Raw genomic sequence first — 102,563 nt, 5'->3', positions numbered from 1 at the left:
AACAAACATTTGCTGTGGGTGGACTAATTCTCATGCATGTTAATTAAAAATGTATAACAAGCATAAAGAATAATTTTATTAATAAAAGGTTCATTTTCCAGTTAATGATCCTTTACATCATTATCTATTAATTTTATAACCAAAAGATAATATGCTAGTGCTTTTATTAATGAAAAATCATAGCAAAAATCTAAGGACAGAAACATGTGAAATGAGACATCTTAAAAATTTAGATACAAAAAGTATGAGAAATCATTCTTATATCCTTGCTAAGTGTTCCGAAAGGAGTAAGAGGGAAAAACGGAGAGAAAAAAAAAGAAGAAAAAACTATTCCCACTAATTTAGGAGCATCCGTCAAACATCCCCTCCCTCTAGATTTGACAGTCCAGACAAAAAGTAAAATTCCAATGTATCTCAGTGCCATCTTTTGGCGATATACGTCTCCACTAACTAAAAAGAAACTATTATTATTTATTTTAAATAACTGGTGCAGCCATCTATTAACAGAATAAAAAATGTATAATCCACACTAGCAAAGACTCTGTTTTATGATTTAATTCAACTAAATCTTTATATTGTAACATATTTTGTTATCAACTGAATGAAAGAGTATAAAAACAAAATATGAAATGAAATTGATAAATTTGAGTAAAAAACAAATGCATTATGAAGATTGAAACATTTTTAAGTACTTGAATTAAAATTTCAAATGTCTCTTAAGAAGTTATATTTTTAGATTAAGGTAAAATTAAAACGTATTTTTTTTCAATATTTATTTGGATTTTTTGTTTTCGGAATGCTTTTAATAATAAAGAATGGGAACGTCACCTTAATTGTAATAGCAATAAAAAAAATTGAAGTTTAAAGTAAAAATTTTAAAGATATCAATTTGCATATTTTAAAGTTTTATGAAGTAAAATTAATGGAAAAAAAACCCCTATATTTTTATATATAAATATTTAATTTCAAACGAATTTTTGGGAATAAGAAATAAACTCTGAAAATTTAATGTTTTTTATAAGAAAATAAAGTATTTTTTTATAACAGTGAGTAGAAGTTCATTATTGCTTTGATGAAATGTTTTTTTTATTTATTTTTCTTATGTCATTTATGGCAATCTTATGAATATTCTATTGAGTCAATGAGTGAACAAAAGGGAACACAGTATTATGAGTAGTAAATATATTTTATTCTATATATTTATTGCTGCCTTTTCTCTATATATTATTAAATGCTCGTTAAATACTATTACAAAGGATTGCATAAACATATTTAAATTTAAAAATCATTCTCTATTCGGGTTTCCTCTGGTAATCCACCAGTCATTGCACATTTTGACATCAAAGAAAGATTTTCGTTAGTCAAATATTTTAAAGAAATGATCATTCAACTTTTAAGGAGGTATAAATTTCTAGTGAAAAGGCAGATAATAAATATTTTGAATAAAGTATAGTCACATACCCTTTATGTAATCCTTGATTAGTTTTGGATAAATTTGAAGTAGTCACATTTTTGAAATGCCATTTCTCGCCATTTTCTATCGCGTAGTCATCTGACTAGGAAGGACAGGGAGGAGGCGTTACTCATTATGATTAGTATACTGCGCATGCTTGAAAACATGCCTTGAGGGATCATCCTGTTTCCTGAGGATTCACAGGCATCCTCACGCTATACACTACCGTTCAATATTCACGATTGTAATTCTCGAATACGCCTGGGGAGAAGATCGGTTCCATGTCCTGATTTAATTGCAACTATGACGTTTTCTTTAAGAGCTATGTTCATTGTAGTTTTCAGTTCCATATAGTTTTCCAACTTAAAAGTTTTTAAGCTGTTTAAAAGTAAAGACTGAAATTGAATAGAGAGCTCCATTTTACGCCATCTATAGCCTATTTCGATTGCCAATATTCAGATTCAAATTAGAAGTTTTGGCTGCGGCAGCAAGTTCAGGCAGTAACAAGCTTTGGCTGAACAGAAATAGGTAGATGAAAGCGTATCCCAACATTCAATCACGCAATAATTTGGTGTTGGTGTTGTCTCAAAGAAAAAAATAACAGAATTTTCCCCCGGCTCTCTACAGTTTAAATTATTGGAATTTTTTTCTTTTTATTTATTTATTTTTAAACTATATTCGAACTTCAATAGTTTCGACTCTTCGGAGTAGCAGCATCTGTATAATTTTTCTTTTCGGCCAACATCCTCCTATCAACTGAGGTATCTCAAAATCTCCTTGAGTGTCTAAAATAAAAATCGAAGTTTAAGAAGTATAATGTGGTTTGCAATCTAAACAGATATAAGGAAATTTGAAGAATGGATAAAACTAAGTAATTATATTTTCCCTGTTTATCATGGTTGACGATTGAGAGTTAATTTCGGATCTGCATAAACCTGATACAGTTCTGTTTAAACATGTAATATAGTATTATAGTAACACACCTTTTATACTTTTTTTTCTTCCTAGTGTCGTTTCAATTAAGTTTGATTTAACTGAATTATACTAACTGACTCATTCGTAGTTATGTCTTATTCGATTTAATCATCGCATCGTTGATTTCGTTTGGCTAAAGTATACTTAGTTTCCCTTGGGAAGATCTTAATTCTTATTCCCTTTGAATTTTTTTCAAAATTTCTGATTGGAGAATTTAAATACACTTTTTATGGCCTAAGGTCATTTAAAGGGCTTTTTGGTATTTGACATTTCGAAGCTTAGTAGAAGGATGTTCTAATTGATATATTAGGGCAGTGTTCCCCAAAGTCTGGTACGTGTACACCCAGGGGTACGGGAGCAGTTTAGCGGGAGTACGCCTTCTTATACGAAATATCTTGCAACAAACGAAAATTTAAAAAGATTTTATTTAAAAACAAAGCTAGCCATGAAAATTTATGATTACGTATTTTTCTATTGGCAATTTTTTGCAAAGTTAACGGTTAATAATTAGTGGTGTCAACAGCCAATTGTGATTTTTAACTTTTGTGCAATTTTTTTATAGTAAAAAATACATTAATTTTTTTTATTAGTGGTACACAGCATTACGAAAAATTTAAAAAGGGTACACAAAAGTAATAAGTTTGGAACGCACTGTATTAGGGAATTTAATCCTGTGGTAGAATTTTTTCGGACTTTCTGCAACATACCTCTTTAATACTAATATCTTTCAGCTAGATATTTAACAATAACAAATATAAAAACTTTAAAAAAAATTAATAAATAAATAAAAATTGAATCAAAAAAATTTTTTTTTTTAAAATTGAATATGTGATTTTTTAAATTCTAATATGGGCGGTATTCTCGCATTTTGTAAAAAGATAACATACTAATTATTTCCTTTTATAGCATTTTATAATTCATCATCATATTAAAAAAAATAAAATCTCCAGCAGTAACTGCCGATAAAAAAGATAGACTGCGAAATCACACGAATCATACTCTTCAAAAAAGGGTTACTAAATGCCTGATTTCATTTCGAGATTTAGTTGTTGTGATAAATAATGTCGAATTTTAAAAGCTATGTGGAGATCAGTAGTAATAACTGCATGAAAAATTGGAACTAAAATTTCCACAGAAAAGAAAACTAAAATTTTTGTACTTCATTATTCTTTAGTTTTCATTATTCTCCAATAAGAATAGACATGGTGCATAGTGTTTTTAAAAAGTGCTTAAAGGTGCTTATTTTCGATTTTCATTTTTTAAAAGCCCTTTAAAGGTGCTTTTTTCATTGGGTGTTTTTAATATGTGCTTCCTTTTCGAAAATGATATTTTCTTCTTTACCATGTATTATGCAAGAGCGTGCTTTTCACATTGCTCTATTCAACGTATATACAATTAATTCAAACCCTATCAATCTACTTCGGCGTATTGTCAGCCCGTAGCTTATGAAATGACATGGGGCTATATATTGCTACAAAAAAGAATTGTGTGTCTGAATAATTATTTTTTTTCAATTTTGAAACTATTATGGATGGTGTTTTCTACACTAGAGAGCGCTGCAAGCTGTTGACTGCCCATACTTCCGGGGTACTGTTTTTTGTGTGTTTTGAAGCCTTTCGGCTCAAAACATGTTCATTGTATTTTGAGATTCTCTTAAGTAGTATTTCTTACATACATGTATAAAAACATGCAAGAGAAGATAATATTACTCTAGGTAAAAACAACAAATAATTAATTTTGTGTGTGCGGCATTTTAAAGTATCTGGATAAATTTTGTTTACTGAAATTTACATGATGTGATATGGCAATCTAAAAATTGTAATTTTTGAAAAAAGTAGAAAAATAATTTCTTCAATTGAAAAAGAAATGTTTAAAAACAAATGGAAAGATTGATCCAGAATGTAATATGTAATAAACAGGGTGCAAAAAATACGATATGACATAATATTATCCCAAAAACAGGTAATAGGTTAATGAGAAGGGTAAGATTGTTATGCATGCAAATGAAAATAGAATTGCATTTGTCTGACGTTTGACTAATGTTGTCTGGTGTTGTCGTATGACGGGTTTGTGTTTTGTTGAGTACCAGGCAAGAAATTGGTACATTAAACGCTGATTTCCTTTTTATGCGTTTAATGTTTAATTTGAACTGTGATAAACAATCTACAGGGTATAATTTTTTTTTTTTTAAATTATGAAATTGAACTCCTTTAACAAAAGAATTACTGACCCCAAGGAACAAAAATTTCAACACTATATTTCCAAAGCAATAAAAATCCTTTTATGCATTGCTAAAAAAAAACAAACTTAAAATTGCTTGATAGATAGTGCTGTGTGTGTAATAAAGTTGGGAGACGAGCTTTACTCCGCATTTTAATTTTGTTACATTTGTGCGAAGGTGCTTGCAGTTCATTTTCCAAATAACTTCATTCTACATGTTTTTGATCTGTGTAATGTTTTCTTTTTCTTTAAGAATCCGTGGTTTTCCTTCTAGTGACAATATTCTTAGTTTCTGTTAACTATCAGTGCCATCTATCCTTGCAATGTTAAGTTTTATTTTAACAATGCCTTAAAAAATACTATTGCTTTGGGAAAGGCTTGGCATAATTTGAATCACTTGATTTAAATCATAATTAAAATCGTATTTTAAATCACCTGATTTTTTAAAAAAAAATTGATTTAAGTCAACTGGGATTTTTTTTAAAAATCCTATTAATTTAAAAAAATTTATTTTTTTTTTAAAATTATTAATTCAAGCGTAAAATATTTTTTGTTCATTAATAATTAATAAATACATTCTTTAGAGTGTAATTTAAAAAAAAAAAAATCTGATTTCAGTAATAATGAAGGTTTTTTGCTAATAAAAAATGAAAGGACTATGCATGTAAATTATCTCATCCCTTTCATTATTTCATTAAAAAAAAGCATTGAATTAAATAAACGTATTTTTTTAAATATTAATTTAAGTATAAAATATTAAGATACAATCTAATTAAAAAGTACATATTTAAGGGTGATTTTTTAAGTCTTATTTCGTTGATTAGATTTCATACTAAGAAATAATGAAAAGGATATGCAGTTAAATTACTTTATTTCAAAATTGACTAAAAATAAGAAAAAAGTAGAATAACCGTTGATTAATTATATCGATTCATGCAATTTTATCCTTATTATCCAGTTATTTAAATGCAGTGCTTTTAAAAATTATAAAATATGTTTTATGTGTCTATGAAGACTTGTTCGATCCAGAGTAAATTCACACGCTGGTCTAAATTAAACTTTCTTTTCATTAGACATCTAATATACAGTCTACCAATTCTACAATTATTAGTCAACAATCATTAGCAAGTTGAGCTTGATTAACATTCAATGATTAGTTTTTAATAATTAAATGATAAATTTTTAACCATTTTAGAAAGTTTTTTAATTATAGTATTGTTTTTAAAAAATATTAGAAGTATTGTTAATATATTTTATCATATAGGTAGTTTGGTTAATACATGTAAAAAAAAATATTTAAATAATAAAAAATTGATTTAAATCAAATAAACTTGATTTTTCTTTTTAAAAAAATCCTGTTTTTGCTAACTTAGCTTTGGAAGCATGGTGTTACAACTTTAAAAAAAAAAAAATAATAATAATAATTACATTTTATTATCATTTATTTTTCTCCTTTCTCATGAAAAGCACAAAAAAGTCATGATACATAAAATATATATATTTTTCATTAAAAGATATTTTAAATTTTTTTTTATTTCTCTCTCGTTTTTTTTTAAATTTTTATTATTGATTTAAACTTGCCCTACCTTTTCGCGGTGCACTGGGGAATTTTTTACGCTGCACAAAGTGCTCCGCGTTGTATATTTGAGAATTTCTGATGTAAGGCATCAGAAAACTCAGAGCATAAATTAACGCACATAATATAATTGACGAATACATACCAATGTTTTTCCTTAATGATTGTTCTGCTCCAGCATTTTTTAGCACTTATTATTTTTTTCTTCTTAATTTTCAGGATTCCGAGTAAGTTGAGGCTGTTTATGCACAATAATTCTGTATTCTTCATCCTCGGAGGCACTCTCTTCATCACTCACTGGGCCTGGTTTAGGCTACAGAACAACGAACTATTTGTTCCCAGAGAATTAAATAAAGGTCATCCTTTCATGCATGCTGATACTAGGCAGAAATTTATCAATAAAATAAAAGGCTGGCTTCCTGGCTTTGGTAGTAATAACGAGCCTTCCGAGTCAGATTCATAAATTTTGTTTGTAATGTGTTGAAAATAAAATGCTGTTTCATTAGTTTTAATCCTGAAATTTCGTATATTTTTAGAAAAGTTATTTTGATTCATAGTGTGAGATAGTTTGTCTACGGTAAGAACTCCCCCTGCCACAAAGTCTGAAGGCGTTTGCTGCTATGGAAAAAAAAGAAAAGCGCATTTCTGGAAGGTTAGCTTCTCTTCACTCTAGGGCTAACACAATAGAGCGAAGAAAAAGATTCCCTTTCTGCAGTGATGGGCATCATTCACGAAAATTTTATTCATGATTAAATTTATTCAGAATAAATTTATTCTGAATGATTATTCATATGAAATTTAGTCATTATTCATCATTCATTATGCAAATGTATAAAAATTTTTGAATAATGATTGATGAATAAACTCATTAGTCATGACTAATTTTTCTGAATAAAATTTGAATAACCAGCTAAAAATGCAATCGATATGTCTTTGTCTATAACGAGATGCAAAACATCGTTTGCTCTTAAACGTCTTATTTTAGAAATTAAACTAAAAAAATAAGACAAGTATGAATATTTATTTTTATGTTATTTTAACTTACTCCAACGTAACATACTTAGTTGTGCTAAAAAGTAGGTTTATAACAGTTTAGTTACTTAAGTTCATTTTGAAATTTTGTTCTAAAATCTATAAAAGGCAATTTTTTTGAGTTTTTGAAAGCAAACGATAATATTTTAAATTTTTAAATAAAATTTTAATTTAAAAAATTAAACTCTTTTTTAGCCATGTAACCATTTCTCAAAAGTATGCATTATGTTAGACAAAAGTAAATTTTCTCCAAACATTATATAAATATACTTGAAAAGGCTTAACGTTTTATTTGTAGTTGTCATAATCGTAGTCAATTAGAGTATTCCGTGCCCATTTTTGTTGACCAGTGAAATTATTCAGTTATTCTTGACTAATGAATAAAGGATACTGAATAATGAATGATTTATTCTTTATTCGAAATATTTCTGACTAATGAATAAACATCATTCATTATTCAGATTTTGAATAATTATTCATCATTTTTTATTCATTATTCTGAATGACAAATGCCCATCTCTGCCTTTCTCTCTCCGATCCAAGCCAAAACCTGTCCTAAACAATGATCCCACACCCCTACTTGAAATAGTTATACCTCTTTACCATAATCACCGCCACGGGTCCAGACGACGGGAGTTCTTACTATAGACAAACTATACTTAATCTTGCTACTGCCTATATTATACATACAATTGAAAAAAGAGATACAAGAGAAAAAACTCCTTTAATTTTTTAAAATTTTTATTTTTAGAATTAATGAATATAATTGTAAGTTTCAAAAATGTTATGAAGTTCAAAGTCTCGGTACCTCTTTAAATCTTCCACGGAACCATAAGGTTCCGCGGAACACCATTTGTGAGCCGCTACTTTAGCCCATAGAAGAAAATCGTGATCATTCCAAAAATTTTCCTCGATCTGCATACAGACATAAGTTACGGTCGTAACAAGTTGTAGCGAATTTTAAATTTGCATGGTGAGTAGCGTTTTTAAAAAGTGCTTAAAGGTGCTTATTTTCGTTTTTTAAAAGCCCTTAAAGGTGCTTTTTTCATTGGGTGTCTTTAAAATGTGCTTAATTTTCCCTTTTCGAAAATTATATATTTTTTTTCTTTACCATGTCGATTTTCGCCACGTATCATGCAAAAGCGTGCTTTTTACATTGTTCTATTCAACATTTTCCCAATTCATTCACCCACCATCTAGTTCTGCGTACCATCAGTCCATAACGGTATGAAATCGCCAATCATTTTACATGTTTGATGAAATACTTGCGGGTTCGCATGTGCGTCTACTGAGCTGGGTTCGGTGAGATTATTGCACTCTCGTGTGCATTTCCTGCTGCATTTTGCAAGATATTCTCCATTTCAGGGCTTCATTTTTCCACCCTCTGATATCGAACCGAAAAATCTCTCGATTTTTCTATAATGGCTAATATGATCAAGAAAAGAGTTCTTTGTCAGAAACTAGTTAGTTTATCATGATCATGTAAAGTCTTTAAAAATTATCTTGCCTTTTGTTAATGTATATAGTGCTTGAAAATATTCTTTTAGTGCTTAAAGGGTGCTTATTTTTTATTGAAAGATTTGGCGACGCACCCTGATAATCACTGCCAAGGGTCCGGCGAATGGTTCGGGGAGTTCTTTACTTTAGAAAAACTTTGTATCATTTGGTAGGGATGTAACGAATATTCGGCTCTTTTGCCGAATATTCGGTTGGTTAAAATAAATGTTTAACCACCAAATATTCCGCAGAATGTTCTGCCAAATATTGAGCAAAATATTTTTAAAAAAAGTATTTTTCGTTACTTAATATTTAGCAAAAGTATTTTTTTTTATTTGATTGCGAATAGATTTAATAAAGAGTAATCTAAAATAGTATATTTAACTATACATTATTAGAAATGGTTTTTGTTCTGGAAGACTAATGGGAGAGCGAAATTAGAAGAAATAAAAATAGATTACTTTATACTGAATTATGATGAATCATCAGCTGTGCTCTACTTTTTTTTTAAAATTATATTCAGGCAAGAAAATTTCATAGTTTTTTTTTCTCCACACTTTTTGTTTTAAGATCTGAGAACATTTTTTGATATTTTTGTTACGTTTTTACTGCTTTTTATAGCATTGCATTTTAATGAAGCGTTTTTGATAGACGTAATCCTTACAGATTCACTTATTTTTCAAAGTTAAAGTTATGTTTTAAGAACTAAGAATTTTTTTTCTTCTTGTTTCTTTTTTATTTTTTTTTATTAACTCTTTTATTATGACACAATATTTTTTAAAGAGCGTTTTTAATAAACTTTTATCAACACTTTTTTTTCTACAAATACGGCATTGTGAAAAAGTTAAATTTAGAATTTTAGCGTTAAATTTTTCTTTTAAAAATTGAAAATGATTTTGTTTCGTTTCCTATCTAGCTTTTTTTTTTTTTTTTTCTTTTTAAAAAAACTTCCATTTTTATTGATGTTTTTCACTATGACGTCGCAATAAAGTGGTTTCCTATTAGACTTCTTTATATAATTTTTACTTAAAAATTCGGTGTTTGGAAAACTGAGTTGTTTAGCTTTAAAAAATTTCTATCGATATTACAATCGATTTTTATTTTTTCTGTTTCGCTTTTAAATAGAATCTTGTTTTCATGGGCTTTTAAGATAGCGCAGCATTTTTAAAATCGTTTTTCGTGGACTATATATCTTTAGCGTTTTATGGATACTTTTTTTTCTGGAAAATATTTTTTGCATTTAAATTTAGTTTTAAGAATTAGCGAATTTTTTTTCCCTATTTCTCTTTTCTTTTACAATTTTAGTTTTTTTTTTAATCTGTTAGTCAGTTTTTTATTTATCTTAAATATTTCTTATGGACAACTACTATAGGTTTTTCCTTTTACCCCATACCAATAATATAGCTATATATAATAGTATTGATTAGTTTTCAATAAGGACTAAACTTATTTAGGTATAAAAAAATAAAATTTATTAATAATTCTTTTAAGGACTATCGGTATTAGTCCGATTTTTTTTGCCGATTTTATATTCCTGAAAAAAAAAAAAGTTTTTTTTTTTTCAATAAACTCTTGTTAATTTAACATACTCATTTACAATACTTTCCTGAAATAATTTCTTTTTTAAAAAATAAAACTCTTGTTAATTTAGCATACTCATTAACAATACTTTCCTGAAATAAGTTTTTTTTAAATTTTTATATAAATAAAACTCTTGTTAATTTAGCATAGGGGAGAGTGGGGTCAATTGTAACAGGGTACGATTATAACAGAGCAAAAATTTCGAGTGTCGGGTTCTAGATTTGGTTCCTAGGTGGCGCACAAGGTGTATTTAATAAATCTACATGTACACCCCTGCTGGCAACCATTTTTATGTACTTTTGAAAGAGTTACCTTACAAAAGATATTTTCACGCTACGTAAGTACTTTTTTTGGTATTAGAATATTATATTGTAACAAAGTAATTTTGTTTAAACAAATAGAAATTATCAACCGAATATGTAAGTGGACACCTAAATTAACATTTCAATAAAAAAAAATTAGTTTTGTTAATTAACTAGCATTGTTTTCAACAAATGAAGCTGAAATGGCTTTTTGGGGACGATTGTAACAATAAGTAAAGGGACGATTGTAACAGCTGAAAATAAATAATCTTATGTTTACAAACCATTACTTAACTCTTTAAGAAGCGCCTATAATTTCCTATATCATTTATATTATGTTGCATGTGCATTATTTTATTTGTCACCTTTCACAGCATAAATTAAAATTTTTAACCCCTTAAAGTTAAAAGTTTAACCCTTTAGGTCCCTGCTCATTATTATTTTTACTCTTAAAATATCACTACTTATTTGATCAATAAAAAAATGTATCACAACTATGATAATATGTATAGTTAACTATGTTTTAGTTGAATTTATGAAATGTTACAATTGACCCCGTAAGTGGGGACAATTGTAACAAGTGCAAGACTGTCAAAAATTGTTAATAACTAATATAATGACATTTATAATAAGGTATTTATTTTTTTTCTAGTAGAGGATAGTCTACCTTACTCGTGTGTCAATTAATATTAATAATATATTGGATTTTTGTTAGTTAAAAATAGTTAAGTAAAAAATGTTACAACTGACGCTACTCTCCCCTACTCATTAACAATACTTTCCTGAAATAAGAATTTTTTTTTAAATAAAACTCTTGCTTATTTAAGATACTCATTTACAATACTTTCCTGAAATAAAGGTTTAAGACAGCTGAGCTAAAAGCTGACAGCACGAAAATGAAACGGACTGCGATTTTTCTCAAACTTTTATTCAGTGTTCTATCATTTAATTTCTCAAATATAATATATACAATATGAATTAAAGAGACAAACAATTAATTAAAGAGAGTCCTTTTTCGTGTGTCATGAATTAGAATGACTCCATTACTTCGATGATTGGCTGCTGATTAAATTCTCTCTCCAAATGATTCTGAAACAAAAAAAAGGAATTTGTTGTCTTCTCTAAGACTGGAATATTTCATCGGGATGAATCAGCCCTTCATCTGTAAATAAAAAAAAAACACATTTTGTAATGTAAATATAGAAGTTGATAATATTTCTCCGTGTTGTATTGATTAAGTTCAGATTTGATTCAGAAGTACTTAGTAATACTTCATTTACGTCGCATTAGAGCTGCACAATGGGCTATAGGTGACGATTTGGGAAACATCCTTGAGGATGATCCGAAGACATGCCATCGCAATTTTGATCCTCTGCAGAGGGGATGGCACCCCCGCTTCGGTAGTCCGACGACTTGAACGTTAAGGCGAGTACTGTACGGTAGAATTGTTTAACGATGTCCCTAGGCAGACTGATGACACACCCACTCCCTGGCCGCTGCTAGTGATGTTTGGTGGTCTACTGGGAACCGTGTTTTATCATCAGTCTACCGATTCAGTGGTTGAATAAATAGTATCACATTTTCTGTTATTATATATTTTGTGTTGCAGGATTTTATTTTATAGCCGTCGTTAAACAGCTGACCCAATTTTTGGATTTACGACTACTAATGTTCAACTACGAAGCCTTGTAATTTTGAAATTAATACAGAAGACATGGGAAATTTCACGCCAGCACTGTGGTTGGTGCAAGCTGGATGCGGCATTTGTATCGACCAGCCATCTCTGGGATTCGAACCAGGGTCACTACATTGGAAGACGAATGCTGTATCTCCTGTGCCATCGCATATAAGAATCTCGAGGTTGTTGCGACAGTGGGAAATAGGATAATCAATTATACGTTTGGTCCGCTAGCGTTTTCTTTAATTCATGTTAAATGAGTGAATCTTCTTTCTTTATGATCACGCAAATTAATACAAACACGCTCTATAGCAGAAAATAATTAATCAAGCGATAAATTAAAGAGGCATCTCTGAGAAATATTGACAGCATATAATTACACTAGTATTTTCAGCCCTGCGCTACACTATCAAGATCTTTTTTATTAGAACCTTGAACCATTTCTAATTTAAGTGCGAGAGTACACACATGTATAGTTGAACCACCCTGATTAACTTTTTTGATCTAGTGATAGGATCTTTACGTTCTACAACTCAAACTTAGTGGTTCGAAGGGATAAGCGCAGACAAGATACAAAACCAATCACAAGAATGCACTTTCGCTGAATAAACATAATTTTTTTCCCCAAAGGTTTCGGATTTCTGACCCCTCAAAATAAGGGGTTCGTCCCTATCTGCGTAATATGGTCCCCATAGTTTGGTCAGGAGAACGACCCAAAGTTTGAACCTCTTAATGTTAATTTTACTTTTTGCGTATTTCGCCATATATCAAGAACTTTTTAAGCGAATTGAAAACTTTTTGCATATAATTATAAAATTTGTTTGTCCAAAGATAGCACAAAAAATAAATGTTAGTAATGATTAATGATTTTTTTTTAAATTATTTTATTTAATAATGTTCGAAAAAAATTTGAATTGTAACGGATACATTCTTCAATTCAATTTTTCATGGCAAAATACAAAATGTGAGTGAAATCGGTCGAATAGTTTCTGAGAAATCAAATTTAAAAAAATAGATAGTTAAAATTTGATTTCTCAGAAACTATTCGATCGATTTCACTCAAATTTTGCCTTTTGCCATGTAAAATTACATATTTTAAAATAATGTAAAAAATGTAGGCTTTACGATTCAAATTTTTTCGACCATTATTAAAAAAAATAATAAAAAATAATAATTATTTACTAAAACTTATTTCTTGCACAGAATTATTTGAGACAAAAAATTTTTAACTGTGGATAGCTCTCATGATTAAACAATGGGGACCATATTTCTCAGATTGCGGTTATCCCCTATATTTTGGGGGTAAAAAAATCCGTATCCGTTGAAAAAAAAAAGACATGTTTATTCAGAGAAAACACGTTTTTGTGCCTGATTTCGCAACTTAGAGTATCGTCTGCTCTAATTAATTAGCATGTTTCAGGTACCCCCTCGAACCATTAAGATTGAGTCCTAAAACGTCAAGATCCGATTATTAGATCAAAATTTATTTACACATTCTTTTTGGCGCACTGTGCGTTTAAAGAAGTTATCTGAATATATTTATACTAATTTTCTTTTTTTCTTATCTGATGTAATGATCCAGGATCGCAGAGAATTAGAATAATTTTTTATGTTCCTTCTAAAACTACCAATTTTTTAATATTGTACGTTATTGAAAGTTTTTTGAACTACTTCAGATTTTTTCAAAGCATTTAATATAGTTCTGTATTAAAAGTTTTTTGAACTACTTCAAATTTTTTCAAAGCATTTAATATTGTACTACATAAAAAGTTTTTTGAACTACTTCAAATTTTTTCAAAAATTTTAATATTGTACATTATTAAAAGCTTTTTGAAGTACTTCAAATTTTTTCAAAACTTATTCCGCATTAAATATTCCGCATTATTTCTAAACAATTTGTAATAAAAACATTTTTGTGAACTTTTGGTGAATCATAGAGCATGTCATAACGAACATTTAATAAAATGCATACACAGCGTTAAGATCTTAAGTCAAATTACTCAATGCGCTTCAGCAATTTAGCATTCAAAAGGGAAATTCTGAAATGTCAATTTAATTGACCAACATTGATTTTTGTTAACAGCCTAGTACACATTATTTAATCGATTCAAGAGAGAGAGAGGCTCTCATTAAAATGTCATGAGCAATCGATTAAAAATCAGTCAAACTCTTACTGTTTCTGTCTATGACTTTCTCCATTAAAAGTTGCGCAAAACCAGGATTCCTTGCAATCTGTTCAGCCAACAAACTAGATGACATAGATCTGGAAACAACACATTGTTTTAATGAAAAGGTTATGTTAAAACTAGAAAGCATTTAATGATTAAAATATGTGTTGAAATTACGAACTGAAATTAAAAAAAACTAATTTTTTCATTGAGTATAACTTAATGGAGCAATATTAGTGGTGTACAGTGAGCAAAAGAGGAGTTTCACCTTAAAAAACGCAATTTTGATGGCACAATTTATTTATTTTAAATCAGTGGTTTCCAACTGGCAGCCCGCAAAACCTTTTTTTTTTGTGGCCCGCGAACTAAAATATATTAGTTATCATTTTTTTGCGGACAATTTTCATAAAAGATTTGTATGGGTTTAAAATATTTTTCTCGTTAATAAAAACCTAATTTCTTCATTTCTGTGAAATTTATCATACCAACGGTGCTAAAAATTTTTTTTCTCAGGTTTTACACCCAAGAAAATATTTATTCAAATACAAAAATAATCGTGTATGTTGCTCTTTTTTATTTCATTTTTTTTTTTGTATTTTGTGAATATAATTTAGCATGTGTGTATCAGAGATTGTCTCGAAGAAATTCTCCAATTTAACTTTTTGAAACCACTCATTTTGGAATCAAATATTTACACACACATTTGTTAATTTTAAATTTAAAATGTAAATATCTATTCTCTGGTGGTTGCAGCAGACGAACCTCAATTTTGTCATTGAACATTTTGTGTGCTACTATGTAAGTTTTAATACCAATCTTTTTAAAGTTTTATACCTTAACAATTAGATATCTGTTGCACATTAATTGTTTAATACATGGGTGCACATTAAAGTTATTGTAGCCCGAATTTTTTAATTTGCAATTAAATATTTTTAAAAATCTACTTTTTGTTTTAATTTGTAATTCAATACTCTTGTTTTGTACAACTTGGTGAAAATCTGACTGTAATATTTAATGTTCCTTCAAACATAAAAGAGTCCTATATAAAATTTTGATGAAGTATACGACCCGCCATTTGATTTGTGTTTTTAATTGTGGCCCCCGGCCTCATGTAAGTTGGAAACCCATGCTTTAAATCGATTATGTGATTCAAGTGAATTAAGTTATGAAATCGGACGTAGCTTTTTGATAACTTAGGGGTGCGGAACAATTCTAAAATGGCGTTCAAAGGTGTACAATCATTCACAAATTATTAGAATTTTTCAAAATATGGAAAGAAACCCTGAAATCTAGGTGGGTAGGTGAACAATAGTAATTAATGATTTTAGCAGAGGAAAACTCAAACTTATGATTAGAATCGAACTATATAGTACAAACTGTTAACAAATTCTATTTCAGTATAGTATCACTCGAAAATATCTTTCGCGAAAAGTTTAGCTTTAGACCCTTGTCATTTTGTGACTTTATTTCTGAACGGTAAATTTATTAAAGATATCATGTGTCGTTGTGTACGCTGCCCGAGTGAAAATTCTTGATTGCCCAATCAAAAGTTTTTGATGGTTTATGTAGGTTTTAGTGCGATTCATGATGGTCCAACATCATTTGATAGTCACCATCACCCAACATTTTCCATTATGCGCTTATGGTTTTTGATATGCCAAGTTGCCAACTAACTTTCCTCTTCCATATTGGAAAATGCTATTTAATACTATGATGGTGAACCATCAAGAGATTTGATTGTCATGAATGCACAATTCATGATGGTTCTAATTATACATTTCCATGATGGTTTATTTGGAATTCTTGTTGGTTCTCAGGAATATACCATGAAAATAATTTTTTTTTAAATGTTGGACCATCATAAATCAGTCCGAATTCCTACATTTGGTTGCTCATGATCGTTCCAACATTGGATTTTTAAGATACTATGATGGAAATTCGTGATGGTCCATAAAGATACAACAATGCATTTCCATGATGATTTACATTGGGGAGATGGTGACCTATGTTGGTCACTATCAAAAAATATAATGGTTCATGATAGAATTATTGATGATTGCTTGAGAATATGTTGGTTCATCAACGGAAAACCATCAAAAATTTGACTTGGGTGGATGTGATAAGTCTTGAATTGGGATTTTCGGCTTCCGACTATATTCAACTTATCGGAATTGAAATGTAAGAGCAGTTTAAGTGAACGTCAACTTGAAGTTCGTTTCTAGAGTACTACATCTGGAAATTATCTTTCGCAAAAAGTAGTAAATTTATTAAATTATACCCAAGTCAAAATTTTTTGATGGTTTTTCATTGATGAATCAACATCCTCTTGATGGAAACCATCAATAATTTCATCATGAACCATTATATTTTTAATGGTAATTAACATAAGTAATCATCACCCCCAAAGTAGGAATTCGGATTAATTTAAGATTGTTCAACATAAGAGTATCGACTTGTTTTGATGGTTTTTTCATGTTGAAGCATCAGAAACTTCCATCATAATTTCTTAATTTGATGGTGGAACGATTATGAACAACCATCACCCCTATCTAGGAATTCGGATTGATTTATGATGGTCCAACTTTAAAAAAACCCCAAATTGATCTGATGGTACATTCCTGAGAACCAGCAAGAATTCCCATTAAGCTGTCATGGAAATGTATAGTTGGAACCATCACGGATTTGCTGGTTTATGAGGATCAAACTTCTCTTGATGGTTAACCATCATAGTATTAAAGTAGCAGTTTCCATCATTGAATATTTTGAAAAATATTTTGGCACATTAAAAACCATGAACGCATAACAGAAAATGTTATTTGATGATGACCATCAAATGATGTTCGAAAATCATGAATCGCACTGAAACCAACATAAACCATCAAGAATTTTGAATTGGATAGCGTGTCTTTTTATGAACGGGAATTGGTAAGTCCTGAATTGGTACCTTTGTCGTCTAGAACAATTTTTTTCTCCAATGCCGACCTGTGTTAACATCCGTCAATTCAGGCCTATACAGGGCGATTTTCTTGGCCTCTCTTTCAGGGGCACCATATTAGGTGGACCAACGTCGCTCCCACAGTGAGGACAGATAGTACAGAGAAGGAAAGAACATCCATGCCTTGCTCGGGATTCGGACTCTTAACCTTTCTGATGCAAGGACAGTTCCCTGCCCCCTGGACAGACCGGTCAACTCTTCTAGAACATTCAATCAAGATGTCCAATTCATAGAAATTAAGATGTCTGTACTAACCTGAGGTCGGAGGAGAGATCTTCGAGCCCTTCAGAGGTGTGGGGAGGAATCCTCTTTCCGAATCCTCGGGCGGTAGAAAGGGCGGCGTTGCGGAATCCTCTTTTCTGTCGAGGGGCGCAACTGCACAAAGTCACCAGGACACAGAACAGAACCAGTGTGAGACGGCTCATGACTGATTCTGAAAAAGTGGCATTTTTTAAAGAACATATATAGGTTAGTTTATTTAACAAAAACTTTACTAATGAATCAGAAAAATTCCTCGCATTATAAAGAACGCAAATTTGAGCAAATAGAAAGCAGTAGCCTTCTTCTGTGTCAGTGTATGTTTTTAGATATGTCAAAATGTCGTTTCAGGAACACTTAACAGATATACACCGAAGAGCCATTACATTATGACTGCTAATAACATGTAGAACCACCTTTAGCCCTCAAAACTGCTAGCACCCGCCGTGGCATTGATTCCACAAGGTGCTGATAGGTAGTCTGAGGTATCTGGTATCAAGCGCTCACCGACTGGTCCTGCAATTCCCTCACATTGCGAGGCGGTAGCGTGGCAGCACGAATTTGGTTTTCCAAGTAGGACCACAAATGCTCTATTGGATTAAGGTCAGGTGAATTTGGGGGCCAAGGCATGACTTGAAAGTCACTGTAATGTTCCTCGAACCAATCCATGACGATTCGACCCTTATGACATGGTGCATTATCCTGTTGGTAAACACCATCCCCCATTGGAAAAATCGTTGCCATGAATGGGTGAACCTGGTCTGCAACTATGTTCAAGTAGCTTACAGACGTCAGGGATCGTTCTATGAGGATTATGGGTCCTAATGTGTCCCATGAAAACATTGTTCCTGGACGAGAAACCATGAAAACCTGGGCGAGCCCATTGTTATAGATGGAGGGTGGTCATAATGTAATGGCTCTTCGGTGTATTTGTGGTGTCAGACTGTAACAGTTGGGTGGATTGCATCATCTACTTCCTTATCGAAAGGCGTCAGTCAGGCCAGAGGGGAAAGCCCCGGTATCCACGGTGCCGTAGAGTCCAGACGGGAAAAGTCCCGAATAAATTAATAACTCTTACTCTTTTCCATAGAACAATCTAATTTAGCATTCATTCTTGATCCGGCAACACTGCGTGTAGGCAGCACTCACCTGTCATGATTTCGCTGTTAAACTTATTCTTTTTTTTATTAAATGTTAAGTTTCATTATTAAACTATTGTCTTTTTTTCCTCTCTTTCTTCACAAACTCCTACATATATATGTATCTTAAACTTATCTACAAGTAAAATGTAGAATTAAAATGTGTGTAATATAAAAATTTACCGAAACAAGCAACTCATAGTATAAAAGTTAAAAATCAAGCTCATAACTGAGCCTTTAAAGTTAGTATGCGATTTTGAAATGGCTTTGGGGGGTTATCCCAGAGTCATCACAATCTCAACAAAAGTCACAACTCAATAAATCTTAATCCTAATAAACCTGTATGAGCTATACCTGCATGCAAATATTGAAAAATAAAATCCCGTTTAGTATCTTTAGAACAAATTATTTTTTCCTTATTTGGCAATATACAAAACTGGAATGCTTTGGAATTAGCTTTAGTTACCAAAGAGGTGTAAATACATCCAGATGACGGTATCTTAATACCAGTAAATCTGTATGAGTTACTCAAAAATGAAATAGGGCACGTTCAAATTCAAATATTAAAAAAAAAAAACCAAATAAATAAAAAATCCCCCTCAGTCTATAAGTACAAATAAATTTTTCTTTATATAGTGGCAAACAAAACTGAAATGTCGCTTTAGTTACCGAAGAGGTATCCAGATGACGGTATCTCAATATCAGAAATCTGAACGAGTTACTCAAAAAGGAAATGTCAACACGTTTAAAGGGTAAAGATTTAAAAATAAAATCCCCTTTAGTACATATTTATTTTTCTCTTTTGGAGGCATGCGAAACTGGAATGATCTGGAATGTGGGTTTAGTTTCCAAACAGGCGTAAGTTAATCCAGATGACGGTATCTCAATAAATCTTAATCCCAGTAAATTTGTATGAGTTACTCCAACATGATATAGAAACACGTTTAAAGGCAAAACTATTTAAGAAAAATGTAATAAAATAAGTCTCTTGGTACAAATATATTTTTCTTCATTTGGTGGTACGAAACAAGACTGGAATATTCTGGAATGTTGAGAGAAATGGGGAAAAGATTCCAATTCTCAGCGATGCGTTATGGTTCGAGTTTGGAACGAAAAAGCTATGAATTTCAAGTAACTCACTCCTTTATTTACTACACGAAATCGATTAAACTAAAAAAGAACTTTGTTGCAGAAAATATTTCAATCTTTTTGCCGCAACCTTTTTCTTACTGTCCACTTATCAGATTTTTACACAATTGCATCAATTGGTTTGCAAAAATATTTTGGGATGCTTGTGAGCAATTCAACATTATCTTAATAAGCATAGAAAAAAATATTTACAAGTGTTTCTGTGGCGTAGTTAACTGGAAAGAGGTTTTTAATTTGTTACATAACAGATAATGGAAAAAAATTTAAAAACAATTTTGAAAAGAAAATGTTTATACTTTAAATTGTAATTTGCAATATTTTCCATAAGAAAATTAAGGGAGTTAAAGAAATAAAAATCAAAATTTACAAAATATTTATCCATGTATTTTGTAGTTTCATTATTTGTTACAAATTTTGTACAAAAATTAAAAAGTTTAAAAAAAAATCACAATTTAAAACTGCATATTTTTTTAACTTATTTTTTAAAAAATAGGCACAATTCTAAAAATTTTTATATTTCGAAAAAAAGGTATATAATTATGTAATTATTAGTATTCTACAGTAAAAAGTTCTTAAGGATATGAATAATTTTTTTTTGGACAATATGTGATCCTTCGATTTGGAAAATATCAAAAAACATATGATAACACAAGGGAATTCTGATATTCTTGAAGATTGATAAATTTCTAATCGTCTTAATCAGGTATATATTCACATTTCATTTTATTTACAGATTACAAATTTATTTCAATTATTATTTCATTTCGTACTACATTTATAAATACAAGTTACGATTTATAACTTTTTTTCATATAAAAAAGCAAATATAAAACAGGTTTTCGAACATTTTTAGGATATTATTATTCTTTTTAATGGCATTTTTTAAAGAATTTCTAAGTCATCAACATCTTATCCTGTTAATAATAATATTTCTTAAGTAATAAAGAAAAAAATTCTCAACATTTTACGAATTTTTATGCGCCGTCAGTTCCTCTTAAAATATTGCACGCACTCTTATGTGGTTCATAATTGCAGGACGATAGAATTGAAAAATGAACAGTTTAAAAACTCATTAAAGTGAAGCAATTTCACTACAAAAGAAAGTTTGCATCGCATAAATTGTTGATTGAGTTTATTTATTTCAATTTTTATTTTCTTAAAGCGAATAATGAAACGTCTGTTATTTGTTGCTGAAATAAAGGCATAAATTGAGAAAAGGTGGAATTTTTCTTTAATAGGATTTTAAAATGATTGATTATATAAAATAGGATGACCGCTTGAGCTTTTATATCTTCATTTAGAAAAAGAAAATATTGATAAACATTTAAGGTTAACACAAAGTAAAGAAATAAATGAAATAAAATATTTCAATACAGAGAATTCTGGAAATATGTAATCCATTCAACTGAATTATTAATCGGTAACCAATACTTGTATTTCTAAAGAAAATGTTTATACGTAAGAGGTAGCTATTTTTAGTTAGCTAAATTGAGTTATATATATTTTTGTTGTTGATTTTAATCAGATGTAACATATACTTTTGATTGTCTCTGTAACAGTGCTTAAAATTGTGGGGATAATAGAAATGTACAAAACCAACCTTCATCAATCTAGAGGTAATCGAGTTAGCATGTTTTATAAACTAGTGAATTGATGTTTAATAATAGTAGTGGTAGCTACGCTACAATACTCACTCACAAGAATTTTATCAGGGATAGAATACTACTAGTAGCCGTATTTGCGAAAGACCGAGAGAGCTGTATTAAGTTCACCTAGTTTTGAGCGTTTGTAGCGTTTCCGTTTGTGTGTGCGAGCCCTCCTGTGCAGCAGTCTAGCAGTCGAGTGAGTGAAGGATCACGTCGCATGTAAATGAGACTGAGAAACAACAGCGCGAGGAGGACGATGACGCAGTTACAATTATGCAAGTCAACTGTTCAATATGGAGCACTTATCGAAATAGGGTCACCAATGTGGAGAAAGTAGAAATCAACATTGCCAATCTTCATCAATCAAGAGTTACCTAAAGATTGAATCGAGCTAGCATGTCTTATATACTAGTGAATTGATGTTTAATAATCATAGTGGTAGTTACGCTACAAAATGTTAAAATTAACATTCTGAGTAAATTTTGACCTAATGATTAAATTTTCACATACTAGAACCCAATTACACTTTGGGCCAGAACACTATGATCTTTGGTCAAAAGTAAAAAATTAGTTTTTCAACTAAAATATGTGTAGGCATTATTAATGTAATTAATATATATCATAATTAATATATCCCAAATTAAGTATTCATAATCATTCCAAACATTATAATTTACTTTTTGGACCGACAAGAGTACAATTTAATAAAAAATTGTTTTAAATGTAAGTTTTAAATTTTTATTTCAGTAATATATATAGGAATTTCACCTTACTGCTAAATTTTTATCAGAGTTATAAATGTTAAATTGTAATACAATTTTTCAATTTATGGGATTAACGTACTTTTGAATGATAGAATACAAAGAATGAGAAGAATTCGTAGAATTGATCCTGAGAAATATGCAATTAAGTTAACATAAAAATAATGACTTATTAGTACTATGAATTAAACGTTAAAAATAAACGGAACAGTAAAATAGTGAAGTAAAATAAAAAAATTAAACCTAAGATAAAATAATACTAAACAGTTACTATGAAACTAATACTTAAAAGAATCTTAAAATTGAACGAAACATTCTTTTCTTTCTTAGAGTCAAAAATATTATGGTGTGTCTTCTTTAAGTAATACATACGAGTTTTCAATAAATGCTAAGCTTACAGAATGCCGATGAAAACGCTTACCATTAATGTTTATTTTTTCAGAAGGTATTAAAAGTTCATACTTTTTTTGACATAAATTTGACAAAAAGTGTTTGTTTAAACTCAGTGAAAGCTCAATAGAACGGCAGATTATTATGAGACTGCCATAACGATAGACTTCCAAGTCATTGTCAAAATACTAATGAAATGATACAAAAATTGCATACGTATAAAGAGTTGAAAAAAAATAGTAACTTCCCTTTTCTTAGGGAAATATATTTTTCTGTTATATAAGTGAGTAGTATTATTCAACAAAGGTTCATATGGAATACTTTATTTTTTATTTTAGGCATCAATACAGAAAAAGAACATCGTTTTACTTTTATAATTTTAAATAATTGCTAATAAATCGTTTCTTTTTATAATTTTAATCGTTTTCCTTTTATAATTTTTTTAGAACAATGTGTGGGCAAAGAAAGTTCTTCCAAACAAAACGCGTGTGGTTGGCCTAGACTTATTTAGCTAATTTAACATGACGATTTCCAAAAGTAATCTTTTTTGAAAATTTTATTTCAGGTGATAATGATATGTTCAAGCATTTGAAAATTGTCATTAGGAAAGATCATGGGAAATGTTGAAAGACTTCACGTAATGACCGACCAGTGGACAGACAATTGTCTATTTTACGAACTGTATTTGACCATCGAGGGGAAGGCGTTGCCGTATTTTACTTTTGACTATCCTGTTTCCCTATTTATCATTTCAGGTAATATATTAACGTGAGTTATAGTCGTTGCTATGCTATTAAAAGCAGATTTAGTTTTGGGATAGGAGTTTTTACCTGTAATTGTTTTTAGTGAAGCAAGTTGTTCCTTAAGTTAAAATAATCTGAAACTGGCTAATGTAAGATATAATGAATAAGATTTTGAATATGACATTTATTTAGCAGAAGCAAGAAGAATTTAGTACAGAGGTTTACAACCTCTTTAGCACCACTACATTTTTAAACACTCGGAGGCTCTGCTTCCTGCTCGCTTCACTCGCCAACCTCCGTAATTAATACTAATTTATCATTATTTATTTCTTCTTAAACGTTAAGGTTGCATTAATGTTAGGAAAACATTAAAAAACGTAAGATTTTATTTATAAAATGAAATGAAAAGAAGAAATGAATTGAATGAAAAGTAATTTTCCTCGTTAAATAGACCTTAACGATTCAAATAGAGAACGGTTTTTATCGCTATTTAATAAGTTTGTTTTTTTATTTTCAAAATTTTTACTATTAATGTTAAGATCTATATCCGACAACAGGCAAGCTATTTCTCTCTTTTGTTACATTTGATTGACTCTACTCGAGAGTGAGCTTATTGAAAGAAAAGAAATTAAGATCTCGTGAGACAAAACGGAAAAATAGTCAAATTTTAAAGCATATTATATATATATTGAATTCGCGATAACTCGAATCTGATAGGACTGACGAAAAACTTCGACATATCGGAAGTTCGACTTGCCGTTAGTTTCGGTTTTGGACTTTCAAAATATTGTCGGATTATTTAATTAATGCTTATTAATTACAAATCTTCTAAATGCTTACAATATTTAAAATCATTTTTCTGACAAGCCATTTACGATAAGACTGTTTGAAGCACTTTATGATACCCTGGTCCATCGGCTGCAACTTTGCTGTTGTGTTTGGCGGGAGAAACTGCAAGTTTACTGCTTTCAAATTTGGTAGATCACTATGCGCTGTGCATTTATCCATAAAGAGTATCAGTTTTCTTTTCTTAGCGAAGAATGTCTGATCCAATTTTCTTACATAGTCTTCATATAATACTGATGTCATCCAAAACTTTTTGTTAGACTTGTAATCCAAAGGATACGTTTTTACATTCTTGAAACATCGGGGGATTTCGGTATTTTCCGATAGCAAGTAAGAGCAATTTCTTTGTCTCAGACGCATTTCCTCCAACTAGGACAGTCAAACGTTCCTTGCTCATTTTACCCCCTGAGCAGTTTTCATCCTTAAACATCATAGTCTTATTTGGAAGACATTTAAAAAATAAACCCATTTCATCAATATTGAAAACATCATTTTCACTGCATCCTTGAAGTAAATTTGGTAACGTTTCATTTAACCACTGTTCACATACTTCAAGAGGGACAGCTTTAGCTTCTCCATGAAGAGTGCGAAAGACATTGTGCGTGTGTTGCAAAAGAAGGGACAAGATATCAGCTCCTAGGTTCTTTTTCTTGCTTCAAAAGATCCCAAAAAAATCGAGTTATAGTAATATTCGAGTTATCGTACTTCGAGTTATAGCGAATTGACTGTATATATATATATATATATATATATATATATATATATATATATATATATATATATATATATATATATATATATATATATATATATATATATATATATATATATATATATATATATATATATATATATATATATATATATATATATATATATATATATATATATATATATATATATATAAAATATATGTTTGCACTAATTAATTGGAATATTTGAGGCCAACCGTTCAAAAACATTAAGGTTGACACTTACCTGAAAACCCTATCATTTAAAAAAAGTTTATCTGGGTGAACAAAAAAAAGTTCATCTGATTCATTTAGTTTTGCATTTAATGCTTACATTTTAAATAAAATTATAGAAAGATAAGGAGTAGGAAAGATTCTTTTGTTTATTCCTTTTGCTGGAGGGAAAAAAAAACGATAAACTTAAAATCTATCATTCTATATGTATTCCTAAATTTTATATGCATCCCCCCCCTCCACCTTCAAACGACACCTGCATGAATTAGTCATAAATGCTTCCATTAAGACGAAAGCGATTCCCCCTTCCCCTTCAAAAGACCCCAATCAACCTTTTGCAATAGGAGGGGTCTCCCCCGAGACAAAGAGACCCCACCAGTTGTAATTTGTAACTACGAATTGATTGAGCATCTGTTGTTAACCGGTGCTGTAACCATGACTACGGCACGGCGCATTTCTCCTTTGAAATGTTTCCGTCTTTGCATTTTATGGGAAGTATTTTGTTGGTGCTGAAAATGAGGGTCGGCACACAAAAATGATACTCAATGGGTTGAGTAAACATCTTCTGAAATAAGCTGGGAGAAAATGCGTCAAAAATAATGAAGACAAGTTTTAAATGGAGAAAAAATTGCATCGCTTTATGAAAAATAGATCAGAACAACATATATATTTATTATAAAACATATAATAATATATACATATAATAATGTATGCATATAATTATATATACATACAATAGAGCTAGGAGAAAATGTGTCAAAAAATATTGAAGACAAGTTTTGAATGGCGAAAAAAATTTCATTGATTTATGGAAAATTAATCAGCGCAATATATATACATAATATAAAACTTATAACAATATATTCTAACAATAATATATACTTATTATAAAACTGGGGGAAAATGCTTCAAAAAATAATGAAAACAAGTTTTGAATGGGAAAAAAATTGCATTGCTTTTTGAAAAATCGATCAGGGCAACATATATATGTATTATAAAACATATAATAATATATACGTATAATAGAGTTGGGGGAAAATGTGTCAAAAAATAATGAAGACGAGTTTCGAATGGGGAGAAAAATTGCATCGATTTATGAAAAATTGATCAGCTCAATCTATGTATATATTATAAAACACATAAAAATACATACTTATAATAAAAATGGGGAAAAATGTGTCAAAAAATAATGAAGACAAGTTTTGAATGGGAAAAAAAAATTGCATCTCTTTATGAAAAATCGATCAGAGCAATATTTCAAAACGCTTACATGTATGCACAGTGCTTAAAACAAAAAAATAAAAAGAATGAGTCGAAAATTTTAAATACAATGTTCGGATCTTCGCTCACTTAATGGTTTAAGGGTGTGGCCTCAAATATGTTAATTAATAAGAACCGACGATATTTTAAAACATAATATCATTCTTTCTTTGAATAATTATTTTTCGATGTATTTCTGATAGTTAAAATTTGGGAAATATCGTACCAGTACTTTGGTCAGAAAAGCGGTTAAAATTTTGATACCCTTCATGCTAATTTTACTTTTTTGTGTATTTCATCATCATTTTTTTTGTGTATTTTCATCTTTTTCGTGCATATCAAAAAAAAAAAACTTTTCATGCGAATCAAAAACTTTTTGCACACAATTATCAAATTCATTCATTCAAAGATAACTCTATTCAAAAAATAATTTTTAACAATAATTTATTGTTTTTTATTATTTTTAAAAAAAAATTAATAGTAGTCAAATTCTGAGTTATAAGGTTCACAAATTTTTACATCAATTTAAAGAATGTAATTTTGCATGGTAAAATATAAAATTTTAGCGCAGTTCTTCAAATAGTTTCTGAGTTCGTCAAATTAAAAAAATTCTTATATTTAAAAATCTTTTTTCTCGAGAACCATTCCAAAGATCAGTTTTTTTTCTTTGCATTCTGGACTGAAAAAAAAATTGTTCATAAAACTGTTGAAATTTTATTTCTCGCGTTGGCAACAAAGAACCGCAACAAATTGAGTTATAAGCTAGTTAAGTGGTAGTGTAATTTGCTTTGTCAACAGCACAATCTTCATAAATTCGAATTTGTTAGCAATTTCAACACAGTCATTTTAAGACTGCTGTAATAATTGAGCTTAATGTAACTACTATAAAATGAAAGTTACTAATCATAGTTAAAGAGTCCCGCAGTGGACTGATCGTTAAGACACGGTTCCCAGCAGATCACCGAAGTCAAGCATCACTGGCTGCGATCAGTGTGCGGGTGGGTGACCACTTGGATCAGCCTGCGTAGGGACCGAGGGTGTGCGGTATTGGTCCTCGTTAAACTGTTCTACCGTAAAGTGCTCGACTTCGCGCGCAGGTCGTCGGGCTACCGAAGCGGGGGTGCCATCCCCTCTGCAGAGGATCAAAATTGTGATGTCATGTCTTCGGATCATCCTCCGGGATGTTTCCCAGACCGTCGCCAATAGCCCATTGTGCCGCTCTAGTGCGACGTAAATTAATAACAACAACATAGTTAATAAAAACTATTGTATCAAAAGTTTGATGCTGTTAAAAATTTATATCACTTAAACAAGAACAGTTTGAAAAAATAGAATAAATTCCGAAACAACTTTTAAGCGAATATCATAAATTTTCAGTTAATCATAAAATTGTTTCCCCCCTTTCCTATGTTTTCAGCAACTTTTTAGCTGTTTTTTCAGCTTTTCTCTACGAAATCTGGAATGAAAAATAATATACTGCTCCCGCTGCCGTGCTTTTTAGTTTCTGCTAGTAGGCTTGGACAGAAATGAGAAGTTAAAACCGAACTGTTCATTTAAACAAACAGGCTGAGCTTAAATATTTACGTCGTGCACAGAGAAAGGGGGGGGGAAGAGTTTTAATAAAACTGCAGAATAAACGGTGAAAAATAATCAATTCTACGTAGGCAGGATCCCTTAAGAGGAAATTTTTTTCAGAATAGTCCAATTTTGTGCTACTTCAATTAAGTAACCGACTGAATTTTCATTTTAACTCAAAAATATTACCTTTATTTTTATCTTTAAAGATTTTTTTTTTCAATTACAGTTGTTTTTCATTTACATATTTATTGCTGTTTTTTCCGAAAAGAGCAGACTAACAGAAGGCTGCTGTTTTCGGAAAAAACAGCAATGACTAAGTAAATGAAAAAAAAAAGTATTTTTGTTTTCTTTATATGCCATTAAAGCTGGTGCAAATTACAAAAAAAAAGAAAAAAAAAAAGAGGTGTGATGACTCAGGCGATGGAGCATTCGCCTCTCAATGAGGTGAACCTGGTTCGAATCCTGGCAATGGCTGGCTGATTTGAAATCCGCACCCGGATCACACCGACCACAGTGCTGACTTAAAAAGGTAATCAGTGATAGATGGATTACGGGTTAGAGTCCCCTTGCCATCAGGCTAACGGTGGGAGGTTTGTGTGGCTTTCCAGTAAATGCAAAGCAAATGCGGGTTAGTTCCATCAAAAAGTCCTCCATGAAGACAAATTTCCCCAAATGCTTGTTCCAGAAGTTCCCTTGTCATCTGGATTGGGTTCAAAATTGAAAGGCTACGGAGTTGAACACTGGTAGCCGTGAACTGAAAATTCAGTAAGCTGTTCAACGACGGTTATTATATAAAATAAAAAAAAATTGCAGTTTCGATTACTTTCATAATAGCAGGTGTTTTTATAGCGAGCTTTTCGTTGTAAGCAAATGCATAAAATTGAATGCTTAAATAGCGTTGAAAAGACAAAAATGATATAAACGTATTTGCATTTTTTTTTATTTTAAGCTATTATCTGAAATTTTGAGCAACAATTTCAAATTAAAGTACAGGGAGAGGATGGTTTCGGGATTTGGATGGCAAACAAAATGTTACATCAAACTGATGGTTCACAACAATGTCCACGATCAAAGATGGCCAACCGTCATTGTAAGTCACAGAGAGGAAAGGAAACTGGCGAGACATGTACACCACTACTTTACGGTAGAATAGTTTAACGAGGACCGATTCCGCATACCTTTGGTCCCTACTCAGGCTGATCAATGTGATCACCCACTCACTTACTAACCACAGCCAGTCATACTTGACTTCGGTGTTTAACTGGGAACTGTGTCTTTACGATCAGTCCACTGCGGGAACTACAATAATGGAAGAGACATTTTCGACTTTTAATGGATGGTGTTTTCGACACTAGGGAGCGCTGCAAGCTGTATGCCGCTTATACTTCCGGGTTACTGTTTCCGTTGTATTTTAAAGTCATTTGGCTCACAACGTGATTATTGTGTTAAGATTCTTGAGAACGTGGTATTTGAATACTTATTACTAAACTTAATCATGCTCCTCGAACAATATGCTAACACTAACGTAAGATGGTACACAGCTTGCAACAAGTACAGACAGTAATAAGCAAATGGAAAGGGGCCTAATCAAAACTGCCAAGAAAGCGAGTTATTCAAAATCTAGCAACCATGTCACCTTTTTTAACAATCTATATTATATAAAACGCTAACACGTATGTATCAATAAAACCGATGATATTTCTTTTCTCACGTTGGCAACAATCTTCATTTTTAATTGATAGGCTTCGGCGCGCAAGAGCACGTAGTGAGCATATCATATGTCTAATCGGGTGAATTCTCACCGAATTATCAAAAAAATTCTCACAAAATTATCTTCATCGAAGCCGATGCTTTACATCCGGCGTTCAGTACTATTTCATATTGTTTTACAACACATGGTTTTAGCCCTCAGGTGGGAAAGACTTTGAAACAAAACTTACAACAGTTACTTTTCTCAACAACTGAAATTTAGAATAGTGTGATTAAGAAAAATATGTGAACTGTTTGCAATTTCAAATTAATATTGAAATGCACAGGTTTAAAATTTTCTACAGTGAAAAGTTTTCGGAACTTCAGTGTTCAAAAAAGAATACAAAAGCTAGACGTTAAGAACGTATCCAATGAGCGAGCAAAGCGAGCATCAGATTGCGAAGCAATCCGAAATGAACTGCGAAAGCAGTTCCGGGGGTTGGCGAGTGCCAGCGAGGCCTCCTAGTATAAAGTAATATACTAGGAGGCCTCGTACGTAAAGTACCAAGCGTCCTAGTATAAAGTAATTCTTTTGTACTGCGCGTGAGCGGGAGAAATATAAAACTATTTTTTTCAAAATTTTATAGTGAATCGCATCTGTAAACTAATAAAAACTATTTGATTTAAATATCTTAAAAACGTTAAAAGTTTCTAACAATTTTCTAAGAAGTTTTTGTACTTTTTCAGTTTGTACTTTAGAAGGAAAGTTCAAAGCGATAAAGGGTTTTCCTCATATTTAATTTTGTTCTTGCTGTTCAGTCATTATAGGATTGTGTATTTTGCAATGCTACGTAATAAAATTTGTAAAACCACCTGATTATTTTTAGCTTTCTTTCTTTAAAAACTACTTAGAAAATTGCTTAAAACATTTTACTCTTTCAAGATATTTAAATAATATTTCTCCATTAGTTGTCAAATACGATTCACTACAAAATTATGAAAAAATAATTAAAAATTTTTTTTGCGCATGCGCAGTGCATAAGAACTACATTCAAAATTTATATCTTGCGCAGTTTTTAATGACTTTCTTAAAAATTTTAACTAAAGAATTTTGTAATTAATTTTTAATTTCTCCAAAAAAGTTTGTTTGATTCAATTGAATATTTTTAAAGTTATAACAAAAAAAAAACATAAGATGAAAAAAATAATTTCTTTTATAAAAATGTTCAGATTTGCATAAATATTTAAGCAAGATTAACGAAATTTTATGCTCATTTATAATAGCTATCACCCTTCTTTTGCTAATAATTACAGTAAGCATGAAAAATCGCATGATCTAAATATTTCTAACACTACAAAATAGTTACTTCGAACTGTGGATGTTATTAAACATTATTGATGGAAATCAAAAGTATTATTTATTGTTATTTAAAGATTATATGTACACTTACAACAGACTTTAAAAAACTTGTATAGCCAGAGAGGATAAAAACCCGGAGCATTTTTCCTGGAAACTTCATCCATAAAAATAGACGCATTAAATTGCTTTCCATATCATGTGACATCCATTTCTGGACTTTCAATCAAAACTATACTTCTTTCGATTTTTTTTAGAGTTTTGTTTTTTATCGAATGAAAAGCTTAAGAAAAGTTTTGTACCCTATTATTTTACTTTCATTCATATTATAAAAACAAAACAAATATAATAAAAATAAAGAGGAAGATTCCATTTAAAACCCTTCGACAAAGGTTGAATAAAATATCAACATGAAAGCATTCGCAGAAATTAAATTCTTGCCTTCTCTATAATATTTTTAGAAACTTTTTTGCGTCGTCCCTGTGAGAGTACACCTAACAGTTTTGATTTTATACTGTATGACGGTTGTAGTGTAAATGTCTGCAATGTTTCGTCAAGCAGGTTTCCTTACTGTCAATAATTGTCAACAACTACTCATATTTTAAGGGCTCAAACAATTTTGTGTTGCAAGTAAAAACCATTATACATACCTACGAATATTGGAGAAATAAAAAAACGTAAATTTTACTGACCGACCCAATTTTGTGTTTACGACTACTGATGTTCAAACTCCGTAGCTGGGTCATTTTGAACTCAATCCCGAGAATAAGGGAACTTTTGGATCAAGTATTGGGGGAAGAAAACCACGAATATCTCCCACGGTTACCTTATGACAAAGGACTCTAACCCGTGATCCGTTTACCATTGAGGATATTTCACGCCAGCACTGTGGTCGGTGCAAGCCAAATGCGGAATTCGTACCGACCAGTCATCGCTGGAATTCGAACCTGGTTTCAGCTCATTGGAAGGGGAACGCTATATCCCCTGAGCCATCACGGCTCGACTTAAGCATTTAACACTCAACATGCTGCAGTACTGGTAATAGCACCATCTGTTGAAGAATAGGAGAAGTATTTTTGTCAACAGTGGACATTTTATCACCAATATTTTTTTTTTTTTTAAATTTCTTCAACAAATACGAATAAATTTTAGAATATACAGGTAAACAGGAGATAGTTGCAAAATACAGGAGTCTTCGTTAAAAAATAGGAAACTTGGCAAGTATGCATTAAGAGCTTTTGACAAAATCTCAAAGCAAAATATATTAATATATCTTAATATTCATGTAATAAAACTTAACTCAGGTTTCGATATTGGTTGAATCATCAATTTTCAAAGTTTTAAATTATTATAAAATACTTAAAATAATTATCAGATAAATGTGTTTTTTCTTTTAGTGTATACTATTTAAATGGTACAGTGGTAAAAAAATGCCAAGAATGCAGATGTTTTAGGGGTCCAGTTAGGAGAAGTTTGTGGTCTTTAAAGAACACATCACAAACTTGTACTCTTCACACGGATATTTAATCTTAAGATGACGCCATATCGAAGAAGAAAATTTTCCTCGCAAATTCTCTTTTTCCTTCATTATTAATTTAAAATTTAAAGTGTAGAAAAAGAGAGTTCAGACAAACCTGGAGTAAGCCATGATGTTTCAAATACTGAAAATAAAATTTTAATATATACAAACGAAAATAAATGATGAGATGATGATGAGGACTACGCAACGGAGAAGTTCTCTTCGATAAATTTGTTTGCATTTTAATATATCGAAGTATTTTTTTCAGCAATTGAAACTTTATGAAAAATTCTAGGTTTGCCTGAACTTACTTTTTCCTTCTCTTAAATTTTAAATTAGTGATGAAGAAAAAAGAGAATCTGAGACGGAAATTTTCTTCCTCGGAATGGCGTCCTCTTAACACTGGACATACTATATTATTTCACATTTTAACCATTATACCCTAATTTTAGGTTCAAAAAATATTGAGTAGATTTTTTTTCCAAAATTAGGACCTTTTTTAAGGAATTTCATTTTATTTAACATTTTAAAATTGCACACTTTACAGAATTTCGCTTTTGATAATGGAGTCGAAGTAGTCATTTATTCTTAATTTCAAAACAGTAAGTTCATTTAAGGGGACACTTCACGATGAAAAACCCAAAAATCGACCAAATTATACTTTTTTCAATTTTTGTTTCAAAAAATAATAGTTATATCTAGCTACAATTTAAAAGAAAAATTTTTCAATTTCAGTCATTTTTTGCAAAGTTATAAGCATTTCAAGATTTGTAAACAAGGTTATGTAAACTGTCTGTTTTTATAGTTAAACTGTTTTTTCTCAATGTTGTTTTTTACGATAATATTCAAACTTCGAAAAGTTCCTTGCGCATGAGTTTTGAATAAATCTTTATTTTTTTCTCATATATATGATTGGCCTAATGTTCCGTAACCAATGTGATATAAATAAAAGCTGAATACTCACTGAATATTTTTTAAATTACTTTAAATTGTTATTCAAATTTCAATTTTTAAAAATTATATAAAGACTATGATATTTTAATTTTTTATATGTTTAAAATTAAGTGCTAAGTTGTTCAAACATATCCAATTTCATTTATACTTATTCAAACTGTAATATAAATGAGTTTCATACAGCTACGATAAAAACTCATGCGCAGGAAACATTTTGAAATATTGGAACATTTAGTAATTTAACTTGCGGATAAATTATTAAAAAAATTATAACTTTTCAACAAATTAATATTTTTGCTTCAAATTTTGGGAATATCTTTCTAAGTGCTTTATTCACAATCTATGAAATTTTCATTAAAATTGGTTGATATTTTAAAAAAATCATTTTGAACCTGAAGTGTCCCCTTAAGGCATTATGTTATTCTTTATTTATATAAAAAGCATGAAGTTATTTTTATAAAAACGTGGCAAAAAGAATACGATTTTACCCTAATTTTAGATTCGAAAAATATTGAGTAGATTTTTTTCCCCAAAATTAGGACCTTTTTTAAGGAATTTCATTTTATTTAACATTTTAAAATTGCACACTTGACGAAATTTTGCTTTTAGTAAATGGAGTCGATGGCGTCATTTATTCATAATTTCAAAGCAGTAAGTTCCTGTAAGGCATGTTATTTTTTTCTCTATACACAAAGCAGGAAGTTATTTTTATAAAAACGTGGCAGAAAGAATACGATTTTACCCTAATTTTAGATTTGAAAAATATTGAGTTGATTTTTCCCTAATTCAGGACCTTTTTTAAGGGATTGATTTTAATTTTAAAGTTTTAAGAAGTATGCACACCAGACACTGTTAAAGAGTTACTTGACTATTATACATGATTTCATATGTGATTAACTGCCGATTGGATAATGAGGAAAAGAGAGAGAGAGAGGGAGAGGGAGAGAAGGAGAGAGAGAGAGAGAGAGAGGGAGAAATCATATCTTAATTAATGACTATTTCGCAATGAAATGACAATGAAAAGGGAAGTGAGTCGTCGTCTTCGATGATGGCTTCATTTCCTTGTCAAATACCTCCTGAAGTAGAAAGGGAGGGAAAAAAACCTACCTTTTCTGATTGCATCCAAAACGATTTCCACAATATTCCGACGATATTTAACGTCCAAAAAGATTCATCAGATTTTGTAGGTTTGAAATTGATTATTTTAATTTTGTTTTAGAAAGTTTTGTTAACAATAATCTCATTTATAAGCATATTAGGACCTCGATAATCCGAATTAAACATCTTTGGGTAAAGCGTATATTCATATATAATTCATATATATATATATATATATATATATATATATATATATATATATATATATATATATATATATATATATATATATATATATATATATATATATATATATATATATATATATATACATACAGGTGGATTCTAAAAAGATGGGCAAAATTTAGGATGTGATAGTACACACCAAAGCAAAAAATTTTTATGAAAGAATGCATGGTCGAAAACAAAAAACAAAGATGCTGGCGCATTTGGAAAGTTGTTTGATGCAAACGTGAAAGCTCCATTCCTGTTGCGAGGTACTGCGCTGCGTTACTTGTCGCCAAGCTGTCGGCCGCTGCAGGGAAAGTTCGTGATATGCCTGGTGTGTTTCAGAATGTTCGCCTATCTTTTCTTCGCCGTTGTACTGCGTGCATAGCCGCTGCCGGCCACTGTTTCGAACACTTATTGTAATCACATGCCATTAAATTTGCTTTTATAAATTAACTTCATCGTTCTTTGTGTGTTTTTGCCTCATATAAGAGCATGAACTTTGACGCCCTCTAGCGGTTTTGCGTTTTGTTTTCGACCATGCATTCTTTGATAAAAATTGTTTGCTTGGGTGTGTACTATCACTTCCCAAAATTTTGCCCCTCTTTTATATATATATATATATATATATATATATATATATATATATATATATATATATATATATATATATATATATATATATATATATATATATATATATATATATATATATATATATATATATATATATATATACATATATATATATATATATATATATATATATATATATATATATATATATATATATATATATATATATATATATATATATATATATATATATATATATATATATATATATATATATATATATATATATATATATACAGGGTGTCTCAGTTAAGCGTTTCAGAACTTTCAAGAGGGGTAGGGGGCATCCTGACGACTCGAAATCATATAGCAATGTGGGGTCGGAAATGCTTTCCTGAAGCGGTGACATACACAGAAGCACCATAAAGAAAGGGGACCGTAAGTGAAAAATCGCTATAATAATACATTGAAAAAATTATATGGCCTCCTCGGTCACCCGACCTATCATGTTTTGACTTCTGGAGTCATATGAAAACACTGGTTTATGACACCCCTGTTGATAATGCTGGTAGCAAGAACCGCAGTAGCTGCCTGCGAGATATGCCTGGAGTATTGCAGAATGTTCGAATGTCCATGCGCCGGAGATGTGAGGTGTGCATTGTAGCCGGGGGCAGAAACTTCGAACACTTACTTTGGCCCATGTACCATATAATTTTTTCAATGTATTATTATAGCGATTTTTCACTTACGGTCTTTATGGTGCGTCTTTATGGTGCGTCTGTGTACGTCACCGCTTCAGGAAAGCATTTCCGACCCCACATTGCTATATGATTTCGAGTCGTCAGGGTGCCCCCTACCCCTCTTAGAAGTTCTGAAACGCTTAACTGAGACACCCTGTATATGTATATATAATAGTTATAATATAATAATTTGATTAGGAGTGCGGTCGTAAAATTAGAACCCTTACGTTATTCGTACTTTCTGCATATCTCGAGACTTATCCAAGAAAATTGAAAACTTTTTGTGCACAATTATAAAATTTTATCGAAACATAATTTTCTGCACAAAGTTTTTTTAATGATTATTTATTTTTTTGTTAATATTATTTTATTTAATGAGAGTAAAAAAAAGTTTGAATTATAATATATACAGATTTCTTCATAATTTTTATCGAATGCAATTTTGAGTATCGAAATACAAAATTTGCAGGAAGAGGGTCGAACAGTTTTTGAGCAATTAAACTTTAAATATTTTTAAATTTGATTGCGATATTATTTGATTATAGAACTCATAATATGTTTAAGTTTTTACTATTTGATTAAAGTTTTAAAAAAAAACTCGTGCTCAAAATGAAAATAATAGAATTAATGATCTCTACTTTTGATCTTGGATTTTCTATTTGATAAAAAAAATATCCATACTTTGAAATGAAATGCACGAACTGATTAAAAAAGTTATTTGGTTAAAAGCTCGATTGAACTATATATTACTTAACTGATTTTGAGATTTTTTTTACCGATTTCAAAAAAAAAAGAAAAGAAAAATGTAATACAACATGTTTAATTCGTGGTTTATTTTGTTAAACTACATAAGAGCCAGCCTGTTCGAAAATTTTTGTCAACTTTAGTCAACTTAAAGATCTCGTTTTCCTGTAATGTTTCATAATTTTAATTTTTCATTTTAATTTTCATTTAATTTCATTTAATTTCATTTTAATTTTTCATTCAGATATTGAGATTTTTTTTAAACCGATTTTGAAAAAAAAAAGAAAAATGTAATACAACATGTTTAATTCGTGGTTTATTTTGTTAAACTACATAAGAGTCAGCCTGTTCGAAAATTTTTGTCAACTTCAGTCAACTTAAAGATCTCGTTTTCCTGTAATATTTCATAATTTTAATTTTTACATGAGTTTTTCTTTCAATCAAAAGATGAATTTTTCCATTTCAAAATAGTTGGAAATAAAAAAAAAAAAAAAAAAAAAAAAAAGTAGGTCTGAAGAGTATGGTGGATGGGGACATTCCAATCTGGCTGTAACTGGAAGTTTGTCTCTAATAACAATAATCGTTTTTTAAGTGCCACAGACAAAGGAAACTACTAACGTTCAACTACTTAGCCTTGCAATTTTGTATCTAATCCAGAAAATAAGGGAACTCCTGGATCAGTAGTGGGAGAAATTTGCCTTCGTGGAGAGCTTTTTGATGGAGTTTACCCAACACCTCCTAGAATAAGGAAGGCCTCAGCACGGATTAATTTAGTAGTCCGATGTGACGAAGTTAACTGCGCAGTTGATGAAAAATAAGAAAGATGTCATTACGTTCGGGGTACTAAGCTGCGCAGTGGTTGAAAATACGAAATATGTCATTACGTTTGGACTACTAAAGGATATTTATGGTAACCCGTGCAGAGGCCTACTCTTTTCTAGGAGGTGTTGGTTTACCCGCATTTGCGTTACATTGAGAGGAAGACAACGAGAACCTCCCACGGTTAGCCTGATGGCAAAGGAACTCTAACCCAAGATCCGTCTATCACCGAGGATATTTCACGTCAGCACTGCGGTTTGTGCAAGCCGGATGCGACTTCGTATCGACCAACCACAGCTGGGATTCAAACTCAGGTAACCTCATTGGAAGGCGAACGCTCTATTCCTTGAGCTATCGAGGCTAACTATCAGGTATTAAAAATTTAAAAAAAGATATTGTTAACCAATATGTTGGCAATTATTTTCCTCGTTGAATCACCAACACGAATATTAGTCCCTGTACTCAAAAAGTACAAATTTTAATATTGAGAGACATCGTAAAAACAATATCGCAATGATTTTTCAATTTAATATTATTTTTAAGGTTGTTACTCTGACAAAGTTTATTGACATTTTCAATACTATCTTATCGTTATGCATAACATTCGCCTATTACCAAAATCTGGCACGTTATTCTTACATGTTGGTGACTCTTTTCAAGTTAATTAAAAAGAGAAAAAAAACCCAACTAACAAAAATGCAAAAACTCCCTGTACAATTTTTAAAAATAATGCACTCTTTTTTTGTTTTGTTGAAAGTAAACTTGAAAAACGTAGTTTTTATCGGACTATTAAGCTCAGCAATCTTTTATTCCGATTTAATTTTGCGCAACGAACTCAATTTATTTATGTTCTTACGTCTGAAAGTAATACGTTTATTCTAAAATATAATTGAAAGCTAGGGGAAAGTAAAAGCGTCTGATGGTCGATATTCTTCTATTTTTATTTATTCATTTATTTATTATTTTTTATTGAATATACAATGAGGCAATGTATTCAGGCACAATGTGATGCCAAACAATATTTGCTTTGAAAGACGGAAAAAAATAGGTCTTTCTCTAATGAGTTTTTAAGATGGCGCCTACATAAATCTCATAAATTTTTCTTTACGTCTAAATGAAAACAGAAATTCACAAGCAAAAAACTCCAGAATAATTTTCTGGGCCAAGATAGGTTGCCAAATATAGTTTATTTAAAAAGCAAATAAGCTTCAGATATATGTAAGTAGGCCATAATAGATCTAAAAATCAATTTTATTTTAGAATCATTTGGACGAATATTTGTAAATGACAAAACTGAAAAAGAGGTTCAATCTAAAAAAACAAAATTGAGCCGTGATGGCTCAGGGGTTAGAGCGTTCATCAGTACCGGATTAAGCGTACGTGGGGCCCTAGGCCATTCGAATTTTTGGGGCCCTAAGATTAATTTTTTTTTCTCGTATATTTTTTTTAAATTCAAATATGACAGTATTTATATATCTTTTAATTTAAGAAAGCATATTTAAAATTAAAATAAATAACAATAAATTAAATTTTACTTTATTTTGTTAAATTAATCAAAACATTTTATAATCATAACATATATATATATTTGAAATAGATTTTTTTATTTTTAAAATCGTTGTTTTTCTTAATTTTTTAAAATTTATTTTCAAAAAAATCCATTTTAAGGGGGCCCCTAATCATTGGGGGCCCCAGGCCATGGCCTAGTCTGACCTAATTGGTAATCCGGTACTGGCGTTCACCTTCCAATGAGGTGAACCGGATTCGAATCCCGGCGATGGATGGTCGATACGAATTCCTCATCCAGCTTGCACCGACGTCAGTGATGACGTAAAATATAATCAGCGGTAGGCGGAGCATGTGTTAGAGTCTTTTTGCTTTCGGGTTAATCGTGGGTGGTTTTCGCGGTTTTCCTCTCCATGTAACGGGTAAATTGCATCAAAAAGTCTTCCACATACTTGACCCAGGAGTTCCCTTGTCTTCTGAATTAGGTTCAAAATTATTAGGCTACGAAGTTGAACATTAGTAGTCGCAAACCCAAAATTGGGTCGGCTGTTTAACGACTGTTATAAAAAGTAAATATATAAAAAATATAGTGGCATAAAAATGTTATTCATGCAGATTTCTTACTAATTTTGTATCAACTTTGAGTTTTTCCTTTCCTATGCGAAATTCAGTTTATAAAAAAAATTGCCGGACATCTCGTTAAATCGAGTTTTTATTGCTGTTTTTATTGATGATTTTTCAGTTGTAAAGGACATATTAATCGGGGATTGACAGATAAATAAAAGAAAAATCAAAGGACATTTTATTTCAACGCTGATTTTACGTAATTTAAAAATATTAGACTCTATCCTCCTCCTAAAGATAAAAAGAGGAATTTTATTGACTGCTTTTTTAATCCGTTACGCAAACGAAAGAAAAAATTTTGTAATTTCGAGAAAGAAATGTTTAAAACCGAATGTAATTTCAAGTATATTCTTGCATCACTAATTGAAACTTTATGGAAAGAATTTGTTCATTACAAAAATTATGCATGAAACATTCTGAATTCAAATCCACCCTCCAAAAAACTTTAAAACACATTGCGAACACTTCAAAAGAGTTGAAAGGCCTTTTTTTGTTAACGTGGCACTTAATAAAGTTTGAAAAGTTTTCTTTTCATCTCCAATTATTTTTTTCACACTTTTTTTTTATTTTATATTTTTCATTAGTAAATTTTTTTTGAAAAAAAAAGGGAATACTCTGGTCGGTGGATTTCGTTTAATGTTTGCCGTGGAAGTCAAATATTTTCCCAAATAATTACGTTTAATTTATAATTAATAATTAAGTAATAAATGAAAAAAATAAAAACGTACTGTAATAGTTTTATTATTCACTAAGTTAGCAATTTTTAAATGCTTTTGAAGTATGTTTGTCACGTTTTGTCAAAATAAGAGAATTCGATATTCGGTTTATTTTCATCAAACATACAACTCTGATATTTAAATGTTTTTTTTTGTTCACTTCTTGTCTCCGTTTTCACTACTTTTTGTCTTTTAGGAGGATTTAATCTTAATTTTTTTGCGCCTTAATCGTGTCAGAGTTAAAAAGATAATCTTGAATCAGTCTTTAAAAGGAAAAGAAGTTGAAAAGAAAAATTATAATTACGCTTTATTATAAAAGACAATATTTTACTATAAATAAATCATATTTATATCATTTTTATCAATTTCATTATCGAACCTCTCATTGATTTGAATCAGTGATTCGAATCACCAAAGTGTACTGATTCGATTGATTCGAATCACTTCATAATCCTTGCATAATTTGCGAATATTTTGATAATATGAGTAAAAAAATGCGCCACAGACCACGATACAGAAACCTACCCCCCCCCCTCCAAAAAAAATCACAATTTTTTTAAAAATAATTTTATGTGAATGTGAAATTTATATCCATAATAAGTGTTTTAAATATTCATTGTTAACATAAAATGTTTTAATGTGTTTGAGTTATTTAAAAAAGAAATTGGTAAATAGCGTAACCAAAATCCATTATTTTTTAGCGCCAATCTTGGCGCCAAACAATCGCTAAAAATGTGAAGCCCTAGTTGTAAGCTATTAATACCGATTTTACTTTCTTATTTAACCTTATTATACGGAATTTTAAATATGTTTAGATATAATTTAAATGTATTTAGATTAAATATGTATAGCGTCTTCCACAGCGGTATAGCGCCTTCTGTAGAAGACATGAGCTTGCGCTTTAATGTCTAACAAAAATTAAAAATTGTTTTTTATTAATTACATTAGTTAAAAAATATAGTTATTATTATTTTTTCAAAAGTTTTAATTTACATATTTAAATCGCATTAGATAAATCACATTACTTTATTGGTTGTGACAAAGGCAAACAGACTGTTGGATTGGACAGAAACTCTATCATTAAATCACTTAGGAATGATGATATTTGAAATGTATTAGAAAGTTTGAAGTGATGATGTATTTCCAATTGCTCTCATTAGAAGCTTCGAAGCTTACTGACTCATTAAATAAATGAGTGATTCGACGATTAAGACAGATTGTTACTCAAATCTAGATTGAATACTGCATAATATGTTGATTGAAGTAACCAAAGCCATTGTTTAATATTAATGCATTGTTGCGGAAACGATGACTCATAAATATAGTTAAAGGCATTCAGTAAAAGTTTATTACATCGGACAGAATTCGCGATTACAGCTGGATTATCACAATGAACAAATACACCTATTTAATGCCAAAACAGAAAGATGAAGTAGACATATTTACACTTCTTATTTTGAACAATTGCCTTGAATTAAAATGTGTGTCTGGATTAAACTGCATTTGCAGTCTGAAGATAGCAGACTGGATTGAGAGGCTTTGTAAGATACAGGAATAAAATAAAATAAAGTACAATAGATTTTGATGACATTGAACATTTATTTCATTTGCAAGCTGACAGGAATTAAAATAAGGGAAAGAAGGAAACCCTAGAAACAATTTTACCTTGGCGACAGTTTGGCTAAAAATTGGCTCAACGTGGGAACATGCACCGAGGGACCAACATTGGAATGTCTAGATTTTTTATTTTTGGTCCTGGAATGGCCTATATAGGGCCTATAATGGCCAATATAAGACCTACGTTGGCTAAATAATGGATGTAAAATATCGGGAGAATCTGACAATTCTATATAATACCGATATTGGTTGCAAATATCAGTTGTATCAGTTGTAAAAATTCTATATAGGGCCAATATCGGAGAAACAATAGCCTTTTGAGCAATTACTGAGCCAAGATTCATGAATATTGGCCCAAGTTATTTTGCTGCTAGGGAATAAATAAACTTTATACAAGAAGGAAATAATTAAACTTAAAGATTTAAACATAAAGGTGAAAACTAAATGATGTTTATTTTTTTCTTTTTCTGTCCCGCTGTTGACTGATCGTAAAGACACGGTTCCCAGTAGAACACCGAAGTCAAGCATCACTGTCTGCTGTCAGTAACCGGGTGGGTGATTACTTTGATCAGGCTGATTAGGGACCGAGGGTGCGCGGTATCTGTCCTCGTTAAACTGTTTCACCGTGAAGTGCTCGACTTCGCGGGTAGGTCGTCAGGCTACCAAATCAGGGAAGCCATTCCCTCTGCAGAGGATTAAAATTGCGATGGCATGTCTTTGGATCATGCTCAGGGATGTTTACCAGACCGCAGCCAATAGACCATGATGCAGCTCTAGTGCGACGCAAATAATGTAACTACCTACCTGTCTTGATGCTAGAAATGAACAACACTTAACAAGCAAAAAAAGGAATTTGAAAAAATTCGTAATAGCGGGAGGGTAGTAATTTTTGAGCTCGTTATAAACTTACAGTTTTTGTATCAATAATATTAGCATTAAAGACCGTGGCTGTCGTATTCGTTATATCGAGCTTTTACTAAATTTATACCTCGTATTTTTTTATTTCGACGATATTGTAGAGCTTTATGATATTTATGTTTTTTAAGAACGTTATTATTCGTATTTCGAAGTTTTTAGCATTTTACCCTATTTAACTCTATACTATGCACTTAAAATTTATATTATTTTGCTTATATATTTCAAATTTGTTCCATTTTCAAAAGGAATGATAATTTTAAACCCATCTTTTGAAAACTAAAATTATCCCGTTTTGCTTTTTTATGGATATTAGTATGTTTAAGTTTTTTTTTCTCTCCTTCAAATGCATTTAAATTTGTATGATGTGCTAAGAAATTTATGGTTTTTCGTCTTAACTTCGACTTAACTAAAATTATCTCGTTTTGCTTTCTTATAGATATGTGTATGTTTAAGGCTTCTTTTTTAAATTTTTTTTTATAAGCATTTATATTTGAATGATGTACTAAGAAATTTATGACTTTTCTTCTTAATTTTGTAAATATATTTTCAAAGTTGAATTTTTCAATATCTTTATTTGATAAAATTCTAATGCGTATATTGCCACAAAATTAATGAAATTTCTTATCGCGTTTGGCAACGAAGAGTTGAAACATTAAATAGGGCAGAAATGAAAAGCTAAAAGCGAACTGTTCATAAAAAAACTATCTTTTAATTTTTGTTTTAATGATGCTTAATAACTAACGCACAGAAAAGATGCATGTTGTCAACGGATATGAACCATAAATATATTGCTCAACCTGATTTTTATGAAACTCTGGCATACAATCTCTTTTAACTTGGTTACAATGCTCTTTTCTCATTTTCTAAACTTTTTTCTTTGCTTTCTTTTTAGGGTTATATGTTAGAATTAAGGACTTTAAACTGTCGGGATTTCAAATAACTGAAATTTATAATTGAGTGTATCTAGAATGTTTTTTTTAAATGTCATTTCATGGGAGCACATACAAATCAAACCGTAATTGGATGATAATTCCTCTGATTTGAATCAGATCCATGAGTTCGTTCATCTCCAAAACAAAAATAGGTACGCTCTGAAGGTTCTCGTCCTCGATATCAGATTAATTACACTAACGTTAAAATCGAAATGGGAAAAAATCTGAGTTTTCCTTTTTCTTTTTTTTTAGTGACTAATTGGCAGTCAAGTTAAAGTAGTTTGAATCTCTCCTTTAACACTAAACATACCGTAAACCGGGGCGAGTCTACCCATCCAGGGGCGAGTCTACCCATTTTAGTTTTATTTAATTTTCACTATTTTAAATTGCAAAAAAAAATTTTTTTACCGACGGAGGACTTAGTTCAGACTCTAAGGAAGATGGCGCTGCAGTAGTTTGATCCGTTTTTATTTATTTGGTGTCTTTTTAACCGACCTGTTCAAACGTCTTTTGAGAGATTTGTATTGAAAATCAGCAAACTTTTAGTTGGTGCACCGTAAGAATATTATTATTATTACTATTTTCACTTTGGTTAAGTGATAAACTTATTTAAGACTAAGATTACATTAATTTTATATGAAAAAAACAAAAAGAATGTAAGTTTTGCTGTTGTAAACAAAAAGCCAGAATTCACGGGGCGAGTCTACCCATTCGTATTTAGTTTTAATAAAGCATAATAATATAATTTAGAACTTTGTTTATATTAAAATTAAGTCATTTTAAATTAATTAGAGTATATTATTTTAATTCTGCATTGTAGGAAAAATCACACCTCCCAAAAGAATGGGAAAAGGATTTTTCATGATTCCCAATGTTCGAATTTCGATTTTGTTAATAATCTTTAATTATTATTATTATTATTTATTAATTATTTAATTGTAAATTTATATTAATTTTAATTTATTTTTATCAACAATAATCAGAAAAAAATGTTATTTTATAATGTTAATGATTATAAAAACAAAACTATGATCAAAATGTGATAATCGATCAAATACTCAATTTGTGTTATTTTATGAACAAAAAAATGGAATATATAATAAAGTTATGAATTTTACTTCATAAATATCCTGTATAGTAACTAAAATAACAATTTAATAGTAAAATTTGATTATTTACAATGTTAACATTCATTTGAGTAGAATGGGTAAACTCGCCCCATACGAGAGATTTGTCAGCAGTTCTATAAAAATATACAGTAACAGCGTAACTGTTAATATTTTCTAAAATCAATTTCACAGCTTTAAAGAGGGATAAATAGCGATTCCGAAACACCTATTAAAAGTCTTTTTTCTTTAATATTTACAAAAGTTTGACCACTTGAAAGTTGACAAACTGAAAAAAATGGGTAGACTCGCCCCGGTTTACCGTACTAAAACCGGTCAAATGACCGTTTAAGAACTTTTGCATTGAAAATACGCTTATTATTTTATCGTTTTTGCACATTTGACTTCATAACTATTTCCAACAATTATTTAGAGATTCTATTATTATTGTTTTCGTATTTTGTTTGTTTTGAATAATATTTGTCGTATACCTATTTCTACTACAACCGGTCATTTGACCGGGAGAACAATTTATTGCCTTTTAGAGTTATCGGATCAGAAATGACGATGCAATGCGTGTTCAGCGCATTGCATTCGATAAGTTGCGCATTTCTGTAAAGACTGTTGAGTAGTTAGCTCAATCAGAATAACTGTGAATTCAAATTTCAAGAAAGAACTTAAAATTTTAGATTGGCATTTTTGTGCCAGAAAAAGTGCCAAAAACTAAATGTTTTGGTAAGTAGCTTACAACTGATTTTCATAGCTTTACTTCATTTCTACCTAACTGTTAGTTTTTACCCAAAAAAATGTCGAAACAATCAAGACAGCACAAGTTCTTAGAAGATATAATATTAATTACAAGAATAATTATAATTCTTATAATTCTCATATATTCTTATAATTATAATAATCTACAGAAATAATAAAAATTAGAAGAAATATGTTAGCTGAAAATGTTTAAATATATGTAAAAAATGCGTTGACCGATGAATTAAAAATTCTTATTCTTTGTGTTTGTAATACAATAAAAATTGGCAATATACAATTTTGTTTAATTATAATTAAGTTTTTTTAGTTTATTTTCTTCCTAACATCCATATTTCATACATTTAATCAAGAAACTTAGAGTCCGGTAATTTGACCGGCTTTGGTATAAATAGGTATAAATTAAGTGTTGGCATGTTTAGTGTTAAAACTAATTGAAGCAACCCCCCTTCCCCACTACTTAGGTACCATGGTTGGTTCTAAAAAGTGTAAGTTTGAACGAAAAAAAAAAAGATTCCATTTAACCCCTTATTTTATTCGCATCTTCTTGTATGGTTGAGGGAGCTGGTATTACTAATCAATGTTGGATAAGTGTTTTTCAGGATGTAAGCATTGTATGATACACTTTGGACATAATATTAGAGTGGCATATGAAGTATAGTCTAGAACAGTGTTCAGCGGATCAAATGGTACCGGACAGCCCAAATTCATTGAAACTGAATTTAAATTCCTTGGTTTGTACCCCAAATTAAAAATATCTGGTAAGGAATGGATCTGCGACCCATTTGTCAACAAATCGGGCGAATCTAGCATGTCTGTGCAAGATGAAGATCAGCTGCTGGAGATTGCAAATGACGGTGGCCTTAAAACTACGTTCTGCCGGGGGTCTGGATTAAAGTCATGGCAGAACACCCCGAGATTGCCACCACAGCACTTAAATCCTTGTTTGCCATTTCCGACAACCTATCTGTGTGAAGCGGGATTTTCTGCAATAACAGAAACCAAAACAAAGCATCGGAATAAACAACACACTTCGGGTGTCATTGTCTCCGATTACCCCCCAGATGGAACAGTCTCATTGCAAAGAAGCAAGCTCAGGGTTCTCATTGATTTAACGTTCTAGTAAGTTGAAATGTTAAATCCCTTCATATTTATCTTTGGTGTAACTGTATTTTATTTTGAAGGCATGCTTAAATACAATTAAATTAAAATTAGTAAATCAAAATAATCTAAAATATAAATGATCCACGTGCCCCTCCCCCCAGCGGGCCGCGGTAAAATTATCAAACGTTGACAGGTTCGCGGTGTTAAAAGGTAGGGGAACACTGGTCTAGAACACTGTTTCTTGAAGGACAGATAAAGTATTTCGGTACCTGGTTTTTATTTCGGTACTTCATCACAGATTGGTAAGGTTAGTAATTTTAACTATAGGAATAATTTTTGCATACACAAAAATTACATGACATTTAAATTTTTTTTGACTAGTTTGTTTCTGATCATTCACATATTATATTTTTTTAGCATACTCTATTTTTTTACAATCGAAATACATTTTGAATCCAAACCCATTTAAATTTAAATAAAATTTCTATTAATTCCAATACAAAGAGCAAAACAGCGAAACCAAATTATATAACTATGCGCAGACAGCAAACGAAATAAATATAAAGGAAATTCTATCGTTAATTATTGCTCTTTATTGTATTTGATTTTAAATAAATACCAAACTCAAGTTAATAGTGGCTGTGGACCTGTAAATAGTGTTTGCTGACTGGTCTGAGAAATAGTGGTCTGAATTAAGCAGAAACAAGAAAGAATGTTAGTAATACTCATAGCAATTTCCATCGTAGTCAGCCAAAAGCGTATTAAAAAATAAAAGTGCAATAAAAAATATTTAAATAGGTTAATAAAGTACTCTATTTCTGAAAATTACGCATTCTGGTGTAACGAGTTTTTTCCAGTTTTCAAACGGCATTGAAAATGACTCTTTAGTTTAAAACACTTGTTTTTTTTAAACCTAAAAAAAAAAGAGGCATTTGTTTTTGAACAAGTTCTTTTAATACTTCATAAATGAGTTTTTAATTCATGCTCTTTTGTTCTTCCCAGTTTTTGCTGGAGATTAATTTTAGGAAACTTAATCAATTTCAATGAATCATTAATAAAATTTAAATGCATTTGACACGCATAAAATGCATCAGTCTGTACTTGCTATATGTTGAATATTTTTTTAATCTCGTGTCATTTACAATATCTTTTAATAAGTGGAATAAAATTTAAATTTTGTTTTAGTATACAAATAAATCATTTTTATGTGTATCATTTATTTTATAGGTGTATCATACAAAGTAAAATCTCAGGTGCTTATTATAAAAAAAGGTAATTTTATTTAAATAAGGTAGTTTTAATAGACTTATAATGAAAATAAAAATTTCATGAAAACGTAAGCATTTCTTTATAACATTTTAGGAGTTATAAAAGTCTGTTTTACACGTTCTTTATTGCTATTAAGCATTAAGAGATAGAAGATTTTCAAAATTTTTAGTTGCGTTTTCTTAAAATAATACACATACTGTATAAAATAATTTAATTTTTTTTTAAAAACTTCTTTTCTATGAGTCATGAATAAGTAATGAATTAAATATTGTAATATTTATAAAATCGAGTTCATATAGGTTGATTTTCCAGATATTATGTTCATTTTATATAAAGTGAATCTTAAAATGTGTTGCAAGAATTTCTTACGAAAATTTCAAGGAAAGCAGATGAAAAATCGGTGGTTTATTTGGTGTTATTTGAAAACCATCGAATTTGAAAAACCGAAATTGGTGGTTTATTTGGTATTATTTATTATTGTTATTCAAAAGTCATTGACTTTTAAAAGCAGATGAAAAATCTGTGGTTTTTTTAGTGTTATACTAAAAAATTACGGACCATCTGTTTTCTATGAAAATTTTATAAGAAATTCTTGCAACACATTTTAAGGTAAAATTAATATAAACCGAACATAATACTTGGAAAGCTAGAAAAAACTATTTAAACTCGATTCTTATAAGTAACACGCAATGTTGTATTTATTACTTTTTCATGCAGACTTAGAGAGAAGTTGTCATTTTTTTAATTTTTTTAAATTATTTAATTCCATACTTTTTGTCTTTAGATTCATTAAATATTTGAAAAAAATTACCTGGTATTTTTTCCCTCGGAAACACGTTTTAAGCTCAACTAAAATAAAATGAACAAATGGTTTCAGATAACTATAGATAACATTAGAACGACGTAGCACTGATCCACATGAAATTTACGCTGATGATTGTACTTGTAATAATAAAACATAAAGAGAAATTAAAATAATTAAACATTAAAGAACAAGCAATAAAATCTTAAACAGAATCGTCTACAATATTTATTTATAACAATGGCTAATGTGTAATCAATACAAACAAATAATTTTTCAAACCTTTCTGTCGAAACAAATAATTAAATTTTTTTAGGGATTTTTTTAATCGAGGGATAAACTTGGACGATGTCCAAATTTCAAAACCCTAGCGCCAACGATGCTGGCGTTAAGAAATTCAAAATAGCGTTCCGTGACAAAGACAGAAAAAGTAGAGTAAACACAAATGAAAAGTTGAAAAACTCTATAATTGTATATCTTTTTTATTATGTTTAATATGAGCGCACATTTTTAACAATAAATAATCAAGATGAGATTGATGTAAAGAAGGTGCGTGGATAGTATTTAGTTCGCATTCGTCACAAATAAAGGACGATATTATGATGAAAAAATTAATAGTAAGCATTTCAAAACTAAGTATGAATGTATAAAAGTACGGAAATTTTGATTCAGAATTAAAAACAGCTATTAATTATTTTGCCCACCTCTGTCAAAATTTCGTCAATTCAGGCATTTACAGGGCAGATTTGTTGGCCACTCTTTCAAGGGGCACCATATTAGGTGGGCTAATGTTGCTCCCACAGTAAGGACAGACAGTACAGAGAATGAAAGAACATCCATGTCCTGTCCGGGAACACCCATGAAAACTCATGTGCCCATGAACACCCATACCTCGGGAAGAACCTTTCTGGTTGCAGGCCAGTTCTTTGACCCCTACACAGTCCGATCGGAGCATTTTTCAATAGTAGTGTCTATTCCGAGATAGCCTGGTTGGTAGGGTACTGGACCCATGTCCAAGAGTTCGTGAGTTCGATCCCTGCTAGCCTAAGACTTCCCATGTTGTAAATGGTGAATGATGCAAATTAAAACCATGTTCCCATAACAAATCAATACCTCTAGGGATACTGATCCAGGAGTTTTCTTGTCTTCTGTATTGGGTTCAAAATTACAAGGCTACGGAGTTGAATATTAGCAGTCGTAAACCCGAAAATTGGGTCGGCTGCTCAACGACGGTTATAAAATCAAATAAAATATTGGCGTTTAGATTTAACTGCACCCTTTAAAGTGTATATAAACGCTCAGTTTGGTGCTAACTTGATATAAATTATTCCTTCACCTATTTTTTGGGGATTATATTACACCATAATTTTTTAGAGTGTACCGATACCTAATTAGGAAGAACGCTCTCTATTAAATACTATATAATTAGTAAGAAATCATAATACATTACTGTATTTAATAGCACCATTCTTATCATTCTAATAATGTTATTTGAATTGTTATTTCTTAAAATTATGTTCGTCTTCGAGAATAAGGCACCTCGAACACGGAGACATTCCTCTTTAGATAGTTATTATCTTCTAAGATGAGTTGCATTTCAAATAACGAGAGAAATGACTTCGCATTCCGTCTACACCAAGGAATTGCGTGTTCCTCGCTGTAGAAATATCTAGCGTGAAACCTCTTGCAGTGCCCTTTACGCCGGGGGATACGAAAACGGAGAATCAAAATTATATAAAGGGTCAAGAAAAATTTTCCTAGTAAAAGTTCTATTATTTTCTAAGGAAGTATAAGTTAAGATACATTTTATTCTGAGCAATTTGTCACCACGTTAACTATGACGCTCGAAGAAAAGAAAAAGCAAGCTGCAAAGTTACAGGCAAAATATTGAATCCCACTCATTGAGAACAAAAAAGATACCTACCAGTCAAATAACTTAGATGAAATAATTTGGGATGATGTGTCAAATAACCTCCCCTCTCTAATATTCACGAAACTTTTCTCAATAAGGGTTTAAAGGGCCAATATTTAACCAATATTAACTTGTCAGATTAACCAAATATTTCATAGCCACTAATCAGCCAGTATATAGAATTTTCTAACTTACCTGACATTTTGCAGTCACTTTTCAATATATATCAACCCTATATGGAATTTTCTGATTCGCTCTATATTTTATAGATATTTAATCAATATATTCATTATTCAGCCATTCAAGCCATCATTCAACCTATATAAAATTATCTGACTCAGATTTTAATTTTTAGTCCCTTTTTAGCTAATATAGGCCATGTATAGAACTTGCCAATTCGGGCTATATTTTTTAATCCCTATTCTGCCATGATAGACCTCACATAGAATTGTCAGATTCGTTCGATATTTTACAACCATTGTTTAGCCAATATCGACCAGTAACATTTTAAGATGATTAAAAAAACTAAAAATATTTTTAACTAAAAAAATATGTATTACTATTTTTAAAATTTTATCAAAATAAATTTGAAAAAAAAAAATCACGACATAAAACAAAATGTGAATTTTAAGTGAACCCATTTTTTTGTGTACAATGGAAAAATCGGCTGATTATGATAATAATAATAAGGTTATATAATCTACAATGAAGTTAAACACCATAAGCTTTGAATGAGTCCCCTTGCCATCAGGCTAACCGTGGGAGGTTTTTGCGTTTTCTCTTTCCATGTAGTTATAAATGCGGGTTGGTTCCATCAAAAAGTCCACCCTGAAGGCAAATTTCACCCAATACTTTCCAGGTGTTCCCTTGTGCTCTAGATTGGGTTCAAAATTGCAAGGCTTCGGAATTGAACGTTAGTAGCCGTAAACCCGAAAATTGGGATCATCTGTTCAACAACGGCTATAAAATAAAATAAAATAACCGTCGATTTCAAATTATTGAGTTTTATAAAAACACGTAACGAAAATAAACGCTGTAGTTTCGAATAAACTTGGAAATATTAATTTGGTGATGTAGTTTGCTTAAACTACCACGATTATGTCAATCATTCAGATAACCTTACGTAATAAAAAAATATACTTAAGTATAACGGAACGAACAAATAACATCTCTTTTGATTAAAGATATAAAACAACAAGCATAAGTGATGATGTTTTTAAAGTATTTGCAAAACTGAATCCTCTATAGTTTATTTTAAAACACTGGTTTCCGCTAAGTGGATGAGAATGCTACGGAGTTGAATATTTGGTAGTCGTAAACCCGAAATTGGGTCTGCTGTTTAAGAACGGCTGTAAAATTAAAAATATTTTTTTTGAATGAGGTTACATTGGTCGGGATAGGTCAATACAATCTCCTAAAATTTACCGATTATGTCTAAGAAAGCATTTAAATTATCTTTAATTTATAAATTATTTTATTATTTTCAATTATGCAATCTCAGAGAGAGGGGGGGGGGAAGAGGGGAAAGAGAGCACAATATTTTCGTTAAAAATGCTGTCTCGCCCCAATGGTTAAGAAATACCCTCATAGTTTATTCTTAAATTAAAATTTCCCGCCAACTGATACTGAGTAATTAAGTATTTTATCTATTTTGTTACGAATTCGTTATTTAATATTATTAATATTTTTCAAAGTTCCATCAATTTAATTTTTTTATTGTGGTAGGGCAAGCCTCAGAAAAATGTGCATAGAGTTCTGAAGTAACTTGTCAAATTTTTAATTTTTAAGAAAGAATGCACTGATTTAAAATGAATTTTTTTTCCTAAAATCTAGATTTTATTTTTAGATATTTAAAATTTATTTATTTTAAATTAGCATATAAAATAACTTTCCCTTTTGTTGTCGTTATCTTGCAGGTCCTAATTTGCTTTCATAGGTAAAGTTTTGATTTTCCATGCATTTTTCTGATAATTTTTTCATCCAAATTCATCAATACAATTATCAGTTATCAAAACAATGCATATTCTGCAAACAAAGCAAAAACAGAAATACTTAATAACCGAATACACCTAAAATTTCAAGATCACAAAAAAGTTTCGATGTATTCTTCTTTTTGGTACTTAGTTTCTTTTCATTCATTTTATTTTTAATTTGAAAATTCGGTTGTATTTCATTTTATGCATTAAGCAAAAAGCTTCGATTTATCTTTTTGTGTAAGAAAATGCTTATTATTACTATTATTAATATTAATTTTATTTTCTAGGTGAAATCGAAGTGCTCACTTACTGAAATAGCAACAGGATACTTTACAGTGCAAAAAAAATGTAGCGAAGAAGACAATTTTTTTAATTCCTTTATTAAATCATAAATTTATGACCTTTCTCAAATTGTCTAATGACTGATATAATTACTGTATTCAATAATGTCCTTCGAAACACATTAGTTTGTGAAAAAAAGTTTTTTTTTCAGAGAAAATACGTTTTTGTGTCTGATTTCGTAACTTATGATGTCGTCTGCTCTAAAAAATTAACATATTAAAGGAGAGGCTTTCGAATCTTTGAGATTGTGTCTTAGTACGTAAAAATCGTATTAGTAGATCAGAATTACAGAATGCAAAAATTTGTTCTGAATGCAGGATGTTCCATTTTTTTTCGCACTTTATCTAATTATTTCATCTCTAATTTTTAAGTCGTGGGACATTTATAAATTCCACCAAAGCATGTATTTCAGAAAACACTATTATTTTTCATGAATAAATATAATTCCAAAATATATCCACGAAATACTTTATCACTAATTCAAATGTATTTGAGTAGTAAAATGTCTCATATTCTTTAAAGTCTTTCTAGCTGGTAAAACGTTTTTCTACAGTGAAAAAAAATTTTTTTTCAAAAAAAAAAAAAAAAAAAAAAAAAAAAGGAAAACGAGTTTTTTTTTTCTTTTTTTTTTTTTAAAGAAAAATAATGCGCATTTAAATGAAACTATATTGAAAACTATATTGCATTTTGAAAAAAATTAATTCACAGTTTAAATAATAATTGCAAACTAATAAAATTATCTGTGTTTACAGGTTTATTTCTAATTACTATTACTAATATTTACTTTTTCAGGATTAATCTCAACTGTTTAACTTTTATAAGTATTTTTCTCGGGGGGGGGGGGGGAGAGAGGATACTGATAAATTTTTAAGTGATTTTAAATTTCAAGACTTTTTAAATGAATAATTTTTTTAAAAAAAAAATTGGACCTTTACAAGTTAATTTTCTTATAATTTTCAGCCGAAATTACGGAAAAAAACTTTCAAGTTGTTTATCAATTAATCATTTCCTGTTAGTTCACTTTTTGTGAAAAAAAAATATGCACAGACCGGCCTTTTAGCATGGCTTTAATTATTTTAATGAGCTGCAAATTTTCTCTTATTTTAAAAATGATGGAGAATTACTGATTCAATCCAATTTTTGAGAATATACAGAATGGACGTTTAGCTACACTTTATAAAAGCGAATGATCACTGAACTTTTTCAACCATGAAAACTCGTCGCCGGGATGACTAATCCTCCAATTGTTGCTTACTTTCGATGTTTGATGGCAGAGTGGAATTTTATATGTCTCTCGAGAAATTAGGTAAGTTTTTTGTGCAATTTATTATTGCAGTCAACCCCACTTAGAGAAATACCGTAGGTTCCAGCGAACACTATTCAATTATTCGACTAAAAGGAGACGGCATTGTTCAATCTTAAATGCTAAAATTTTACAAAATTTTACTTTTTACTACGATCTAATGTATAGCACAATGTTTTGATTTAATAAACGCAATTTTATGATCAGCAAACATTTATAATTAAAGCTGTAAAGCTATCGTAAAATATAAATGCAATTTAAAGTTATATAAAAATAAATTAATGTTAACGAAATGTATTATATAGGTGATAAAATATTTTATTTTTCCGAAGAAATCTGTAATTGAATTTAAATAACTTCCTTTGTTTTCGGGCTATTAAATATTTAATATCACATTTTGCGGCCAAACGGCCTGTGTAGGGGGCAGGGAACTGTCCTTGCATCAGAAAGGTCCTGGGTTCGAATCCTGGGCAAGGCATGGGTGTTTCTCTCTCTCTCTCTCTCTGTGTTCTATGTCCTTTCTCCTTTGTGTGTGAATGTGACCCGCCCTATAAACGGGTTGTGGTTGTGTGAATGGCGTGGCAGAAGTCGAATTCCTGGCCATAGATGGCGCCACTGAAAAACAGGAACAATCGCCCACTGCCTAAACAGGCATATGACAAAAAAAATCACATTTTACTTGTTTCCCATTGTTTTTACTATTCCCTATTTAACTCCATTACCATTTGATTTTTAACTCAATGGTGAGTATATAGTGATATTTAATATGGTAATATATGTGACGATATGAGATAAGAATATACAATAACAAGAGAATATAAATATACCTAAAGCGTTGACACAAATAAACTTGATTTAAAATGGCACTAATAACTAGACATTGAAAAAGCGTTATGTGATGTATTGTGGAGACATGTTTCGTGGTACTGATGAACTTCGTACTGGAAGTATAGTTTTTATTATCTAAATCTTTTTATATATGTACAATCTGCATAATCTCTGATGATACCTACTCGGGTAATGGGCCCACTTATTAATTCTTAATTTGATTTCTAGGATACAAGATCCAAGGATACAAAGGATACAAGGCTTGCCACCTCAATGATTCGGGTAAAGGGCCACTTCGACCTCAGGCACCCTGGTCAACTGCCACGACTGCGGTTTAACTCCACTCTTTATACATGGGGTGGATACTTCGCATTGGAACCAATATAATATGAAGAATAATACAAACCACTAAAAATTTTAGAATTTTCGCATCTTAAAATTTTTTATTAGTTATTTTAAATTTTGAAAATATTTAGATAAAGCAGATTTTATGTAGTACGTGAATGTGATGACCAAAATACTTTACAATACTTCTTGATACAATTTTTAGTTCAGATTTTTCTGCTTCTCAAAGAGTTAAAAAGATACGATCTATTTTCAGAAAAATTAAAAATTTTGAGGCAGAATGTACAGAAATGTATTAACCGGTTTAAAAAAATCAATTATGGGTTTAATGAGCTGATTCAAAAGAAAAAAAAAATATGTTCATATTTCAAAGAGATATATGGGAGTTTTGAAAATGCATTCTTGTTTTCAAATTATAAAAACATTTATTTTCAAATATTTTTGATTTTATTATATTTTAAAAATACTCAAGCAATGTCATACTTGGGAGAAACTGAAGTGATTCACATCACCTTTTTTTCAATGGGGTAAATTATGGTTGCCACATAGATTGTTTCAATTTCAATTTCAATTTTCAATGAAAATAAGGGTGACCAAGTCCAATCTCTCTCATCATCACCAACATTCCACTAAATTTCTGTCTGGAACAATTTTCTCAAAAAATATGTGTTTTTGACGAGAATTACCCCTTATCGCCAAAGTAGAAGCTTCAAACATTGTTCAACATTTCAGCTGAACGTCGGAATTTTTTAATATAATATTAATGTGTATATGTGTGACGTATAATAATGATTATAAGACATGGGTGTAATTTTTCGTTATATACAATGTTATTAAATATTTTCTTTATTTTATATTATAATCGTCGTTGTACTGTCGACTCAATTTTGCGTTTACGACTACTAATGTACAATTCCGTAGTCGTGTAATTTTGAGCCCAATCCAGAAGACAAGGGAATTCCTGGATCAAGTATTACGGTAAATTTGCCTTTTTGATGGAACTAACCCGCATTTGAGTTACGTGGAGAGGAAAACCACGAAAACCTCCTACGATTAGTTTGAGGGCAAGGAGACTCTGACCCATAATTCGTCTATCATTGAGGATATTTTCCGTCAGCACCATTTTCGGTGCGAGCCGGGGGTGGAATTCGTATCGACAACCATTGTTGGGATTCGAATCCGGTTCTCCTCATTGGAAGGCGAAAGCTCTACCCCCTGAGCCACCACGGCTCAACTATTTTCCTTATAACAAAATTTATTGTATTATTAATATGAAATAACTTTAGTACCCTATCCCTCCCAAAAGTTGGAATTCCAAGAACTACCCCCGCCATATTGCAGATTTGATTGGAAGGAAATTCTGATCAAATCTATGTTTATTTCTGAGTATTAGTAGTAAGTAGATTATCTAACTATGTATAAAAATTTAATGATGGTATCGCAATTTTCCATTGTTTTCGGTGCATTTTTAATGGCCTGAAAATCACATGGTAGGATCCAGTTTTCCCATATTAATTTTCATATTTATTTGGTTGTCACCAGCATAAATATGATATAAGCCATAAAGATATTGTTTTCCTATAAATATTTTTGTATCTCTAATGGCCTGTTTACACGATTCAAGTTTTACATTCAAGAAGCGTTCAAGATTGATTGATATTGATGGAAATCTGTTTTCATCGATGTTGTACCGTGTAAACGATTCGTTCAAGATCTTGGATCCACTTCTTGAATGTAGTAGCGCATGTTCTACAAGACATTCAATTTTTTCTTCTCCCAGCCAATCATCTTTTAGAATTTTGTGATGTCATAGGAAAACGTCATGAATAGCGGGAGGTATTTGATTTTTACGCATTCGCCGTTTTTTTTACTTTCTACGGGTCCTGTTCAATCGTTTTAAAAAATTTTCATCTGGTGTGTGCTTTTTCGTAAGTATTTATTTGTATTTTAAATTCATATTTCCTCCCTTAATTCTTACTTTTTTAATAAAAATGCCATTATTTGTACCTAGATATTTATAGAATGGAGTGGACTCAGGATCAAGTTTTTAAATTAATAGAAGAATACCGGGAAAGACCCCAATTATGGAATAGCAAATTCCCGGAGTATTCTGATAAAAATCTGCGCCAAAGGCATCTAGAAGAGTTGTCTTTCCTATTCGAAACTGATATAGAGACCATAAGAAATAAAATTTATGGGTTGAGAACTCAGTATCTTAGTGAACAGAAAAAGGTGTTAGATTCTCTAACAAGTGGAAGTGGTAATAAGTTGAATACTTTAATAATAAGAACTTATAATTTTTGCATAAATTTTTAATTCCGTGGCCTTCTTTTCTTTTAGTCTCTTATACATTTCTATATTTTTTTTCTAAAACCTCCATAAAAAGAATTTAAGTATAAAATATCCATAGTAAAATAAAGAATTGAAAAGTTCATAAATATTGACTGAGATTAAATCTGTCAGAATATTACTGAAAAAATTCATATATAATTAAAATTAGGGAATGTATTAGTATAGTAAGGGATGATAGAAAATCTATTTCGAGTTTCGGTATATGCGTGTATCTCTACCATTTGATGCCCTGGTCAGTAAGAAAACAATTAATATGAGCTTCTATATTTATTAATAAACTTAACAATGAAACAAATAATAATTAGACTGAAACAAAACAAAAATATATAAGAAATAGGAGCTTTCAAGAAATGCTCCTTCAGGCATGAGTGCAACGAGAACAACTGACAAAAAAAAAAAATTTGATTGGCGACGAATTGACGCCGCCAAAAAGAATTAATTCGTAACAAGGGATGTATGATTCATTTTATTGATGATGTCAATATCTGTAAATCTAGATTCTTTCAAGGGAGAAGAGTGGGACAAAGTCCCCCTCAACTTTTGAGAGAGAAATTATCCCTTTTTTGGTATCTTAAAGAAATTTGCAGAGTTAGTGCTACTCTATAAAACCTATATCATATGAAGATTGTTTATTATTGTCACTTTTTGTTTAAAAATACTTCATTTTAAATCTTAAGTACACTTTTATTATAATTTCAATAACTCAATGAAATTAAGTAATTTCGAAAAATGGTTTTGGTATTATGGTATATATTTATAGGTCAAGTTAACCTAGGTTCTACAAGTTTTATTTAAAATGAAATAAGTGACACAGACAACAATTATGCATACACTACTTAAGCAATGCACAGATTTAAATTTAAAATTATCTTATTTAGCTTATTTAAGAGTGCATATTAGAATGGTAGTCAAGGGAGGCTACACAATTTAACTCTCCTGTTTTTTTAAAAAATAATTTATTTTTCATTTTTTTATGCCCATAGAATATTATAAAACATGAACTTACCAATTATTTGAATCATAATTTATTTATTTATGTATTTCTTTACTGTTGTTGAACAGCCGATCCACTTAGTGGATTTAACCCACTCAGAAGACAAGGGAACTCCTGAGTTAAGTATTGGGACAAGCCCCCATAGCAGAAAATGTGAGACAGGAGACGAGCATCGCAGATTTTTTGTATAGTCTGCAGATTATTTTTAAGAAGCAGCACCTTAAATAATCGGTGTGTTTTCTAGAAATCTTATGACCAAGCAACTACGTTACTTTTAATAATGAATTATGTAATAATGAATTACGTATCATAACTTATCTATCTAAAATAGTGATGCAACGGATGTCAATTTAGCCGGATACTGGATGTTCTGTCAAAAAGACTTCTTTGTAGCCGGATATCCGGCCGGATGCAGTATGTTTCCTTAATTTTTAATTAAAAAAAAAATCAGCTAAAATTTGAACTGAAATTTTAAAACTGTTGAAGTAAAGCAATCAACGAAAAATAAACAGTCACGCATGCGCAGGTTTATACCTCTGGCCAATCAGCGAGATTGCAGATCTTTTATCGTGTCAACGATTCATACGAGTTCTTGAAGCAGAAATATCAACTCAAGATCTCGAACGGTCTTGAATGGATATTCTTGAATCGTGTAAACAGGCCTTAATTTAAAGGTATTTACCGGAACTGCTTATTATTACGTTTTTAATTCTTATTTTCTAAATTAAGAGTTTAAGAGGATTGTTTTTATTATCATTAGAATAACTTAATTCTGCGTTACATTACTTTTTTCAATTTTAAATGTTATTTCAAAAATGATTACTCAGAAAACTGATTTATGTTTACTTATCATTAGGGTGTAATTAATAAGTATCATTAATAAGAAGTATCATTAGGGAGGAAAACATCTGGACATGGAAAGTGGTGGGGCAAGTCTTATTTTTAGTACTTATATTTGTAGTTGAATAATTTCAACTGTTTTATGCCAGGAAGCAACAATTATTGCGCAGCAATTTTCGGGGTGAGTCAGCAAGCAGGGGGATTAGTACTCAGCGAGCAGGGAGATTAGCTTTTTAGTACTTTCATAACTGTTTAACTAATGTAATTTATTATACATATATACCACACATAATTATATGTTTCATACTTAAACAGTTACCTCCTTTTCAAAAATGCTAAATCTCAGTGAAAATAAGTGTTAATTTAGAAAGTTATTTATCTGCATTTTTTTGGAAATTTAAGATAGTTTCGTATAAAATTTTTAAAAAAACCCTATTTATGAAAATGAAACAACAATGATACATACAACAATGATAAAAATTGTTAAAAAAATATGTCAAGAAGTTCAGAAGAGGTGGTTTTTTATGTCTGAGTTAGCCTAATTAATATCTATTTATTAATAGTTAGTATTAATTAGTTAGATTTCTTTTAAGACCAATTATGCATATGCTTGTGAAACCTGGACCATATCTTGTACGGATGAGGTTATGTTGGGTACCTCTGAGAGAAAGGCCTTGAGAAATATTTTTTGAGAAATCAAAAAAATAAAAAAATAAATAGTGTGTGGTTTAGAAGAATAAATCTAGAGCTTTATCACTCATATAATTAACCTGGCATTATTAAACGACAAAGAATAAAGTGGGTAGGCCACGTTATCAGAATGGACGAAGACTCTACCACAAAAAGAGTTTTCAATGCAAGACCAGTTGGCACACGAAAAAGAGGCGGGTCAAATTTGAGATAGATAGATGGCCTAGAAAAGATCTTTTGGTCTTAAAAGCTAAAAACTGGAAAACACTAGTAGGAAAAAGGTTAGCATGGAAAAACTTCTTGAGAAGGCCAAGGCCCATCCTGGGCTGTCTAGCCGTTGATGATGATAATTTATTAATTAGCGATCGAATTCACCGTTTTGAATTCACCGTATCGACAATTCATAAATTAGATCACGAAGGTAATTATTAGTTTTCATAAATTCGATCATTAAGGTAATACCTTCTTTTTTTTAAAGGCCTTCACGAACTGCTAAATCTGAATGAAAACAGAATGGTGTGTTAGTGATGCAAATTAATTTTTTTCAATTAAAAACAATTTTCTGTTAACAGCATTTGTTTTTGCTATTAATCTATTGAAGGTTGATATTTTACAAGTTGGATTGACATCAAGATTATTTTATAAGATGGTAAAAATTAGTCTATTTATTTTTACAAATGATTTTTCTTAAATAATTTTTTTTTTTTGGGGGGGGGAGCTATATTCAAGTAGTATTTAAATGCATATGATATCGTATCGATCGTGTTCCGCTTTTTTGCAGTTGTTGAGATTTTGGTGCAATAATTTTGCTAAACGTTTGATTTCTTTTCTATATTCTTCTTTTTTATTTTCATTTTCAGCCAGATTCTTAAAAAAAAGGGCTAGGGTGTCAATTTTTATGGAGATTTCACACAGGATATGCTATCCGTAAATTGTCCAGAGTTTTGCTTATCGGCTGAGGAATCAGCTTTTTATCGGCTACTAACATGAAATACTGCATGATTAAAAACGAAACTGACTGCATAATGTACTTAAATTGACTCCTGAGGAATCTTAAATTTCCTTTATTTTTGGTTAAATTTTATATCTGAAAGATATAAGTCCCCTTTGGCCTTGTCGGGGGTAAGATTTCTTTATCTTCACCTAAGATTCATTTTTTCACTCAAGATTAATAATGCCCATTATGTTCTAGAAAGTAAAATAAATATTTCTTATCTGACGTCTACGTTTGAGATGCAATTGTTCATAAAGTAAACACTTTGGTATATTTTATTTTTAAAGTGTGTAGTTTGCTGCGAATAAAATGGATTTTCATGCATTAATTTTCGCTCTTTTTTTTCTACTTTAGGCACACGTTAAAAATTTTATAAATAACTTTTTACTCATTCTACAACCAAAAAAAAAAAAAAATAATAATCACGATTAAGATTCAAAACTTTTTTCTGATAACTCAAATTTTTTTTAATGCAAGTTTTTTTTCTGGGATTTATTTTGTTATGACTGAAATTGAACAAAACTGCAATCAAAATCAAATTTTTTTTTTAAAATTGTATGTGAATTTGTTTTTGTAGATGACGTAAAAATAAATATTTGCTAAAAAGAATTTTCTTACAATCATGTGCAATTTTACCAAAACTTAATATAAACTATCACAAGTTTAATAGGCTCTGAGGAAAAAAATATTTCTTCTCAAAAGAGAAATGTTTTATTTGTATTTAGACAATCGATAAAAAGCAGGAATGAGCAAAAAAAAAAAAAAATCAGACTTAAGTAGTAATTTTGAATCCCTTATAAGAGAAGAGAACTTAATTTAGGTATGAATATTGTTAACATATTATAAGTCTTTTTAAATGAAAAAATTTATGTAAAAACCAAACTTGTTCCGTATGTTTCTATATAAAGGTCCTAGAATGGCTTTCGATACTGAACCGAGATTAAGGCTTACAGGAGAATATCAATTTTAAAAAGTAACGAGTTAAAGTACAAGTACCTTACGCAAAAGTTAGGTATAAAAAGTCTTGATTTTGAAAAGCAACGCGTAAAAAGTACAAGTAAATAGCAAAGAAGTACCGATTGTGAACATTTCGAAGAGATCAAAAATTTAAAGTAACCTTAAATTTTATCAAAAATGTAAACTTTTAGTTTCAAATGCTTTAAAGTTTAATTTAATTGTATCGAAGTTTAAAATGCATGAAAATGTTATAAAATTAATTAAAATAATGAAGGTTGAAAATATCAAGAAATCTTTACATTATCTATATTATATAAAACGCTAATACGTACGTATGTATGTATGTATGTATCAATAAAACCGATGATATTTCTTTTCTCGCGCTGGCAACAGTTTTCATTTTTAATTGATTGGATTCGGCGCGCAAGAACACGTAGTGAGCAACCAGATAACAATAACCAGAGTGAGCATTATCAGGTTGTTCAATTCAGATTCATGCACTAAAAACATGACAATATTTAATTTAAACTCAATTAGGAATTAATTAATTAATTGAAGTGAGAATGCTTTAAAAGGCCGCTGTTGAATTGATATTTTCTTACTGGGAGCTACCTAAACGTCTAAAAAACGTTTAAGTGTTTGTATTGAATGCATTGAATTTTCACGCTTTAAAGTCAGAATATTAGTGAAGCAATATTTGATAATTTATTTTGCTAATATGTTTCTTATTTAGCTAATGTTTTGATTTTTTCACCATGTACAATCTAAATAGCTAATATACTTTTTTAAAAGCCAATAAGAACATTGTTAGAATTCTTTTACATAAGTACAATACTATGTCTTTGATGATAAAATACTATGTCTTTGATGATAATATATTATGTCTTTGTGCTAGAACATTGTGTTCATTGTCGAGCGAGCGCAGCGAGTCATGGTTCCCGGCGTGAACCACATAGGATTGCGTAGCAATTCTCGGGGGTTGGTGAGCGTTAGCGAGCAGGGGGCGGAGCCTCCTAATAGGACAATAATTCTCTAATAATTAAAAAAAAGTTATGAAGAATAAAGCATAAATCAAACTCTTGAATCAAACCCAAGCGTTCAAATGTTTAGTTATTCAATTTGCATCGCAACTTTTGATTTATGAAGCGTATCTTTATTTTCTAAACTTTGGAAAGATTGAATTGATTCGCGTATTCGAAGATTCTAAAAATCATTAAAAAATTTATCTGTTCGTCAGAGATGCCAAAAAAATAATATTTTCTCTTTGCATATTAGAAGTTGTTAAGTTAAAATGTTCAAAAATTTAGCGGATAATATCAGCTGGCTTACAACTCTGTTTAATTTTATTTTATAATTTTATAACCGTCGTTGAACAGTCGACAAAATTTTTCGGGTTTACAACTACTCAGTAGGCTTGTAATTTTGAACCTAATCTAGAAGACAAGAGAACTTCCGGGATCAAGTATTGGAAGAAAACTGCCTTCGTGGAGGACTTTTTTTGATGGAACTAACCCACATTTATGTGACAGGGTGAGGAAGACCACGAGAACCTCCCACGGTTAGTCTATTGTAGACCAAGGATAAGCGCTAGACCAAGGATATTTTACGTCAGAGCTGTGGTCGGCATGAGCCGGGTGTTGAGTTCGTATCGACCAGCCATTGCTAGAATTCGAACCCGGTTCATCTCATTGGAAGGCAAACGCTCTATCCCCTGAGCCATCACGGCTCAACTCTGTTTAATTAAAGAAAAAGAAGTTTGTTTTACATTTAGCTTATTTTATATGTTGCATTAGGAGAGCTCAATGGTCAATAAGAACGTCAGGTCAATAATACAGTATTTTTTATATTATCTGAAACCACGGGTTTCAATTGTTCATAGTTGCGTTTTCGGGATTCTGGGAAACAAAATCGTATAAAATCAACCTTAATTAAAATAGAAAAATAACTTATGAATTAAAAAGCAATGTTAGTGCTTGAAAAAATACTTATTCGTTCAAGCAAAACCGTAAAAAATCACCATTTGAGCCAATGACGTTTAATTGGTTTTTGTAATAGGTACTACTGGTGTCATAGTGATAATTGAAGTTGCTTTTATGCACTAAAAAGCAATATTAATGAAAAAAGGTATGTAAAGTGAAACCTGTTTTTGTGCTGTCCTTTTTTATGCGATTTTGTTTTTGTACGATTTGTTTTGTGCGATTTTTTTTGTGCGATTTTTTTTTGTACGATTTATTTTCAAGCGGTATATGAATCTTAGCGGCGTTAGCACCAGTTTAATGTTTCCTATCAATGTGCATATACATGTTGCGGACGAACTCTAATTGCGTGGTCTCCTTGACAGCGATGTATCTGGACTTCGCGATGCTCTGTTTAGTTATTTTCATTAGTTCATTTATTATCAACTCCATTTTCTCTTCTGTTTGAAATTTATTCTACGCTAAACAAGTTGAAGTAAGTCAGTAAAAAATCGTCTGTTGTGTTAAAATACTTTGTCTTTTAAAATTAAGCCATTATTTTTATTTTGCAAATTCTCGTCTGCGCGTATCTCAAATACTATAGAATCTTCGTATTCAGAGTTTTATACACGATTCATATGTGATTAAGGATTCATTTTATAGTGATATTAAAGGTAAATAAATTAATTACTTTTGTTTCTATTTATATGTAGTTTTTATGATTTTTATTTAATTTTTTACTCATGAGTACTCCCTTAAATGGACAAGAAGAACCGGAATCTATTACAGCAGGTAAAATATATGCAGAGATCCATATTTCGAAAAAATTGGAAACGCATTTTCTTAAAATAGATACCAATGCGGAAAGACGCTTAAAATTCCAAAAAGAGCTGAGATCATACATGTCTCACTCTCGTGACGTTTACAAGCAATTGACCAGTCGACCGTCTTCACAAAAACTGATCACTGACATTATGGTACCAAAAAACAAGTCAATTGAAATCCTATCTTCAAGCGACGAAAGCTATTTTCAACCAATTCATCACAAGAAGATGCGTGTTTTGGATTACGACGAATAGCAGCAAATTATTTAATGCATAATTTGAAAACTTCTCCATGCATATGCACAATGAGGAATTAAATATTTTTACAATTTCTTTAGGTCTAATTTAATTATTTAATTCAATTGAAAGCATTCTCTCATCTATTTCATGAATCATTGATGTATTTTCTGAGTCCGACTTTTTTTATGCGGTCCCTATCCATCGCATAAAATTTTTTTTAGGTTGTATATCGTACAAAGTTCTATGTAAGAATATGTAAGAAGTTATATGTAAGAATTTATAAAATTTTCGAATATTTTTTTTGTACGATTTCTTTTATGCGGTCCCTATCCACCGCACAAAAAAAGGTTTTACTGTATTTCGAAGGGAGCCTTAAAAAAAGCTCCATACTGTTATCAACGCCAATGATGCTTAGTTCATTTTAATATTTGCTTATTATGATAAGCTCAACAATTCAATTTACGATTCTGAATTTTCGTTATAATGGACTTTTGTCAATTTACATTTTTTTCAATGTACCGTTAGAATTAAAAGTATTTTATTCAAATCACGTTTCATATAATTACTTAATGGAAGAATTAAATTTTAACATATACATTTATGCAAAGCACTGAAATTGTATGAAAACAGCTAGCTGTATCTTACGAGTACACTATTTTTAACAATTGTTTTAATTATGCTTTGTTATGCTTTGTTTAATTCAGGGATGCATTAAATTAATATTTTGCTATTAATTTGAATTGCGGAATTTATAAGTCAGGATAAAATTTATTGATAAAAATATAACTGAATAACTTGTAATAATTGAATGTACTCACTTACGGGTTACAAGGACCAATTCACAAGTCAATTTAGTAAGTATAAAAACAACGCCAAATTATTTTATTACATATTCTTTTTTATTATTTTAAAGCCAAATTTCTTTATCTATGTATTTGAAACATAGTTGTATCAAGTTCGATGACAACGCCATCATTATTAAAAACAAAACTATAATAATCTAAAACGATAACATTGAGATCAGTATCATAACATAACATATCGGAAAAGTAATGTTGTGAATAGTATATATAACGATAATTAGTGCATACCATACTTCTGTGAGCGTCAGTAAAATTTATTTGAAAACCAAAAATTTTGACCAATGTAAAAATAATATAAACTAGATAAATTGAAAAAGAATATTGTTGTTAAGAATTATCGTCTGCTTAAGTTTTAACTTTGATCTAGTTCATAAAATTAAGTTGCTATGGTAACAGTTTTTTTTAAGCTTGTTCGTTCCTTTTTTGAGGAGAAGAAACAAAATGGCTTTGAGGTTATATTTATTTATTTCTGAGCATTAATTATATTTATTTTTACGCCATTTTATATCTTTGAGTGTTTCGAGATTTATTGGTGAAGGTAGTATTTTATATTTTTGAAAATAGAACTGTAAAATAAATCATAGTGTGTGTTGTAAGTTGTTTTATGGAATAATCAAGAACACCGACATCTTACTAATTCTGATTCGAAGGGTAAAACGGAATAATTGTGATACATTGTTAAATATTTTTGTTTTGCAAAGCATCGCTATATTAAAATTCATTCTTATGTTGATCACAATTTTTTAAAAGTATTCGCCGAACGTAACCTATAAGTACCTATTTTTTTAAAATAGTATCTGGGGTCAAACATACTTTTTGATTAACTCCACTGACCTAATAAATTGCCAAGGCACAAATAATGATGAGATACAAAATTCAGTTCATTTTTTTAAAACTTAATTTTTCGTAAAAACAACCTGATTAATGATTTTTTCTTAAATTAATGATTAACATGAAACAAAAAATATATTATTGCGTATTAGTTATAGGAATCGTAAAGCAAAATTCACCAACTAGTACGAACAATGCTAGTTTATGGTATACACCGATACCTGACTATCGTTAATACACAATGACGAATCAAATATCGCGATCATGAACTTCAATATATATATCGAATAATGTCACGATTATTGTTGATAACTAAAATTATCGAATACCATTCTATCGGGAATTTCATTGACATTAAAAAGATAATATCGCGAGTAATTGCACATAATTTTGAATAGGATTGTGAATGTTGATAAATTTTATCTCCCCAACAAAAATATTGTCCGATGTTGAAATGATAAATTAGAAAGACATGACGATATATCTATATTTTAAAATTCGTTTTGGTGTAAAAAAGTAAAGTTTCTTATAAATAAATGCAGAATAAAATAATAATAAATGCAGAATAAACGTCAATACATATAGAACAATGTCGCGATTATTGTTGATAATTAAAATTATTGAATACGATTCTATCGGGAGCATTATGGATATTAAAAAGATAATATTGCGAATAATTGCACTCAATTTTTAAATAGGATTGTGAATGTTGATAAATTTTATTTCTCCAACGAAAATATTGTCCGATGTTGAAATGATAAATTAGAAAGACATGACGATATATCTATATTTTAAAATTCGTTTTGGAATAAAAACAGTAATGTTTCCTATAAATAAATGCAGAATAAGCCTCAATGCATATAGAACAATGTCACGATCATTGTTGATAACAAAAATTATTGAATACGGTACTATCGGCAGTATTATTGATATTAAAAAGATAATATTGCGAATAATTGCACTCAATTTTTAAATAGGATTGTGAAAGTTGATAAGTTTTATCACCCCAACGAAAATATTAACCGATGTTGAAATGATAAACTAGAAAAACACGACGATATATTGATAGATATTCGATATCTCAAAATTCGTTTTGTCGGAAAAGCAGTGACATTTCCTGTAAATGAATGCAGAGTAAAATAATGCGAAGAGAGAAAGGAAAAACTTACTTGCGATTGAGTTGGAAAAGCTTTAATGAATTGTAAAGTTTTCAGAGGATTGTGTTTGCCGCTCTTCATCTTTTATACTCAGGAAAGGGAGAGAAGGGCGGATTCAGGAAAACCAATCCCCTTCTCCGGAGAGTCTGCGTGGAAAAGTTTTCATAGAAAGGGCGGTGCAACACGAGTGAGCGTAGGTTGCAGTTTCTGGCAAAATATCGAAGGGGGGAGGGGGAATGAGTAAAGAAGTATGACAAACAATTGAGAAATAGGATATAATAAAAAAAATTTCATTACTATTAACCATTACAGTAATAATTAATTTTATACCACGATTCCCATAGAAAAAGGGTACTTATCGGTTTCAGGGATAAGGAACAGCTCGCCTACGCACCAGATTCTGGCTTATACAGGTCATCAGCTATCGGCAATGCTTAAAGGTGTGTTAAATACGACAATATCGCGATAACAAGCAGTAACAATGCACATCACGATCATTATGAGTTCAATAATTAAACATAACCATAATTAGTGAATGGGATATTATTATGTTGATAAATTTCATTTGGGATACGAAAATCTTTACAATTTAAAATGAACACATGAAAGTTAAATTGGAAAAATATACGATAGCAATGCATATCGAGTTACGAGTTCGATAATTATACATAACCATAATTAGTGAATGGGATATTATTATGAGTGTTGATAAATTTCATTTGGGGTACGAAAATCTTTACAATTTAAAAATGGCGTAAGAAAGTTAAATTGGAAATATACTATAGCAATGTGTATCGCGTTACGAGTTCGATAATTACACATGACCATAATTAGTGAATGGAATATTATTATGAGTGTTGATAAATTTAATTTGGGATGCGAAAATCTTCACAATTTAAAATGGACACATGAAAGTTAAATTGGAAAAATATACGATAGCAATGCATATCGAGTTACGAGTTCGATAATTATACATAACCATAATTAATGAATGGGATATTATGAGTGTTGATAAATTTCATTTGGGGTACGAAAATCTTTACAATTTAAAAATGACATCAGAAGGTTAAATTGGAAAATATCGCGATATAGTGATGTTATATCAATGTTTTTAGCAACATACGGCGATATTAAAGCTTATCAATTGTAGGGACTAGGTTGAGTATGGCTGCCAAGGCATGGTCCTTCTAATCGATAAGAACCGAAAAATTGATAATGATTTCTCTTTTGATTGAAAAAACTCGTTGAATGGACATTTTGCTATTTTTTTGTAGAGTATTCTGTTATGATCGCTCTTAATGTACAGTTTTTGAGTTCTTGTGAAACGACACCACCGCATATCTGTGTTTAATTTTCTAAACTAAGTCAACTTTCACATCTCTCAAAATCAGATTGCTTGACAAATCACCAGGGTAGCCAACTTTCGACGCTTTTTATAAAATTTTATTCTAATGGTAGCTAATTTTTTTTATTTTCTATTTTTTTATTTTTAAAATTTTTTTTATAACCGTCGTTGAACAGCCGACCTAATTTTATGGGTTTACGACTACTAATGTTCAACTCAGTAGCCTTGTAATTTTGAACCCAATCCAGAAAACAAGGGAACTCCTGGATCGAGTATTGGGTAAAATTTGCCTTTGTGGAGAATTTTTTGATAGAGCTAACCCGCATTAGCGTCACATGGAGAGGAAAACCACGAGAACCTCCCACGGTTTACCTGACGGCAAGGGGACTCTAACCCATGATCCGTATACCACTGAATGCCAATGATATTTCACGTCAGCACTATGGTCGGCGCAAGCCGGATGCGGAATTCGTATCGACTGGGATTGGAATCCGGCTCGCCGCATTGGAAGGCGAACGCTCTATCCCCTGAGACATCGCGGGTCATGGTAAATAAGTTTATGTTTGATTGCATTATTTTTTTGATCTATTTAAACTTAGTTTCTACACCACAGCATCTAAATGATTTATTAGTTCATGCGCAACGCCACTTTTTTGTAGCTTCTCCGTGATGAGTCTTTTAAAATGTTGACAAAATTACCAAAAATTCTGAAAGCTTTTGTTTCTAAAAGTCGACAGCTCTGTAAAATAGTTTTTAATTGGTAGGTCTGCATAACACCATGATATATTAAATCCATCCCCCAACTGTCCCACAATATTGGGACTGTTATACAATTTTTTTAAAATCCGTTTTGATAATTTATTCTTACGACAATATTATTCTTATAACAAAATTTATGAATATATTTAATATGTAATTCACAATATTTTAATATATACAAGGTGTATACCATGACAACTTAATATATATTATATGCAATGATAATACAATATATATATTGTATACAATGACAAAATAATATAATAATGTATATATTATATATGATTATAATACAATATATATCATATACAATTTAATAAATACAATGACCACCTAATATATATTTCAAGACGCTATAGCAAAAATGTAGTCAAAGGTCACAAGTTAATAGTGAATCGAGGAAAAGATTAAAACGTCATCGAAATCTGGTGAATCAATAGTGAGGAAGGCGAGCCAGAACTTGTCAAAACTACTTTGATTACTTGATGTACCTTGAAAATTTGTTTCTATTCCTCTTCTCTTGACTATTTCGTGTTTTCTTTGGCAATCAAACAGGTTTTTCTTTCCCTCCTCTTCCTCAATTATGATCACAGTAGTGCTGTAAGTAATATAAACTTGCCTGAATATTAATTTCAGGCCCCTTATTGTTTAAAACTTCTGTGACTTCTTTTTTCCACAAGGATTCTAAAAGTAGAAGAGCATCATTTATACAATTTTTGAAAAATAAATTACTCCATAAAATATCTGAAAGATCTTCAACAGCATTTTAAAAAGAAATAGGTACTTGTTATAGGGACCATATGTTGGCGACTGCTTTTCTAAATTTTTGCTAATCCGAACATGGATCTCTATAACCGATTAGTAGACATTTTTATACCATGATGTACTACCAAAAGATATCGATATTTTAAAATATATCACCAATGTGAGTTATTTATATTATTTTTTCATTGGTCAATATTTTCGTTACCCGATTAAAATTTATCAATACTCACATCAATATCGTATTCACTAATTATCGTTGCAAATATTCAAGTTATTATCGTTTTGATATGTATTGTTATAAATAATGATATTATCCTCTTCTATAACAATCGTAGCTATGAATAAGGTATGGGCAATTATCGTATTCAATAAAATCGTTAATAATCATCACTATACAATTATACAGGGTAATTCAAGATGAATATAGGGAACAGCTCTTACTATTTTATATTTTATTTTGTAACCGTCCTTGAACAGTCGACCCAATTTTATGGATTACGACTACTAATGTTCAACTCTGTAGCCTTGTAATTTTAAACTCAATCCAGAAGACAAGGGAACTCCTGGATCGAAAAAAGAATTTATCAATAAAATTAACATGGAATGTAGATGGAACTTCAAAACTTGAAGTGGAATCCTGCGCATGCGCGAGTTTATTTGTGAAATTGGCGAGTCCAGTGCAGAAAGCATTCTGCTCGTTAGAATTTAATAATTGTCATTCTGTTATCAGTGCAGAGAAGATTTCGTCAGTGTTACAATCAAGAACCTCCAAATGGAAACAACATACGCAGATACTCATATCAATTCAACAGTACTCAACTCAATTTACAGTAATTATCTTAAATGAATGGACATACTATAATTTCGGTTTGATGAATTTCCTTTGTGTATAAACAGCAAATGTCTAGCTTTTCGATTTTGGGAATGATATTTGTTATTAGGCATATTGACACCAAAGAAGATCCATAGATTTTATGGGCATACTATAGTATCGGTTTTATAATAAAGAACCTTCCTCATTATTTTCATTTAAAATGTTTTGTGTTTAGATACTGGGGATGGTTCTTAATTAAAAAACCGGAATTACAGTATAAGCATCTACATTTGTATTTCCACGCTCTGTTTTGCTTATATGTAGCACAATGTCCTCTGTAGGATTATCTTAAATAATTAATTCGGGGTATTCAAGTATACAATCCTCATGCAAGCAGACCATCATTTCTAGTTCCACTTAAGAGAGCTCATCTTCCGTTTGGATTTACTGTTATTGTCTTTTATAATAATATTTTTTAAAAGAAATTTTATTCGGAATGTTTTCATGATAGTTTTAAAATTAGTTTTCTTTGAAAGTCTAATTTAGTTTTTAAGGCGAAATTCATCCAACTTGTAAAAAAATTTCCATTTGGGTACTTCCACTTCAAGAAGAAGAAGACCTCCCATACCCACACATGTGACCTATGACGTCATCGTCAGCTATTCTTTATCAGCAAAATGTCGTATTAAAGTTGAACTAAGTTTCTCTATACATAAGTTAGAATGTTAATTAACGATAAGTTAGTTAAATACAGACCAGTATCGCGCATCAAATTAGTTCATATATAATTCTCTCTCGCCTACTTCTTTTACTTAACTTAGACTTGTTATTTGTCTATGTATTTTATAGTAACCCTGATATATTTTTGTTTTGTGTACCTGGCACCTTCGATGCGTAATTAGTTCATGTTCCACATAGCCTCGTGTTGTTAAGTCTCTGTATAAATATATAGTGAAAGAAGGAAATCTTTGAGAAAACATCTTTGTGAAGGAATGTAGAATGTGTCACTTAAGAGAATTGATACTTAACAAGATGGGCTAACTCGAAATAGAATGGAAAGAACAGTTGCTAACGTAGAAAATTGACACGTTTCAGTAACCAATTAGGATCGATATCCACTCTACGTCACTTGCAGGCATCCACTGTTTTGTGAGTAATTATCACATTTAATTTTTGAAAATCAATTCAAGAGTTTCCCCTAAAAATGAGACCAAATTTAGGCCATTTTATCAGATTAGATTTTAGGTTTTATAAAAATTTTAGGAGCAATCATCTTTTCTTAAACAAGCAAATACAAAATGGTTATGAACGACTTTAATTCTTGGAAAATTAGTATTCACTTCATATAAAAAGCTTGTTTTTTTAGGCTAATCACCTAGACTAGGGTAATTTAATTTAAAAGCTGTAGAAGTCATGATCTTTTCCTAAGCTGGTTGATACAAAATGTTTATGAATGGAGTTTAATGCGTGAAAAATTAGTATTCATTCTTTATAAAATCCTTGTCTTTAAAAACAGAATATATAACAGAATTTGAAATAGCAACATCAATATCATTTTTTTAGTTGCAACGTTTATGTTGAGGTACTTAATAAATATAATTCTATAATTTTACTGGTTAAAATGATAAATATTTTTATTTATTTTGTTTGAATAAACTATTATATGATAGCTCAAATTACAAAGCTCATTAATTTTTACTAATAATAATATACTTATAAAAAAGTTCATAATTCTCTTAAACTTTATACACACATTTTATGCTAAAGTTTCAAGTTTTCAAATGAGTTTTTTTTTCCTTAAATTTTGTTAAGGTGTTGTTCGTATTTTTAGTGATTAAGTAAAAAGTAGCGATTAGGTAACTAAGTAGTGGTAAAACAAATAATTTTTATTTCATTAAACTCGTTAAATATTTTCTCTATTACGAACAAAATGTAAATTGTTGAACCTCATATAACATTTTTTTCAAGTTTTAAATTTCACTTCATTTTCTCCCTGATTTTTCCCCACTTATTATTGATTAAAGGGGGGATAATTTTACTAGAGTAAAGTGATAAAAGATCTTCGAAATATGAGAATTTCTATAATTGAATTCATTTTATAATAGAGAGTTTTTAAAAGATAGTTTTCATACTTAATTACTGATTAATCAATCTATACATTTATTTAATAAATATTAGATTAAATCTCTTATAATATAAGTATTTTACAACAGCCACGTAAAAACATTGGCAGTTTTTGTTAACGAAAAATAAAATTTTAATATAGACGATAAATAAGCAGTTGTTAGTTAAAGGTTTTATTTTTTAATCTGTGTTTAACAACTCACTCCTTTCTGGGTATACAACAGTCAATACTCAATTCCATATCCGCTTTCGAACTCAACCTAGAAGACAAGGGAACTCCTGGAACAAGCATTGAGACAAAAATAGTCTTCATGAAGGATTTTTCGATCGAACTAACCCGCAGTTGAATTACATGAAAAGGAAACTCAGGAAAACTCTGACGATCAGCCCAACTGTAACGGGATTCTAATTGAAATTTAGAAATTCCCAATTGGGAATTTAGAAATTCCCAATAGAGGAAAGGCATTGGTTCTGGGCAGTTAATTCCACTATCATCATGCGAATTTTCTGCGGATTTTACCACTAGTATAGTTAGTGTCATATTTCTGAATGTAACATGAGTCAAACCTTCATCGAGAGCTTTGATGGGTCAGGGGATAGAGCATCCGCCATAAGGTGAACCGGGTTCGAATCCCAACGATGACTAGTTGATAAGAATTCCGCATCCGGCTTGCGCAGACCACAGTGCTGACGTAAAATATACTCAGCTGTAGACGGATTATGGGTTAGAGTCCCCTTGCCGTCAAGCTAACCGTGGGAGGTTTTCGTGGTTTTTTTCCTCCATGCAACGCAAATGCGGGTTAGTTCCACCAAAAAAATCCTCCACGAAGGAGTCCCCCATTACTCGATCCAGGAGTTCCCTTGTCTTCTGGGTTGGGTTCACTATTACAAGGCTACGCAGTGAAACATTAGTAGTTGTAAACCAAAAAGTGGGTCAGCTATTCAACGACAGTTATAAAATTACAAAATAAAAACACTTCTTAGAAGTTCCACAACGTATGACGTTCATTGCTATCCAAAATATTGTGTTAGGTATCGACGTTGAGTTTACCTTTGAATTTGAACTAAAGTTTACCATCCATACGATAGAAAAACACTCCTCGATCATAATTCCAATACATTTTGTTGAGCACTGATAGCTCAAGTTACAGAGCTCACGTCTTCCAATGAGGTGAATACCCTTGTCATCGGGTTACTCATGGTAGATTTTCTCTGTTTTCTTCTTATTGTAACAGCAATAAGGGTTAGTTCCACCAGAATGCCCTCTACGGAGGCTAGTCTGTGTAATGCTTGATTCATGAGCCTACTCGTCTTCTAGGTTCAAAATTACAAAACTACATTGTTGAATATTGATAGTCGCAAATCCCAAAATGGGTCGCCTGTTCAACGTTAGTCATAAAATAAAATGTTTATTGGTAGCTGGTATATATTTTATCACTTTTATAAGCGTTATCTCTCAGAATATGATAAAGGAATGTTTAGCCCTAGAATTAGGAAAAATATGAATGCCGTGTTAATCCTATTATTAGTTGTTGTCTGATGAACTCGGAGAAGAGAATTTACGAACTGTAAATACTATTAGAAGAATTCAATTAAAATAAATAATATTTTACGTAAGAAAATAATTATACTATAGAGACATGCATGGGTTAGTTTTGGAAATCACATATTTTTATACTAGCTGAATACCCATTTTTCGTACAGGGTGAAAGAAAATAAGTAATAAATAAATCGAACCGACACAATTAAAAAAAAGATCTAAATCATTGATTTGTTATTATTTGCTGGCGGCTTTACGTTATTAAACTGAGTAAAGAAATGATTTAGGAGTTCACCACAACTAAAAGTAAATAATAATAATAATAACTATATACCATATAATTTAACACAATGCTATTACACGGAACCATTCGGGAAGCTAAAAAAAAATTCGACACCTATATTAAATACTTATATTAGTCTAATCAAAGAATGAAACTAATTTACAAATTCAAGAAAAGATAAAATATATAAATAACATTTAAAATAATAAATCAAAATGGAAAAGAGCTTAAAGCAAAATTTATTTTATTTTAATTTAGAAAGTCATAATACTATTCTAGCAGAAAACGAAGACAATTATAAGATGTGTGTGTTAGAAAGACAGCACTTCATCAGGGGACACACTGCCTGCCAACATACAGGAATCTTTCTGTTGAAAGTGGTAATACCAGAAACTGACACTATTCCATAATAAATAAGCAAATAAGAAAAAGCAATTAGAAATTGAAATGTAAATGCAAGAAAAAATTAATGAAAAACAAACACAATATTTATATTAGCATAATTGGAATCTATTTAACTCTTAAACAGCTAATTATCTATTAAGCAGTACTCATTACAACAATAACAGCAGTGCTAAATACCAAAATTGATTAAAGCCTCATGAGCGTCAATGATTGTTTGGCGATTTACGACTGTTACCCAAAACGAAATAGTACCTTTTTTCCACTGATTCTGCTTTTTAGTTCATAATTTATTCCGATTTCCTATTTAATGATTATTTTAAACTAATTATTTTCATAAAAACGCATTTTAACTAGAAACGTTTTTGTAATGTGTAGAAATATTATAACGTACTTCCAATAAGCAAACTCGTTTGTTGAGCTTATTTGCCGTGACGAATAAGGAATAATTAAAGATTAAAAAAACGTGAAATCAAGTTCTATTCTTTTGATTAAACAATACGGTAAGCTAGCAAACATCTATGATGTTATCCATAAAATGTGATTTATCTTTGAAAGGAAAAAAAAAAGATTGCAAATTAATTTAAAACAATGACTAGATGACGAGTGGCAATTTTTTTTTAAGCGTCTTTACCGAGCGATCGAATTGAAGGCGTTGAACGAGTTTTGGAACTAAATTTCCTCTTTTACCTGCTGTTCAAATTCCTGGCTTTCGGTATAAATTATTAACGGTTTCAGAAGAACACACTCGTAAACTCTTCCTTTTATTAATACCGATGAAACTAGATTTAAATAAGTCCTGCTTTGCGAAAAAATTCATACTAATTCCATCATAATTCCATGATAATTAAGGTACAAATTATTAACTGTTCCAGAGCAACACACGCGCAAAGTCTTCCTTTTATTAATACCGATGAAACTGGATTTAAATAAATTCCACTTTGCAAAAAAAAAATTCATACTAATTCCATCATAATTCCATGATAATTAAGGTACAAATTATTAACGGTTCCAGAGAAACACACGCGCAAACTCTTCCTTTTATTAATACCGATGAAACTGGATTTAAATAAATTCCACATTGCAAAAAAAAAAAATTCATACTAATTCCATCATAATTCCATGATAATTAAGGTACAAATTATTAACGGTTCCAGAGAACCACGCGCGCAAAGTCTTCCTTTTATTAATACCGATGAAACTGGATTTAAATAAATTCCACTTTGCAAAAAAAAAATTCATACTTATTCCATCATAATTCCATGATAATTAAGGTACAAATTATTAACTGTTCCAGAGAACCACACGCGCAAACTCTTCCTTTTATTAATACCGATGAAACTGGATTTAAATAAGTTCCACTTTGCAAAAAAATAAAGATTCATACTAATTCCATCATAATTCCATGATAATTAAGGTACAAATTATTAACGGTTCCAGAGAACCACACGCGCAAAGTCTTCCTTTTATTAATACCGATGAAACTGGATTTAAATAAATTCCACTTTGCAAAAAAAAATTCATACTTATTCCATCATAATTCCATGATAATTAAGGTATAAATTATTAACGGTTCCAGAGAACCACACGCGCAAACTCTTCCTTTTATTAATACCGATGAAACTGGATTTAAATAAATTCCACTTTGCAAAAAAAATTCATACTAATTCCATGATAATTAAGGTACAAATTATTAACGATTCCAGAGAAACACACGCGCAAACTCTTCCTTTTATTAATACCGATGAAACTGGATTTAAATAAATTCCACTTTGCAAAAAAAATTCATACTAATTCCATCATAATTCCATGATAATTAAGGTACAAATTATTAACGATTCCAGAGAAACACACGCGCAAACTCTTCCTTTTATTAATACCGATGAAACTAGATTTAAATAAATCTCGCTTTGCAAAATAAATTCATACTAATTCCGTCATAATTCCATGATAATTAAGATACAAATTATTAACGGTTCCAGAGAAACACACGCGCAAACTCTTCCTTTTATTAATACCGATGAAACTAGATTTAAATAAATCTCGCTTTGCAAAATAAATTCATACTAATTCCGTCATAATTCCATGATAATTAAGGTACAAATTATTAACGGTTCCAGAGAAACACACGCTCAAACTCTTCCTTTTATTAATATCGATGAAACTAGATTTAAATAAATTCTACTTTGCAAAAAAAAAAATAATAATTAGTCATAATAGTAGTGTTTATATGCTCTGAACTTAGCATGTTCTGAAAAAGCTATGATTTTTAAGTAATATTTCTTATACATATATTTTTAGAAATGTATGAGTATTTTTGAAAATATGACGCATGCATTTTGATATGAAACCAGGTTTACAAAAAATCCCGCTTTGCAATAAATTATAGAAAACACTTTGCCAATCAGTCATCCTTTATAGTGGCGTTACATTAGCTTTAATATCATATTTACGCGTTTCGGAATAGCTATGATTCATTAAAAATTTTTCTATAAGTATTTTTACAAATGCATGAGTATTTTCAGAAAATTTGACACTCATATTTCAATATAAAGAATGTTCTAAGGATTGCCTTGCAAAAAATTTAAAAAAGAATTTGTCAACTGTCCATTATAAAGGTAACGGTATATACCTGTATGCCCTAAACTTCCTTGTTTCTAAATAGCTATGATTATATTTATAAACATTCTAATAATTATTTTTAGAAATATGCGGAAATTTTTAGAAAATATGACGCCCATAGTTTAATGTGATTTGAAGTTCAATTGTGAATAATAGTTTAATTTGTGTGAGTTTAATTTGAAGTTTAATTTGAACATTAATTGTGAAGCTGATATCAGACGATAAAATACATCAAGCTCGAATTTTGATTGGTTATAAAATTAAAATATAAACAAACTGTCGTTCAGAAATGTTATTTTATTTCATGCGCTTACCTTTAAAGCTTACGTCCCAATCAAGATCTAATTTCGTGAATAGCTCTGAATAAATACTATCAAATAAACAGCTTTATTTCAAAATTAATATAAAGACTTCTCGAGCATTTAAATTGTGTTCTATACCTGCCATCGGTATGAACGATTTCTAATCTAAATAAGTTTGAAACCCTTCCAATTAACACCTTAAAATAATAATAATGTCGCGAATATATATATCGATCATTTTTATACATTCATTGAATAACTATCGGAAGCGTGATGTATATTAATGACGATGTTCCAAGATAACATAATTAAAGAGGGGAAGAAAGTATTTTTTAATTTTGAGGAGACTTCATTAATCAAAGAGGAGCAGCAGTAACGGTTCACACGCCTACTCTCTTAATTGACACTTTTGATAAACAAAGGAACTATTCGCAATTAAATGAATCGTTTAATAGGAATTCAAAGTTTTGATACGATAATTTATATCAAAAATTTAAAACAAATAAACGAGTTTATTTACGTTTATTACCGATACCGAAAGTGATGACAGTTCCTGGTGAAGACTCGATTTTAGATTTCACCATTCTGCTTAGACTAAAGTATATATGATGCGCAGAAGTTATTTTTTTTGGATACAATTAAAAGTGATAATAGCTAGTTTAGGATATAAACTAATTTTAAAATGAATGAATAGGTCCTCCCTATATACGGGTGTGACGTATGGGACGTATGTCAATTTAAAATGGTAATTTTCGCAGCAGGCAGTAAGATCTAAGGATTATAATAATGACATTATCGTTACATTATCGATCTTCCAATTCTTTTTTCAAATTCAATTGTTTTACTTTTTGATAATAGTAATTTTCGCAGTAGTCAGATTGTTTTAAATTATGATATCTTTTCATTATCGATCTTCCAATTCCTTTTTTAAATACAAATGTTTCATTTTTTTAATCATAGTTATTTTCGCAGCAGACAGTAATATCTAAAGATTTCTTTTAAATTATGATATTGCTTCATTATCAATCTTCCAATACTTTTTTCCAACTCAAATGTTTCCTTTTTTAATAATAGTAATTTTTGCAGCAGTCAGTAAGATGAAAAGATTTTTCTATCATAATATTATCATTTCCTCATCGATCTTCAAATACTTTTTTCAAATTCAAATATTTCATTGTTTTATAATAGTAATTTTTGCAGCAGTCAGTAAGATCTAAAGATTTTTCTATCATAATATTATCATTTTCTTATTGATCTTCCAATACTTTTTTCAAATTCAAATGTTTCATTTTTTAATAATAGTAATTTTTGAAGCTGACAGTAAGATCTACAGATTTTTTTATTATAATATTATAGTTTTATTATCGATCTCCCAATACCTTTTTCAAATTCAAATATTTCATTATTTAATAATAGTAATTTTTGCAGCAGTCAGTAAGATCTATAGAGTTTTTTTATTATGATATTATCGCTTTATTATCGATCTTCCAGTACTTTTTTCAAATTCAAATGTTTAAATTTTTAATAATAAAATTTTCGCAACAGACAATAAGATCTAAACATTTTTTATTATGCTATCATCGTTTCATTATCGATCTTCCAATACTTTTTTTCAAATTCAAATGTTTTATTTTTAAATAATGCATAATAAAGTTGTCTTCAACAGCAATTGGTCATTTACATTTTTATAAGAAACAATATTAATTGGTAGAAATAGCGTTTATTCAATACAAACCACTTTATCCACAAAACACTTTAAAACATTTATGACAACCATGTTGTTATGGCAAACATGTTAATAAAATCATGCTTAAAAAATATGTATTTTTATATGTTTCGAAAGAAAAAAAAGATCGAATAAACCTTTGGTGTATTTAAACCTCACTAAAAAAGAAAAAAAAGAAATGTTACTTTTTCTTTCTTCCAAAGAAGTGTTACTTGTTTGTGTTCGCACGGAAAGAATATTTTCTCTTTTGGGGTGAAAATAAATACAAATTGGTTTGAAGAATAAAGATGAAGAAAGAATGAAAAAAAAGAAAGAAGAATAGTGGTGCTTATTAGATTTCAACTCAACAGTACTATTTGTACGTTTGCATTGAAAGAAGAAGTACTTATTTTTAGGAAAATCTCGCCTTGCGAATTCTTCAGGGACTTTAAGACACAGGCCTTTGAACAAAATAGTGCTATAACTCCCAGCGACAACTATAGAATATGCATGAGAATCAAATTAGCTTGGAGACATATATGTTTGGCGCTGAAAATTGGAGGTGGGCTTTAGGTTTCTCTGTTATGTAATTGATTTAGATATTTCTCACAACAGATTGAATATTTTCTACAAAGTTTAAACGTCTGAAAATCTGAAATGCATTAAACGGTAGATATTAATTGTCATGCTGAAATATGCATAACATATTTCCTAACATTTAAAAACAAAATTATTATCTTGCATTTAATCCTTTTTCAATAAATGAAAATTATTAATATAATCTGTATTGTTTTTATACCACAACCTTGAATTGAGAGCAGAATAAAATCTATTTTCAGAGATTCACTTTACATCTGCCTAATACATTAGCATAGAATTCGAAAACAGTTATGCGGTTGGTAATGTTTTGGATTCATTAAAACTCGTAATTGTTTTTCCCGCTTTTTTATATTAAGTATGGCGCGTAGTGTTTTTAAAAAGTGCTTAAAGGTGCTTATTTTAGATTTTCGTTTTTTAAAAGCCCTCAAAGGTGCTTATTTTAGATTTTAGTTTCTTTAAAAGACCTTAAAGGTGCTTTTTTTTAATGGGTGTTTTTAAAAATTTCTTGATTTTTCCCCTTTTGAAAGTGAGATTTTTTTTTCTTTACCATGTCGATTTTTGCCACGTATAATGCAAAAGCATGCTTTTCGCATTGTTCTTCGTTTTCACAATTCATTCCGTAGCGAATAAAAGCACCAATCATTTTACATGTTTGATGAAATACTTGCAGGTCCGCATCATGTGATCCTACTGAGCTGGGCATGCTAATACTTTCATGTGCAACTCTGCTGCATTTTGCAAGATATTCTCAATTTCAGGCTTCATTTTCCATCCTCTGAAATCGAATCTCTCTCCATCTTTTTATGGTGGCTATTATAATCAAGAAAAGAGTTTTTTGTCAGAAACTAGTTATTTTATCATGATCATGTAAAATCTTTGAAAATTATTTTATGTTTTGTTAATGCATAAAGTGCTTAAAAATATTTTTTGAGTGCCAGAAAAGTACTCAAAAGGTGTTTTTCTGCTGTTGAAAGATTTGGCTACGCCTCCTGTTAAAAAATTGAGATTAATTTTTACTTTGGAGTTCCACGTAAATTTCAAGAATTAATCACCTTTAACACATAGATATAAACAAATAAATACTAAACAAATAAATACATAAACTATTTCACCAAACCAAAATTTTCCTGGATATTAATAATTTCATCAGAAATGATTCGTTTTATTACTAATTTACTTAATAAGATACATTGAATTTTTCAAAACAAGTAAAACATTTGCAAGGTACCGGGTAACTGTTCATCGACGTAAGCACAAAAACATATGCTGTAGTACATATGATGACTTTGATCATAAATTAAATCTGTGAGCAGTCCTATAAAAAGAACACTGTACAAATAGGTACTATGAATATAATGTAACAAAAGATATGTTTAAATTTTATTTAGCGTTAATCCATTAAGCAAAACTTATAAAAAACAGTTGATGAAATTTATTTAAAAGTTATTTGAAATTTAAACTCAATTTGAAATCTACTGCATTAAATTTTGATCAGCACTATTAAATTATTGAATAGATTAAAGATAACCGAGAAGAAAATTTATTACGAGTATATATTTAATGGAGTAAAAAATTTCGTTTGAATCTAAAGTATTTCTGATAAAAGGGATATTATATTCCACCTAGTGATATTTGTTGCACCATTCTTTTTTAAAACAATTACGGAAATAATTTCAAAGGAAATTAGTAACTTGCGCTTCGTAATTTCGTAGAAAGTTCTTTACTACTATGCTTTCATAAGATTATATGATTTATTAAATTTGTTTCTTATTTGAAATAAGTTATTTAATAGAATTTATATTTATTTGGGAAATTTATTACACAAAATCTTGATCAATATTATTAACATGTATAACTATAACTGAAAAGAAAATGTTTTATTTATCTTTAAAGGAATGGAAAATTTATTTTTATCTTTTATGGTATAGGAAAATATCTTCAAACCTAATGTATTTGTGAAGAAAGATATTTTTCTGTTCCATTTAGTGAAATTTATTAAACGAAACTCGTTTAAAACAATTAATAAAATAATTTCAAATGAACGACATTTCGTAAATTAATGGAAAATTTGTTACGACAAGCGTTATGTTTTTTTTTTAATATGTCGCTTTCGTAAGACGATATGATGTTTAGCTTATTAAATTTGTCTCGAAATTATTTTAATTTAAAACAAGAGTAAGGAAAGATTATTTACAATGAAGCTCGAATTCGGAGCATCTATCTCCGTTCGTAAATTGTGTTTGATTTCAACTGCTTTCATTTTTTTTAGTTGTCTCTTTTTCTCTCTTAAATGTTTTCGATCAAGGATAGCAGAGCCCCCGAGTTTATTTGTTTTGAGTAGAGTAACAAAAACTCGCTCGCTGTGTACCGAAAAAGTTTATCCCCGTCTTCATTTATGTGTACGGATCAAAAGATTTCTGTTGATTTTAAAAGTTCGTATCTCGGGGCATTTTTAATTTCGATTCTTGTATTTGCTTAAAAACTGTATGAAAGTGATCAAGTTATTGGGGAGCGTTTTTTTCTTCTCTTGTCTTGGATATAGAAGTTTTCTGTTGTTGTTCTTGTATGGATTTTTATATCACTGTTATAAATTACTACAGCGAAAATATAGTTTTAGTAACTTTTTTTTCAAAAACAAGAACCTCTATATTAAAGCTTTCTGGTCTTGTTTATTTTATACAACTTTAAGCAGGATCAGATTTCTTTTTTTAAAAAGAGAGAGTTCGATTCTTTATGAACCCATGACATTTCAGTTTAAAATAAAAATTGCTCGTGTAATTCTAATAGTGGAAATTACTCGAGATTTGCAAAACAATACAGCATGTCTCTAAAACAGACATTTTAATATAGAGTTCCATTCTATGTTAATTCACGTCTTTAAAATAAGATTTACTCGAATAATTCTACTCGAGATTTCCAATGCATTTTAAGAGAGAAATTGTAACGTAGAGATAACATGGAAAATAATAAAGAATTATGAAAAGTGAAGAAGGAAAGTTATTAAAATAAAATATTTTTCAGAAAAGATTTAAAAAAAAGAATAAATATTAAAAAGCCGGAAAACAAAACAAAAATAAATAAATAAAAAGATATAATGTCTTCATCAGCTCACACGATTATATCCGCAAAAAGGAGTGCTTTCTAATACTGCATCAATATAGCCAAAGCAAAATACGATACATCAATACAATAGTGTGAAGAGCACTAAAAAATTGAAAAAAAAATAGAAAACTTATTATTATTTTTTAAAATTTTCTTCGTTTTTCTCGTTTTTTTTTAAATCCGTTTTGTCCTTATTGTGCTATATATATACATCAAAAAGAAACTACAAATAACTTATGCCTATGATTCAAGTCTATGAGTCGTATGATTAGTTAAAAAGTAACTCTGATTTAGGCCTATAAATCGCGTGATTAGTTAAAGAGTATTTACGGTTAAAAAGGAGCAGCAGTGCTAATCTTTCAATGTGACACGATATTAACTTAAAAAAAATGATTTAAATTTTATCTTTAAAATTGCATAATGTTTTTCAATGAAATTTATTTATTCTTATAGAAATAATGCAAATATTAGATATACAGTTTAGACTTATTTATCAAATAAGTAATTATTTACAGTATTGATTAATTATAGTATCGATTATAATGAAATCCCTTCAAATTAGTATTGTTTATAGTTTTTACTCATTAACGATTGTCACCGTTAGTAAGTTACAGTTGCTATTTTTTATTACAATTAATCAATTACAAGAAATTCTAACTACTATATCGATTTACTGCATCATTTAGAATGATTTGCGGTTTATTACATTGACTAATCAGCGGAAATTAAGTTTCTTTGCTAATTGTTGGTTATAGGGAGCATTAATGCCTTGATGCAATGTCAGATTCTGGTTTATGCATCAACGGCTACCAATAATACGGAAAAGCTAAATAATATCGCGATAATTAGCAATAGTAATACTTATGGAATACGATAAAGATGGTATTATATTTGAAAAATATTATTTTCGATTGCAATAATAATACGATAATTATCGATAATTATCGACAATTATCTCTAATTATCGATAATTAACGCAACATATTAAAAGATAATATTACGATAATTGTAACTAACTTACTATTAATTATGTACTATTTACTACTTAACTTACTACTAACTTACTAATGTTGATAAATGCTTTTTGAATAACGAAAATAGTGACTAACGCAAAAATAATATAAATCAGTTAAATTGGCGAAATTTGGCAATGCATTGGCAAAATACTGAAATATTTTGGAAATACTTCGCGATATTAAAATTCGTGCAAATAATCATGTGGGTTACAACTCGGAAAAACTGTCACCAACATATGATTACTAAATTGAATAAATTCCATTTTTTTTTTTTTTTTTTTTTTGTGATCACGATTATTGACGATCATGAATACTCGTTTTCATGCGATGTGAGCGATATCATATGAATAGTTTAATTTTTTAATGCTAACAATTACGATTAAAATGTAATTTAAACTATTCTTACTTGTAATTAATATTTTTTCTTTCTTTCTAAATCAGGTATTAAATATAAAAACTAAAACTTTTATGACTTTGCTTTTTGAAAACATAAGTTACCTATTGGTTAAATTCTTAATTATTATTATTTTTTGTCATATATTATTACAACCATATGAATACTGCAAATAAATAAAAAAACACTATTTTAATAACGGCAATTAAAATTTGTTTGTAGGAATACTTTATTGAAAATAAATATTAAAAAAAAATTGTGATTGCCGAAAGGCGATTACAGGTTATCCATTGGCAAAATGGCTGTTGTCTAATTTCTATTTGTGCCTCTTATTCCGTGATATTCACCTGAATTAGTATTGAAAACGATCCAGTTTAAACTGTAGTCTAGAATTTCTGATTCTTAATTAAAACAATAAAAACAAAAATATCGTTGAAATGATGAAATTCTCTTTTATTCACAACTCAAGAAGTATTTATGGGATCTCTTCAGGTCCCATATCTCAAAAATAAACTCACCAACTTAATGCATAACAAAATTAAAAGTGAAAAAAAGAATTCAAAAAAAATTATCAAACAGCAGCGGTCGCCATAGCAACGCATGCAATGATGACGCACTCGCACTGTTTACTATTACTCTTGAACACAATTGAAAAGTGTGATGACGTCCATATTAGGATTTTTTATTCTCTACTTTTGCACACTGTAAAACGATTTTGTGTATAGTTCTCACCATTTTTGGTGTGAGGTAAACTAAAAAAATTTTCAGTACATGTATTCACATTTTTCATTTACTTTTTTTTACCATTGTTGTTTTATTAGTTTATTAATGTTTTTTTCGTTTATTTACTATCAATACATATTTCCATGTGTTTAGAACTAATTTATAACTTCATTGCGAAAATATTTCTTTAAATAACGCGCACATTTTTAGCAATATATTTACACTAATTCTTTCTAATAAATGTAATTCGTGATCGCAACGCTCGAGTACGCCCTCTATCGGGAGCCTGTAAATATCAGACATTAATTTATCACGTTTTCATTTAGTTCCATCAAAATCATCGGCCATGACGAACGCCATTTTCTTAGCAGCAAATAAAAATCAAAATTTCCCTAAGGAACAGCTGAAGAACTTGAAAAAACTAACCAGAACATGCCAAACATTGAAGCAGAACACGCCAAGCATTTGAAGAACAATTTCTCAATAATTTTTATCTTTCTATTACCAACAACATAACTTACAATTTCATGATCACTTGCTGTTACAGATGTGTATATTACGGTAAAATAATTTTTTCTGTCTTCAATTCATTACAAATTAAAATGAAGTCAACATTGCTTTCGTCATTCCAATAAAGAAATGTGAATTCAGAACGTCAAGAACTGCAATAGTTATAGAATTCTTTTTTGTTATAGAACAGTATATATTTCTGTATCTATATAATTCGGAAAACAACAATAAAGAATCAACCAAATTACTTGAAATAGTGTCATTTGTGCTGATGATTAATAAATTTTTAATCGTTTTCTTGGTAAGTATTTTTTAGTTTTGAAAGAATAGATAATTTCAACTAAAATTCAGCTGTTCTGTTTTTAAGCTACATATTCAAATTCATATCGAGATCTTACAATTATAAAATTTTGATGTGTGGTATGTTATCTAAAATTAATAAAGGGATCATCTATGCTCATATTATTTGAAAATAAAACTTTCAAACGAAGAACATTTCATTTGGAACTCTACGGATTTATAAAGAAGGTAAGTGTTATGATTTTTATAATAAAAAATTAGCTTGCAAAACTTTTTTTCTTATTTGATGATAGTTCTCTACAGAATGGTTTCTTACGTCTGATTAAGAACTATAAGAATAATAAGAAAAGAAACTATATGAAAGTTTTTATTTCAATGTAAAGAATTCTTAAAATCGTTTTTTATCCTAAGAATTCTTTATTTTCCGCTTTATAGTTTATAGTTTTTTGATAAAAATTGTTGTCAAAATACTTTTTTTGAAAACATAAATGGTATAACATTATGTGTTTATGTATACTTCCTGCATATTCTAATGTTTCAAGTAATATGATTCAGAAAAGTATGAATAAAAATTCGGTACTTATGTATTAACGCCACAGCAGCTACAGATTTGGCTGTTCTTAAGTGCATGTATACTTTTTGCTTATTTTAATGTTTGAAGTAATATGATTCTTAAAACAACGGAATGTAAAGTTTAAATAGGCCTTTCAGGTTATATCATTAAATTTAGTAAAACTATTTCTCAGGCATTAGGTTTTAACTCGAATAAGAAGATACATATTTTTTTCTGTTTATTTACAAATATTTTTCAGATGTGTTTTGGATGTTCCTTCTTTTTAAAAAAAGGAGATACCATCTTGTTTTCGGTTGTATAAGAAAGGATATCAAACATTTTTCTTTTTTAAATTCAATAAGCCACATTAAAGAAGTAACGTTACAATGCAACACACTACATTAAAGACGTCTCCAGAGTAACTGAATGGCGGTTCATATAGAAATCGCAGGTATGCGTCTCATACAACAACGCCCCCTATAGTTCGTTGCGATCGCTAATATTAAAAGAAATGCCATCAATGTTATATTGTGGAAAACAAATGTTTTTTACGAGAATTACAATAGTGTACTTAAAAAAGGAATTTAGTTTACCTCAGCAACGAAAATTGAATTATTTATTGATATAGAATTGAAAAATGTGAAATGGTACCACACGGAGAAATTTTTTTTTGATTAAATTACCGTACTGAATGGTAATGCTATTTACGGTAAAAAAATATTTATATCAAAATATGCGGTATTCAAACAATTCATATGGTAATTTTTCCGTTCATACAGAAACGCCTTACCTGAAATTCTTGTTTTCAAAACTGTAGTTTTTATCACCACATACTTAGTTAAAAAATACAAAATTGAAAAGTAAATTTAACCGAAAATATGGTTTCTATGCCATGGTATGCCATTCTATGCTCTGCAACCCTAGAAAGACTGAAACTTAGTATATACCTATATTGCCCAAAAGCAGTCAAAATAACTGGATTGTGAAAGAATAACTAATGTGTAAAGAAATTTGTTTAAAATTAATTTTTTATATTTTTTCATATTATTTACAGTAATATAACAAGTTATTAGTAAATATTAACAATGAAAAAATAGATGTTGTACAAAAAGTCACAAAATTCTAAGAAATTGTGTCTTTATATACATCATTGTTTCTCTAATTGAAATTAAAAAGCAGTCAAAATGACTAAATATTAACAATATTAATAAATATTAGTAAATATTAGTAAATATTAACAATAAAAAAAGTATATGTTGTACATAAAGTCACACAATTCTAAGAAATTGTGTCATTATATAAATCATTGTTTTTCTAATTGACATTAAAAAGCAGTCAAAATGACTACCTTGAAAAATATAGTGTTATATCAATCTAGTATGTCTAGTCTTGGGTATCATGCTTGGGTATATTACCAAATTTCATCAATTTTGCCAAATTTTATCAATTTTTTTAAAATTATAAAACCATATTTTATTGTTAATTTTGTCAAAATCATTACCAAAGCACTTCGATAAAAATTTCTGAGCCTTTCGGTTTTCCCAGAAAGCAAGAAACACGGTAAATCTTACCATATTCTGGTTGTTTTAACCATACTTTTTTTTCCATTGTACCAGAATGTAGTATCATACTGTTGCCGCCAACTGCTGTTACCATCTCTCTTCCATGTTCGTAATTTTAAGAAGTAATCTTAGATGGACTTATACAATGAAGACGTGAAAAAAAAACTAAACTGAAAGAGAGATCTGCAAATAGACAATTTTAAAAGTCAAAACTAGGAGAAGAAAAAAAGAAGACTAATCTTCTTTAGTTTTACTAAGATCGTTGTTCTTTAAAAAGAAGTTCTTTCGTAAATGTAGTTAATATTTCAAAGTACGTCAAAGTTAAATACAAGGGGATGAATATTTCACTTCCAATTGGCATGAAAATGTAAGCATCCGTAAGCGTAGAAAAACGTTCAAATGCATAAATTTTTTAAAGATTTTTTTTCCTTTTTACTTAAGAGAAAACGACCCTCTTCCTGATCCTTTCAAGTATGTTCATAGAAAAAATTGTATATAACTTTTTCGACTAATAAAACTTAGGAATTGAGTTTTTGAACCCATATAACGTAATATTTATGTTTATTTACGTAATATGAAGTATATGAACGTAATATGAAGTTTATTCGTTACAAATTAAATTATTGTAATCATTATTATGATACTGTATCAGTCACATTACTTTTAAATATTATCAGTCATAAATTTAAAAGCAAAAAATTAACATTAACTAGAATGAAACCTCTAAAAACCGAATTATGTCCCCTGAAGTTATGAAACCAGCGTAAAATAATGTTTATAATTTTCCCTCATAATAAATCGCACGCTTTTGGAGCGTTTTTGGCTGGACATATTTTTGATAACTATTTTTTGAATTCTCCGTATCGATTGTCGATTTTGCCTCACAAGGTCAGTCCCCTTTTCAGAGCAAATATGAGCCATGAGCCGCGATGGCTCGGGGGATAGAGCGCTCGCCTTCCGATGAGGTGAACCAGGTTCGAATCTCAGCGATGGTCGATACGAATTCCGCATCCGGCTTGCACACTCCACAGTGCTGATATAAAATATCATCAGTGGTAGGCGGAACATGGATTAGAGTCCCGTTGCCGTCAGGCTAACCGTGGGAGGATTTCGTAGTTTTCCTCTTCATGTGACGTAAATGCGGGTTAGTTCTATCAAAATCCTCCACGAATGTAAATTTCTCCCACTACTCGATCCAGGAGTTCTCTTGTCTTCTGGATTAGGTTCAAAATTACAGCATTATTTGTTGTAAACCCAAATTTGGGCCGGCTGTTCAACGACGGTTATGAAATAATAAAAAAATAAAACTTCTTCCTTTTTTAAGATAAACTTAAGGAAGATGTTCACACGTACCCTTCCATGATATTTAAACTACTGTATTTTTATGATATTAATGAAATGAGGTTAAAAAATGGGTGCTAAATTTTAAAATTAACTATTTTTCTTTTTCTGTCATCAGTTTTCAATTTTCTGTCCACATTTCATTTCTTTGAAAAAAAAATTTACTAAATGGTTAGTGAAACATTTTGTGTAATTTAACGATTATAATAAGTGAAAAGACGCATAATGTTTAATTTACTTAAAAAGTTAATCTTAAAACAATCTCTGTAAAATCAACAGTAAAAAGAATGATCTAAGAATAAAATATGGATTGTGCTTACAAGTTTTTCTACTGCCTATCCATTTAAACTTTTTTCAAAAACATTAAGTTACAAAATATCTTATGGTCGGTTTGCTATTCAGATTTATTATAAAGAAATTTAATGAAGGAGCTTCTCATTTTTCCCTTTCACACAAATTAGATCAATATAATGGCCGGTGATTTTTATTCCATCACTGAATGTCAGATAAAAAATTAATGGTGTTAATTCTTCTGTGAGCTAGATATTAATATGTGTTATTTTGAGGTCCCGCGGTAGACTGATTGTAAAGACACGATTCCCAGTGGAACAACGAAGTCAGATATGACTGTTTGCTGTCAGTAGGCGGGTGGGTGATCACTTTTATCAGCCTGAGTAGGGGGTGCGTGGTATCGGTCTTCTTTAAACTGTTCTTCTGTGAAGTGCTCGATTTCGCGCTCAGGTCATCGGACTACCGAAGCAGGGGAGCCATCCCCTCATCAGAGGATCAAAATTGCTATGGCATGTCTTCGGTTCCTCTTTAGGGATGCTTCCTAGACTGTCGTCAATAGTCCATTGCGCAGCTCTATTGCGACGCAAATAAAGTACCTACCTACTAAAAAGTGAGACATTTTTTTCTCTTGTCAAACCGAAAATCGTTGGGGTAACACTCTCGAAAGGCGAGGAGGGAATTTTCTGTGAACGATGGTGTAATGTTAAGTAATCTGTAAAAATAAATTTAAATTTTAAATTTGTAAAAACAATTATAATAATGACAAAAATTCTTGGACAGGGCAGCCGTGAGTCGAAACTTTTTCTGTACATTGGAAATTTTAAGACACGTAAGCGCAAATTCATTTTATGTGTCAAGGAGTTTGTTACTAGATTTCAAATTAACTGTCAACCTGAATTTTAATTCACTCCATTCACAGAGCTCTTACATATCCGAATCATTATTGCGCATACAATTATTTAATAAGGAATCGCTTCCGCTTGATGAAGTTAAAACCAGAGTGTGTATTGGCAAAGTCTGATGCAAATACGGTTTTATTAAATAAAACGAACTCATACGTTCGATACGAGTGACGTTTGTGAATCTTATTTTGCCTCCCCAGACGGCCGAAACCGAAATATTCCGATTTCGAATATTCGAGCTAAAATCAAGTTATTGAGAAGTTTCTGATTAGAACAAAATTGTAACTCCTTCCTTTTGATAGATTTCAACAAACTACACTCGAATGAATTCATTCATATGCTATAAAGACTCAATACAGGGATAGAGCAAATACAGTAAATACCCGTTATAACGATTATTCGCAATAGCTTATGAATTTCACGTTATAGCGAGCTTGCTTGTTAGAAAATATACTCATTTAATAATAAAATAGCAATGAAATAACTTAAAATCGACGATGCCTACGTCTTTTAATTTTGAACATATATTTTTTTTTATATTTAAAATGCATATCTGGAGGTGATTGCTTTTGCAAACAGACTGAATCACGTCTCTACTTATTGAAGTGTATAATCCGAAATTATTTTAGTTTTTTGTAAGAAAAAAAGGGAAGCGGAGAGCAACTGGGAACTTGCACTTCAAGAGGTAAAAGACCTCCGTTGTACTGAGACCTCGTTGAGACCGTTGTACTGAGTACTGAATAAAAATGGAACTTCCTGAAAACAATATTTGATCTAATGATCGGATTTTAAAGTAAAATACATCAATCTTAATAGTACAAGGGCCTAACTTATTGAACAGGCGGGTCTGGGATACCCTGGTGAGCAGCGTGTTGGACTCACGTTCTAGAGATGGGAGTTTGAATCCAGCCAGCCAAAGACTACCTGAGAAGTAAATAGTGACTGGTGCACATTTAATTTGTCGGGTCACAGAGTCCTCCATATGCCCATGACAAATCAGTACCTCTGGAGGTACTGAATAGGAGATCGATCGTTCTCTGGTTCAGGTCAAAATTACGATCGGTGGATGAATGTATGGATGCGTGAATAGGTCCACCCTATAAAACGAGTGTGACGCATGGGTGTGATAGAAGTTGAATTCTTGACCATAGATGGAAAACAAGAACAATCGCACCCCGTCTGCGTTAATGGCTGACGACAGCAACAGCAATTAGTACAGACGATATTTTAAGTTATGAAATCATTAGAATAGACGCAACTTTTCTGAATAATCATGCCCCTTCGCACACCTTTTCAAATTGTGTTTATGCAAGGAAAAATTCCATTCAAGAAATAGTTTTAAATAATTACTTGCTATTTTTTCAGTATTTTATTTAATAATGCCCGAAAAGATATTGAATTGAAAGGTTAATAATCTTTACGTTATTTTAAAGAAGTATGTAACTTTTAATATCCGAAATACAAAACTCAAACGATATCTGTCAAAAAATCAAATTTAAGAAAAACACAAAAGAAAAAAACGAAAATTTAAAAATTTAATAATTTCAAACTGCTTAACCTATTATGACTAAAATTTTATTTTATTTTTAATGTTACATGATTAACGGCAATGAATTATTAAAAAAACATATTTTGCAGGGAATTATTTATCTTTGGATAATCGAATTTTATATTTTATTTCGTTTATTCAGAGAAAGTACATTTTTGTGTCTTATTTCATAATTTGCAATATCGTCTGCGCTTAGTAATTAGCATATCTGAAGTCCGGTTCTCGAACCATTAAGATTGAGCCTTAGTACGTGAAAATTCGATTATTAAAACAAAAGTTATTCAAGGTGTTCCGTCTTTTTTTTCTATTCTTGTCTTCTGCGCAGAAGCAAGAACGGATAATTAGAAAGAAATACTATGTGTTCTAAAAGGATGTATTTGTTGTTTTTAAAAACGCAAAAAAAAAAAAAAAAAAAAAAAAAATTAGTTGAGGAAAAACATTTTTGAAGTAGAAATTCTTTTTTCTTTTGAGGAAATTTTAAATTTTTGTCATCGTAAAATCAATTTTTACTATCATTCAGCGATCTTTTCACATTCGCTTATCTCAATTCTTTTTATTTCTTACATGTAATTTTTTTCCTTGCTTTTCCTGAATCATTTGTACAACAAGTATAATTTGGGCCACAAAATAATTTTAAAATATTATTTCAGGCAGTGGTCATGAAACTTGTATTTTGTCAATAGTAACACCCATTCATCGAATTTTATCACGTCCGGGTCACCAATGTGGAGAGAGGAGTTATCGACAATATCAACCTTCATCTAAGAAGGGTACTTCCGTTTCTGCCAAGGTAGGCCTTCATCTGTGACAAGGTACCCCGACATAGAATCGAGTTAACATGTCTTATATACTAGTGAATTGGAATCGTGTTTTTATAGTGGTAGACGCACTACAATTATACCAACAACTGAATTATTACAAGCGTTTGAATAATAATAGATATAGTTACCAAACGAACTATTTTTTTTCCTTCAAAATTGTGTGATTACAAGCTACCATCGATACGTAATCACTACTCAACTGCTTTAAAAAAGGCAAATTTTGCTGAAAATTTCCAATTGTATTCATATTTAAATTTAAAACATATTTGAATATTGAAAGAAAAGTTTGTGAAAAATTTTCTTCGAATAACATATGTGCCAATTTATATTTAACGAATCTGTTTTCCAATCTTCTACTAATTACTGCTTTCTTGGCAGCAAATATTTGTCTCAAGAGATGCTAGAAAATTATCAAATTTGTGTTTGAGTCATAATACACTAAAATTTAAAATAATTTAAGGAAATCGTAACAAATAATAGTATTGTGCTACTTTTTTTAATCTATTTAAAAAAAAATTATTTATTTCTTTTTGTTATAAAATTGCTACTTTATATTTTGCTACTTTTTTATTTAATATACAGGGCGTTTATAAAGTACCGGACCCATTTTGATGTTTAATAACTCGTAAAATAATAAAGATAGATTGAAATTAATAACATAAATGGTTAGATAGACTCAAAAAGTTTCATGACCCTTGTCAATGAACTTCCACCCGTGCCCCCTTCGTCACACGGAGAATACCAAGTCGATAGTCAATTTCACGCCAGGTAGCGGCAAGCATGTTGGCATCCTTTCATGTTTCTGGCATTGCTAATCTCCATAATGTGCGCATATGGGGGTCTGAAAACCCCCATGAATACAGTGTGACACAAAAGGATTCCCTAAAGGTTAATGTGTAGTGTGGACTAATGCACGACCGAGTCATTGGGCCTTTCTTTTTTACAGAAAAGACGGTCTCATCAGTCGTATACTTAGACATGTTGGAAAATTTCGTATTTCCACAACTAGAAGAGTTTCAGCCACATGTCTTTTTGCAACAAGATGGTGCACCACCTCATTAGGGTATCATCGTTCGTAGTTCTGAATATTTCATGGCCATTTTCCAGGAATATGGATTGGGAGAGGAGGTCCAATTCCTTGGCCACCCAGATCACCTGATATAACGCCGCTGGACTTTTTTCTTTGGGGATTTATAAAGGACAATGTTTACAGGAGGATCGTGTCGAACATTGATGACCTAAAAGCCAGAATTACAACCACAATAGCCTCTGTGGATGCCGGCATGCTTGCCGCTACCTGGCGTGAAGTTGACTATCGACTTGATATTCACCGTGCGACGAAGGGGTCACACGTGGAAGTTCATTGACAAGGGTCATGAAGCTTTTTGAGTCTATCTAACCATTTATGTTATTAATTTTAATCTATCTTTATTATTTTATGAGTTATTAAACATCAAAATGGGTCCGGGACATTATAAACACCCTATATATTTCAAAAATATAACATTTTATTTATTTCATTTTGTTATAAAATTACTAACCATAAGAAGTTGTTATTAATAAAATTCCGTCCATTTTTTAGGCATCATAAGAGAGTTCTGCATCTCTAAATTTTTCTATTTTTCAGTTAAAAATCCTTTTAAACAATGTGTTTTTATACCTAACTTTACAATGCGAAAAATAATCTTCCTTTTTATAATGAATTGAAGTACACGCATTATAATTTAAATCTTAATGAGACATTTTCTGCCTGTAAGAGTGTTGAAATATTTTATTCAAGTATTAACTAAAGTCACTTTTGAGCCTTAATTTATTGCGTTATAAAAAAATTGACCTTCAACTGATAACACAGAATTCAAGGCTTTAAAACTCGTAAAAAATAACCAATCGATTTTATGATACTAAATATTGAAGGGTGAGGTGGCCGTCAGTTTTACAAGCATTCAAATTCTAGTCGGGATAATTGAAAACAAATAATTTTTTTTTTAATCCGGACTTAATTGGGGGCGACGAACCATCATTTATTCCATGATTTTCGGTACGATTTTTTTTTCGAAACTGTATTGTGAGAAATCTACAGTATTTTCCGCTAATGACTGCTAGTTCAGTTTTTTTTTTTGGAGAATGTAAAGTGAAGTTTATAAGCTTTGCAGAATGGAAGACATCATTAAAATACCACTTTTTTAAAAAGATATTTTTACGAACTAATTAGAAAAATATCGGATCTGAATTAAGAAAGAGAAAATAATTGAGGAGAAAATTCACATTTATGAGGCAGTTAATGAAATAAAACTTAAGTCATAATTATGAAAATAATTAATTAAATTTAATAAATCTCGCTGCTCTTTTTTTTTGCTTGTCCAAAACTCTGACTAACCAATTTCACTAAATCTGGATACAATGCGGATATTCGTTATTTAACTTTCATACGCTTGATGCGCTTGTTAAAAAATGAACAAAGCTCAAAATGTGTATTAATGGAAATATTCATGAGTTGAAATGGTGCTTGAAAAGACAGACACAGATCAAAATGTGCATTGAAGAAAATAGTCATGAGTTAAAACGGTGCTTGAAAAGACGGACACTGCTCAAAATGTGTATTGAAGAAAATAGTCATGTTTTGAAACGGTGGTTCAAAAGATGGACACAGCTCAAAATGTGTATTGAAGAAAATAGTCATGTTTTGAAACGGTGGTTCAAAAGATGGATGCAGATCAAAATGCGTATGGAAGAAAATAGTCATGAATTGAAACGGTGCTTGAGAAGATGGACACACATGAAAATGTGTATTGAAGAAAGTATTCATGAATTGAAACGGTGCTTGAAAAGATGGACACAGCTCAAAATGTGTATTGAAGAAAATAGTTATGAATTGAACCGGTTCTTGAAAAGATGGATACAGATCAAAATGCGTATTGAGGAAAATAGTCATGAATTGAAACGGTGCTTGAAAAGATAAATACAGATCAAAATGCGTATTTGGAAAGTAGTCATGTATTGAAACGGTGCTTGAAAAGATGGACGCAGCTCAAAATGTGTATTGAAGAAAATAGTCATGAATTGAAACGGTTCTTGAAATGATGGATACAGATCAAAATGCGTATTGAAGAAAATAGTTATGTATTGAAACTGTGCTTGAAAAAATGGATACAGATCAAAATGCGTATTGAAGAATATATTGAATATATATATATATACTGTAAGATTTACTGTAAAGTCACTGAAACCTTTCGGAACTATAAAACTATAAATTTTAATTGAAAAGGCCAACTGTGAATTGAATTAATTAAACGCTACACGCTGTACATAAATTATGAAATAGCAAGAAACCTGCATAATCATGCTTGATATAACGAGTACGGCATATTGCGATTAATCCGCTGTTGCAAAAAACTTCTTAATCACCATCAAATTCCTAACATGAAATAACACGACAGAATTTTCATTACGAAAATACATTTTCCTGATGTTTAAATGAAGAATGTTATACCAAAAAGAGGTAAGTGGAAGGTATTTTTTTAAATGTCTGGTACTAAAACAGATATCAAGAAATGAACAACGTTTCTTTCTTACAATTTTAACCTATTATTTCAGTAATACGTATCTAATTGTTTTAATAACTGTTAAAGCGGATGATTCGTAATTGCTAACACTTTAATAAACATAAAATTTTTGTATCTTTAATATTAGCAATTTGACAATAACTTAGGAATTTGTACATAATCTATACGTAATCTGTAATAATCATGCAGTTCTCACTATATCGACCTTATGCTGCATATATGGCAGAATTTTGAAGATTCAACATTACTATCATAGCCTTAAATATAATGAAAACTATCTTTACTTTCCCCGTGAGCATTTAAGTTTAATTAAAACTATTTAAAGTTTCGGTAAACAAAAAGGCGAACCAAATGCTTCTTTGCGGGCTTTTCATTTAATTGACCTTTTCGAAAAAGTACCGCTTGTTGTTTACAGAGAATTTTTAAGATTAGAAATTGTTTTGGAGAAGAGTTGACTCAGCATAAGTAATTGAGATAAAAGACGGCGCTTCAAATAGCATTTACCCATCGTCTCTTGCGCAGAATTTATAAAGCAGTGTCTGCGAAATATTTGGACGGGCATAAAACCATTTCGAAACTATTCATTTTGAAAGAGCTGCTGCTTAATCAACTAATTTAATACCTTTCGTCGGAATTATATTTTACTACAATTCAAAAAGTTTACTGTGATTAAAGGGGTACTTGTCATAAAATATCTTCCAAAATTATTTAATTAAAACTGTAAAATGATACGTATTATAAAGTTCAAAATGTAGAGAAAACATGGAAAAAATTACAGAACAAAAAAGAGAAAAAGAAAAAAAAGAAGAAAAATCTGGAAAAAAAATTAAGTCAGCTCACACGATTACACTCACAAAAAGGAGTGCTTTCTAATATTGTATTAATATAGCCAAATCAAAATATATCAATACAATAGTGTGTGGACACTCAAAAATAGGACACATTAAGTTATAAATATCACTCAAAAAACCGAAAATAAAATGTAAAGAAAAAACAGAACAAAAAAGACGAAGTTTATAAAGCGAGTAGCGAATTAAATTGAACTTACATGAACGGGAAAATTTTCTAGAATGATTTAATATATTTTTTTAAGAAGATTACCAGATTATAAAATATGGAAACAGAAGCGCAAATTCAGGTAAAAGCGTAAATAGAGGGATTTTGTTATAGTGCGTTCTTACTGCAGTCCTTTTTGTATAAATATATTAATTTTACAGTGAGTGCTTTCGATCAATTTTATTAGTCAGTTTATTTTTATTTTATAATTATTATTTTGTTTAAATTTTACATTTCTTTAAGCAATCATTCATTAATTATGGAACATTTATTTAAATTAATATATATAATAAATTGTAAGACAGAATTTTTAATAGAAATTTAAATAGCTAAAAATGTTTGACAAAATAGAGGCAGCTGAAATAGCGTATTTTACAAAATGGATCCAGCAAAAAAATATTTTTGGTGTGGAACAAACTAATGAACAGATACATCTAAATTGACACATACATTTTATTCATTAGTGTTAAAGAACAAACTTATGAAATGTATGTGTTCATTTTAGAAAACATGCATTTCAAGCTGTGTTCACTTTCTTAAACGTGCATTTCGAATTATTTTCATGCTCTTATATATGCAATTCATGCGGTTTCTTTTTTCTTATACACGCTTTTTATGTTGTCTCCAGAATATGAAGTTTACTCTAGTACGAAAAAATAAAAAAATTTTTCATTCCACAATTTTCAAACCCTGCTAAATGCATTGAAAAAAATTCTGTTGATTAGCGTGAACAAAAAGTTTCCGTACTGACCACCGTTAATATATTTTTATAATTCTTATCAAAACTGAAGTCGTAAAAGTATACACAATAGTAGGAGTTGCAAATTAATATTTAAGCAAAAAAAAAAAAATCATGTGAACATATATGATCTATTACAGGAGTTGATTGCTAACACTTGGGGAACTCTTTTCATTTCCTGTCATTTTAAGGGCTATTCTAACTGAAATGGAAGAATTGGTTTTTATCATGCTTTGTTAACAGTATATTAAACAGTATTAATAACCAAATAAAAATGCTCCTTTTTAAAATATGATTTCTTGTTTTTATTTAGATGAGCAAACATTTTGTGCAAAATGTTATTCAATTAGAAATATATTTTTCTTCTATTTTTTAGATTGACGCTTATTAACTGCATGTATTTTATGTATCAGAACTTTCTAAAAGAGCGATAAACGTAATTTAACGAGAAGCGGAACACGTGTATCGGATTTATGGGTTATAAACTGAATTTCATATTGATTAGAATTGTACAGAATATTTCAAATATTAAATAACGAATTTTAGATTATAATACTTCAGTAATTCAAAACTGTTGTTAGTTTTGTACTTTCTTTTCTGATTATAAAAGAATGAAAAATCGCCATTATTTTTTTAAATTAAAATTAAAAATCTTTGTGATCTAATTTCCATTGTTTGAAACACAAATTGTAATGTTTAAGTCCTTAAATATACGTAGAGGTCGAGAACTATTGATTGATTTTAATGATTTTGAAGCAGATGGGAAACCAGTATTTTCTGTTACACCATCGAAATGTCATCATGTGTCGAAAATCGAAGAAAATTAATAAGTTTTATTTGCTGCGCATAAGTTTGCAATTATATAGAACTCATAAAATAAGTTACTCCCGCGATTATATCCGCAAAAGGAGTGCACTCTAATATTTTTAAATACTTCTTTTTGTGGATATAATCGTGTGAACTAATGAAAAGATTATATCTTTTCATTTTTTTTTGTTGCAAATACCTATTACGTTATGGAAATTTGTGTGCCGGGATAGCCTGGTTGGTAGGGCGTTGGGCCCATGTCCGAGAGTTCGTGGGTTCGAACCCCACCGGCCGAAAACTCCCTGTGTAGTAAAGTGACTGATGCACGTTAAATCTGTCGAGTCGCAAAAGTCCTCCAGCGACTAATCATTTATTTTAAAATTCAGGAAAAACTCAACGTGACGGATAAGGGAATATTAAGAGAAGCCCGCTATTACGACTAATTTCTAAATCCCCATCAAAATGCTAATATAAAGAATTCTTTAATTGTATGTTTATAATGACATAAAGAGAGCAGTGGTTTCTTAGAGGATAGAGCTCTCGCCTCCAAATGAGGTGAATTCGAATCCCAACAACGACTGGTTGATTCGAATTCCGCACCCGGCTCCCACCAACCACAGTGCTGACGTTTAATATCTGCAGTGGTAGACGGATCATGGATTATTGCCCTCTTGCCGTAATGCTGACCGTGGGTGGTTTTCATGATTTTCCTCTCCATCTAACGCAAAATGCGAGTTAGGTTAAAAACTACAAGGTGAGAGTTGAATATTAGTAGTCGTAAACTCAAAAAATTGGGTCGGCTGTTCAACGACGGTAATAAACTAAAACGACATAAAATCTACTAGCCTTCTTTAATTTAGAAAAATACATTTTTCTGTCGTTTGAGTGAACAATTCTATAAGAATAAATAGGCTACATTTTAATAATAACGTATAAATGGGCTACATTTTAATTCATTCCTAATATCAATACAAAGAAGCGAAAGTTAAACATCGTTCTCCTCTTAAAAATTTAAATAAAAAGAAATGTGAAGGTGACCACCAGCTAAGTTAGCTTCTACAAAAAAAAATTCTTCAACTGAATTTAAAAATCCTGCCACGTACTTCAAAAGGCCACTGTAGTCCTCCTATCTATAATGCTTCCTCATTTCCTTTCTCGATGATTACCTACTAAAATCAAGATTTACTGTAATCAATAACTTCACACTATATTTTATTTTCTACCTTGTAACGATTTGGAAACTCGTTTATTACAATATGTAAGCAGTCTAATCTAAACATGCATTTTAAATCAAAATAGTTATCTAAAATGAAAGATAACTCCTTTTTTTAAAATCTTTTTTATAGTTATTTTAACAGCAGATCTGTGTATTTGC

At 30.2% G+C, this 102,563-nt stretch overlaps 1 protein-coding gene and 2 long non-coding RNA genes across 4 annotated transcripts; 2 read left to right on the top strand and 1 right to left on the bottom strand.

Moving 5' to 3' along the window:
* Positions 1-1,645: 1,645 nt before the first annotated feature.
* LOC139425734 (uncharacterized) lies at positions 1,646-6,736 on the top strand. The gene is made up of 2 exons (XR_011636888.2): positions 1,646-2,324; positions 6,444-6,736. It is a non-coding gene; the product is annotated as an uncharacterized LOC139425734 (long non-coding RNA).
* Positions 6,737-11,548: 4,812 nt separating this feature from the next.
* On the bottom strand, positions 11,549-68,868 carry LOC122271367 (allatotropins). Of its 2 annotated transcripts, none has more exons than XM_043052369.3 (4): positions 68,711-68,868; positions 17,733-17,910; positions 14,489-14,577; positions 11,549-11,725 (listed from the first exon to the last, which is right to left on the bottom strand). In XM_043052369.3, exons 2-4 carry the CDS (start codon positions 17,900-17,902, stop codon positions 11,703-11,705), a joined length of 282 nt encoding a protein of 93 aa, XP_042908303.1. In that variant the 5' UTR covers positions 17,903-17,910; positions 68,711-68,868; the 3' UTR covers positions 11,549-11,702. The 2 variants fall into 2 exon arrangements, with proteins under 2 accessions (XP_042908303.1, XP_042908302.1); XM_043052368.3 differs by having other exon boundaries at positions 11,549-11,798; positions 68,711-68,867.
* LOC122272721 (uncharacterized) lies at positions 57,605-58,323 on the top strand. Its single transcript, XR_015433212.1, has 2 exons — positions 57,605-57,929; positions 58,013-58,323. It is a non-coding gene; the product is annotated as an uncharacterized LOC122272721 (long non-coding RNA).
* Positions 68,869-102,563: the final 33,695 nt, after the last annotated feature.

Source organism: Parasteatoda tepidariorum, chromosome 4 (assembly GCF_982258835.1).
Source record: "Parasteatoda tepidariorum strain Cologne lab strain chromosome 4, Ptep-v5.0, whole genome shotgun sequence".
Lineage (NCBI taxonomy): Eukaryota > Metazoa > Arthropoda > Arachnida > Araneae > Theridiidae > Parasteatoda > Parasteatoda tepidariorum.
The sequence above is the reverse complement of the archived record's forward strand: the minus strand, read 5'-3'. Positions and strand labels throughout refer to the sequence as shown.

Coding starts and splice junctions, on each gene's coding strand:
- LOC122271367 (XM_043052368.3), bottom strand. CDS start 17,902: ATGAGCCGTCTCACACTGGTTCTGTTCTGTGTCCTGGTGACTTTGTGC. Junction 14,578..17,732: donor GATCTCTCCTCCGACCTCAG/GTTAGTACAGAC, acceptor TGTTGTTTCCAG/ATCTATGTCATCTAGTTTGT. Junction 11,799..14,488: donor GAAAGTCATAGACAGAAACA/GTAAGAGTTTGA, acceptor TTTTATTTACAG/ATGAAGGGCTGATTCATCCC.